The sequence below is a fragment of the Humulus lupulus genome, chromosome X, assembly GCF_963169125.1.
Source record: "Humulus lupulus chromosome X, drHumLupu1.1, whole genome shotgun sequence".
Lineage (NCBI taxonomy): Eukaryota > Viridiplantae > Streptophyta > Magnoliopsida > Rosales > Cannabaceae > Humulus > Humulus lupulus.
Window position 1 is genome coordinate 242109257 of NC_084802.1, and position 144179 is coordinate 242253435.

Genomic DNA, 144179 nt, shown 5'->3' on the forward strand with positions numbered 1-144179 from the left:
TAACTTCTAAGCCTTATGATTTAAATTTTAAAGAGTCATAGTTTAAATTGCAAGACTTGTGGTTCACATTTTAAAGAGTTGTGGTTGAAATTTTAAGCCTTGTGGTTTAAATCTTGAGCCTTGATGTTTAAATTTTAAAGACAAGTGGTTTAAATTTTGAAGAGTCGTGGTTTAGATTTTAAAGGATTATGATTTATATTTTATATGGTCGTGTTTTAGATTTTAAGCCTAGTAGTTTAACTTTAAGCCTTATGGTTTAAATTTTTAAAAGTCATGATTTAAATTTTAAGGCTTGTGGCTTAAATTTTCAAAAGTGATGGTTTATGTTTTAAGCTTTGTGGTTTAGATTTTAAGCCTTGAGGTTAAACTTTTAAAGGGTCGTGGTTTAGATTTTATGTTTTGATGTTTATATTTTAAATGACAGTTGTTTACATTTTAAGATTTGTAGTTTAAATTTTAAAGAATTGTGGTTTACATTTTAGGCCTTGATTTTTACATTTTAAAGAATATTTTTTCATAAATTGAATACAATCCTATAACATATTGAAAAAAAATGTAAAAATTTCCTTAAAAACGTAAAATTAAAAAAATATATATTTGACCGTAAAAATGTATTTTTTTTTAGCAAAATTAATTATTTTCTGTAAAAAAAAAAAAATTCTCTAGAATTTACTCTCTACATAGTTTTTTTTTTGTTGCTATTTTTAATATGGAATTTGTATTTTGTTTAATTTATAAAAAGAAGCCATAGTTTTTAGTTTAATTAAATTATATTTTGGGAAAATATAAAATTTAATTGGTAAAAAAATCATATAAAAAATATGAGTTTTTAAAACTTAAGTTTTTAAAATTTATTAATATGAGAAAAATAAATTTATTAAAAATTTCCTAAAAAGTAAGGTATTTTAATTTTTAAGATTTGTTTTATTAGTTAATTATTTTTTTTAATTAATTTTTTTAAAGAAATTGAGGGGTCCACATGTAGCAATAATCACATAATTTTTTGAGAAATTTACAATTATATACACAGAATCTAAAGTATTTATAAAAATACCTTCAACAAATTTTTTTACACAAATATCGGTGTCACGTCAGCATAACATATTGAATTTAAAAAAATATATTAAAATTCCGCTTCTCGAAATTTTTTGCTTTTTCTAGATTGTAAAAAGTTACATTTTGGTTTCTTATAATGCCGATAAGATACCAATTGGTAACTTTTTTTTAGTAAAGATTTATTTTTAGATCATACTATTTCGGTACCTTTTGGTTGCCTCTAAAACTTATTTATAGACATCTTAATATATCAATTAGTTATTTTTAAGTTATATTATGGTATCTTATTATTTAAGATATATTTTGGTAACACTCAAGCTTATTAAGATCTTGTATATATAACCAAGGATGGATTGACATTATGCTTCGGAAGGACCTACTACTACTATAGTATGATTATTTTTAATCACAACCTATATGTACTTTTAGTATTTTTGGTACATGGATAAGTTGCAACTTTATTTTGTTTACATGATGGTGTATAATGTAGTTACATGAGATATCCCAAAAAAATTCAAGAAATTATGAATAATTTAGAATGCCAAAAGCATAATTCAAATAGTGTAGAGTCCAAGAACTTTACTTAGCTAGTTAGATAGTAGTAGTAATAGTAATAGCTAGTAGTAGTTGTAGTATGTTTATGACTATGGATATTGGTTCAAGCCGGGACTTAGTTGGAAACTCCTAGCAATAGTTATGGATTTTATAAGTTTAACCTATAGTTTAAGAATATTAATTATAACATAAGGTTTGATTAATATTGCTGGTTATTAATATGATAATTATTATAACCTAAGGTTTAGATAGAGCTAATAAGAATATGACACTTGTCATGAGCATGGTTATTCCTAAGGTTTAGATAGAGCCAATAGGAATATGACACTTGACATATGTATGATTATTAATGAATTATTATTTTAATGATAAAATAAGGGAAATATAAGACTTAGTCTTCACCAGAATTTGTTAGGAGCATGACATTTGTCACAATTTTATTTATTTGAGATTTAAATAATTAAATAGATTTTTCGTAATTTTAGGGTACTGTAACTTCCGACCTATTTTTGAGCCAGTTATGTTATGAATTTTGAAAAATATTATTTCTATAAAGTGGTAGATAATTGAATTATCTTTCTAACGGTATAAAGAAAGTATAAATCGGAGTCTTACATCTCTAGATATGTTGATTTTACTGCAAGTGAGTTTAGAGTTACGAGATTTAGGGAGTTAGAAGTTAGGATTCTATTTGTTTTTATTATTTTTGTTTTAAAAATCAAGCTTTGACTACTTAAATCTCTCTGAACAATTTGACCAACTCCTAAGCCTTTGGTTAAAGGATATTGAAATATTTTCAATTAAATTCATTATTTTTATTCAAAACCAAAAAGAAGATTTTTATTCCTAGAACTCTATAAATAGGACCTAGCACCAAGCCTTTTCATTCATTCTTCAAGCATTAATCAGAGCCTTCCAGGTGCTAGTGAGACTATAGAGTGATAAACACTTGGGTTGGGGTTATAAGCTTAATAAACACTTGGGAAGTAAGGTTATAGTGTATTTCGGTTTCGAGGTATAGTTCGGTCATAGAAGCATTCAAGGTATTCCTTATTCTAGTTCCTTTCTATATTGTTCTTATTGTTTTTCTACTCAAATCCTAACTCATATTCTATATTCTTGGTTAGGCATCTAAGATCTTGAACGTAAGATTTTTATTGGTAAGTATCTTTTCGATGGTGTAGTTCATTCTTTTCATCCCTTTTCTTTAGTATACTCACCTATCTATTATGGTTTTTAGGAGTGATCCAAAATCCCAATTTTTTTCTCATCATCCCAGTATATTGGTAAGGAAAATAGGATAGTTTTATATGCTTATATGTTATGTTGATATGTTATGATAAGTTATGCTATAGTATGTTATGTTATGTTTTCTTATGTTTCATGGTTATGATTTACCCTACCTCAGATATTAAACAGGGGACGTAGATGGGTTATCATAAACCTATCATGTGATCTAACCTACCTCAGATATTAGAAAGGGGACGTAGATGGTTTATCACATGTTTTAATGGCCATTAATAGTATAGTCTTATATGATGTGTGTCTTTATAGATATATGTTATATGTTTATAGCTTATAGTTATGTGTATGATTATGTTTCATGCTTGTAGTAGATTTTTCTTGTTGGGCATTGGGCTCATTCCTTTCTGTTTTATATGTGCAGGAAAATAGTTATGGCGACAGAAAGATTCTTGGCAGCTTGGGGATATGTATTGAGGCAGGATGGAATCGATGGACTGAGCGTTCGATTAGAGGATGAAGTTTTTTTTTTAGCCTTTTAGTTATGATTTCTATGTATTATTTTTCCGCACTTAATTTTGTAACCAATATATTTAAGTTATGTTTTGTTTTATTTTCAAAACAATGGGATCCCATATCCTAAATGAATTTTTATGTATTTATCATTTACTTTACAGTTTTTAAATAAAGTTGTGGTTATTTCATATGTACGTTTTCTTAAAATTAGTATAGTAGTTATTAATGGTCCAAGGTCTAGAATAGTTGGGTCGTTACAAACAGCTTGCTACACATGCGTAAAAAATTGAAACAAGCACACAGGCAACAAGCTATTTGAATCCTGATTTTGGCATCCTAAATTATTAAGAATTTCTTGAAAATTTGTGGGAGGTTATACGTAATTACATTATATACAGTCATGTAAAAAAATGAAGTTGCAGTTTATCCATCGAAAATACTAAAAGTGCCTTCGGGTGAAGTAGTCCTATCATCGCGGATAGTACAAGGTGTAACACCCCAAGTTGCTAATAAGGTTTAAGACCTTGTTTAAGCATGCCTGGAGGGCAAGAAGTAAATTGACATGATATTATATGAATTTGATTGAATATGTGATCAGAATGCATGATTAGGTTGTATGCAGATGCATGTGAGCCCCGTTTGTATGTTAGGGGTAAACTGGTAATTTTAGCCCATTGAGGGCATAAATGTGATAATTGTATTATGTGATTTGTGCCATGTGAGTGTGGTGTTTTTATTGTGATGCACGCGTCGAGACGGTCCTAGTGAGCTAATTAGTCTAAAAGTCACAACAGGATTTTGTACCCGGCTCGGGAGGAGCTTAGGGGTACTTTAGGAATTTTGTAAGTTGAATTGAGAACTAAAGGTTATAGTTGTTGGCGATTGAGTAACCTGTGTAACCGTTTGTAACTGCTTTGAGTAACAAGTTTTAGGTGGAAAATGGTAGAATTGAAATAGAAGTGAAAGGACAAGAGTGCCCTTGAAGGTTTAGTTAGGGAGGATTATTAGGAAGGGGTAAAATGGTCTTTTGGCAAGGGATTTAGACAATTTTCAGCTGGGTTTTTGGGGTAGACGGTTTGGGCATTGGGTCATTTGATGATTTTGATAAAAATTGAAGAGAAGAAAAACTAGAAGGAAGAAAAAGCTAGGGCAAGAAGAAGTGTAGAAGGGGCTGAAGTGGGAGTTTAGGAGGAGATCAAGGAAGCTTTTGGGTAAATTCTCCACTTGAGGTAAGGGTTTTATGCACATTTAAGTTTGGTTTCTGTTTTGATTTGAGAAATCTAAAGCATGAGTTAAGCATTTTAAAGTTTTGGTTTGAGTTTGCTGAAATTAGAAATCAAAGGGTGGATTTTGGGTGTGATGGTGTTTTGATCTTGATTCTAGTGTCTATAGGTTGTTAGATGGTTCATGTGAAGTTTTTAATTGATCTTGGGGTTTAGGTATTTGGTTGGGATGATTTGGGGAGGTTGTAGCTCGGGAAAAACGCAAGAGAAAACCCAGAAATCTAGGTTCGCGAAGGAGCGCCGCGGCCCTGTTCTTGGGCGCTGCGGCCCTTGAGGGGAGTGCCGCGGCCCTAGGCCATTTTGGCAGCCAAAAAGTTGGGTTTTTAGGGCTTTTGCCCGGGGACGCGGGGGATGGTTCCAATGTATTGTTTTAAGGAATTAGAGGTCCCGAGAGTACGGGATTGGTCCCGGGAACTGGTTTTGGGTTTGGTTAGTATTAAAAGTGTTTTATGTGTGTTGTGACTAGGATTTCGGAAAGGCTCGTGCTAGAGGACCGTGCTTGTGACCTTGGTGCATCAGGAAAGCTCGGGATACAAGTAAGAAAACTGTAGCACTCGAGAACAGGGCATGGGCCCATAGCGTTATTGCAGGGCATGGCCCTAGATTGTATTATGTGCTAATGTATAACCTTAAATGAATTATCATATGATTGAAAGATTATTTCGAGATGTACTATATGTGTGATTATAATGAAATGAATGGCTAAGGCCGAGAGCGGCGAAGGCTGAGAATGGCCGTGGGGCCGGAAGTAACACCTAGCACATGGGATGCTTATAGTCAGGGTGGGACCCAATGGATACATAAATTATCCTTACGGTAAGGACCGAGACCCCAGGCTTGGGTTAGGCCTCTGGGGCGGCATGGCCGTGTTTGTTCAGTCTGATGGTTTTCCTGTTTATCAATGGATTATATGCTGGTATAATATATGCATATGTTATGTACTGTTTGAGTTTTCTTGCTGGGCTTCGGCTCACGAGTGCTCTGTGTTGCAGGTAAAAGCAAGGGGTCAGTCAACCAGCCATGAGTATGGAGAGCGTGGGGGCGGCGCGTACATGTTCGGCCTGCCCGACTGCTTTGGTTGGGGGCATTTTGAATATGGCTGTATTAACTTGTTCTTTTGATAGTCAATCAAGTGTAAATCTATTTTTGAGTTGTAAATACTTTGTAAACCTTATTTTTGGGATCCCAGATGTTGATACTTAAAGTTTTTAATGAAACTAAATATTTTCAAAGATTACAGCCTTAACTTCCGGTTAGTCACACTTTGGTCTTTGAAAACCTCGTAGAGTCAGTTAGTTGCACAGTTGTGTTTTAAACTCACTAAGTAACGGCTCTAAGGTAGTACGGCGTTACACAAGGCGTACCGATCAAAATTGAGGACGTAAGAATTAGAAGGAAACCTGATAGAACTGGAGATTAAAGATTTCGACATGATATTAGGAATGGACTGGCTAGCAAGGCATGGTGTAACCATCGATAGCAGACGTAAGCAAGTGATGTTTGAGACTCCTGACGATCAGAAATGATGCTATATGGGAAAAAATTTAGGACTACATACGCCGCTTATTTCATCTCTCAAAGCTCAGAGGGTGATAGAAAAAGGATGTCACGCATTCTTAGCTAGCGTTACGCATGTGGTAAAGGGAACACCACTAAAGGTCAGAGATGTACATATTGTAAGGGAATTTCCAGAAGTATTTCCTGACAACTTGGCAGGATTGTCACCGACGCGGGAAATTGACTTCATAATTGAATTAGTACCGGGCACCGAGCCAACCTCCAAGGCACCATACCGAATGGCTCCTACCGAACTCAAGGAGTTAAATATGTAGTTAGAAGAACTCTTAGACTTGGGCTTCATTAGAACGAGCCATTCGCTATGGGGAGCACCGGTACTATTTGTGAAGAAGAAGGATGGAAGCATGCAGATATGTATAGATTATCGCGAGCTGAATAAGGTGACAGATAAGAATAAGTGCCCGCTACCCCGAATTGACGACTTGTTTGATCAACTCCGAGAGGCAACCATTTTTTTAGATTGATCTACGGTCCGGGAATCACCAGCTCAAGGTACGGGAAGAGGATATTCCCAAGACGTCTTTTAGAACTCTAGTTATGTCTTTTGGTCTTACCAACGCTCCAGCCGCGTTTATGGATTTAATGAATAGGGTCTTTAAGGACTACTTCGATAAATTCATCGTAGTTTTCATCGACGACATCTTGGTGTACTCAAAGGATAAAGTCAAGCATGAGAAACATTTAAGGTTAATCTTGCTACGACTGAAGGAGCATCAGCTTTACGCCAAGTTCAAGAAGTGCGAATTTTGGCTTTCACAAGTAGCATTTCTCGGCCACATAGTATCCAAGGACGGGATTGCTGTAGACCCATCTAAAGTAGAGGCCGTGAAGGATTGGCCAAGACCAAAGAACGTATCCAAAGTAAGGAGCTTTCTGGGATTAGCAGGTTATTATAGGAGGTTCGTAGAGGGCTTTTCTAAGATAGCCACTCCATTCACCAACCTGACCCGGAAACAGCAAAGATTCAACTGGAATGATAGATGTGAAGAAAGCTACCAGTTGCTTAAGGACAAGCTGTGCTCAGCACCATTACTCTGTGTACCGACACCCAACGATAAGTTCGTAGTCTACTATGATGCATCGAAGCAAGGGTTGGGTTGCGTGCTGATGCAGAATGATAAGGTGATAGCCTACGCCGCACGGCAGCTAAAGGAGTATGAGCAACGCTATCCAATGCATGATATGGAGTTGGCAGCGGTGGTCTTTGCGTTGAAAATCTGGTGCCATTATCTTTACAAAGAATGGTGCGAGATTTATATGGACCACAAAAGTTTAAAGTACTTCTTCACACAGAAGGAGGGCAACATGAGGCAGCGTAGGTGGTTAGAGCTAGTGAAGGATTACAACTGCGAAATCATATACCACCTGGGAAAGGCAAACGTAGTTGCCGATGCGCTAAGTAGGAAGATTTATGGAAGTTTAGCAGCACTAGCATGAATAGAAAAGTCGCTACAGCAGGAGCTGATCAGTGTCGGAATAAAAATAGTTTTCGGTAAGCTGGCTAATTTGTCTGTCCAGTCAAATCTGCTAGAAGATATACGGATTGGGCAAGGGCATGACGAAACCGACACAAATGGATGCAATCAGAGAAGGCAAGGCCACAGATTTCTCAATATCAAGTTAAGGATTATTGAGATATAAGGATCAGGTATGCGTGCCAAATGATCAAAGGATTAAGATGATGATTCTAGAAGAAGCGCACAGTACTCCGTACTCAGTTCACCCAGGGTCAACCAAGATGGCACATGACATCAAGGCAATGTATTGGTGGCCAGGGATGAAGAAGTACATAGCAGAATTTGTGTATAAGTGTCTAGTATGCCAACAAGTGAAAGCAGAACATCAGCGCCCTGCAGGCTTATTGCAACCACTTAGCATTCCAAAATGGACATGGGATGATATAGCCATAGATTTCATGACGGGTTTTCCACGAAAAAGTAAGCAGCATGATTTGGCTTGGATAGTAATAGATAGATTAACCAAGTCAGTTCATTTCCTGTCTGTTAAGACTTCGTACATAGCAGATCAATACGGAGACGTTTAAGTCCAAGAAATAGTGCGACTGCATAGAATCTCTAAGACAATAGTATTCGATAGAGGATCGGTGTTTACATCGAGATCTTGGAGTGAGTATTTGCCACTGATAGAATTCTCCTACAACAATAGCTACCAGTCAACGATCGAGATGGCACCTTATGAGTTTCTTTATGGAAGAAGGTGTCGATCGCCGTTGCATTATGACGAGGTAGGAGAACGGCAACTACTTGGAACTGAAGCTGTTAGAGGAGCTCAGGATGTAGCAGCCCTGATTAGAAAGTGTATGCTCACTGCTCAAAGCCGTTAGAAAAGTTATGCGGATGCCAAGCAGCGTGGTGTGGAATTCAAAGTCAGAGATCAAGTTTTCTTAAGAATATCTCCTATGAAAGGTGTGAAGCGGTTTAGGAAGAAAAGCAAACTTAGTCCCTGATTTATAGGTCCTTTTGAGATATTGGACAAAGTGGGAGCAGTTGCGTATAGACTAGCCCTACCGCCAGCCCTAGCAGATAGTCACAACGTGTTCCACATCTCAATGCTACACAAGTATGTGTCAGACCCATCTCACATCCTCAAGTACGATACGATAGCACTCTAGAAAGACTTGAGTTACGAGGAACGACCAGTTAGCATCCTGGATAGAGGGATGAAGCAGTTACAGTCCAAGAGTATTCCAATAGTCAAAGTCCTATGGAGTAATAGTTCTGAACAGGAGGCAACGTGGAAGTTGGAGGAGGACATGCAAGGCCGGTATCCGGAATTATTTGGTAAGTAAATTTTGAGGATGAAATTCTTTTTAGTAGGGGAGAATTGTAGAGTCCAAGAACTTTACTTAGCTAGTTAGATAGTAGTAGTAATAGTAATAGCTAGTAGTAGTTGTAGTATGTTTATGACTGTGGATTTTGGTTCAAGCCGGAACTTAGTTGGAAACTCCTAGTAATAGTTATGGATTTTATAAGTTTAACCTATAGTTTAAGAATATTAATTATAACATAAGGTTTGATTAATATTGCTGGTTATTAATATGATAATTATTATAACTTAAGGTTTAGATAGAGCTAATAAGAATATGACACTTTTCATGAGCATGGTTATTCTTAAGGTTTAGATAGAGCCAATAGGAATATGACACTTGTCATATGTATGATTATTAATGAATTATTATTTTAATGATAAAATAAGGGAAATATAAGACTTAGTCTTCACCAGAATTTGTTAGGAGCATGCCATTTGTTACAATTTTATCTATTTGAGATTTAGATAATTAAATAGATTTTTCGTAATTTTAGGGTACTGTAACTTCCGAACTATTTTTGAGTCAGTTATGTTATGAATTTCGAAAAATAGTATTTCAAGAAAGTTGTAGATAATTGAATTAGATTTCTATCGGTATAAAGAGAGTCTAAATCTGAGTCCTACAGCTCTAGATATGTTGATTTTACTGCATGTGAGTTTAGAGTTACGAGATTTAGGGAGTTAGAAGTTAGGATTCTATTTGTTTTTATTATTTTTGTTTTAAAAATCAAGCGTTGACTCCTTAAATCTCTCTGAACAATTTGACCAACTCCTAAGCCTTTGGTTGAAGGATATTGAAATATTTTCAATTAAATTCATTATTTTTATTCAAAGCCAAAAAGAAGATTTTTATTCCTAGAACTCTATAAATAGGACCTAGCACCAAGCCTTTTCATTCATTCTTCAAGCATTAATCAGAGCCTTCCAGGTGCTAGTGAGACTATAGAGTGATAAACACTTGGGTTGGGGTTATAAGCTTAATCATTATAAGCTTAATAAACACTTGGGAAGTAAGGTTATAGTGTATTTCGGTTTCGAGGTATAGTTCGGTCATAGAAGCATTCATGGTATTCCTTATTCTAGTTCCTTTCTGTATTGTTCTTATTGTTTTTCTACTCAAATCCTAACTCGTATTCTCTATTCTTGGTTAGGCATCTAAGATCTTGAACGTAAGATTTGTATTGGTAAGTATCTTTTCGATGGTGTAGTTCATTCTTTTCATCCCTTTTCTTTAGTATACTCACCTCTCTATTATGGTTTTTAGGAGTGTTCCAAAATCCCGACTTTGTTCTCATCATCCCGGTATATTGGTAAGGAAAATAGGATAGTTTTATATGCTTATATGTTATGTTGATATGTTATGATAAGTAATGCTATAGTATGTTATGTTATGTTTTCTTATGTTTCATGGTTATGATTTACCCTACCTCAGATATTAGAAAGGGGACGTAGATGGGTTATCATAAACCTACCATGTGATCTAACCTACCTCAGATATTAGAAAGGGGACGTAGATGGTTTATCACATGTTTTAATGGCCATTAATAGTATAGTCTTATATGATGTACGTCTTTATAGATATATGTTATATGTTTATAGCTTATAGTTATGTGTATGATTATGTTTCATGCTTGTATTAGATTTTCCTTGCTGGGCATTAGGCTCATTCCTTTATGTTTTATATGTGCAGGAAAATAGTTATGGTGACAGAAAGATTCTTGGCAGCTTGGGGATGTGTATTGAGGCAGGATGGAATCGATGGACTGAGCGTTCGATTAGAGGATGAAGTTTTTTTTTTAGTCTTTTAGTTATGATTTCTATGTATTATTTTTCCGCACTTAATTTTGTAACCAATCTATTTAAGTTATGTTTTGTTTTATTTTCAAAACAATGGGATCTCATATCCTAAATGAATTTTTATGTGTTTAACATTTACTTTACAGTTTTTAAATAAAGTTATGGTTATTTCATATGTACATTTTCTTAAGATTAGTATAGTAGTTATTAATGGTCCAAGGTCTAGAATAGTTGGGTCGTTACAAACAGCTTGTTACACGTGTGTAAAAAATTGAAACAAGCACGCAGGCAACAAGCTATTTGAATCATGATTTCGGCATCCTAAATTATTAAGAATTTCTTGAAAATTTGTGGGAGGTCATACGTAATTACATTATATACAGTCATGTAAAAAAATGAAGTTGTAGTTTATCCATCGAAAATACTAAAAGTGCCTATGGGTAGTGATTAAAAACAATCACTACCCAATAATTTTTCATTTATATATGCAGAGGACACAGACGTTGTGTAGTTAACTATATAGTGTGATCAATAATCTTAACTGTCGAAATGAGATTTAACAGATGTAAATGTGGAAATTTTTCCTTGTGAATTCTATTCACGAGTGAAGCTCTATACTACGAGACATCCTAAAAGGGCGTCACATGATGGTGAGGGAGTTGGGATAAGAGAGTCACCCTCACTAGGCAAGGGCCTTCGACCACTTGCCAATCCAAACTTCACCCTCGCTATGCGAGGGTCCCCAGCTGGTCGTCCGCGTGCGCCCCGTTCCATCAGGCATCAAGCCTCGTCTACACTCGGGAGAAGAAGGTCAGCCTCGCTACGCGAGGCACCCTCACTATGCGAGGGTGAGGCTTTGTTGTGGCATCCGTGCCCCTAGCCTCGCGACGCCTGCACCCGGGGGGAGGAGAGGCAGCCTCGCTATGCGAGGGTGCTGCCTTGTTACGACGCTCGTGTCCCGAGCCATGCCTACGCCTGAGGGAAAAGGGCCAGCCTTGCTACGCGAGGGTGTGGCCTTGCCACGGTGTCCATGCTGCGAGCCTCGTGTCCATGTGACCCGCATAAGCCGGCCCTGATACCTGGCGCCTTGACTTCTCAGAACACGCATAGGTTGAAGCCTCCTTGACATAGGCACGGGATCACTTGAAGGAACCTTGTTGATATGCCAAACGAACATGGAGCATTGAACGGGGATTGATGAGGACGACCGAGTACGGAACACGTGCGCTGACACGGGGTTTACGGTTGTGGAGAGAACAGAGGCACGACCCTTTGATCTGCGTCTGAGGAGTAGTGGCGGTATGGACCTGTACGAAGAGTAGTGGTACCACTTGGACACCCCCGACCATACGCCAGAGCCGACAGTACTATGTCCTAGGCCACGGTTCTGACACCATCAGGGTAGACACCACTACGCCCTGAGCCACTACACTATCAGAGTACCTGTGTACGTCCCTGTGGTCTGGGACTTGTTTGTATCCAGGGCCAATAGAGCCCCCCCTTATAAATAGGCTCCAACCCCTCAGGCTAAGGGGTTGGAAAAACTGAGTGTATGAAAGAGACTTAAGAAATATATGCTTCTGGTTTTCATGGTTGCCTGAGTTTTCTTCTGTTGGTTAGAGTTCTTTCTATCTGATCCAAAGCTTCCTATAGTATAAAGATTGCAGTTTTCTAACCATCAATCGTTGACGAGTTCTTACCGTCAACAGTTTGGCGCCGTCTGTGGGAAAGTAAGCACCAAGCTACTGTTCTGCCATTACTTCCAGCAAGGAGAAATGCCAAGACGTTCGAAGTGACTCAGGGAGCCTCGAGAGGTAGAGGTCCACCTTACCGAAGTCCAGCTGAAGGCCTCCATGAAGGATCCACCTCTGCCCCGAGACGTAGAGCCCCCAAGGGACCCTGAGGTTCACGAGACTGACAGGGAGGCCTCGTCACCGGCCATCCCACCCGGTGAAAATCCTCCAAGGGCAACTACTGCACCACCCGGGAATGCCAACGAGTTCCCTCCTCCTAAACCACCACAGGTACCGAACTCTGGCCGGCAAGACCCGGGCCCCTCGACGCGTAGACACGATAAGCAACCCCGGGTCCATTCCGTGAGCTCGAGTTCCAAATCTCGTTTCTATGAAGAGGAGATTCGTGAGCTGCACCGTAAAAACCAAAGACTGGAGACTACCCTGGAGAACATGCTGGAGATGCTGAATGGCCTGTTGCAAGGTAAGTCGAACATGACCCTGCCCAAGAGGAAAGAGAAGGGTCGCGAAACCACTGTCCCAGTAGACGACGGGAGGACCAGACACTCCACCAGCAACACCCCCAGGGAGAAGCCGCAGGAGCGTCCTGGACCGTCGAGGCCACCCCAGGGGCCAAGGCAAGGGAACAATGGTGGCTCTCGCAACGACATCGAGGTGACCTCAAAAAGGAGGCCCTCGGATCTACGAGAGGAGCTCAACAAGAAGAGGGCGGATAAGAGGACTACCCCTCCTACTGTCCCCCGGGACGGTGAAGGAAAGGGAGGTGTCAACCCATCCATGTTGAGAGACTCCCTGAAAAAGAGGAGGCAGGACCTCGATACAGAGATGAAGAGCCTGCGGAGTAAGATTGTCACCGCATCCGGAGGGCAAAGCCTTGAGGAGGAGTTCGACTATGAATCACCCTTCACCAGAGAGATCTAAGCCATCCGACTCCCAGCCAACTTCAAGGAGCCTCATATGACCCCGTATGAAGGAAGCACCGACCCCAAATACCACCTAGACGCATTCAATGACTTGATGAAGTTAAGGGGGATAAGTAGCGGGGCTAGATGCCACTGTTTCGCAGTCACGCTGAAAGGACCCGCATACAAATGGTTTAAGAGACTTCGACCGGGATCCGTCAGGTCTTGGCAACAGTTTTCAGATGAGTTTCTCCAAAAACATCATGCCGTGCGTGATTATACTATGCCGGGCACCAGCCTCGCCAATGTAAAACAGGGCGAAAATGAGAGTCTAAAAAGCTACATCCACAGGTTCAACATGGAAGCAGCCAAAGTGGGGAGCTTGACCCGCAGAGAGTTAAAAATGGCCATCACTGCCGGGGTGCTTCCGGGAAGCAAATTGTGGGATAATATGCTCAAAAGGGAAGTCACAGACCTAGATGGCTTCTACGAGAGAGCGCAGAAGTATATTCGTGTAGAGGATGGCCACGCGAACTTAAAGGTGGGAAAGTGTGAGTCCCCTGCAAAGCCCCCAACTAATGAAGGGTCAAATGGTGCAAAGAAGAAGAGGGCGTACGAAGGGCCGAGGGATGATCAACATAGAAAGCCCAAGCGGGGAAGCGACCCTAGGCAAACGGCTTATACCTTCTATACGGACCTGACGGATACAAGGGAGCATATCTACCTCACCAACGAGAGGCGGGTTCCCTTCAAGAAGCCCCCACCAATGAGGAAGGATCGGTCCCAAAGGGATCCCAATAGATACTGTCAATACCACAAGGATATTGGTCACACCACAGCAGAGTGTATTCATTTGAAAGAAGAAATTGAGGAGCTCATCCACAGGGGGCACCTAGGCCGATATGTCAGGATAGAAAGGCCGAAGTCGGAGGACGAACCAGTAATATCTAAGACGGAAAGAGAAGCTCCGGAGATCCAGGGAGAAGTGAGAACTATTTTTGGAGGTCCGGGGCTTGGGGGAGACTCCCAGAAAGGACGAGATAGGTATGCTAGAGAAGCCAGGCGAAGTCCACCACCCTGTGTCATGAGTCTGGAACAGCACCCCCCGAAAAGCTTTAAAGGAGAAAATGACTCAATCACTTTTACAGAGGAGGATGCACGAGGGGTGCACTTTCCCCATAATGATCCTTTGGTGTTGACAATCCAGTTGGCCAACCTGCGGGTGCATCGGGTCCTCGTAGACAATGGAAGTTCTGTAGATATCTTATATCGCCCCGCCTTGGAGAATATGGGCTTGGGCATCAGGCACTTGAAGCCTTGTCAATCCTCCTTATACGGGTTTGCGGGGGACTCGATACAACCTTTAGGGGTGATCGAATTAGCACTCACCATGGGAGAACAACCCCGACAGACCACGATCATGGCAAACTTCATCGTAGTAGATTGTGCTTCGGCTTTCAATGCGGTATTGGGGAGGCCATCCCTAAGAGAATTGAAAGCAATCACTTAAATATATCACCTCAGCGTCAAGTTCCCAACTCCTGGTGGGATAGTAGGCATGAAGGGAGAACAAAGAGAGGCTAGAGAGTGTTATAACACCACCCTTCACACTTCTGCGAAACTGCGAGAACCGATGGTGATGGTGGTGCATGGGGGCACAGACCCACAGGAACAAGACCCCAGAATCGTGAAGGGCCCAACTGGGTAAGACTAGCAGTAAGGCTCCCACGCCTGATGCAGGTAGTAGCTGTGTTTAGTTTGTTGCAGGTTATGCTATTTTAGTAGACGAGAATCAAAGAGGTTACCTAGATAACCTCCCAAGTAGATGTAAGCCTTTTATCTATTTATATATCGTTGTAATTTGACTACTATGAATGAAACTATTTTCCACTTCGTATGTTATTTACTTCTTTGTGCAAGCATCAACTAAAGTCCCCGCCAAGATAAATCTCATCAGGTACTTAGGGGGGTAGGACGACAAAAGTAAACAAAAAAAAAAATCTCTTATATTCAAAAGGATTAGCTACCCTTATGAATATCAAGGGAGCAGTTTAAAAGGATGACCTCCAACGAAAGGCCGACACCCCAAGAGGTGAGGCTGTAAGGAGAGAATCACCCGATAAGTCTAGATCGGCCATTAAGCCGGCTAGCCCAAAAAGGGTCTTACAAGGGACCCTTGGAAAAAAAATAGTACTATGTATAAGGACGAGAAAGACGCTTCTCACAAAAAGTAATAAGCGCGCGCAAAGAACATAAAAGGACCCCAACAGCCCAACGGGTTAACGTGTCCTTACAAGTATAATCAAGGTGCACCAGAAAGATTATCTTCATCAAATCAAAGAAAAACATATAGCCCACGAACAATAGTAATAAGAGGGACTTGCCAGAGCCCCTTAAGTTTGATTAAAAAAAAAAGAGAAGAAGTGGTGCGAGGGATTACACACCCAAAGCATACATAGACTGAGTACAAGGGGACCTACAAATCTCCACCTCGACCCTGCCACTCAGAAATCCTCTCGATGGCATAGTCCCCAAAAAAAGATAAGTCAACAGCGGGGTTAGTCCTCCATACAGCATGCAATGTTTTCTCGATTATGCGATCCTCAACGGTCATAAGCTCAGCTTCGAGCACAGCGATCCTCCCGTTCAGAGTTTGGACGGTAGCCTCCAGCTGAATGTTGGCATGAGAGGTTGATGCAGCCCGGGCCAAGGCGGTATCCCTCTGGCATACCCCCTCGGCCAATTGACTTGACAAGGCATCCTTTGCAGTCTGAGCAACCGATAGGTTCCCCAGTGCCTCCTCAAGCTCGTGTTGCAACCATTGGGTCGATGAAGAGTGGGAGGCGAGCAGTCGATGGTTCAAAATGGAAGCCTGTGCGAGGGCGAGAATATAAAGCAAAGCCTCAAGGGTTAGACGATATGCCAGAAATAATATAAAAAGTATATATATGGCTAGCACAAATGAATAAACCAAGTATCGCGACAGTTACCTGCAGGGAGGCTCGCATGTAGGCGCTCTCTAGCTGAGCCTCAGGGACATCGTGTAGCATCCCCCATTCACCTTTGGGAAAGTTTCCCAAGTGATGGCTCATGACTTCCCCATATTGGCTCGCCAGAGGATGATCTTCAGGAATAGAAACATGAGCTGGGCCGGGAGAGGCGTGAGTACCTGCCGAGGCCCGCTTTGGCAAGGAGGGGGACCGGGAAGGCCCCGACCCATCTGCAGTGGTACGGGGAGCAGAAGAGTGTGGAGTCGCTTCCTGGGGTAAAGAGACGCCTGTGGATGCCCACCTAGGATGCCTCCTCGGGGGTGAAGGAGCCCCATCGAAAGAAGGAATGACAAAATTCCTTCTAGGCACAGAGGGGCAAGGGGCAGGGGCATCAAAGGCAAACTCACCGCCAGGCGTTAACGGCGACATCCAAGAGGAAGCACCGCCAGTGTGGCCGTCATCGGCTACACCCTTAGCCCTACCAGCAACAGAGTACAAGCAGGAGTAGTTCTCAGAAACCACGGTCTCCTCAACGTCCATATGGTCACCTGGGGAGTAGACATAATCCCTATCGGCTGCTTCATCATAATTCCTTTCATCATGACCATATACCCACGGACTCTCAAGTACGAGCGCCGCTGGGGGTAAATCAACAGAGTCGGGTGACGCGGGGCGTGGATCCTCAGATTTAGGGGAAATGGAGCATAAGGTAACTTTCTGGTCCGGGGTCAGCAGCCCGCACGAGTGAAGATTGCTCTCTATGAAAAGGGCGCTGGCTTGTTTGCATGCCTTCGGCATAGCCAGGATTTGTATTACCCGGTCATGAGCCGCCCGTTTCAAGTTGGAACCAACGACCCCTAAGAGACCTGCCATCGAATGAAAGAAAATAACCACAGTTACAAGGACTATAAAAAAAGAAAAAGAAAAAGAAAAAGAGAGGTCGAATAATAAGAGAAATTTCTGGTATATGGGATCAAGGTGAGGATAGCCTTACGTGGGGTGTTGAAGCTAGAATATCGGGTCTGCCCACTGTAAGTATAGAAGTAGTCTGACTTCCATGCCCCCCTATTGGAAATAGATCCCTCCAAGAGGGAACTCCCTTTAAGGGCCGCAGCTTTCTGGAGTTGGTAGAACCCGGGGGCCGACGTATTCTCCCTCAGGGTGAAGAAGTAATGAACCTCGCTTGTTGAAGGCCCCCTAGAGTACACCTGATGGTACAACACATACAAACAGCTGAGCATCACCCAGGAGTTGGGGGACAATTGTAGTGGCGCCAATTCAAAGTAGTCTAGTACTTTGATGAAGAAAGAGTGGAGTGGCAGAGCTCCACCAGATCGGATTATGGCATCGCTAAATGCCACGAACCTCTTTTGCGGTGCGGACGCGCGTTCCTTGCTCTCTGGTATAACGAACTTGAGGTTCAAGGGTAACTTATGGGCTTTCAGCATGTTGCCCAATTTCTTCAGGGTAACGGTAGATCTTCCAGCTTCATCAGAAGTGTCCAAGGCTCTCTTCGGCATCTCGGGTACCTGGACAAAGTAAGGCAATTTATGAGCGACAGACTTTCTTAGGGTCCTAGAAGATTCCCCGCATGTCCTATGTCTACCAGCTCTTTGCTTGACCCTAGGGCGCAAGACATGGGATAGGAGAGGGAACACGGGCGGCACCATGGAAAGGAACTCCGGTTCAACCAACTCATGTCTACCGCCTTCAAAGGAGGAATCCACGTAATCGGGAGACTCATCACGACAAAAGGAAAAAGGCTCAGGGGGCAAGTTTTCTTCTAGGCAAGCAATTTCGGAAAGGCAATCCTGGAGGATTGATTGTAGTTGGGAAATGTATGTCGCTTGACGGGGGAAGAGATCAGAACTCACATCCCCGGGATAGGATTCTAGCTCCCTCTCCAGACAGTACGCCTTATGTCTAAGGTAAGATAGTCTCCTGAGGTAGAGCGCCCGCGCACCCTCGCAGTTAGAGGGTTTACGTGCGTCGCCCCCCGAGTCGGAGGAGGACAACTCAATAAATTCAACATTAGACGGACCTTCGGGACATCGCCTAGACGCCATGGACAAGCTAAGACTCGAGGGCGTGTACGCATAAGGGCGACTCAATATCTACAACACGAGTGTGAGGGTATAAGAAAAGGGCCTGTGTATGGATACTGGAGAGGCTATGCGAAGAAAATGTTAAACTCTGAAGAATGAGTGTCGTACAACCAACAATTCTACCCTCGCGTAATCAATGCAAAACAAAAGGGAGAAGAGATGAAGGAAACCTACCTGTGGGAATACGAAGCTGAGAGGGCAGGAGCAAGACCGCAGGAACAAGGGAATGCCCAGCGTCACCACGAGGCTAAAGAAGAAAAGGAAACAAAAAAAAAAAATCTATAAAAAAAAAAAGGGAGGAAGAAAATGAATAACTAAAATAAAAGAAAAAGTACCTCAAGAATGCTTTGAAGGAGAATAGAACCCTTGAACTCTTGAAAATAAGTTGGAGGGCATGCCACTAGGCTAGGCAAGTCTTGGTGTAGAGAAGTGGTTTCAAACCTTGGAGTATTTATAGGGAAAGTCAATGCTCCCTAGCCATTGGATCTGTTTCCCTATAAATGGTGGAGATCAAGAGTATGGGTAATCTTGGGATCTTCGATGGAGGACAATTGGTCCTTATGCAATCTTAGGAACTTTCATGGATTCCCCAAGTGTTAGGTGGCTATTGTGTTTCTTTGAACACTAAAAAGAAACACAACTCCAAGCCACACTTCGTGCTTCTTCGAGCGACGTTGGAAAAATTTCCAAGGCTAAGTCCCCCAAGGCTGGTCGTGCGTGTCGAGCAAGAGAAATGGAGAGAGTCTACAAACACACTTAAAAGTGTACTTATAGACTTGGGGGGAAGTGTAAATGTGGAAATTTTTCCTTGTGAATTCTATTCATGAGTGAAGCTCTATACTACGAGACATCCTAAAAAGGCGTCACATGATGGTGAGGGAGTTGGGATAAGAGAGTCACCCTCACTAGGCGAGGGCCTTCGGCCACTTGCCAATCCAAACTTCACCCTCGCTATGCGAGGATCCCCAGCTGGTCGTCCGCGTGCGCCCCGTTCCATCAGGCATCAAGCCTCGTCTACACTCGGGAGAAGAAGGTCAGCCTCGCTACGCGAGGCACCCTCGCTATGCGAGGGTGAGGCTTTGTTGTGGCATCCGTGCCCCTAGCCTCGCGACGCCTGCACCCGGGGGGAGGAGAGGCAGCCTCGCTATGCGAGGGTGCTGCCTTGTTACGACGCTCGTGTCTCGAGCCATGCCTACGCCTGAGGGAAAAGGGCCAGCCTCGCTACACGAGGTACCCTCGCTATGCGAGGATGTGGCCTTGCCACGGCGTCCATGCTGCGAGCCTCGTGTCCATGTGACCCGCATAAGCCAGCCCTGACCCCTGGCGCCTTGACTTCTTAGGACACGCATAGGTTGAAGCCTCCTTGACATAGGCACGGGATCACTTGAAGGAACCTTGTTGATATGCCAAACGAACATGGAGCATTGAACGGGGATTGATGAGGATGACCGAGTACGGAACACGTGCGCTGACACGGGGCGTACGGTTGTGGAGAGAACAGAGGCACGACCCTATGATCTACGTCTAAGGAGTAGTGGCGGTATGGACCTGTACGAAGAGTAGTGGTACCACTTGGACACCCCCGACCATACGCCAGAGCCGACAGTACTATGTCCTAGGCCACGGTTCTGACACCATCAGGGTAGACACCACTACACCCTGAGCCACTACACTATCAGAGTACCTGTGTACGTCCCTGTGGTCTGGGACTTGTTTGTATCCAGGGCCAATAGAGCCCCCCCTTATAAATAGGCTCCAACCCCTCAGGCTAAGGGGTTGGAAAAACTGAGTGTATGAAAGAGACTTAAGAAATATATGCTTCTGGTTTTCATGGTTGCCTGAGTTTTCTTCTGTTGATTAGAGTTCTTTCTATCTGATCCAAAGCTTCCTATAGTATAGAGATTGCAGTTTTCTAACCATCAATTGTTGACGAGTTCTTACCGTCAACAACAGATGAGATTTGAATTCACAAATTTGTTATCAAATTCAAAATTATATCCATTTGATACATCGTTTTGTATATTTAATACATCATTTTTTGTATTTGATATAATGACTATATTGCATAGTTAACTACATAATTATCATTGACCTATATTTATAAATATATATATAGGGAAAGACTACGGTGGGTCCCTTAAAAGGACATACCAATAGGTTCTTTTTCTATTTTTGGCACATGGATAAGTTGTAACCCCAATATTTTTATATGATGATGTACATTTTTGTTGGTATTGATAGTGTAAATTAGAGTGTGCAGTGGAAGGGTGACAATAAAATTTAACCAATATCACACATGTACCCATACATTAAATCAAGATTCATAAACATATAATTATACATCTCATAGCCTATCAAGATTCATCGCTATCTTTTCCTAAATCAATAACGATCATCCAATCCAATGAGATAACTTTGAGATCCACACTAAGATCTTCCACTCAATCATCAACACACAAGGACGTGTATGGGCACGTACGATATAGAGGACAAATTTTAGACTCCCTTAATTTTCTCAACACAGAGATCAAAAGAGGTTTGGAGAAGACAAATGCTATGAGAGAGTATCGTAATTTTTCAAGTTTTCTTAAAAACTGACTACTTGTATCATTCTTTTTTTTTCGACATATAATTTAACTTTATAATCCTAAAATTAATATGACACAATTAGACTCAGTCATAACTGATTAGGTTTTTTAAAAATTTTAAATTATTTAATAAATATTTTAATTAAATTAAAATAACTATTTAATAAATAAATAATTCAAATCATTAACAATTAAAATTTGAATTGAACAAACTGGGATGTGACATGTGTCACACTCTAGTCACTGTGCAAGCACAATGTCTGGGTGTGTGGCACACATGTGCCTCCCCAATTTTGTAACGCTCTACTTCCTTAGAGCCATTATTAAGTGAGTTAAAAATGTGCAATTAACTCGCTAATCGAGGTTTTAGGTTAAAAGTGTGACTAAACTGTAATAAAAGTCATTTAATTTGAAAATGTAGTCATTCATTGAAATTATAAAGTGTTATACATTTGGGATCCAAAAATACTATTTATAAAATATTTTACATCTCAAAATGCATTTAAGGTCGACTAGGCGACAAATTCAGATCTATACATTGCATTTTCCCAAAATAACCCTGGCAGTGGTAGCCAGGTAGGCCGAACATGTACACATCGCTTCATGCTCTCCGTACTCATGGTTGGTCGACCTTTCCTTTTCCCTTACCTGCACCATAAAGCACCCGTGAGCCGAAGCCCAGCAAGAAAACTCAACACAAACAGTCAACATATGCATATCTATCAATCAGCGTATAACAAAGCCGCCAACAGGCTAAACATATAGAGGCTATGTCGTCCCAAGCCCTGGGTTCGCGGTCTACACCGTGAGCATGACTCATGCATCCGTGAAGGGTCTCACCCTAGCGGTTTGCACTCTGCGTGCTCAACATCGCTCCCAACCATTGCCGTACTCATCCTTGCACTCCACGTGCTTAACGCCATTCCCGGCCCCTTGCCGTACTTGACTTGCTGCCATTCTTGGCCTTCGTCGTTCCCGGCCTTTGTCGTTCATTCACAAGTATGCAAGACATAGCATATAATCAAGAAATACTTAAAAAAAATACTGAACATAAATAATAGGGCTATGCCCTGCAATTCAATCACATAGGGCCATGCCCTGTAATACGAACTATAGGGCCACGCCCTGCTCTACGGGTACAACCATTTTCTTACTTGTGTCCCGAGATTCTTGAGCACCGAAATCCCGAGCACAGTTCTCTAACCCGAACACAGTCCTCTAACCCGAGCCTCGCTGAAAACCTAGTCACAACATATAAGTAACTCTCTCGTTACTAACCAATTCATAATTGTACCCCAGAACCAATCCCGTGCTCTCGGGACCTCCCGTTTCCCCACACAAGGTGGTGAAAGCATCCCCCGAGCCCCCTGGGCCAAGGCCCTAAAAACACAAAATCCAACACCTTGAAAATGGCCTAGCGCCGCGGCACAGCCATACAGGGGTCGCGACGCCCAACAGGGGCTCTTTATCCAGACTCGTCCCAGCGCCGCGACACAGAAGAATAGGGTCGCGGCGCTCATACGCGATCCCAGAAAACTGGGTTTTTCCCACTATTTTTTCTGAGCCAAAACTTACCTAAATCATTACCCAAGTACAACCAAGTTCCAATTCGACCCAAAACTCCAAATGAACAACATCACAACACATAAACACCAGAAAACTAACTCATACACTCATCCAAGCTCAAAATCACCTAGTGGTTTAAAATTTCATAAAAAATTAAACCACACCAGAAACTCATTTCAGAATCTAAAAGAGTCCTTCCTTAAGGAGGAATTCAACCCTAAGCTGCCTCCAACCCCACTCCAAGCTCAAATCCTCTGATTCCCAAGCTAAATCTTCACAATTATTAAGCCACCAATCCAATGTTTCAACATTCAATCCCAAACTCTCAAGAACAAGTAAGGAGACTCAAAATCAAGGATGAAACCTTACCTCTGTGTTAAACACACCCTTGAGCTTATTTCCCCAGGCACAACATGTAAAATTCTTCAGTTCTTAGTCTAGAATCCTCAAAGTTCTTCAAGCTCTCAGTCACCAAGGAGAGGGAAAGAGAGTGTCGAGTACGAGAGAGAGAGAGAGAACTGAGAATTTTCTTGTTTTTGTTTCTTTTTTCTTTCCTCTAAGTCTCTAGAAACTCAACATCTAAAAATCCATGTATATCCCTTAGCCAAAAGTCCAAATTACCCCTTAAGTATATCTAAATCCTCAAGTGCCACAAAGGGCAATTTCGTCATAAGCCACATCCCGCTAAGTCTTCGAGTACTCCTACAAATCCCTGTTAATCCCGACATATCCAAATCATTACTAAATTACTACTCGTTACTCAATAAATCCCAAAGTCCTATTATATACCCAAAATACCCCAAGGCTCCTCCCTAGCCGGGTATTCGACCTCGTTGTGACTTTCTCGCTAAACTGCTCCCCAGGATTGTCTAGGATCGTGCATCACAAATATATCACCACTCACTCGTGGTGTCAATCATAATATTCATAAATATAGCATTTATGCCCTCAACAGGTTGAAATTACTAACATGCCCCTAATAAGGGACTAGAGGTAATTAGAAGGGTAAAATGGAGGCACACGAGATAATTAGAAGGGTATAACAGTAACCAGCTCTAATTAACGAACCAATAAATGGAGGACAAAACTACATTTATTGATTATATCAATGGACTACAAAAGAAAATTCTGTAAATTTAATTCTATAAATAATTAGAGTGCAATTCCATATTTTTAGTGGAGTAATCATGAAATTAATAAATAAGATTATTAGATTAAGGAGTTTAATTAATAATCTGATTTATTGGAGCTTCATATTATTGGTCCACGGTCCCCAGGTCACCTCTGTCCTACATTGTCAAGGGTAAGGATGTCATAAGGAAAATTTATAGAAAAAATAAGTAAATTGCAAATGAATTAATTTTGTAGGGCAAGGAAATAATTATGTGAAAATTATGGGCAATTGTTTAATTATGAATTAATAAATTAATTAATTGCGTAGTTTTTAATTTGAAAAAAATTATGTAAAAATAAATATTAACTATGTTTGGATTAATATTTGAGATAGTGTAATTATTATATTATTATAAGATGTTTATTTAAAACTGATATCTTTAAGATAAAATTCATTTTGAATTAACTGATATTTATTTTGGGATAAATATATTGTCTTAAAATTAATTAAACAAACAAATGAAAAAATCAGTGATATATGTACAATGGCTCATGCCACTCACTGTGTTTCACAGTGAGTGACACCACTTTATATATTTTCCCTTCCTTAGGATTTGAATTTTGAATTTCAAATTAATTTGTTTATTTAATTATATTTGTTGTACCCTAAAAATACAAGCTCAACTATCTAGTTCGGGGTACAAGTGGCGCAAAATAAATAAAGGAGGCAAGACTTTGGAGATGTTTCGTTAACTCTGGACCAAACAACTCGAGGCTATGTCACTGAGTCTGGAACAACCTAGGATCTTCCAGACCGTTAGAGATGCAAATGACAGAGATCGAGGTACCGAGCGTCCAAATCGCTCGCATCAAACCCGAGCATTATCTAAGTCAAATCATCCTGTTCCAGTCATATCCAGCTCAAGAATGACATCTAGCTTAGATGGGAGAATTCCTACAAACTTGGATGCCCAATATGTGTAATAAATACATACAATCGTTATATACTTTTTTTTATTGATGTAATTGGCAATATGCTTAATTAGGATTTTTAAATGTCCATTAATCTGGGAAGTTACCCAAAATTGTACGTTACCATTTATAGTATAGTTACCCAATATTGTCCACTATAATTCCCTATAAATACAAGGGGAATGGACAATAAAATGGACCGTCATTCTGTATGCAAAATCTCTGCCAAAATTCTCATAAACAATTTTGTCTAAGGTTCCTAAATAGATCAATAATGGTGACTTGTGGACTAGGTGGATTTTAACCACTGAACCAGGTAAATTGTGAGTGTTTATATATTTTTGTACATTCGGTTTAAACTAACAAAAAATTAAAACTAAAATAACTATGTAAACAACACATTTTTTTTCTTTTCATTGCATTTTTTATCTTTTTTTTCAATTTATTTTTATTCTTTCTTTGGGTTGCTTTACAAATGAATCCTCTAAGTACAATAGCAACCCAAACTTCACATTTTTTAATGATCTTTCAAGGAGACCGAGGTATTGTGTGGACGCCAAAATTCAGCCTGAACGGGGCCCCCAAGGGTTGTCTCCCCGCATGCATAGACGCATGCATCCATACGCGAGTCTCCAAGGGCTGTCTCCCCGCATGCATAGACACATGCATCCATACACGAGTATCCAAGGGTTGTCTCCCCGCATGCATAGACACATGCAAACATACGCGAGTCTCCAAGGGTTGTCTCCCCGCATGCATAGGCACATGCATCCATACGCAAGTCTCCAAGGGTTGTCTCCCTGCATGCATAGACACATGCACACACACGCGAGCTTCCAAGGGCTGTCTCCCCGCATGCATAGACACATGCATCCATACGCGAGTCTCCAAGGGTTGTCTCCCCGCATGCATAGACACATGCATCCATACGCGAGTCTCCAAGGGTTGTCTCCCCGCATGCATAGACACATGCATCCATACACGAGTCTCCAAGGGCTGTCTCCCCGCATGTATAGACACATGCACCCATACGTGAGTCTCCAAGGGTTGTCTCCCCGCATGCATAGACAGCGAGACACATGCACCCATGTAGAGTCCCAGAACTTTATTTAGCTAGTTAGCTAGCAGCTGCTGCTGCTGCTGAGTAGTAGCAGTAGTAGCAGTAGTAGCAGTAGTAGCAGTAGTAGTAGTAGTAGCAGTAGTAGCAGTAGTCGTAGTAGTGGTGATTTTGGTTCAAGCCGAGACTTAGTTGAACACTCGTAGCAACACTTATAGATTTTATAAGTTTAACCTATAGTTTAAGAATATTAATTATAACATAAGATTTAATTAATATAGCTGATTATAAAGATGTCAATTATTATACTATAAGGTTTAGATAGAATTAATAAGATCATGACACTTGTCGTGTGCAGGTTTATTTAAGGATTTAATTATAGTTTAAATAAAAGAAAGTTCTAGAATCTTCCAAGATTTTTAAGAGCATGACATTTGTCACAATCTTGTTTATTTTAGCATGTTAAGTGGATAATTCAAAAATAGAAGTTTCTAGAAGCTCTAGACCCTTCCAGAATTTGTTGGAACCTCGTATTATTCAGTCAAACCTAATTAATCAATTCAAATTATGCTGAAAAAGTGCAATTACGTGTTTACTATATTCACGTATGTCGATATATTGCAGCATAGGAGCCGATGTATCGCCACACGGGGAATACAAAAAACACGTCAACTTCGCACAAACGAAACAACGAGCACTCAGGACATAGGGCCACGCGATATATCGCCTATGATGGGCGATATTTCGGCCCTAGGACCACTTTTTCAAACGTTGTAGAAACTGAGCTTGATTCATTCCTTAACCTCTTGACTAGCCTCTGAACGTTTTGACAGAGTCTTCAGCACCTGTTGAACGAATATTCAAATATTTTTCAATTAATACTCATTATTTTTATTCAAGCTAAAAGGAGATAGTTCACTTCTTGAACTCTATAAATAGGACCTAGTACCCAGCCATTTTTCTCATTCTTCAAGCTGTGTTCAAAGCCTTCAAGCTACTAGGGTTGCTATAGAGTGATAAACACTTGGGTTGGGATAAAAGCTTTATCATCTTAAGCTTTATAAAAACTTGGGAAGTGAGATAAATAGTGTGTTTTCAATATCAAGGTGTAGTTCGGTTCTAGTACATTCAAAGGTATTCCTAATCTTAAGTTCATTTCTGTATGGTTTCTTAGTTTTCTTTAGTTTTCATTCAGATCCTAACTCGTTGTTTTCAATTCTTGGTTAGGTATTTAAGTTCTTTGAACTTAAGGTTTCTTTTCGGTAAGCTTCTTCTTGGTGGTTTAGTTCATTTCTTTATCATCTCTTTCTTTAGAAATACTCACGTTCCTATTGTTGGTTTTAGGAGTGTTCCAAATCCCGTCCTTGTTCTCAAATATCCCGGTGTTGGTAAGGAAAATAGGATAGTGTTTATATGCTTATATGTTATGATATCCTTATGTTATAATATGTTATGTGTTATGATATGTTATGATATATGATTATGTCTTGTAGTCTTTGGGGCTCATTGTTGCTTAGCTAGCAAACCTCAATGTATTTTGAGGCATATAGTTGTTAGCTAGCAAACCCCAAATGTTTTTATGTTGCTTAGGGGCTTATAGTTGCTTAGCTAACAAACCTCAATGTATTTTGAGGCTCATTGTTGTTAGCTAAATGTTTAATATGATCATGGGTCAGAGCTGTAATAGATGTTTTATAGTCATATGTTTTATAGTATATGATTTTGATATAGTCTTATGTTTATGTTTTATGTTGTATGTGCTAGTAGATTTTTCTTGTTGGGAATTAGGCTCATTCCTTTATTTTATGTATGCAGGAAAATAGTTATGGCGGCCGAAGGATTCCTGGCAGCTTGGTTTGTGTATTAAGGATGAAGGGATTAAATGGACTGCATGAACGATTCGAGGATGATGTTATTTTTAGTGTCTTTAAATTATGTTTTATGTATTTTCATTTAGCTTTGTAAACAATTTCCTTTAGTTTAAAGTTATGTTTTATTTTAAAATAATGGGATCCCATACCCCGCATTTATGCATTTCAATATTTACTTTGGAATCTTTAATAAAGTTGTCAATATTTATTATGTATGTTTTCTCAAAAATAGTAGCCAAGTCTAGTAGTTTTTAATGGTCCAAGGTCTTAGAATTAGTTGGGTCATTGCAGTTGGTATCAGAGAAACGGTTCATTCGCATGAAGTTCTCCTTGATACACACGCTCAAGCTCCGAATCTAACCGCCAATGTAAGTTTTTAAGTTATAGTTATTATGTTTATATGTATAGCTAACGTTTTAGCCTTATGTTTTCAGTTAAGAATGAATGGAGCATTAACTTATGAAGATATCCGAGCCATTAAGGCTTTGAAAAGAATTAGAGAGCCAAGAAACACCGTAGGAGTGCTAGAAAGAATCACTCGGAGATTACTTTTATTCCATAGGGAGATAGGTCACCTCCAAGCAACTAAGCAAATCACGATGAGAGCTATGGAGCAATATGTTTTAGTGATTAGACTTTTTCAAGATTATCCTACTGTAATTGCAACCTTAGAAGATATATGGGAGAAGATAGATGATGAAGATGAGTTACCGGTAGCTATGAGATATTATTTTCTCATACTTAAGTTCACCTCTAAGATGGAGTTCCAATTCACAAATGAGCAAAAATATAGAATCTTTACGAATCTTCCTCGAGGGCATTTTAAGGCTCAAGATAATGATGACTACGAGGAGATAGACGATGATATGTTAGATGAAGGATCAGATGTAGAAGATCTCGATTTTTAGAATAGATTAGTTTCTTTATTTATTTTATTTATTATTTGTTTTTGCATTTATGATTGTATTTAGTGAAAAATGTTTTTCCAAATAAATATCATTGTTATTTTGATGACATGTATGAGTTTGTTTTTTCTTTTGCAATCATAATAAATAATAAATTTAATAAATAATGACCAAGTTCATTGAGGGTGGATACAAATCAATGAACTGGGTTCTATATTGAGAGTTAGGGGGCCATAGTAGTGGGAATGATTTTACTGATCCCAGCCCTCCCTCAATATGATTAACTTTGGAACAACGACGAGTTTCGAGCCTGAGAATTTAGTCATATAGGATGATTAGAAACAGACTTAGAAAATAATAAAGATGACTTATTTTTCTAAGTATAGAAACACACTCTAATGATATAAGAAGGCTTATATAATTATTTTCATAAGAAATCATAAATTAATAGGTCTGAGTTATGTTTGCTTAGATTAAGTTTTGCCTTAGAGCCTATTATGGTAAGTTCTAACATGTTCTCGACTGTTAGAACTCCGCTGAAGATGTCGCTCAGAAGGTCTGCTCGCACCAATGCCAATGCCTCCAAAGTTGCTCTAGAGAGCAATGAAGCCCCTCCAATTCGTAGAAGGGGAAGGCGTGCAACCACTGCTGCTGCTAACCGAAGTGCACCGCTGCCGCCGGTCAACAACACTGCAGAAATTATCAGGCTATGACAACAAGTGGAAGAATTGTTGCAGCAACAGCGACAACAGACTCAGCCTCAGCCGCAACCGCAACCGCAGCCTCAACAAATGGCTCTAGCACCCCCATCAAGTTGGTCCATATGGGGGATGGCCAATGGCGAACTATGCACCATACTCATCTCAGCACATGGAGCAAATTTACGAGCGGTTTCGTAAGCAACACGCTCCGAACTTTGAAGGGACAACAGACCCCTTCGAGGCGAAAGAATGGCTCAAAAATGTGGAGCCGATCCTAGCGCACATGAATCTCAGTAACGTGGACCGCATATCCTGTGTTTCGTCTCTGCTCAAGAAAGATGCTAGAATATGGTGGGACTTAGTTCAGCAGACTCACGATGTCGCCACCATGACTTGGACCAGATTTGTGGAGTTGTTCCACAAAAAGTACTACAATTTGGCAGTCGTCGCTTCAAGGGTCGAGGAGTTTGCTGGTCTGAAGCAAGGGAGTTTATCAGTAGCAGAGTATGCTCGGCAGTTTGACCGATTAGCAAAGTTCGCACCAGAAATGGTTCCAACTGAAAATCTGAGGGTGACAAAGTTCGTTAGAGGACTTCGACCAAAGATTGAGCTAGGGGTTAAGTTAGCAAACCCGGGAAATACTACCTATGCCGATGTTCTAGAAACGGCAATAGAAGTAGAAAGGCTTCAGGCAAATGTTAGTAAAGAGTAGGCCAGTAAGCCTGAGCCTAAACAACAGAGTTAACCTCATAATGTTCGGAACAACAACAACAACAATTAGTCCAGCAACAATAATGGTAAGAAAAGAAAGCATCCTGACAACAAGCAGTCCGACAACGATAAAAGGGCACAGACGAACAACGGAGGCAATAAGTCGGGTTATGTAGAATACCTGCAATGCTCTAAGTGCCAAAAGAAACATTCTTGTGAGTGTCGTGCAAAAACCAAGGAATGTTACAATTGTGGTCAGGAAGGTCACCGAAAGAAAGAATGTCCCCAGTTCAAGCCAGAGGGAAAAAGGGATGACAAGATGGTTCCTGCCAAGGTTTTTGCCTTAACCCAAGGAGAAGCTGACACTTGCAATAAAGTAGTTACAGGTTAGATTTCTATCCTCAATAATGTATGTTATGTATTATTTGATTCGGGAGCCACTCACTCGTATATCTCGTTAGGAATGATAGAGAAATTAGACAAACCTTGTGAAAGATTTAGAACTAGGTTTGTAATAGAGTTTCCTTCGGGCGAAGTAGTCCTATCATCACGGACAGTACGAGGCGTACCGATCAAGATTGAGGACATAGAACTAAAGGGATACCTGATAGAATTAGAGATCATAGACTTCGACGTGATACTAGGCATGGACTGGCTAGCAAGGCATGGCGCAACCATCGACTATAAACGCAAGAAAGTAACGTTCGAGACTCCTGACGGCCAGAGACTATGCTTTATGGGACAAGTTTTAGGACTACACACACCGCTTATATCATCTCTCAAAGCTCAAATGATGATAAAAAAAAGGATGTCACACATTTTTAGCCAGCGTCACGGATGTGGTACAGGAAACACCACTAAAGGTTGGAGACGTTCACATTGTAAAGGAATTTCCAGAAGTATTTCCTAACGACTTACCACGGTTGTCGCCGACTCGGGAAATTGACTTCATAATTAGTACTGGACACCGAGCCTATCTCTAAGGCACCATACCAGATGGCACCTACCGAACTCAAGGAGTTAAAAACACAGCTACAAGAACTCGTAGACTTAAGATTCATTAGACAAAGCCATTCACCATGGGGAGCACTGGTTCTATTTGTGAAGAAAAAGGACGGAAGCATGTGGACACCAAAATTCAGCCTGAACGAGGCCCCCAAGGGTTGTCTCCCCGCATGCATAGACGCATGCATCCATACGCGAGTCTCCAAGGGCTGTCTCCCCACCATGCATAGACACATGCATCCATACGCGAATCTCCAAGGGTTGTCTCCCCGCATGCATAGACACATGCATCCATACGCGAGTCTACAAGGGCTATCTCCCTGCATGCATAGACACATGCACACATACGTGAGTCTCCAAGGGTTGTCTCCCCGCATGCATAGACACATGCACTGTAACGACCCAAATTCAGTGTTAAGGCTAAGGGCCTGGAGCAGTATGCCTGGAGGGCATGATGGGATTTATGTGTGACTTTAATAAGTTTAATGCATGATTATGATTGATTGCACGTTGTATGACTATTTGATTGTTTGAGATGCATGACTATGTGAATTAGTATGCATGTAGATCTGATTGTCTTATAATGAGCATGATTGTAATCTGGCCATGTTAGGGCATATCTGTGATAATTGTACTATGTGAATGGTGCCATGTGAGTGTGGTGTTATTATCAGGATGCACGCATCGAGACGGTCCTAGTGAGCCAATTAGTCTAAAAGTCACAACGGGATGTTGTACCCGGCTCGGGAGGAGCCTAGGGGTACCTCGGGAATTTTATGGTTAAGTTGAGATCTAGCGGGTAATGGTTATTGGAGATTTAGTAACCTGGGTAACCATTAGTTACTGCTGTGGGTAACAAGTTTTAAGGTAAAAAGTGATAGAATTGAAATGAAGTGTAAAGACTTAAGTGCCTTTTGAGGTTTAGCTAAGGAGGATTAGTAGGAAAGGGTAAAATGGTCATTTGGCAAGGGTAATAGGCAATTCTTAGCTGGGTTTTAGTGGGTCACGGTTTGGGCATTTGGGTTATATGATGGCTTTGCTAAAATAAAGAGAAGGAGAGTTAGGGCAATGAGAAGAAGAAGAAGAAGAAGAGGAAAATGGGCTGAAGTGGGAGCTTAGGAGGTGAATCAAGGGAGCTTGTAGGGTGGATTCTCCACTTGAGGTATGGATTTTATGAGCAATTAAGTTTGATTTCTGTTTTGAATTGTGAAATCTATAGCTTGAGTTAAGTTTTAATGTTTGAGTTTGAAGTTGCTAATTTTTGCAATCTAAGGGTGGATTGTTGGGTATGTTTGTGTTTTGAGCTTGAATCTAGAGTTTATGAGTTGTTGGATGGTTCATTTGATGTTTGAAATTGATTTTGGGGTTTAGGTATTGGTTTAGGGTGATTTGGGATTGTTTTAGTTCGGGAAAAACGCAAGAGAAAACCCAGAAAATCTGGGTTCGAGTATGAGCGCCGCGGCCCTGTTCTTGGGCGCCGCAGCGCGAGGTTGCATCAGGAGGAGGTCAGGCTGCTGGGTGTCACGGGCCGGCTATTTGGGGATTCCAACTAGACGGAATGTGCGGCACTTGCAGACTCTTCAAGCTAGCAAGTCAGCCTACAACACACACCTACAGGCAAACAAACTCAGCGGTTAGCCACATACACATCTCGGGCATGCAACGGGCAATAACGAAGTATGAGCAAGCACAAAGCAAGTCATTCCTAGGAACGTCCACACAACACAAAGCACACAACAAGGAAAGTGGCACACAAAGGCCCAACGAAGGTAACAAACAAGTAACACATAAGCAACAAGGAAGTACACAGGGGCAAGTATGGATAAATGTTATTTCATTAGTATATAGCCTTGATAGGGCAAGGGAGTACACAGCTTTGGCCCCTATCTGCTGATGGCCATGGTGCTTCCCTAAGTCACCAGGTCACCTCCCCCTAAGGAGCCTTCTAGGGAAATAAAGTCTTCCCAGGAACATATATGATTTTTGTCTGGGAGACATATGCAATATTACAAAACTGCCACTACCCTATCCCATGAGGTTGCTTGGTGCAAGACTTGACTAATGATCAAGCACCAAGGCATGCTCATTACAAAATGGCCCCATGTGGGTGTGCCAAAGGGGCAGCACGCCACACTCTCCCCCACTTAATCTTTCGGCGCCCTCGACGAAGTAGCTTGTAGATCTTCAATCTTCTGCGTGAGCTTCTTCAAGTCTTCCGCCCTTTCCCAGCTGATTTCGTCATCAGTGAGCCCCTTCCATTTTACCAGATATTCCTTATGCTTTTTACGGTCAGTGGTGACCGTTCTTTCCGCCAGGATTTCTTCAGGTTGACGCTTGCTCCTTGGCTGAACACTGACTCCTCCTCTGGTTGACTGGTTGCGCTCTGGATTGGCTGGATCTTCATGATACGGCTTCAAGTTGCTGACGTGAAGGACCGGGTGTATCTTCATCCAAGCGGGTAGGTCGACTTTGTATGAAGTTAGGCCAACTTTTGAGATGACTGAGACTGGACCCTCGTACTTGCGGACGAGTCTGATGTCTTTGTCCCCTCGGAATCTCAACTGTTCGGGCCGCAGCTTGATTAACACTAAGTCACCTGCTTTGAACTCCAGTGGTCTGCGCTTCTGATCTGCCCACTTCTTCATTCTTCTTGAGGCTTTCTCTAGATAAGCTCGGGCAATCTCTGTTGTCTTCTTCCAGTCTTTGGTGAAGTGAAAGGCTCGCGGGTTCCGACCGCGATATTCATCCACTGTGTGGGGTAACAGTGGTTGCTGTCCATTAACAACTTCAAAAGGGCTCTTATTCGACGAAGAACTCTTTTGAGAGTTGAAACAAAATTGAGCTACATCGAGTAGTTGCGGCCAATTCTTCTGATTGGCATTGACAAAGTGGCGCAAGTACTCTTCCAACATCCCGTTGAATCTTTCTGTCTGCCCATCTGTCTGCGGATGGTAGCTCGAGGAAATATTCAGTTGTGACCCCAAGAGATTGAATAATTCGGACCAAAACGTCCCCGTGAATCTTCCATCTCGGTCACTGACTATGTTCTGGGGCACTCCCCAATATTTGACAATATGTTTGAAAAATTGTCTGGCTGTCTCTTCTGCCGAACAGTACTTCGACACTGGGATGAATGTTGCATACTTCGAGAATCTGTCCACGACCACCAAGATCGCACTTAAATCTCCTGTCTTCGGAAGACTGGTGATAAAGTCAAGCGACACGCTCTCCCACGGTCGGCTTGGGACTCGCAAGGGCTCCAACAACCCAGGTGTCTTGTTCCTATCGACCTTGTCTTGCTGGCAGACCAGACATGTCTTGGTGTACTCCACTACATCGTCCCGCATTTGTGGCCAGTAGTATCCCTGCTTCAAGAGGGCATGGGTTCTCTGCCACCCTGGATGACCTGCCCACAGAGTGTCATGACACTCGCTTAGTAATGTCCTTCGCAAATCTCCAGCTTTTGGGACATACAAGCGTCCCCCTTTAGCCCACAGAAGGTCATCCTCCACCCAGAACTGGCGAGTCTTGCCTTTTTTTACGAGCTTCAGGATGGTCCTGACAACTGGGTCTTTTTCTAGGTTTTCTTTAATGCGTTCCTTGAGTGGAGTGTTCACCACGCTAGCCGATAAACTAGCCATGATCTTTAGAGTCGCCAACTCCACTTTACGACTCAAGGCGTCAGCTGCCTGGTTCAAGCGTCCTGCCCTGTGCTCAAAACGGAAGTCGAATTCCGCCACAAACTCCTGCCATCGAGCCTGCTTAGGGGTCAGCTTCGGCTGAGTAAGGAAATGACTCACAGCTGCATTATCCGTCTTCACCACGAACTTTGACCCCAGCAAGTAATGCCTCCACACTCGCAAGAAATGTATAACTGCGAGGAGCTCCTTCTCCTGGGCAGTATACCTCCTCTCAGCTTCAGACAGCTTGCGACTTTCGTATGCGACTGGGTGGTCCTCTTGTACTAGTACCCCTCCCAGAGCATAATCTGATGCATCTGTCTGTACTTCGAAGGGCTTGCTAATAGTTGGCAAGGCAAGAACAGGATCCTTCATCATGGCTTCTTTCAAACTTCTGAACGCTTCAGCACACTTGTCAGTCCACGCCCAAATCACACCCTTTTTCAGAAGCTCGGTCAAGGGTGTCGCCATTCTTGAGTAGCCGTCCACAAATCTTCTATAGTAGTTAGCTAGGCCCAAGAAGGAGCGGAGTTCTTTCACGTTTGTGGGGGCTTTCCATTCCTGGATTGCCCTCACCTTCTCCAGATCCATACGAATACGGCCACGTTCCACCACGTGGCCTAAGAACTTGATGCTCTCCTGTGCAAACGAGCATTTCTCTCGCTTCACATATAGCTGGTTCTCTCTCAACTTCTGAAACACTTGAGCCAAGTGTTCTTGATGCTCTTCTATCGTGGCGCTATAAACCACGATGTCATCCAAGTACACCACCACAAACTTATCTAGATACTCGTGGAATACTTGGTTCATTAGTGTACAGAAGGTAGCAGGTGCATTTGTCAACCCAAACGGCATTACTCGAAACTCAAATGCTCCGTATCGAGTAACACACGTAGTCTTTGGTTCATCCCCATCTGCAATCCTCACCTAATAATAGCCCGATCTCAAGTCCAACTTTGTGAAGTATTTAGCTCCACTTAGCTGGTCGAACAAATCAGCGATTAGAGGAATGGGGTATGTGTTGCGAACTGTCACCTTATTGAGAGCCCTATAGTCGATGCACAGTCTCAAGCTCCCATCGTGCTTCTTCTGGAATAGCACCGGTGCGCCATATGGCGCCTTCGACGGTCTGATGAAGCCTGCCTCCAATAGCTCTTTTAATTGCTTCCTCAATTCTTCTAGCTCAGGGGGTGCCATTCTGTATGGCGCTTTTGTTGGAGGTTTCGCTCCAGGCACCAGTTCTATCTGGTGATCAATCCCCCTCTTTGGTGGCAAGGCTTTGGGGAGTTTATCTGGCATCACATCCCCATACACCTTCAAGACCCTCGTAATTTCTAGTGGAACAATTTCTTCCACTACTTCTTCGAACACGGTGGGCACAGCTACATAAGTTGGCTCCTGCTTCCTCACACCCTTCTTGAACTGTAAAGCTGATAGAAGCTTCACAGCAGGGGGTGGCTTCACCTTTGCAGGTACCATTGAAGGAGTCTCTCCCATTATGAGTAAGCTTCCAGTGGCAGGAATTGGAATGGCACCTTTCTCGGTTAGAAAGTCCATTCCCAAAACTACATCGAAGTCGTCCATATGGACGACCACCAAATCAGTCTGCCCTTCCCACGTGTCGATCTTCACTTTTACCCCTTTAGCCACGCCAGATGTGGCCAAGGCTTTGGAGTTGACCGCCTTCATGCGGCCTGCATCTTTCTCCAGCTTTAGTCCCAGTCGCTTTGCTTCGAGTTCAGAGATGAAGTTGTGGGTGGCGCCAGTATCAATCATCACGCTTTTGGCAGGCTTGCCATTGATAGCGGCATCCACGAACATTAGCCCTTTCCCCAGGGTCTTCTTCCCTTTCTCGCCATGCTTCTTGAGAGCGTTCAACAGGCGGACAGCGCCCATGTGCACGTACTCTTCTTCTTCTTCTTCTTCTTCACCTTGTTGTTCTTGGCCAATGAGGGCATTTATCTGGCCCCGGAATTTGCATACTGCCGACTTGTGTGGGCCTTTGCAAATCCAACAAGCTAGCGGCTTCTTCCCTACAGCAGCATCTGTCCCACTGGAAGAATTGGACTCAGCTGTCCTCTTCTCTCCCCCACTCTTGCCCTGCCAGGACTTCCCAAACTTCTTACTCCCGACGCTACTTGAGCTGGCTGGAGGGGTAGCCTTTTTCGGCAGGCTACTCTCCGGAGTGTAGTCTGTTAAGCGTTCGGCAGCAGCTTGAGCGGTGGCTAGATCAGTCACCCGCTGTCTTTGAAGTTCTTGCTTGGCCCACGGTTTCAGTCCCTCGAGGAAGCAGAAGAGCCTGTCCACTTCGGACATGTCTTTAATATCGAGCATCAGTCCCGAAAATCTCTTTACATACTCTCGGACTGTCCCGACTTGTTTAAGCTCTCGTAACTGGCGACGAGCTATGTAAGCTACATTTTCTGGCAGAAACTGCGTCTTTAATTCCCTCTTCAGGTCCACCCAAGATGTGATGGTACACCTGCCATTCTCTATATCATCATATTTGGTCCTCCACCACACTTTGGCATCCCCCGACAAATACATGGTAGCCATGGCGACCTTTCCATCTTCCGAATCGGCCCGCACGACTCTAAAGTAATGTTCCATGTCAAAGAGGAAATTCTCCAAATCCTTTGCATCTCTGGCCCCATTATAGGGCCTCGGCTCGGGTACTTTGGCTCGGCCATATTCCATACCTATCGGCCCTGTTGCAGGGGCATTCCTAACCGCTCGCATGGTCAGGTTTACCTTGGCAGTTAGCTCAGCCATTTCTTCTCTGAGCACACCGACTGCCTCCCTGCAATCTTCCGTTGTGTCATTTATTGAAACTTCTTGTTCCCTTAGCATGCGCTCCACTGCCGCGATGCGCTCTTCCCACCGAGGGGAAACAGAAGTACTTGTTGGAGTGTTTCTTTTCTCCAACGCAATAATTCTGGATAGAAGAACATCATTCTCCTTCTCCAACGCAGCTATGCGATTGTATGCATCAGACGAACCCGAGTCCTGACTTGCAGAGGAAAGATCCCTGACCCTCTCGTCCAGGCCATCTAGTTCCCCTACTCGCTTCTCAAGAGCTTCGATCCTCTGAGTGTTGCTCACCATAGTGTGTTTTTGCCAAGCGCTTTCTAACTTGGCTCTGATACCAACTGTCACGGGCCGGCTATTTGGGGATTCCAACTAGACGGAACGTGCGGCACTTGCAGACTCTTCAAGCTAGCAAGTCAGCCTACAACACACACCTACAGGCAAACAAACTCAGCGGTTAGCCACATACACATCTCGGACATGCAACGGGCAATAACGAAGTATGAGCAAGTACAAAGCAAGTCATTCCTAGGAACGTCCACACAACACAAAGCACACAACAAGGCAAGTGGCACACAAAGGCCCAACGAAGGTAACAAACAAGTAATACATAAGCAACAAGGAAGTACACAGGGGCAAGTATGGATAAATGTTATTTCATTAGTATATAGCCTTGATAGGGCAAGGGAGTACACAGCTTTGGCCCCTATCTGCTGATGGCCATGGTGCTTCCCTAAGTCACCAGGTCACCTCCCCCTAAGGAGCCTTCTAGGGAAATAAAGTCTTCCCAGGAACATATATGATTTTTGTCTGGGAGACATATGCAATATTACAAAACTGCCACTACCCTATCCCATGAGGTTGCTTGGTGCAAGACTTGACTAATGATCAAGCACCAAGGCATGCTCATTACAAAATGGCCCCATGTGGGTGTGCCAAAGGGGCAGCACGCCACACTGGGCGCCGCGGCCCTTGAGGGGAGTGCCGCGGCCCTAGGCCATTTTGGCAGGCAAAAATTCTGGTTTTTAGGGCTTTTGCCCGGGGACTCGGGGGATGGTTTCGATACTTTGCTTTATGGATTTAGAGGTCCCGGGAGTGCGGGATTGGTCCCGGGAAGTGGTTTTGGGTTTGGTTAGTATTAAAGGTGTTTTGTGTGTGTTGTGACTAGGTTTTCGGAGAGGCTCGTGCTATGACGACCGTCCTCGTGACCGTGGTGCATCGGAAAGCTCGGGACACAGGTAAGAAAACCGTAACACCCGAGAATAGGGCATGGCCCCACTGTGTGATTGCAGGGCATGGCCCCAGATTGTATTATGTGCAAATGTTTAACCTTAAATGAATCATGATGTGTGTGAATGATTATTTCGAATGTACTATATGTGTGATTATACTGAAATGAACGGCAAGGGCCGAGAGCGGCGTAGGCCGGGTGCGGCAGCGGGGCCGAAAGTAACACTCAGCACATGGGATGCTTATATTCAGGGTGGGACCCAAGGCACATGGGATGCTTATATTCAGGGTGGGACCCAAGGGATACATGAGTTATCCTCGCGGTGAGAACCGAAACCCCAGGCTTTGGTAAGGCCTCTGGGGCGGCATTGCCGTGCTTGTTTATCATGATGGTTTTCCTATTTATCAGTAAATTATGCCAGCTATATGAATTGCATATGTTATGTATTATTTGGGTTTTCTTGCTGGGCTTCGGCTCACGGGTGCTCCGTGTGGCAGGTAGAAGCAGGGACTGAGTCAACCAACCATGAGTACGGAGAGCGTGAAGCGACGCGTACATGTTTGGCCTGCCCGACTGCTTTGGTTGGGGGTTTATTCGAAAATGGCTGTAATAATCTATGATTTTATGATTTCTCAACTGTAACCTTATTTCAAGATGTAATTAGTTTTCAAACCTTATTTTGGGATCCCAAATGTTTAATAATAGAAGTTTTAATGAAACGACGCATTTTCAAAGATTACAGCCTTAACTTTTAATTAGTCACACTTTTGTTTCAAAACCTCGGTTAGCGAGTTCATTGCACACTGTTTTGTCTTAAAAACTCACTTAGTAACGGCTCTAAGGAAGTAGGGCGTTACATGCACACATACGCGAGTCTCCAAGGGCTATCTCCCCTCATGCATAGACACATGCATCCATACGCAAGTCTCCAAGGGCTGTCTCCCCGCATGCATAGACACATGCATCCATATGCGAGTCTCCAAGGGTTGTCTCCCCGCATGCATAGACACATGCATCCATACGTGAGTCTCCAAGGATTGTCTCACTGCATGCATAGACACATGCATCCATACGCGAGTCTCCAAGGATTGTCTCCCCGCATGCATAGACACATGCACTCATACGCAAGTCTCCAAAGGTTGTCTCCCCGCATGCATAGACACATGTGTCTCGCTGTGTGAGAGACATGCACCCATACCCATGCATATGCACCACGAGGGTGTCTCGCGCATGAAGCCTCGCGGCTAGGGGAAGTCTTGCATCGCGGATGGAGCCTCGCACCTCGGGGAAGCCTCACACCGTGAGGGTGTCTTGGAACATATGGAGTTTAAGACCTCCTGAATGGGTGTATGAGGAACAATAAGAGAGACCCAAAAGAATACGGAATATTTTGGAAGTAAATACATGTCTCGGAGGAGTGAGAATAACCATTTGGTACAAGGTACCTGTACGTATACGGGTGCAGGATGTTGTATGACCATGAGGAGGACAAAGGCGTGATCCTGACATCCATATCAGGTAAGTGGTGGTGGAACAAACTAGTATGAAGAGTGGAGGCACTACCTGCACATCTCTGACCATGTAACAGGGTAGACACCACAACCTTCTGCAACCACTACAACCTGCACCACTACTCTGACAATGTACATGTGTATGATCTTGTCCCTCGGGACCACAATGTACTAAGAGCCATTAGAGCTCTCCTATAAATAGGGACTCACATCATCATTGGGGTGGGGGGTTGGAAAATTCTTTGTACGCACATACAATTAAGGAATATACAATTTTTACTCCATTGTAGTTCTACATATTTACTCCTTCAAGTTCTCTCCATCTTCTTCTAAGATATCTTTTCCAATATAGTTTGAGTTTTCTAACCTTATATCGTTGACGAATTCTCACCGTCAACATATTATATTGCTCAACCTAGCTTCCCCCAAACTTTGTTCCCTTCCTTGCCACCTTAAATGCTCTCTCAGAATGCTCATCATATAATTCCACAACACCATTGTGATACACTTTGATCACTAAGAACAAACAATTACACCTTGATTTCAGCTGCCCATGATTTGCTTTCATTAGAGAATTTGAAAAAAAACACGCGCAGCCCAACTTCAAAAATTTGTGACCGAGGTTTTCTACTATATTTCTTTTTCTATTTCTTCTTATTTGGTAACTTTTGAGGATGTGATGGTCATTTTTCCTTACTTTTCCATGGCTCAACATCATTCTCAATTTCTTCAAAATGGACATTTTTGTTGGTATTAAATGATCAAATCAAAGGTACGCATCAGAATATATAGACTCATTTTAATAAATATTAATACCAGTCAAGAACATACACATATATAAATATTAAATCACATACAAAACAGATCAGGGATTACCTCTTGTAGCCTATCAAGTGTCATTGAATCTTTTTGTATAAAATCAACGATCTTCCAATCCAGCAATCTGAAAGCTCACACCCTGATCTTCCAAACCAATCTTCAAACACACAAGGACGTATGTGGGCACGTAGGATTCAAAAGGTTGATTTATGTGACTCTCTAGATGTACTCAACACATAAGATCTAAAGAGGTTTGACAGAGAGAAGGTTTATAGTAGTTTTCAGGTTTTGAGAAAACTATCGCTTTAGAGAGAGAGAGAGAGAGTCTATATTTTTATTCTAAAAAATAATAATAAAGATTTTTCTAAAAGTCACGTACTATCAGACTTATATAAATATATGTAATCTAATTAAATAATCTTTATTTTATTAAAAATATAATTCAAATTAAAACCGATCAGATATTTACATTTAATTATTTATTTAAATCATATCTAAAAGAATAATTAAATATCTGATTAAACAAAATTATTTGAAATTCAAAATTCAAATCCTAGGGATAAAAATCCCTGAATTAGGCGCCACCCATTGTGCTGAACAGTGTGTGTCGCCTAACCTAATTAGGGTTTCCCTGATTTTCTCATTTGTTTGTTTAATCAATCTTTATGACAATATATTTATCCCAACATAAATATCAGTTAATTCAAAATTAACTTTATCTTAAAATATCAGTTTTAAATTAAATAAATAAATATCATATTGTAAATAAGATATTTATTATTCTCTCTCTTCATATTAATTCAAACAAGATTAATATTAATTTTAACCTATAATTTTCAAAATAAAACTTATATAGTTAAATATTTAATTAATTCACAATTAATCAATTACCCATAATTATCATATAATTATTTCCTTACTTTGGAAAATTAATTCATTTGCAATTTAGTCATTTCTCTTTACAAATATTTCTTTTGACATCCTTACCCTTGACAGTGTAGGACAGAGGTGATCTAGGGAACATAGATCTATAATACAAAGCTCCAATAGACCAAATTATTAATTAAACTCTTTAATCTAATAATCTTATTTATTAATTCCATGATTACTCCACTATAAATATGGAATTGCACTCTAAGTATTTATATAATTATATTTACAGAGTTTTCTCTTGTAGTCCATTGATATAATCAATATATGATGTTCTGTCCTCCATTATTGGTTTGTTAATTAGAACTGGTCAAAATTATCGTTTTACCCTTCTAATTACGTCTTGATCCTTAAGCATCATTAATTCACTAGCGAATAATTAATCTATAATCTAATTATAGATTTGAGCTCAACAACTATTGCGTTCCAAAATTAATCCGTAAGGGAACCAATATTCGATCCGTTAGGAAAGCATGGATTCAATTATTGTAATTCATGTTCTCAGCCATTCATGATATTGAATCTCCAAAACAAAAGTCATTAGCCTCATTATTCTAAGAGAGTTTAACGAGTGAATCAAAAGATCCAATAAACATAAACAAGAATTCATGAATACTCAGGATTTAGACTGATCTACAAATGATCATCTATTATGATAAGAATTAAATCTTTACGTCAACCGGCAAGTTTATAAAGATAATTAATTCTCAGCAGTCCTATCATATATAATCTCTATTATATACAACACATTTACTAAGATGTCTATCCACATTAATAATCCGAATCTAGATTACTTGCATTCTGTATGCTTAGCAAACCGTACTAGTAACCATTCATTAAAGATTTCATACTTTATTATGTTACTGACTATTTTATTCATTATATATGATCTTAATTCTCTCGTACTAATACAAGATCATATTCTCATAAATGAATGAGAATTTTTCTTGATATTAGTATATAATTAATTCAAACAATAATTATAACATTCGAATATAATAAAATTGTACTTTTATCTAAAATCAATAAAATGTCTATACATGCTTTTAGGGCATCAATCCTAATAGTTTTTCCTCACTTCCTTGCTATGCTTTTCATGCATCTTTTCAATTATCTTGGAGTTGGGAACACTTATGGCTAAGCAACCTTCAACTTCATTAGGAGAGCGTATAGGATTAAAAACCTTGAATGTTACTTATTCTTCTTGAGCTCAAATGATAAGCTCTCATTTTTCAACATCGATCAAAGACCATCCAGTGGCAAGGAATGATCTCCCCAAGATGATTGGAACGTCCTTATCATTCTCATAGTCAAGAATAATTAAATATGCCAGGAAAATGAACTTGTCAACTTGTACTAGGACATCTTCAATCTTTCCCTCCGAATGCACCATAGAACGTGAGTGTAGTTGGCCTCGCCTTTCCAATTCCCAACCTTTTAAAAATGGACATGGGCATCAAATTAATACTAGCTCCCAAATCACAAAGATCTTTACCAACATCTCGGCCCCCAATAGAAATTTGAATTGTGAAGCTACTTGTAGAAATCGTTGTCCAAAGTTGGTTGTTTAACCAGTTTTTGAAAAGCTATTTTCCAGATTACACATAGATTTTGCAAAAATCATATTTTGGTCATGTCAAATACTTTTTGCACGTATCTACACACTAAGGACATCTGCACATCTTAAAATACAACATGGAACTAAGAAAATCCATAATCGGATTCATATAGAATTCGCTTAAACCATTGGAAGTCAAGTCTTATACATTTTCTAACATAAATCATGATGTTGCCTAGGGAATGATGGATTCCATCACTAACAAATATCCAAACCCTTATGCATGTATAATCATCCCTCAAACAAACTATCACAATTCCAATAATTAATTTAAACACATCAAACAACTAGAACATGACAGCTTCAACAAGGATTCAACAAAAACACATAGGCGGTGACCATTTACCTCTTGATGACCTTGGTTTGGATTTTGGTGTCCCTATATTTGTAACTCAATTAATTTAATTAGACAAAATCCCATTTTTGGCTAAAAACGCATTTTAAAGTTTTTTTCACACAAAAATCAAACTTTTTGACCTTAACATAAATTAATTCAATAATTTAATACCCAATATTATTTTTCCATAATTATGCTTCTCAAATAACAATTACCTGAGCATTTACCCGGTTAGGGTTTATGTTTCTGTCTAGGACCGCCAATCCGCACATATCACACTTTGGCTAACACTTGAAACATGGATTTTTTTTCTTCTCAAGCATATATTACCATTCATATACCCCTCACCTCCCCGTTCTTAGATATTTGTAGGTGCCCAAAAGGTGGAGCGTTACAATACCTACAATTTATAAGAGTTTCGTCCCGAAACTTAAAAGAAATGGGAATATAATTCTTTCATTTTGGCCTCACTCTCCCACGTAACTTATTCAATGTCGTGGTTGCACCACCGAACCTTCACTAATGACAATGATTTGTTCCTCAACACTTTGTCTTTCCATTCTAGAATTGCCACTGACCTTTCTTAATAGTGCAGTTGTTGCAGGGCGTTAGTGAGTCCAAAGGACATCACCATGAACTCATAATGGCCATAGCAAGTTCGAAAAGCTGTCTTCGGTATGTCCAACTCTTTCGCCTTTAGCTGATAATAACCTGATCGCAAATCGATCTTCGAGAATACTGATGCGCCTTGTAATTGATCAAATAAATCATCGATTCAGGGTAATGGATATCGGTTCTTAATTGTCACCTTATTCAGTTCCGGTAATCTATGCACATTCTCATGGAGTCGTCTCTCCTTTTCACAGTATAAATTTAAAACAAGACGTAAAATAGGAAAACAAGTCATCTTTAAAAAATCCTCTTCGGTAAGAACCCTGGTTGGGCAACTGATTAGATTATAAGATCATAGATTCATAATACAGAGTGCATGAGGAAATATATTGTATGTAGTACAGCCATAGGAAGTATCAGTTAAGCAAAAATACCAGCCCAAGTTCATTTTCATCTCCTCAGATGTTTAGAATTCAACAATAGAAACTAGGCTTATTTGAGACTATAATAAAATATATATATTTAAAAAAAAAAAGGCATGCTTTCCCATCAAGAACCTTATAGATAAGAAAGGCTTTAATTAAATTGCCTTTCAGGATGGGAAACAAGCAATAAAGTCTCTAATTACCAATAACTAAAGCAGGTTTTAGTTAAAATCATCACTCACTACCATGTTTAAAGGTTAGTGAATGGTGGTACCCATTTTAGCCTCTATGTTCCACTCATCTGCATCAATTGCAGCGGAGACTTGAGCAACTTCTTTAGCGAGTTGACTATGCTACCAAAAGATGGACGTTGACTAGGATCACTGCCAAATAAGATAAGCACAGATTATAAAGAAAATTCACATTAAGCAAACAAAATAAGTGAGTTAGGAAGATACTAATTATTCCTTACTCTGTGTGTACTATTATTCTTTTAGGGGAGGAAAAGTAATGGAGACAAGTACGGATAGAGAAATTGGCTAAAGCATCTAAAGCCTAAAAGAGGTACAGATTCCAGAAGAGGCTCAGTTCCAACTTCAGGACATTTCATATAGTTCAAGGGTGGTGTGTTAGGTTTATATTGAGAACTCATATTCAACCACTCCTAGCTTATGAGCTTGCAACATTAAGTTATTTGTGGGGAATTGGTCATCATGTAACAGTTATGAAGAGATATATATTATGTATCAAGAACACAACATGCAAATCGGGAACATGTTAATATATTATGTCAGAAAAGAAGCATAAAATTATGGACAAAACGAATAGGCGAAGCGGACAAAACGAACAGGCAATATGCTTTCACCCAGTTCTTTTGACTTTAACAGAACAAACAATAACATAAATTGACTTTTGAGCTTCTGCAGACTTACTCAGCCCAGCAAGATTCCATGAGGGAAGCTAACAATGGAGACGTATTAGGTGGAATGGCTAGCCTTCTGTTCTGGAAAGCGACAGCTCCGACTACCTGAAAAATGGCAATTATTGACTCAATTGGCAGAAAGGAAAATTCTTTCTTTTCTTTGGTCCAAACCAAAACCAAGAAGAAGATAGGAGGGTTGGAATTCACAGCTAAGGAAAACTAATGTAGTTATTACGGTACCTGGGCAGGACTAAGTCCACTCCAAGGTTGCTGCATGGTCACAAGCTCCCATAGAATCACCCCAAAACTATAAACATCAGACTTCTCATTGGAGGGCTCTCCTCGAAGGAATTCTGGAGCCATCCACTCAGGCTGAAAAGAAAAGCAAAAGAGTTACATGTTGATCGAGCACTTGCCAAGTAAAATCTCAACCTGAAAAATATTGATGGAGATATCTGACTACGTGAAGAGACGAAAAAATAAGCCAGCATTTATGCTGGAAAGGAAATAAAAAGTCACAGTTTCTTCTGCTTTTTATGTTTTAAACAAAATTACACGATAAGAACAGGTTTTAAGTGGCCCTATATATGCTCTCCTTAGAGAGAAGTTCAGTAAACAAGATCATATATAAAATGATGATTTCTTGTGACAACTCTACACCCAAATCACCTCTCTTTCTTAATTCTTGTCACAACTCGCATGAAATATAGGACTGGGATTAATATCTTTAATAAGGACTGGTGGATGATGACATCTATGAAAGTACTTCTAACACATATTAACCTGTTTGGCTTAGCTTATTTTAAGAAGCTTTTAGCTTCTAGGATTAAAAAAATAATTTTGACACATTAACACGTTTGGCTTAGCTTATTTTAAGAAGTTTTTAGCTTCTAGGACTAAAAAAACAATTTTGAGAGTATTTGAGTAAAAAATAAAAAGTGCTTTTTTAATTTAAATTTTGGGAGAATTCTGAACTTTTTTCAAAAGACCTTTTTGAGAATATTTTTTAAATTAAAATAATTTTCTTGTTTCTAATTTACTCATAAAATATTTTTTCTAATTAATATCTCGACACTTAAAAAAAAACTTTTCATTAAAAAAAATATTTATATAATAGTTATCCAAACAGAAAAATTAAGTCAAGACTTTTATCTATAAGCAAAAGTAGAAGTTTTGCCAAATGGGATCCTTTTAACACACAAGTTAACGGTAGTTACAAAATTTATTCAAACTCAAAATGTACCCAAAAATAAACTTTATAATTATATAAATAACCTAAAAGAAAAAGACAATTGAATAACAAAAAGAAAAAAAAAATTGAGGCAGTTATCCAACAGATATAAAATTCACTCGAAAATAAAAACTACAAAATAAGGTAGAGAAAAAAAATTTAGGTGAACCACTGAACTGAAATACAGTGAAAGAAATAGAAGAAAACATGGAGAGAAGCTTACTGTCCCAGCAACAGACTTCGATGATATAAATGTGTTTGCTTTGAATCTAGACAGCCCAAAGTCACAGACCTGCCATAATACCACAAAATCAGATGACTGGTCATAAAGGAAGCTTCTCTAACCATACCTTAGACTCAAAAAGAAAAGAAAAAAAAACAAAAACAAAATACAGTGCCTAAAGGCATTCTAATGTTACCTTAACTGTCCAATTTTTATCAACCAACAAATTTGGAGATTTAAGATCCCAATGCACTATAGGTGGGCTTAAACAATGCAAATAATTGATACCCTTGGCCTGCATCCATATTAGATTATGAGGTGTTGTTAACATAAACAGACAAACGAACAATCTATTAAGATAAGTAATAACTAATACAAACCACATCAAGTGCCATGCGTAATCGTCGCCTTTGATCCAGAATTTCACCAGAAGCTGGCCTGTGTATAAGGCGATATAGGCTACCCCTGTAAAACACCGGGATTGTACAGATTAAGACAAATAAACCTTCAAGAATCATCTATGAGAAGAAGCTATTGTGAACTAGTACAATTTCATAATGTTTTCACCAAAAGAACAAACCAAAAAGAAAATTTGAAATTGCAAATAACCTTGGCAAATATTCAGTTACTATGGATAAATGTGGACGCTTCGTAACTGCACCCATGAAAAGAACTACATTTGGATGACGGACACGTTTCATTATTGCAACCTGAAATGTTGTGAAAGACAATTCAAGACGTAGTGACAATGAAACCCAAAAAAAAAAAAAAGAATCATTTTAATCAGAAAGACATCAATCACAACAATACAGTATCACACATGAACTGTCAACATTAAATTGGACAATTTTACAAGATTATTCAAGCTAGCACAATATTGTTAGCAAGATTCACCACCAAACACTAGGGCAAATTTTTGAGACCTTTTCAAAGCAAATACTTGCATGAAAAAGAAAAAGAAAAACAAACAAGTATGCTTCGTTACTACAATACCACAAGAACTCCCAAGTTTAATAAAATATGTCAAGGAGCTGAGTGGAATTTCCAAAATCATCTTTCCACTACTAACTAAATCTATCTTATACTCACCTTCAGTCTGGAAATAAGATAAGAAAGTGATCAACAAATTGCTTCTCAAGTCCCATGTCATAATTTTTAAGCGATGCTCTAAACACTGAAGACGACTGGAAGGGACAAATACCTTCACCTAGTAGTAGGAAGAATATAAAACACAACTCAATAGAATAGTAGGAGATAGGGTGTAGAAATAGTGATAGCATATGTGTAAATATCTAGGGTGTGATGTTCAGTTAAGCATAGGTTGTAATATTTATTTCTTTCCTTTTTTAGTTATCTTGTACATTGTAATCTGCCTATATATTGGCCTTTCTATTCTTCAATAAAATCAGATTAGAAGAATTAATCCCAAAAACCTACATGGTATCAGAGCATTTGTAGTTCAAAATTGGGAAATCTTTTCAATTTTTTTTCTACAATTTCTTAAAAAAATTAAGGTTTCGTTCTATGAGGATCAAACTTAGAAATCCTTTGTCTTCTAATCTCACCTCCTGCCCAGAAAGCTTGCCCCACCTCCGATAGGCAAAACCCCAAAGTTCGGGGTCTAGAAGAGTGGCACGTGAGTCACACGCGCCACTACACTCCCCAACGTCTTCTCCCATGCGCTCGTGTGTAGGCGCGTGACAGCGCCGCCGGCCACCTTTCTCTGGTGTCTTCCTCCTCACTTCCTATAGTCAATCTGACCTCATTTTCCGCCGATGAAAATCCAAACACTCTCAAATGTACCGCCACTTGAAACTCAAGCACAATTTGATATAGGTAACAAAAAACTTCGTGTTTATAGCATTAGAAAAGCTAGGAATATAGAGGTCAACATGCAAGACAAGGACTGTTCAAACACTCAACCGAGCTCTCACGACCTTGAAAATCATGAAGGTAAGGATTCTATGACTCATGAGTTAGTTTCTCCTACTATTGATGACACTAACTTGCCTATTGCTCTTCGAAAATGTGTTAGAACTTAAACTAATCACCCAATAGAGAAATATGTTGCCTATGGGAGACTAACACCTATGTACGGAGCCTTTTGATAGGGTGAACCTGTCAATTAGAGAGATAGAACAGGGAGAATAGAGTAGAAATGGTAACAATAACAGCTTTTCATTGAACTAACAGGAAATTCGAGAGCCTGTGTCTCTCCAAATACAATATACTCAGACATTCCACACTTACATAAATGGCCCTTACTCAATACTTACTCTACTACTACTCAGGTACACCCAAGTATCCCTAGGCCTACCCTTAGGCTAAACTTACTCACATAACCACTATCTTGCACTAATTCTCTGCTGCACTAATCTCTACTGACTTGGCAATGGTCCTCTCACCTTTCCCTCCCCTCCGAGCATATACATAGGTCAATGGTGGCCTATCAATACCCCCTGCCCAAAGACTCACCTTGTCCTCAAGGTGGAAGTCAGGGAACTGTTGCTGCAGCACCGGAAAATCCTCCCAAGTGGCCTCAAATTCTGGAAGATTAACCCACTTGATTAAGGCTTGCGGAGGAGTCTTGTGAGTGCCCGGACGCACATCCAATACCTTCTCAGGTGTGAGGAGCCATTCGAGGTCTACTGCTAGCTCTGGAGGTAGCTCAAAGGCTTGCTGCTGTGATCCCAAGGCAGCTCGAAGCAAGGAAACGTGGAACACTGGTGAATGGTGGAATCTGGGGGCAACTGGAGACGATATGCAGCTGTTCCAACCCGTGCCAGTACGGGAAATGGTCCAAAGAAACAGGGGGCCAGCTTCTCATTGCAATGTTTTGCTAGTGATCTTTGTCGATAAGGGCGCAACTTCACATACACCAAGTTGCCCACAGCAAATTGGACATCCCGACGCTTCCGATCAGCTTGTAGCTTCATTTTTTGTTGTGCCGCTGGAGGTTCAGCTTGAGTAACTCTAACACGTCATCTCGAGCTTACAGGTTATCTTCCACTGCGGAAACTTTGGTAGTCCCAAACTCAAATCTAACCAATGGGGGAGGGTCCCTGCCGCATACTGCCAAGAAGAGTGTCATCCCAGCCGCCGTGTGATATGAGTGTTGAATCAGAATTCAGCCCAAGGTAGCCACATTGCCCACTGTTTGGGTCTTGTACTCACAAAGCACCGCAAGTAAGTCTCAAGGCATCTATTAACGACCTCTGTTTGCCCATCGGATTGCGGATGGTAAGCAGTACTATGTTTGAGGTGGGTTCCTTGTAAACGGAATAACTCCTTCCAAAATATGCCCATAAAGACCTTGTCTCTATCAGACACAATGGATCTTGGGATACCATGCAACCTTACAACCTCTCTAACAAACACGGTGGCGACCGTAGGCGCTGAAAATGGATGGCGAAGTGAGATGAAGTGGCTATACTTACTCAATCGGTCAACTACCACAAGGATTGTGTCAAATCCATTTGACAGCGGTAATCCCTCAATGAAGTCCATCGAAATGTCTTCCCAAATCTGATCCGGAATGGGTAGTGGCTGAAGCAATCCTGCCGGTGATTGCGCTAAGTACTTGTGCTGTTGATAAACCACACACTCTAAGACATATTTTTGGACATTGCATCACATACCAGCCCAATACAAATCCTTTGCCAATCGCTGGAATGTCTTAAACTCCCCCGAATGGCCTCCCATATTGCTGCCATGATACTCCTGAAGTAGTAGTGGTTTGAACGGTGAAGAAGATGGAACAACCAATCGGCCACGAAACTTCAAACACCCTTGAACCAGTGAGTAACCCCCTGTATCCCGACCTTGTTTAAGTTCGTGGATGATTTTCGCCAAGGAGGGATCTTCCTGCACGTGTGCTTGTAAGTCCAGGACAGAAATAAGGGTCGGGGCTGAAATGGCTTGCAAACAGACCTCTTGAGACACTCTAGAAAACGCATCTACTGCCTTGTTCTCAAGGCCAGGTCTATAAACAATATCAAAGTTGTATCCTAGCAACTTAGTTAGCCATTTTGGTGTTCGGAGGCCACCAGTCTTTGTTCCAGCAAGTATTTGAGACTTCGTTGGTCTGTACGGACTAAAAATTTGCAACCCAACAAATACGGGCGCCATTTCTGTACCGCGAGCACAATCGCCATCAACTCTCCCTCATAAACTGACTTGGTGCAAGCTCTAGATGATAGGAACTGATTATAGAAGGCAATGGGTCGCTGATTTTGCATCAATACAGCTCCTAACCCGCTGCCCGACATATCAGCTTCCAAAACAAATGGAATAGAAAAGTCAGGTAATGCTAGAACAGGTACTGAAGACATTGCTTCCTTCAAACGAACAAAAGCGATTTGTGCTTCGTCGGACCATCCAAAAGCATCTTTCTTCAACTGATCAGTTAAGGGCCGAGCAATCTGTCCATAGCCTTTCACAAACTTGCGATAGTAGCCAGTGAGACCCAAAAATCCCCACAGGTCTCACAATGTCTTAGGAATGGGCCATTCAGCCATGGCGTTGAGCTTACTTGGGTCGGCGGAAACACCCTCTGCTGAAATGATGTGGCCCAAGTACTCTAACTGACTTTGAGCAAACAAACATTTCTTGCGATTCGCATAAAGTTGGTGTTGACATAAACGGTTAAGGACCATCTCTAAATGTCGCTCATGATCCTCCGAAGTGGCACTGCACACCAAAATGTCATCAAAGAAAACTAAGACAAACTTTCGCAAAAAATCATGGAATACCTCATTCATTAGTGCTTGAAAGGTGGCGGGGGCGTTTGTAAGACCAAACAGCATAACTAAAAATTCATAGTGTCCCTCATGTGTTCGAAAAGCTGTCTTTTCCACATCTTTGGCAGCAACTCGAATTTGATGGTATCCCAATTTGAGGTCCAACTTAGAGAACACTTTCGCCCCATGTAATTCATCTAACAACTCATCAATGACTGGAATAGGAAATTTATCAGCCACCGTAGCGCGATTCAAAGCTCTATAATCCACACAAAATCGCCAACTCCCATCCTTTTTCTTCACCAAGAGTACCGGGCTAGAGAAAGGGCTTGTGCTAGGTTGGACGATACTTGCCTTCAACATTTCCGTCATCAATCTCTGTATCTCATCCTTCTGAGCTTGAGCATAACGATACGGACGAACACTAATTGGTCCCATCCCCTCCTTCAAGCAAATGGTACGCTCTCTTGCCCTTAAAGGCTGTAACCCCTGTGGCATGTCAGGAACAGCTCTATATCGTTCCAAAATACTGGTAACTGGTGGGGGTGGAGAGCACCTTTTGGGTTCCTCTTCCACAACAAAAGACCCAAATTCCACCCAAAATCCCGCGCCCTCTTGCTGCTCTGTGTGAATCATGGCTTTGAGAGAGATTTGCAAAGACTAGGGTCCCCTTGCAAAGTGATCCAAGAACCACCAACTTCAAACTTCATAACCATTGTCTGCCAATTAACTTGCATATTGCCCAAAATTTCCAGCCATTTGATTCCCAAAATCACATCCACTCCTCCCAATTCCAATGGAAGGAAATCAGTGACGACCCTAAGAGTTCCCAAGTCAAGCTCGACGGAACTACAAATCCCGTCAATGCGAACTTTACCTCCCGTACCCAACAACACACCATAGCAAGATCTGGCTATGATGGGAATGCTAGCTGCCTTGACCACCTCCCCTGAAATGAAATTATGCGTCGCCCCACTGTCGATGAACACTGTCACGGAGTGCTACCCAATATGTCCTGCCAATTTCATCGTGTTGGCTGAAGTGATTCCTACTAAGGAATTCAGGGATAAAGTTGCCAATGTTTCATCAGTTGTATCATCCAAAGGTTCTGGTGTTAGAGGTGGTGATTCCATGGGCGGACTACCCTCTTCCTCATCCATTACTAACATTATTTGCAAAGCTTTATGCTCACACTCGTGCCCCCTGTGCCATTTTTTCTCACACTTAAAACAAACGCCCCTTGCTTTTCTATCCTGATACTCTGCCTCCGTTATGCATCGTACTTGTGAGCTCTTCATGGTGGCAGTGGTAGCATTCGGTGCTGGTGTCGACGCTGATGCTATAGAAGAGTTCGAACTAAAGGTTGATGATGGTTTGGGGGTTCAGGCCGAGATGGAAGAACGATACGGTGTAATCGGGCTTATAGTGGTGCGGCCTGTAAATGGCCGAGTAGTTGGGTTCGATCCAACTAACATCTAGTGGCCCTCCCCAATCCGTTGGGACAGATCCATTACTTGGGCCAAGCCCGTGGGCTTCAAAATATGAATTGCACTCCGAATTTCTTCCTTCAAGCCCTTAACAAAGTTGCCTTCTAAGATGTGTTCTGGGGTATCAGGTACCCGAGAAGCCAACGCCTCTCACTTCAGTCGGTATTCCTTCACAGTTGATTCTTGCTTTACTGACATATTCCTCCGTCATGGAACCGATGGGCTGAGCTCGGAACCGGCCTAGGAGCAGAATTTTTAAGGTTGCCCAAGATGTAATTGGTCGTCATTGGTTTTCCCACGAAAACCATGTTAACGCGTCCCCTTCCAAACCGATAATGGCTGTCTCTAGCATGTGAGCCTTTGTCATCTTCGAGAGTAGGAAATATTGCTCTGCTCTGTATATCCACCCCTCCGGATTCTCGCTGGAAAATAGGGGCAACTCCAATCGTGGTGGACGGTAGTCCCTGCCAAAACAAGGGTTCGAAAACAACTGGTCGGACTGCGCCGGGGGGGAACTATGAGACAATCGGCCTTCCTAAAAGCTCGATGGTCGTCCTCCCGTCACTGTGTCACCGTCAATTGCCCGCCGAGCCTGATCGATGCTAATGACCGAAGAGTCGCCCACGTCCTTGTGGGTCAGTTGACTCATTTGAGCCACGATGAGCTGCAAGGCCTCTCCATAGCAGGTATTCGTGCCATACCCTCCTTCAAAGACCCTATATCTGACTTCATTGTCGCCATTTCCCTCTGGATCTCCTACTGGAATTCCGAAAACTTGCCTTCCAAACCCTCCACTACCGCCTCAAACTTCTTTGCCATGGGGGATCGTGTGTCTCTGATACCAATTGATAGGGTGAACCTGTCAATTAGAGAGATAGAACAGGGAGAATAGAGTAGAAATGGTAACAATAATAGCTTTTCATTGAACTAACAGGAAATTCGAGAGCCTGTGTCTCTCCAAATACAATTTACTCAGACTACACTTACATAAATAGTCCTTACTCAATACTTATTCTACTACTACTCAGGTACACCCAAGTATCCCTAGGCCTACCCTTAGGCTAAACTTACTCACTATCTTGCACTAATCTCTGCTAACTTGGCAGTGGTCCTCTCACCTTTCCCTCCCCTCCGAGCATATACATAGGTCAATGGTGGCCTATCACCTCTATCTCTTCCCTTGATCTTATTCAAATTCCTATAGGCATTTATGAGGCCTTGAAAGATCCTAAATGGAAGATTGCAGTCAATGAAGAAATCAATGCTCTTGAGAAAAATGGTACTTGGGTTCACTGAGTTACCTCAAGGAAAGTGGACAGTTGGTTGTAAGTGGATTTTCACCGTCAAGTATAACTCAGATGGGAGTATCAACAAATTCAAGGCTCGGTTGGTCACGAAAGGGTTCACTCAATCATATGATGTTGACTATCAAGAGACCTTTGCTCCCATCGCCAAGCTTAATACAGTAAGAGTTTTGTTATGACTTGCTGTAAATTGTGATTGACATTTATATCAGTTGGATGTAAAAAATGCCTTCTTGAATGGGGAACTCGAAGAAGAAGTCTATATTAAAATTCCACCAGGGATGAAAAAAATACTCCAGTGGTCAAGTAGTGTGCAAACTTCTCAAATCTCTTTATAGCTTGTAACAGTCACCTCGGGCTTGGTTTGATAGATTTGCAAAGTCAGTTATTAAACATGGATATACTCAAAGTCAGGCTGATCATACCCTATTTGTTAAGTTCTCTTCAACAGGGAAGCTGGCAATTCTCATTGTCTATGTGGATGACATAATCCTAACTAGAGACGATTCATGCGAAATTTCAGATCTCAAAAGACTTATTTCCTCAGAGTTTGAAATTAAAGATTTAGGACCCCTCAAATACTTTCTTGGAATGGAAGTAGCCCGATCCAAAGATGGAATTGTTATATCTCAACGAAAGTGTATTCTAGACCTTTTAAAAGAAGCTGGAATGATTGAGAGTAAGCCTCTTGACACTCCAATGGATCCAAACTTGAAAGCAATTCGAAGTGAGGATTCAACTCCTGTAGAGAGGGGGAGTTATCAAAGATTAGTGGGGAAATTAAACTACCTCTCTCATACTAGACCTGATATCGCTTTCTCTGTCAGTGTGGTAAGCCAACATATGCACAATCCTTTCGAGGAGCATTTGGAAGCAATTCGTCGTATTCTAAGATATTTAAAAATGACACCAGGTCTCGGTTTGCACTTCAGAACACACAACAATCGAGACTTAGAAGTCTACATAGATTCTAGTTGGGCTGGAGAGCTGATCGACAGACGATCAACCAATGGTTATTGCACCTATGTATGGGATAATTTAGTCACTTGGCAAAGCAAAAAGCAGTCTGTGGTCTCAAGGAGTAGTGCAGAGTCAGAATATCGTGCTTTGGCCTTAGATATATGTGAAGGAATGTGGCTCAAAAGGCTGATGAATGAGTTGAGAATTGACTCTCCTGAGTCATTTAAGATGTACAGTGATAGTCAAGTTGCAATCAACATTGCTAAGAATCCGGTTCACCATGATAGAACTAAATATGTTGAAATCGACCGACATTTCATTTTTGAGAAAGTAAATTCAAGTCATTGAGCTCAACTACATTCCCACAAAGAAACAGATTGTCGACATCCTAACAAAGGCCCTACCAAGAACGAGTTTTGAAGAATTTAATTCCAAGCTGGGTTTGAATAACATATACAACTCAGCTTGAGGGGGAGTGTAGAAATAGTGATAGCATATGTGTAAACATCTAGAGTGTGTTGTACAACTAAGCATAGGTTGTAATATTTATTTCTTTCATTTTTTATCTATCTTATACATTGTAATCTGCCTATATATTGGCCTTTCTATTCTTCAATAAAATCAAATTAGAAGAATTAATCCCAAAAACCTACATAGGGAGTAATACTTTTACTTTTAGAAACAATACAGTCACTGCTGGTATTCCAGAGACCACATTCTCTCCCAAACTGAATTCACAATTAGAAGAATTATTCACACCTCTCCCAAAAACCACTCCTCTATTTAAATAAAACTTACTGCTATTTTTAGGAAAATTTTGACACTCCCCTATATTGATTTAATACAAGATATAATTAACTGTTTCTAATAGACCCCCAATTAGGTACACGTATTCTAGGCGTAATAATAGGGCATTCTAAGCTGTCTAATTGTTATTGCTAAATCAATTAGAATAAATTGATATCAGATATATCTGCTATATTTGGTAAGTATGAAATCTGAGAGAATACATTGTCAAGGGATGGGTGTGTGGGAGGTAGGAAATAATCTGCTTTGTATTGAGCTCTTGCTCTAGGGAGAGAACCAGGTCTCTCGAATAAATGGATATTTATCTTTCTGCTATTTTAATCGAATACAGCACACCCATAAAGGTCGTGCTTGAATTTGGGAAACAACGTGCTTGAATTTTGGTTTGGAACAAAATAAACTGCTCTATAAAGGCCACCTGGTTTTGTCAAGAACCTCATCCTTGATACCAACATTTTTGAGGGAGTACTGCTCTCCTATAGGGGGTCATGCGGGGGATGTGAAGACTTATCAAAAGTGTAGACAGATTTATTAAGGAAATCAAATTAGAATAAAAATTAAATCATTCTGATTTGATTATAGCTATAGCATCTTTATATACATATATACTTTCCATGTTTATAGGATTTAGTTTATTTTGTATTTATGTCTTTTACTCGTACAGCCTATAAATGTACACTATTCTTCTCAAAATCAATATGCAAGAATTATTCTCTCGTAATATTTTTACATGGTATCATAGCCATAAGGTTCTTTTTTTTTTTTCAAACGCTGCCTTGTCCTTCTTCTCCGGCAATGGCCACTAGTAGCGCAACCTCCTCTCAGTCCAGTGAGCCCCTTGTCTCTCTTCAAACGTCAAATGCAATCACAGTCCCTCTGCCTGATGCTCAGGATATCTTCTCGTCTTTGTTGTCGCCGCTGCCAGAAGGACTCGCCGAAGCTCGCTGTACTAAGCAATACTCAGTTTCCATTGGCGACCCCCATCATCCGCAACCAACAATCATTGAAGGCCAACTGTTATCTGAGGTGAAAAGAATTGTATTCTCTTGCTTTTCATTGAAAAAATGATACATATTTATATACAAACTAGTATAGCTAACTTAGGAAACTATGTCAATTAGGATCTCTACAATTAATCTAATTGACAGCTATATACATGCTGTAACACTCCCCTCAAGCTGGAGCATAAATATTAATCATACCCAGCTTGTTACAAAGATAATCGACACGAACCCCATTCAACGCTTTTGGGAAGAGATCCCCTAATTGTTCTCTTGTCTTCACATACCCAGTAGAAATCAAACATTGCTGAATTTTCTCGTGGACAAAATGATAATCAATTTCAATATGCTTAGTTCGCTCGTGGAATACAGGATTGGATGCAATATAAAGGGCAGCATGGTTATCACACCATAATTTTGCAGGTACTAAAGTTTTAAGGCCTACTTTAGTCAAGAGCTGATAAATCCATATTATCTCGCACATAGATTGTGTCATAGCCCTATATTCCGATTCTGCATTGGATCTTGACACAACATTCTGCTTCTTCCTCTTCCAAGAAACCAAATTTCCGCCAACAAAAACACATTAACCTAAAGTGGATCGGATCTTCTATCCACTTTGGAACCTGCCCAATCTGCATCCGAAAAACATTCAATAAGACAGTAACCATGATTTGCATATAAGTTACCTCGTCCCAGTGCTCCCTTCAAATAACACAAAATTTGCTCTAACGCTGCCCAAATGATGAATTGTTGGGGATGTCATAAACTGATTGACAACACTGACTGAATATGCAATATCTAGACGAGTTACAGTAAGGTAATTCAGCTTTCCAACCAACCTTCGATATCTATCAGGATCCTCAAATAGTTCTCCATCTTTTGTAAGGTGCATGTTCGGCATCATTGGAGCACTACAAGACTTTGTTCCCAATTTCCTTGTCTCAGTTAACAAGTCAAGAACATATTTTCTCTTAGATAGAAAACTACATTTCTTACTCCTTGTGACTTCAACACCCAAGAAATACTTTAGCATCCCCAAGTCGTTTGTATGAAGGAAAGACTTGAGAGATAAGATTCCAACAGTATCACTTCCAGTAATCACAATATCATCCGCATACACAACTAACAGAATGATACCAGCTTCTAATTGTTTTTAGAACACAAAATGATCTAACTTACTTTTCATCATGCCAAAATTTTCAACAACCTGACTAAATTTACGAAACCAAGCACGGGGACTCTGTTTCAAACCATACAAAGACTTTTGAAGACGACAAACTCGGCCATACTCCCCCTGAGAAACAAAACCAGGAGGTTGCTCCATATACACATCCTCTTGAAGATCACCAAGAACAACGCATTCTTAATATCAAGTTGATGCAAAGGCCAATTATGAGTTGCTGCCATTGAAATAAACAATCGAACATATATCAAGCTTGCCAAAAAGTGTCTGAATAATCCACTCCATAGGTTTGAGCATAGCCCTTAGCGACAAGATGAGCTTTTAATCGAGCAATTGACCCATCCGGATTAACCTTAACGGTAAATACCCATTTGCATCCAATAGCCCATTTCCCTGAAGGTAAATCGACCAAGTCCCAAGTACTATTGTCATCAAAAGCATTCATCTCTTCTATGATTGCATTATGCCAACCAGGTAAGATATGGCTTTGCGAACCGTTTTAGGAATAGAGATAGAACCGTTTTAGGAATAGAGATAGAATCAAGGGAAGTAATAAAAGAACAAGATGAAGACAACAAGTGATTATAAGAAACAAAAGAAGAAATAGGGTAAGTGTACTGACGTTTACCTTTGCGTAGGGCAATAGGAAGAGCATCATTTGGGACTGGATATGATGACAAAGGAGCAGGTGCAGGACATGAATTAGGAGGTGGACGCCTGGAGTAAACTTGCGTAATAGGAGGCTTGTTTAGAGCTGTGTTTGTGGCTGAGACAGGATCAAAAGATGTGATAGAGTATACCCAGAAATCATCATTCTCCCCTTGACGAGTAGAAATAGGTGAGGATGGAAATGTAAAGTGTATCTTCCATGAAGGTAACATCAATTGAGACGAGATAATTGTTAAGACTAGGACAATAACACCTATCCCTTTCTGAAGATGAGGCTAACCAAGGAATACACACTTATATGACTTTGGATCTAATTTAGTGACTTGCGGAAGAACATTTCGAACAAAATAAGTACTACCAAATATCCTAGGATTAACTGGAAACAATGACTTATTGGGAAAAAGGACTTTATAAAGAATCTCGCCATTAAGAACAGAGGATGACATGCGATTAATGAGACAACATGCTATAGAAACAGCATCAGCCCAAAAAGATTTAGGAACATTCATTTGAAATAAGAGGGCTCGTGCAGTTTCTAGGAGATGTCTATTTTTACGTTCTGCTACACCATTTTGAGATGCAGTATCAACACAAGAAGTTTCATGAAGCATACCATTCTGAACCATATATGAGTGAAATAAAACAGATGTATATTCTTTGGCATTATCACTTCACAAAGTACGAATGGAAATATTAAATTGATTTTTGATCTCAACACAAAATGCACAGAATATTATAAACAACTCAGAATGATTTTTTATTAAGAATAACCAAGTTACACAAGAATAATCATCCACAAAAGTAACAAAATACTTGAATCCAAGTTTAGACAAAATAGGTGAAGGACCCCAAACATCATAATGAACTAATTCAAAAGGAACACTAGCGAATTGACTTTAGGACTCAAACTAAGACGATGGTGTTTGGCAAATTGACACGACTCACAATCTAATGAAGACACCTTCCTATAATGAGGACAAAGCTTCTTGAGCAAAGGAAGAGATGGGTGACCTAATCGACAATGAGCCTTGAAAGCGGAAGTGACACTAGAGCAAGCAATAGAAGTTGATGGCAGTGGGTCAAGAACATAGAGGCCTCCAGACTCATGTCATTTACCAATAATCTTCTTCGACATAAGATCTTGAAATAAACAATAATCGGAAAAAAACGAGATGCAACAGTTAAGATTAAGAGTGAGTTGACTGACAGAAAGCAAATTAAAGGATAAATTAGGTAAATGTAAGACAGAGGACAAAGAAAGCAAAGGGGTAGGATTGATAGTGTCGGATTCACAGTGATTGATTAAGCCAATTACCTCACTATCAATAGAATTCCGAATCTGAAGGAACAATTGAGCATCCTCTCTGAGCCATGTAAGATCCGCTTTCTCCTTCGAATCGTCTTTAGGAGGATCGTTCGTCAAATGATCATCTTTGTCTATGCTCTGTAGATAAAGGCGAACAGTCTTACTCCAATCCAAATAATTCGAACCATGTAGCTTATGATCCGTGATCTCAGACATCACCGGCACCACATCTGTCACAATCAACGATTTGTTCTCAGACATAGAGCCAGATATGCAGAGGAGAACAACCGACGAGAAAACGGCGGCCGAAAATAGTGCCACGCGCGCGATGTCATGCGATGTCAGTTTTTTTGAAGATACTCCATATTTTCCTCCCCATCGCTTCAGGGGGAGCAAACTCATCCAGAGAAACAAGCTCAGTGGTTGTGGGGCACCCTATAGTTAGGATTACCGCTAGATCTTCCTACTCTAACTCCATCTCCTTCTCATTCGAATGTTTCAGTTGTCCCTGAATCTACTCCAGCTCCTCTTCCTAATGGTTCAGTTGTTCCTGGTTCTACTATAGCTCCATCTACTCTCACTCCAAAGAGTCAACCTGATCCAATCATGGAAACAAGGACAAGTCTTCCCGAGTTGAATCAACAACAGCAAGAGCTACGTGTCTACACTAGAAGAAATGTCTCTCAAAGAAATGACCAAGTCATGAATCCTTATCACAGTCAAGAGCCAGATCCAGTGATAGAACCTCCATCTTTAAATGTGTCAGGTAATTATCATTCAAATCCAAATTTTGATCTAGATGTCCCTATTGCGTTGAGAAAAGGGACTAGGTCTTGTACCCAACATCCTATATCCAAGTTTATTTCTTATTCTAATCTATCAACTTCATTCAAAGCTTTCACCTCCAGTTTGTCAAGTGTTCTTATTCTCAGGAATATTGAAGAAGCTCTTGGTGTTCACGAATGGAAAACAATTGTACTTGAAGAGATGAAAGCACTGAAACAAAATAACACTTGGAGCCTAGTGGAATTTCCATCCGATAAAAACATTGTAGGGTGTAAATGGGTGTTTACTATCAAGTATAAAGTCGATGGTTCTATCGAGCGATACAAAGCACGTTTGGTGGCCAAAGGATTTACACGGACTACACTGAAACCCTTGATCCAGTTGCCAAGCTCTACACCATCAGAGTCCTACTCTCACTTGCAGTAAACTTAGACTGGAAATTACATCAGCTTGATGTAAAAAATGCGTTTCTAAATGTTGATCTAGAAGAAGAGGTCTACCTGAGTCGACCCCTAGGTTTTGAAGAAACTCTCAATAAGAAGACTGTTAGCAAACTCAACAAGTCACTATATGGCTTAAAGCAATCCCCTTGAGCTTGGTTTGATCGTTTTTCAAAGGTGGTCAAGAATCTTGGGTACATTCAAGGGCAAACTGATCATACTTTGTTTGTTAAGCACTCAAAGAAAGGGAAAATAACTATCTTAATAGTTTATGTTGATGATATTATTGTTATTAGTGATGTATTGGAGAAATGAATCTTATCAAGAAAATGATGGAAAAGGAATTTGAAGTTAAGGACCTTGGTGCATTAAAGTATTTTCTAGGTATGGAATTTCCAAGGAGCAAAAAGGGTAACACTCTTGACCTCTTAAAAGAAACAGGAATGCTAGGAAGCAAGCCTAGTAAAACTCCTATTGAACTTGGGAACAAAACAAAAATGTTCGAAGGAGATCCGGTTGACAAAGGAAGATACCAGCAGCTGGTTGGCAAGCTTATCTATCTCTCACACACTCGACCAGACATTGCCTTCACTGTTAGTCTCATAAGCCAGTATATACATAGTCCTTGTCAAGGACATCTGAATGTTGTCTATAGAATTTTGAGATACTTAAAGCAAACACCAAGAAAAGAGCTATATTTCAAAAAAACGAGTGATCGAAAAGTCGAAGTTTTCACTAATACTGATTGGGCTGGAGCAATCAACGACAGAAAATCCACATCTGGTTATTGTATTCTCCTATGGCGTAACTTGGTAACATGGCAAAGTAAAAAACAGTCTGTTGTTGCAAGGAGCAATGCAGAAGCAGAGTACAGGACTATGGCACATGGAGTGTGTGAAGTCATTTGGATAAAAAGACTACTTGAAGAGTTGAAGATATAGCTCATAATCTCATTCACCATGACAGAACAAAGCATGTAGAAGTGGATCGACACTTCATTAAAAAGAAGATCGATGGAGGGATTATCTGTATCAAGTATGTGTCTACTAATCAACAGTTGGCTGACATACTTACAAAGGGATTGACAGAACAAGTGTTTGATTTCCTATTAGACAAGCTTGGACTCATCAACATCTACAGTCAAGCTTAAGGGGAAGTGTAGACAAATTTATTAAGGAAATCAAATCAGAATAAAAATCAAATCATTATGATTTGATTACAGCTGTAGGATTTTTATATACATATATACTTTCCTTGTTTATAGGATTTATTTTATTTAGTATTTATGTCTTTTATTCTGTACAACCTATAAATGTACACTATTCTTCTCAAAATCAATATACAAGAATTATTCTCTCATAATATTTTTACAAAAAGTTAGTTGCAAATGTATATTGGGTGGGTATGAAGAAGACCATATGCGAGTTTGTGAAGAGTTGCGACACTTGTCAATGCAACAAACATCTAGCAATGTCACCAGTTAGACTCTTGCAGCCCCTTGCATTACCAAATCAAGTGTGGGACGATTTATCTATGGATTTTATTGAAGGGTTGCCGAAATCAGAAGGAGTGGACACCATTCTGGTTGTAGTTGATAGCTTGACTAAGTATAGTTACTTCATTACTCTTAAACACCCTTTCACCGCTAAGATTGTGGCTGAAGCATTTTTAAAACATATTGTTAAGTTGCATGGCGTGCCGCGTACTATTGTGTCTGATCGTGACAGAGTGTTTTTGAGCCATTTTTGGGCGAAATTATTTTGGCTGCAAGGTACTGATCTTCGCCATAGCACGACTTACCACCCACAGACGAACGACCAATCCGAGGTGGTCCATTGTTGCTTGGAAACTTATCTCAGGTGTTTCACTTTAGGTCAGCCCCATAAATGGGCGAAGTGGATTTCATGGGCTGAGTATTGGTACAATACTAGCTTTCACAACTCTTTGGGTTGTACCCCATTTAAGGTTCCCATTCAAGGTTCTTTATGGCCGAGACCCTCCTCCCTTGGTTCGTTACGCGGAAGGGACAACTTCGGTACTTGCAGTGGAGACTATGTTAGAAGAACGAGACGCGTTCCTTGATGACTTAAAGATGCATCTTCTTCGTGCATAACAAAAGATGAAACACTCAGCTAATACAATACGTAGAGATGTTGAATACCAAGTTGGAGATAAAGTGTTAGTGAAGATTCGACCCTATCGACAGCGCTCTCTAGATTTACGAAAAAATGAGAAGCTAGTTGCCCGCTACTATGGTTCGTTAGAGATATTACAACGCGTGGGTCCAGTGGCATGCAAGCTTAGTTTACCTCCTTCTACTTCCTTGCACTCGGTATTTCATGTTTCTCAGTTGAGGCAAGCCAAAGGCACAACTTATTTCTCCCCCACTTTTCCGCCACAACTAACAGCTGATTTGGAATTCATGGTTGAGCCAGCTGTAGTTTTGGACGTGAGGCATGGAAGATAGCAGAAATTCCATGAGGTGGAGGTGTTAATTGAATGGAAGGACCTGCCTTCTTTTGAAGCCACTTGGGAGAAGTTTGATGCAATCTGAAATCAGTTTACTAATTTTCACCTTGAGGACAAGGTGAAGGTCCTGCAGCAGTAATGATAGACCCCCAATTAGGTACACGTATTCTAGGCGTAATAATAGGGCTGTTTAGGCTGTCTACTTGTTATTGCTAAATCAATTAGAATAAACTGATATCGGCTATATCTGCTATATTTGGTAAGTATGAAATCTAAGAGAATATATTGTCAAGGGATGGGTGTGTGGGAGGTAGGCAATAATCTGATTTGTATGAGCTCTTGCTCTAGGGATAGAACCAGGTCTTTCGAATACCTGGATATTTATCTTTCTGCTATTTTAATCGAATAAAGCACACTCATATTCCTCTCTATTTTCTGTCTGTTGCTACTGCAATATACCGAGGGGTCTATCAGTTTCTAGAAAATCTCTCACTTCCCAGTGCATCTAGAATAACTATTACACTGCCCTGAATCTCTCGTGCCTAGTATAGGTGAACTGTATTGGGGGTCTAACAGGTACACATTAACACACATCAAAAGCAACTACAAGATGCAGAACAGAATTAAAACAGAAATAATTGGACTGGCAAATTAAGAGAATAATGAAAATGATAATAGAAACAAATTGAATTGTAGTCTGAATTTATATTTGGATTTGAGTTCAATAACAATTGAGCCAAAACTATGCTGGCATCACACAGATCACATGTGTGGCCAGTTTAAGGTTCAACTTTTTTCGGTTTCACATTGTACATCTCTCAAAAACCACTTCAGTTGCTCATCATGAAAATCCTGACCAGTCACGGCCTTAACAGTTTACTGTTCAATTGTTAGGTTTAATATGTACCTCTCTCAAAAACTCCTTCAGTTGATCATCATGAAAATCCTGAACAGTCAGGACCTTAACAGCAACATCCTGCATTGCAGCAACAGCATTGATCTTAGCAACTAAGGCCAATATTGCAATTAAAAATGAAGTTGCTAGTAATACGAGTCAGATATTTCAACATTCACTGAAGATAATTTGAAAAAAAGATTATGGCTACATAAACAGCTTTCGGATGTTAATATTTTTTAAAAAAAAAATAAAAGAAAACAAAATGTTGACTTGTATTACAAAGACAGTAATACAAGAGTAAAAAGAACCACTGTAGATATACTAGAGCACTAAATAGGCTAGACACTTATGTTGGATCTGTCTTAAGCACCACACCCCAGTTGACTTGAAGGCCAACTCTTTATGAGTGTATAAATAGATGCACTGCTATGTTCACTAAGGCAGTAAGTACATAATTAGTAGAGAGAGTTGTATCTAAGAAAATGAGAGAACATAGGGAAGTGGAAAGCTTTAAATAAGGAGCTATCCATTCCAACGTGACTTAAAAAAGCGCTAGTACAAGACATAGTGAGAGAGAGAGAGAGTGCAATACAAGTATACAAACAAAATGACATGCACATAGAGATTACAGGAGCAGTGAGGCTCCAAGAGCAAGTGAGTAATTCATAACCGTGCAAGCTTTACCTGGTATATTTTGTACATAGTCTGTGAATATAAAGGATATTGTATGGGCTAACATGTGTTTAAATCGAACCAAAAATCAACAATGTGTACGCAGAAAACTCATTTTCCCTCGAAGTAGATGCTTTTTATTATCTCCTCAAAATAAATGGCTTTTATCATTTATTTCTATTTTGAGCTGAATTCAAAGGAAGTACACAACAAAATGATAGATAGAAGTGGAAAAGGGCAGTTACTAACCGATCCATGCCATTCTGCACGATGCACAGTACCAAATGATCCTAGAAGGGGAAAAAAAACTTTACATGATTACATTTCTGAAAAGAAACTATAAGCAAATCTATGACTATATTTATTTTTTAATAAAGAAAAAAAGTCAAAGGATATACCTGCACCAACACGCTCCTTGATATGCAGTTCATCCCATGAGATCTCAAGCCAGTCCATTGCAAGAGATGGCTCAAGAATCAAGTATCGGGGAATGGTTACACTTATTGCAGGGAATGTACCCTGACTCTCAAGTTCACTGCCAGCCTCCTCCGAATCTGTTTGTCTAGACAAGCTTGCACTTACTGTCAGTTGCTTGACACTATCACTAATCAATTGATTTCCTGATTTGAAGAAACACATTTTTTCTTATCAAGTTTCTATGCAACAAATTTGTCCTATGTCAACTTTAGAATGTACATACTGATGATACAACAACAAGAACTTTAAAAACTTTACCCTGGATAGATGTCATCATGGAGCTCTGAACAACACATTTTTCAGTCCCTTTCAACTCCGAGGACATCAGAGATGATTCCTTTACAATGCTATCTTTATTAACAAGACCACATCTAACACCCACTAAATCTTTGAAAAAATCACTTTCCTGAATTTTCTGACTTTCTGTCCCACGACCTGCAAAGGATTGAGATACACTAATCTTAAATCAATCGAGATAGTTGAGGAAGAGATGAACCAGATTAGATAACATAAGTAAATGCAGGCTGAACAGTGAACATATAATTTCAAAACAGCTCTAAATAGCTAGTACTTCAGTACTTGGTACGAGTACATACATATGACAAGGTCACAATTTGAAATGCAGGGATAATAATCCAGCGCTGTTTTCCTAACAAGCAACTTAGAATTTATGAGGAAAAATGTTGTCTGTTATTCAAGAATTAGTATAAGGTTCTCTTTTAAAAGTCAGCAATTACAACAGAAAAAGAAACTAATTAAAAGCAAATATTTGACAGCTTCTAATTTCTTACTTTCATGATATTTACAGCATTTACTATCTATATTTCCATAAGAAACAGATCCTAGAGTATCCCTTGGATTGTCTAAAATCAAGGCCTTGTAATGGCCAAATTTCCAAACACTCCCTCTCAAGCTGGTTTGAAGATATCTTCCATAGCAAGCTTGCTATTCAACTTGTCAAATTGCTTCTTATGTAGTCCCTTTGTTAGTACATCAGCTAGTTGTTCATCCGTTGGAAGATATGTTATACATATTCCAAAAAATGTTTATCTACTTCTATATGTTTTTGTGCGATTATGAAGAACTAGATTATGAGCTATAGAAATAGCAACTTTTTTGTCAAAGTAGACCTTCATAGGATTAGAGCAAGGTATTCTTAAAGAATTCATTTTATCCACATTACTTCGCAGATTCAACGGGCAACAACTCTAAATTCTACTTCTAGCTACCCCATTTTGTTGTTTACTCCACCATGTAACTAGATTTCCACGAACAAAGGTACAGTAGCCAAATGTTGATCTCCTGTCAATGACACTTCCTGCCCAATTTGCATTTGTGTAGACTTCAACTTGAAGATGTCCATGTTTTATGAAGAGTAGGCCTCTCACTAGATTTCCTTTCAGTTATCTCAAGATCCTATAGACAGCCTCAAAATGCTCCACCCTTGGTGAATGCTTGAACTAACTTACCATGCTAACTGCAAAAGTGATATCAAGCCATGTATGGGATACGTAGATCAATTTCCCTACGAGTCTCTAATATTGTTCCCTATCCTTAACTTCTTCACCCTTTAGCAACTTGTAACTTTTAAGTTAGTCTCAACTGGAATCTCTTAACATCTTACAACCAAGCAAACTTTGTTCCCTATTCTTAACTTCTTCACCCTTAGCAACTTGTAACTTTTAAGTTAGGCTCAACAGGAATCTCTAACATCTTACAACCAAGCAAACTTGTTTCTCTAAGGAGATCAAGAACATATTTCCTCTGACTAATGTACCTTCCTTGGATCTTGCGAATTCTTTTCCAAGGAAATACTTGAGGACTCTTAAATCCTTAATTTGAAACTGCTCTGCAAATCTCTTCTTCAGGGCTGCTAACTCTATTTCACCATCACTAGGTATATTGATGTTGTAGTTGTTTTGGGATTAATTCTTTTAATCTGATTTTATTGAAGAATAGAAAGGCCAATATATAGGCAAATTACAATGTACAAGATAGCTAAAAAAGGAAAGAAATAAATATTACAACCTATGCTTGGCTGTCTAATATTACAACCTATGCTTAGCCGTACAAGACACCCTAAATCTATCACTATTTCTACACTCCCCCTCAAGCTGTGTTGTATATGTTATACAAACCCAGCTTGGAATTAAATTCTTCAAAACTCGTTCTTGGTAGGGCCTTTGTTAGGATGTCTGCAATCTGTTTCTTTGTGGGAATGTAGTTGAGCTCAATAACCTTTGAATTTACTTTCTCAAAAATGAAGTGTCGGTCAATTTCAACATGTTTAGTTCTATCATGGTGAACCGGATTCTTAGCAATGTTGATTGCAGCTTGACTATCACTGTACATCTTAAATGACTCAGGAGAGTCAATTCTCAACTCATTCATTAGCCTTTTGAGCCACATTCCTTCGCATATACCTAAGGCCAAAGCACGATATTCTGACTCTGCACTACTCCTTGAGACCACAGACTGTTTTTTGCTTCGCTAAGTGACTAAATTACCCCATACATAGGTGCAATAACCACTGGTTGATCGTCTGTCGGTCAACTCTCCAGCCCAACTAGAATCTGTGTAGACTTCTAAGTCTCGATTGTTGTGTTTTCTGAAGTGCAAACCAAGACCTGGTGTCATTTTTAAATATCTTAGAATACGACGAACTGCTTCCAAATGCTCCTTGAAAGGATTGTGCATATGTTGGCTTACCACACTGACAAAGAAAGCGATATCAGGTCTAGTATGAGAGAGATAGATTAGTTTCCCCACTAATCTTTGATAACTCCCCCTTTCTACTGGAGTTGAATCCTCACTTCGAATTGCTTTCAAGTTTGGATCCATTGGAGTGTCCACAGGCTTACTCCCAATCATTCCAGTTTCTTTTAAAAGGTCTAGAATATACTTTCTTTGAGATATAACAATTCCATCTTTGGATCGGGCTACTTCCATTACAAGAAAGTATTTGAGGGGTCCTAAATCTTTTATTTCAAACTCTGAGGCAAGAAGTCTTTTGAGATCTGAAATTTCGCATGAATCGTCTCCAGTTAGGATTATGTCATCCACATAGACAATGAGAATTGCCAGCTTCCCTGTTGAAGAGAACTTAACAAACAGAGTATGATCAGCCTGGCTTTGAGTATATCCATGTTTAATAACTGTCTTTGCAAATCTATCGAACCATGCCCGAGGTGACTGTTTCAAGCCATAAAGAGATTTGAGAAGTTTGCACACTACTCGACCACTGGAGTATTTTTTTTCATCCCTGGTGGAATATCCATATAGACTTCTTCTTCGAGTTTCTCATTCAAGAAGGCATTTTTTACATCCAACTGATATAAGAGCCAATCACAATTTACAGCAAGTGATACCAAACTCTTACTGTATTAAGCTTGGCGACGGGAGCAAAGGTCTCCTGATAGTCAATACCATATGATTGAGTGAACCCTTTCGCGACCAACCGAGCCTTGAATCTGTTGATACTCCCATCTGAGTTATACTTAAAGGTAAAAATCTACTTACAACCAACTGTCTGCTTTCCTTGAGGTAACTCAGTGAGAACCCAAGTACCATTTTTCTCAAGAGCATTGATTTCTTCATCGACTGCAATCTTCCATTTAGGATCTTTCAAGGCCTCATAAATGTCTGTAGGAATCTGAATAAGATCAAGGGAAGAGACAAAGGCTCGGTACATAGGTGTTAGTTTCCCATAGGCAACATATTTCTCTATTGGGTGATTAGTACAAGTTCTGACACCCTTTCGAAGAGCAATAGGCAGGTCAATGTCATTAATAGTAGGAGAAACTAACTCATGAGTCATAGAATCCATACCTTCATGATTTTCAAGGTCGCAAGAGCTCGGTTGAGTGTTTGATCAGTCCTTGTCTTGCATGTTGACCTCTATATTCCCAGCTTTTCTCCTGCTATAAACACGAAGTTCTTTGTTACCTATATCAAATTGTGCTTGAGTTTGAAGTGGCAGTACATTTGAGAGAGTATTTGGATTTTCATCGGCGGAAAATGAGGTCGGACTGACTATAGGAAGTGAGGAGGACGGGCTGGAAGTATTTTCTAGGCTGAGATTTGGTTGGATAGGCAAAGAAGAAGGTAAGGGAGAACCAGTTGACTTTGAAAACACAGGTAAGGGTTGAGCAGTTTGATGATGTTCATGTGTGAAGACATTGGGTTGAAGAAATGCAGCCTGATGATCATGAAGAGTTTCCCAGATCTGATATTCCTTTGAATGCTCCCCCTGAATACCAGGTTTGGGAAAGAAAGATTGGTGTTCAAAAAATGTGACATCCATAGTGTTATAAACCCTCTTTGTAATTGGAGAGTAACATTTGTATCCCTTTTGAGTTTTGGAATAGCCGATGATGAGACATTTGTGAGACTTTGGATCAAGCTTTGTTCTTTTGTGATAAAAAAATATAGACAAAGGCAGTACAGCCGAAGACTTTGAGTGGAAGATTTGAGGAGAAAGTTGAGATATGAGGGAATGTCGCAAGTAACAGATTTCTTGGGGTTTTGAATTGTAGTACTCGGCTAGGCATACGATTTATGAGATAGGTGGCTGTGAGTACAACTTCCCCCCAAAACTGTTTCGGAACATTATTTGAAAACATAATTGACCTAGAAACTTCAAGAAAATGTCTATTTTTTCTCTCAGCCACCCCATTTTGCTGTGGAGTATCAACACATGAACTAATATGAACAATCCCTTGCTCTAACAAGTATGGACCAAGAATGGAGTTAAAATATTCCTTCCCATTGTCAGTTTTCAGAATTTGGAATTTTTGGTTGAATTGATTTTGAATCATGGAATGGAAATTTTGAAAGATAGAAGCAGTTTCTGATTTTTCTTTCATGAGAAAGGTCCATGTTGTCCTAGTGTGATCATCGATAAAGGATACGAACCATCTAGATCCATTGATATTTGTTACCCGTGAGGATCCCCAATAGTAGCTACGTTCCACCACCCGTCCTCACCATTTTGGAAAAATTTGACGCTGTTTTTGAGATGCCACAAGGGTTGCCACCCATTTGGTCAAAGGAGCATACTATATGCTTGAAGGAAGGCACAGGACCTATTAGTGTCAGGCCATACCGCTATGCTCAGGCACAAAAAGATGAAATTGAGAGGTTGATGGCGGAAATGTTACAAGCTGGAATAGTCCAACCTAGCACTAGTCCTTTCTCGAGTCCGGTGCTATTGGTGAAGAAGAAAGATGGGAGCTGGAGGTTTTGTGTAGAGTACCGTGCTTTAAATCGAGCTACAGTTGCTGATAAATTTCCCATACCAGTCATAGATGAGTTGCTAGATGAGCTTTTTGGTGCCAAGGTGCTTTCCAAGTTGGATCTCAAATCCAGATATCATCAAATTTGGGTTTGTGCTAGAGATGTGGAGAAGACAGCTTTTCGCACGCATGAAGGACATTACGAGTTCTTGGTCATGCCTTTTGGCTTGACAAACGCACCACTTTCCAAGCCTTAATGAACGAGGTATTCCATGATTTCTTGCGAAAGTTTGTCTTAATTTTCTTTGACGATATTTTGGTGTATAGTCCTACCCTCGAAGAACATCAGCACCACTTGGAGATGGTTCTTGAGTGTTTATTGCACCACCAACTTTATGCAAATCGCAATAAGTGTTTATTTGCTCAAAGTCGTTTGGAGTACTTGGGTCACATTATTTCGACCGAGGGAGTGGCAGCCGATCCACAGAAGATTGCGGCTATGGCTGAATGGCCTATTCCCAAGACTTTGAGGGATTTGCGAGGATTTTTGGGTCTAACAGAATATTATCGGAAGTTTGTACAAGGGTATGGACACATTGCAAAGCCTTTGACAGATCAATTGCGAAAAGATGCTTTCGGCTGGTCGGATGAGGCACAAGAGGCTTTTATTCGTTTGAAAGAGGCAATGTGCTCGGTACCGGTTTTAACACTACCTGATTTTTCTATACCATTTGTATTGGAAGCTGATGCTTCGAGCAACGGGTTAGGGGCGGTGTTGATGCAAAATCAACGACCCATTGCTTTCTATAGCCAAGTCCTTTCCCCTGGAGCACGCACCAAGTCCATTTATGAGCAGGAATTGATGGCAATCGTGCTAGCAATACAGAAATGGCGTCCTTATTTGTTGGGTCGCAAGTTTTTAGTCCGCACAGACCAGCGAAGCCTCAAGTACTTGCTGGAACAAAGATTGGTGGCTTCCGAACACCAAAAATGGTTGACTAAACTGCTGGGGTACGACTTTGATATTGTGTATAAGCCCGGATTAGAAAACAAGGCTGCCGACGCGCTGTCTAGGATTCATCAAGATGTATCCTTGATTGCCATCTCTGTTAACACCCTTCTTTATATCCCGGATTTACAATCCCATGTCGCAGTAGATCCGAATTTGGCAAAAGTGATTCAAGACTTGAAGTTGGGGCGTGACACAGGGGGTTATTCATTAGTCCAAGGCTATTTAAAGTTTCATGGGCGGTTGGTCATTCCGGCATCTTCACCATTTATTCCACTACTACTTCATGAGTACCACGGTAGCACCATGGGAGGACATTCTGGGGTCTTTAAAACATTTCAGCGGCTGGCTAAAGATCTCTATTGGGCTGGGATGCGAAGGGATGTTCAGAAATGTCTCAGAATGTGCTATTTGTCAACAGAGTAAATATTTGGCTCAGTCACCTGCTGGTTTACTTCAGCCACTGCCCATTCCAAAGCAGATTTGGGAAGACATATCAATGGATTTCATCGAAGGCCTCCCAATATCGAATGGGTTTGATACAATTTTTGTGGTGGTGGACAGACTTACAAAGTATAGTCATTTCATACCTCTTCGCCATCCATTCTCAGCCACCACCGTTGCTGCGATATTCATTAGAGAGGTAGTCCGGTTACACGGTATTCCCCGTTCTATCGTTTCCGATCGTGACAAGGTGTTTATGAGCATCTTTTGGAAAGAGTTGTTTCATTTACAAGGAACACAACTCAAGCATAGTACCGCATACCATCCACAATTTGATGGGCAAACAGAAGTGGTGAATAGATGCTTGGAAACTTACTTGCGATGCTTTGTGAGCACCAAACCGAAGCAGTGGGTCGGGTGGCTGCCTTGGGCAGAATTTTGGTACAACACATCCTATCATACAGCAGCTGGGATGACTCCATTCTTCGCAGTTTATGGCAGGGACCCTCCTCCAGTGCTTAAATTCGAACTTGGCAGCACTAAGGTCTCAGCCGTGGAAGATACCCTCAAGGCACGAGATGAGGTCTTAGAATTGCTTAAGCTGAACCTCCAACGAGCACAACAAAAAATGAAAATGCAGGCAGATCGGAAGCGTCTGGATGTCCATTTTGAAGTGGGTGACTTAGTTTATGTCAAGCTGCGTCCATATCGACAAAGATCTTTGGCTAAACGTCGCAATGAGAAGCTTGCTCCTCGTTACTTCGGACCATTTCCTGTGTTAGCCAGAGTTGGGACAGCAGCATATCGGCTTCACTTACGTCCAGACGCCACCATTCACCCAGTCTTCCATGTGTCTTTGCTGCGGGCTGCCTTGGGATCGCATCAACAAGCCTCTATACTACCTCCTGAATTGAACGCTGACCTTGAATGGACCCTCACTCCTGAGACAGTATTGGATATACGTCCGGGCACTCACAAAACCCCTCCGCAGGCTCTGATTAAATGGCTTAATCTCCCAGCATTTGAGGCAACTTGGGAAGATTTTACAACTCTGCAGCAACAGTTTCCTCACTTTCACCTTGAGGACAAGGTGAATCTTTGGGCAAGGGGTATTGATAGGCCACCTTTGACCTATGTATATGCAAGGAAAAGAGGAAAGGCAAAAGAGAATGCCAGGTCAGCTGAGAATAGTGCTAAGACAGGGGGAATTAATAGGTGGTTATGTGGGAAGGGATAGGCTAAAGGTATGGTGCAAATTTGTAAATGTGCACCTGCTAATATTAGAATAATAGTCTAGTAGTGTTTGGGAAAAAGGGTGTGGAATAGCTGAGAGAAAATACAGGCTCTCGAAAATCTTGTAATTTGCTTATTCAATGAAATCCTACTCTTTCTACTCCATTCTTTCTGTTCTGTGTTGTTGATTTGGGCAGGGTTACTCTATCATTGACCAGCCATGTGATAACCATGGAGTTCTCAAAAAGAGGTGTACAGCGGATCATCTTTAGTAGGCTCCTTCTCATCTCTAGTGATGTAACCAATTTTTCCATGCCCACAGATATACATCCGGATGAACTGCGACCAGCGGAAGAAGTTGTCGCCCTTTAGGCAGATGGTGGTGATTTAACAGAATGAGAGTTGGAGTGGTTTGGCATGGTGGATGTTTTTACTGGAATGGTTTCAGTTTACTACATGGCTACAACGGTTTTTGCGGCTACTATGTTTTAGGGTTATAGATAATTCTTTTTGGCTATGATACCAACTATGAAATTATGATGAGAAATATTGTCTTGTCATTCAAGAATAAGTACAAGGTTCTCTTTTAAAGAGAGCAACTACAACAGGAAAGGAAACTAATTAAAAGCAAATATTTGATAGCTTCTACTTTTCTACTTTCTTGATTTTAACAACTTTTACTGTCTATATTTACATAAGAAACAGGACCTATAATATCCCTAGGATTGTGACTAAAATCAAGGCCTTTTAATGACCAAATTTTCAAGAAAATACAGAAGTCAGATGTATTAAATATATTAGCACTATTTTCAACTGCACCATTATGAAGAAACTCAATCTCATAACGACATCATTAATATCTAACCCTATAGTAAAGGCCACATTTTCTGTCTGGGATAAAAGTAAAAACATTTCCATTTGTTTTTGGCCCATCACCGGAGAATTCAAGCGAAAATCCAAACACACATAGCATATCATAGTACCACTACAATGCCATTATAAAGGAACAACTGTGGCTCCATGTATTCGCTCTTAGTGACACAATATTAGCATGCTTTATTTGAAGTCAATTTTTGAACCTACATAAATCCGAGGTCATCTGGTAGTCCAAATGTCACTTATTTATTAGTCACAATCCATTATACCTCTACCTAAATTTGTCCATCATACAGTTTGTGATGCACTGAAGAAATCTCAAGTTATGCAAGTCAAATCATACCTGAATATAGGTCATCAGGAGAAGTGTGAGAGTTGGAGTTTACAATTTGAGAATTATCCATGTGAGGTTGTTGAAATTCTTTAAGATGAGAAATTTGTAACGGCGAAGGCATTGAAGAAAGAAATCCTCCATTGATTGAGGAATCTGGACCATGAACATTTCCTGGTTCCCCAACTAAATCAACTACGTACTCCCTGTTAACAAATATACACACATGCATAAAGAAGCTGAAAGAGAATGAAGAGGATAAACGAACAACACAAGATCAACTTCTACCAAAATATTGAAACAGTGGATTATAATAAAGTGATAAGTGGGTAAGTCACTTGGTCATCATATTTTGACAAGCCACCAAATGACATTTTAGTGTTGTGACGGACTAATTGAAATGATAGATCATGCAATGTGCCAGTTTAATTTCAAGCAAGGCTTTAAATTCAATCAGCAAAGGCCTACAAGAACAGTTATAACATCAAACCTTGACTGCTTGGAATCTTCAATTTTAACAAGACAAGAAGATCGATGATCTGCTACACAATACTTGCATCCACGAGCTATCCTACAAGGTAAACCTATGTAGTCCGCCAGTTTCTGCATATTAAACCACATATTTAGTACTATCATAGCAAGCAACACCTTATGTACAAATGAACGTACATTAATCTGTAATGCAGTTGAAGGGAAATCATAGGATTGTCCTGTCAAATGGTAAGCCAAACAGCAAGAACAGTAGGAAAAAATGAAAGAATATTGCTTCTGTATTGAAACATGTAGAAATAATCTGAATTATTAGTTAGTGTTTTACAGCTAAGGTGTAATTAATGTAAATTAGTTTATATATAGAATATACCTTTTGTACTCAGCCTATTTAAAGGCTATTCCTTTAGAAATAAACATAATGTGGAAAATATATTCTGAGATATTATTTCTTTGAGAGCACTGCCATTTAAATAGGCACTTTACAAACTATAGACTAATTTGGTATTAAATACCAAATATTCTAGGGTAATTACAATGGTACTAAATCAACCTAAAATCCTCCAAAAAAGGAAAAAATATATTGTGTACAGATTGGTTTCCCATTCTTGAGGGATACCGAATTAATTAAAATAATAACAGAAAATAAAAAACAATATTTTCTACACCCTCCCTCAAGCTGGTGCATAGAGATTCCATACCCAGCTTAAAAACAATCTCATTAAAACTGTCTTTCGATAAGCCTTTAGTTAGAATATCAGCCTGCTGTTGTTTGCTGGGAACATACACAACACATAACTCTTTCTTTTCAATTTTTTCTTTAATGAAGTGTCTATCCACTTCCACATGCTTCGTCCTATCATGATGAACTGGGTTATGTGCAATGCTGATTGCTGATTTGCTGTCACTATATAACTTTAAAGGCTTCGTTCTTTGAAGTTTCAGCTCTTCAAATATACATTTAATCCAGATTAGCTCGCATACTCCTTGAGCAAGAGCTCTAAGTTCCGCGAGCTACTACTGACTGTTTTTTACTTCTCCAAGTAACTAAGTTCCCCCAAACTTTGGTACAATAGCCAGTGGTTGATCTTCTATCCTCAACTGATCCTGCCCAATCAGCATCGGTGAATGCCTCAACACCTCGTTTTTCATTTTTCTTGAACAATAAGCCAGTCCCAAGTGTTTTCTTTAGGTAACGTAAGATTCTGTACACAGCTTCTAAATGTTCTTCAAGAGGATTGTGCATGTATTGACTAACCAGGCTCACGGCGAAAGCAATGTCGGGTCGGGTATGAGACAAGTAGATTAGTTTACCCACTAATCGTTGATACATTCCCTTGTCTAGCGTCTTCTCTTTCGTATTCTTTTTGTACTTACCTTTTGGTTCAACTGGAGTTGCTACAGGTTTACAACCACTCATTCCGGTTTCTTTGAGAAGATCCAGAATGTATTTTCTCTGTGATACTAAAATTCCTTGTTTAGTCCTGGCCACCTCCATACCTAGAAAGTATTTCATAGGTCCAAGGTCTTTCACTTCAAACTCCTGGGCTAGTACACCTTTAAGCTTGTCTTGCTCTTCATAATCATCACCAGTTATTATCATATTATTGACATAAACAATGAGGATAGTCACCTTACCCTCTTGTGAGTGTTTGAAAAACAGTGTGTGATCAGATTGAGCTTGTTCGTAACCATGCCTTTTTATCACTTGATTAAATCTTTCGAACCACGCCCTTGGAGACTGTTTTAGACCATAGAGAGATTTTTTCAGATGACATACATTCTCTTTTCCATATCTGTCTTCGAAGCCTGGAGGAATTCTCATATAAACTTCTTCCTCCAAATATCCATTGAGAAAGGCATTTTTGATGTCTAGCTGCTGTAAGGGCCAATCTAGATTGGCAGCAATAGATAACAGGACCCTCACAGTATTTAGCTTTGCAACAGGAGCAAATGTCTCGTTGTAATCTACACCATGTGTTTGAGTGAACCCCTTTGCAATTAGTCTTGCCTTGTGCCGGTCAATTGTTCCATCAGCCTTGTGCTTAACTGTAAACACCCATTTACACCCTACCACATGTTTATCTCTAGGCCGATTGACAATTGTCCATGTGGTGTTGGCTTCTAACGCCCCAATTTCATCATACACTGCTTGCTTCCATTCTTTTTGTGCAAGTGCCTCGGCATTATCCTTGGGAACTACCACTTGCTCAACTTTTGACAGGAAGGCTCTATAGTGAGGAGTGAGTTTACTATAGCAAACATATCTAGACATTGGGTGTTGAGTACAACTCCGAACTCCCTTTCTTTTGGCAATAGGTAACTCAAACTCAGGTTCAATCATACTGGAAGACTCAACATTAGGAATATTATCAAGTAAAATAGGTTCAAGAGAAGGATTACTTACATCAGGAGTAGTCTGTGGATCAGATTCATGAAATGTTGGAGCATTAGTGGACTGTATTACTTGATGATGTTTTGGTCGCCGAGAGTAGACTAAGAGCTCCTTAGTCTTAGGTGGCGGAGATTGTTGTTGCTCAGATGAGTTTGGAAACTCTGAAATTTCAGGAAAAGCCTTGGGAAGACAGGTATCCCAACTAGAAACATCACTCACTGTCCCTCCCTGAAGTGAAAGGTTGGGATAAAAGGGTGTTTCTTCATGAAATGTAACATCTATGGAGACATAGAGACGACGAGTAGGGGGATGATAGCACTTGTATCCCTTTTTTGTAGAAGAATAACCCAAAAAGACGCATTTAAGGGCTCTAGGATCAAACTTAGATCGGTTTGGACCGAGAACATGAACATAAGTAACACACCCAAATGTTTTCAAGGGAAGATTAGAAACCAACGGTGTATTTGGATATACCTTGAGAAGCATAGATAGAGGAGTGTGAAAGTTCAACACTCGAGACGGCATTCTATTGATAAGATAGGCAGAAGTGAGGATAGCCTCACCCCAAAAATGTTTTGGAACTGAGGTTGTGAACATAATTGCTCTAGCAATTTCCAATAGGTGTCTATTTTTTCGTTCAGCAATCTCATTTTGTTGGGGTGTGCCTGCACATGAACTTTTATGCACAATGCCATGAGAAAGAAGATAATCACCTAAGATTGAGTTGAAATATTCAGTTCCATTGTCAATGTGTAAGACTTGGAGATTGGCATTGAATTGATTTTTGATCATAGAGTGGAAATTTTTAAAAACCATGGCAGCATCAGATTTGGATTTAAGCAAAAACACCCAACTAACACGTGTGTGATCATCAATATAAGTGATAAACCATTTTGTATTTGTAGTATTGGTTATTCTAGATGGTCCCCATATATCACTATGAATAAGATTAAAAGGCTGAGTTGATTTGTAGGGGATAGAACGAAAAACAGCACGTGTATGTTTGGCGAATTGACAAATTTCACATTTAAGTAAGCTCAAGTCTTTATTCTAGAACAACTTAGGAAATAAATATTTTAAATATGAAAAACTAGGGTGACCTAGCCTATAATGCCACCGAATTATATCATTATTATTGGCAAAAATACTACCAGAAATAAAAGCGTTATCAACTTGAGCAGGAGGAAACGGATCAAAGTAATACAGCCCGCTACATGCCTTCGCATTCCCAATCATCTTCCCCGAGGACATATCCTAAAAATTACAACCAAGTGGTGAGAACGAAGCAAAACATTGCTGATCATGGGTTATTTTACTGACAGAAAGAAGATTACAGGAAAGATTGGGAACATGAAGAACTTCATGGAGTATAATAGAAGATGATAATGTAATAGATCCTTTACCAGCCACAGAAGAAAGCGAACTATCAGCTATTTTAATTTTTTGAGTACCTGGGCAAGGAGTATAAGTGGTAAAGTGATTGGACTGACCAGTCATATGGTCTGAAGCCCCAGAGTCTACTATCCAGGCAGATTTTTTAGCATTGAAGGCAGCAGAGGTACCTTGAGTGGAAGTAAACGAAGGATCAGATGCAGAAGCATTGGTTGCCGTGCTCAATAGCTGATGGAGTTGAGTGATTTGGGCTGGAGAAAATGGGAAAGGCTCGGGTGGTATTGCTGTCAAGGCCTGGCTGTCATCAAATGAAGAAGGAGAGGCATTAGAAGAGCCCTTGTTGATGGTGGAGTCGGCTATGGTATCATCAGTGATGGTGGGATCAGGTAAGGTGGCCAAGAGGAAGAAGAGAAGGCAACGATATTGAAGGGAAAGAAAAGGCTGCAATTTCTGAGGGTAGGCTACGATTTCTGAGGGAGAAAAAAATTTTGATTCCTTAGGGTGAGGGTATCGGCTCTGATACCATGTGGAAAATATATTCTGAGATATTATTTCTTTGAGAGCACTGCCATTTAAATAGGCACTTTACAAACTATAGACTAATTTGGTATTAAATACCAAATATTCTAGGGTAATTACAATGGTACTAAATCAACCTAAAATCCTCCAAAAAAGGAAAAAATATATTGTGTACAGATTGGTTTCCCATTCTTGAGGGATATCGAATTAATTAAAATAATAACAGAAAATAAAAAACAATATTTTCTACACATAACAATCAAGCATATATTTTTCTACATGGTTTCAGAGCTTTAGAAGCTAAATTTCTCAGCCCTTTCTTAAAAAAAAATAGGGTTTGATACTCTTGAGGTTCAAATCTTAGAAAACTATTTTGGAGTGGTCTTCTATTCTCACCTCCGACCCAGGGAGTTTGCCCTGCCTCCGATCGGCGCAACCGCAAAATCCGGTGCCCAATAGAGCCGCGCATGAGCCCCACGCGCCGCCTCTGGCCGCTGCCCTCTCCACCACGCGTTGGCGCGTGTTGGCGCGTGCAGCCGCCGACGGCCATTTTTTCGGCTTCCTTCATCTGTGGTTCTCCTCCTCACCTCGGCGTGTTCTTGCCCTTGCTGTCTTTTTTTGATTTGTTCAGTTTTTTTTATTCGAACCATTGAAAATCAACCATGGTCACTTCTCGAACTGATCCCAAACACCACTTGGTACGCTATGATGGGTGCTCAACGTGACACAATCCCTTTCACCACAGATCAGATTGCTCAACTCCATAGGTTACTCAAGTCGAATTTCGCACCGAATCTGCACTCTCCGGGATTTTTCTCCACTCCAAACACTTCTATTGCGTTTAATGCTCAAACTTTGTCATGGATCATCGACTCCGGTGCAACTGACCACATGACTGGTCAATCTCATCAGTTTGTTACTTATAGTCCTTGTTTAGGTAGTAGTAAAATAAAAATTGTTGATGGCTCTCCATCAACTGTGGATGGTAAAGGTTTCGTTTATCTATCTCCTCTCTTTACTCTTAATGATGTCCTCCATATGCCAAATCTATCTTTTAATCTCCACTCCATTAGCAAACTTACCCTTGATAAAGGTTGTATTGCAAAATTCTCACCCTTACATTGTGATTTCCAGGAATTGTCCTCGGGAAAGACGATTGGAAGTGCGAGAGAATGTAGCGGGCTGTACTACTTTGATGTTGACCCTTCATCTGCTCAAGGTAATAAAATGTTGCATTCTGGCAGTATTGCTTCTAATATTGATATTATGAGATGACATTACCGATTAGGACATCCTAGTTTTCCCTATCTGAAACATCTGTTTCCTAGTCTGTTTAAAACAAACACTTGAACATGTTCAAATGTGAAGTGTGTCAATTTGAAAAACATACTCGAAGTGTTTTTCATTCTCGCCCCTATAAAGCGTCTCATCCTTTCACTCTCATTCATAGTGACATGTGGGGGCCATCCAGCGTTACAAATATCTCTAATACCCGCTGGTTTATATCCTTTATAGATGATCATACTCGTTTAACTTGGGTATTTCTTTTAAAAGACAAATCTAATGTCGCTACCACCTTCAAAAAGTTTCACCCAATGATTAAAAATCAATTTCAAGCTAATCTCCAAGTTATGCACACTGATAATGGTACAAAATATTTTAATTCAATCTTAGGTGATTATCTTATCTCTAATAGCATTGTCCATCAGAGTTCAAGTGTTCGTACTCCCCAACAAAATAGGATTGCTGAAAGGAAAAATTGACATCTGTTAAAACTTGCTAGAGCTCTCATTTTTACTACTTTCGTTCCTAAGATATTTTGGGGAGAAGTTGTTTTGACAGCAACTTATTTAATCAATAGAATGTTTTCTCGTGTCTTACAATATCAAACTCCAATTTCTTCTCTTCTTAAGATTTATCCTCAGACTCACCTACTCTTAGATATTCCACTAAAAATGTTTGGTTGTACAGCCTATGTTCATGTTTTAGAACCTAATCATACCAAATTTGATCCTCGTTCTCAAAAGTATATTTTCCTTGGGTATTCTTCCACCAAAAAGGGCTACAAATGTTACAACCCTCTCACTCGTCGCCTTAGTGTCTCATCAGATGTCACATTCATTGAAGAGCAACCTTTTTATCCCAACAATTCGCTTCAGGGAGGGATTGCTAGGGATACTCACTACTGCGATACATGTTTACCAATGATAGGACCTGAATTTAGTCCACCCATTGTCTAATCCACCAACTGAGTCTAACTTTGTGCTAAATTCTGAACAATTCAGTCCACCCATTGAGTCTAACTCTATGCTAAATTCTGAACAAAACACTTCTGAAATGGAAAAGACAAACCTAATAAATGCAGAAAAAGAGTTGTCGGTTTATACTAGACGACGGAACAAACATCAAGTAATACCGCCAGTTACGGATCTCGTCTCCCATGAGTCTGAAACAGTGACAAATCTCAATGTAAGTGATTCTTTGAGTCCAATTTCATTTGATTCTAATCCTAGTTCGAGTGTGATAGAATCATATCTGCCTATGCAAAAAGGAAGGGAGTGAGCAATTGTACTTTACATCCTATATCTAAGTATGTGTGCTACAGCAAACTCACACCAAAATTCAAAGCTTTTGCTGCCAAAATTGAGGAGATAATTATTCCAAAGAATATTGATGAAGCCTTGTCCATTCCTGAGTGGAAGAAAGCAGTTGACGAGGAAATAGGGACGTTGGAAAAAAAATGCAACCTGGAAAATAGTTGCTAAGCCAAAAGACAAGCATGTGGTACGATGCAAGTGGGTATTAAGAGTGAAATACAAAGCTGATGGTACTTGTGAATATTAGCTATGTTATAGTGTGAATATTAGTTGTGTTATAGTGTGCATATTAGCTGTTTATTAGTTGACAATTAGGATTAATTAGTTGATTTAGTTTCCTAGAATAACTTTTCTAGTTGTGTATAAATAGATGTTATATTTGCAATACAATATACAATTCACTTCACATATCATTACATGGTATGAGAGCAGAGCCAGGTTCTAGGGTTGAGATTCGAAATTCGAAATTAGAGTTCATCACAAATTAGGGTTTGCAATTAGGGTTTAATTTTCTTTCATTTTTAGGGTTCCTATTTCGGAAACCCTATTTAGAGTGTTCTTTTGTTCTCACCACCGGCACAGAAGGACTGCCCAGCCGCCGATCAACCAAACCCCGTCGTCCGAGGTCCAGAAACACCGCGAGTGGAGCCCACGCGCCGTCGTAGCCCACTGCCCAATCCCCCACGCGCCAGCGCGTGCACGCGCGTGCGCCATTCAGTCGCCGTGCTTTCAACTCCGGTTGGTCCCCACGTCCTTCTCGGCGCTTTTTTGCTAAGTTTGTGTTTTTCTCCGGTCATTTGCATATCTGTTTTTGTTCAGATCTTGTGTTTAGGAAGTTCCTTTTCTTGGCTTTGTTTACTTGTTTTCTCCATATTTGCTTTTGAGGTTATGGCTGAGACAAAATCCGTGGTATCTGACGTGGTTCCTATAATGTCTAAAATCACGGAACATAAACTGAATGGTTCGAATTATTTGGACTGGAGTAAGACTATTCGGCTTTATTTATGAAGTATCAACAAAGATGACCATTTGACTGATGATCCTCCTAAAGACAAAGGTGATTCGAGACAGGCATGGCTCAGGGAGGATGCTCTCTTGTTCCTTCAAATTCAAAATTCCATTGATAGTGAGGTAATTGGCTTGATCAATCATTGTGAGTTTGTTAAAGAACTAATGGATTATTTGGAATTTTTGTATTCGGGAAAAGAGAATCTCTCTCGTATGTATGAGGTTTGCAAAGCATTTTACCGTGTGGAAAAACAAGATCAGTCACTTATAAATTAATTTATGGCATTTAAAAAGACGTATGAGGAGCTTAATGTGTTGCTACCATTTAGTACCGACGTGAAGGTTCAACGAAAACAACGAGAGCAAATGGCTATTATGAGCTTTCTAGCTGGGCTCTCCTCTGAGTTTGATTCTGCTAAGGCACAAGTTCTTTCTGGGACTGATATATCCTCTTTACAAGATGTCTTTAGTCGTGTCCTCCGCACGGAAATAACACCACCTGTTTCGCTTAATGGCGCCTTGGTAAGTCGCAATAATAATTATGCGTCTGGGAGATCCTCTAATCCAAGTGGAAACAAAGGAGGTAGTTCACAAGGATTTGACACTCGAACGTTGGATTCTGGAGGCATTATTTGCAACTATTGTAAAAAACCAGGCCACACCAAGTTTGAGTGTAGAAAGTTACAATTTAAAAACCAGCATAAACACTCAGCTAATGTTGCATCTAATAGTGATACCTCTGACAAATCAATCCTTATCTCTGCTGATGAGTTTGCCAAGTTCTCCAAGTATCAAGAATCACTCAAGTCTTCATCTCATTCTATCACTGTTATTGCTGATTCAGGTAAAACTAATGCGTGCCTTCTTTCCTCATCCTCAAAATGGGTCATTGATTCTGGTGCCACAGATCATATGACAGGTAATTCTAGTCTCTTTACTTCATTTCAGTCTTCTACTTCTTCTACAGTTACTATAGCCGATGGGTTACCATCGTGTGTTTGTGGGTCAGGCAACATCACTCCTACCCCTTTGCTTTCGTTGTCTTCTGTCTTACATTTACCTAATTTACCCTTTAATTTGCTATCTGTCAATCAACTCACTCGTAATATCAATTGTTGTGTCTCATTTTTTCCTGATCATTGCTTATTTCAGGATCTTATGACGAAGAAAATTATTGGTAAAGGACATGAATCTAGAGGTCTCTACACTCTTGATACATCGCCACCCAGCTCTATTGCTTGCTCGAGTGTTCATTCTCCCTTCGAGGCTCATTGTCAGTTGGGTCATCCATCTCTCCCTTTACTAAAGAAGCTTTGTCCTCAATATAGTACGGTGTCTTCCTTAAATTGTGAGTCGTGTCAGTTTGCAAAACATCATCGTCTTAGTTCGAGTCCTAGAGTCAATAAACGTGCTAGTGTTTTTTTTGAATTAGTTCACTCTGATGTTTGGGGTCTTTCTCCTATTTTGTCTAAACCTGGATTTAGGTATTTTGTTACATTTGTAGATGATTATTCTCGTGTAACTTGGTTATTTTTAATGAAAATTCGTTCAGAGCTATTTTCCCTGTTTTGTGCTGAAATTAAAACTCAATTTAATGTTTCAATTCGTACTTTGCGAAGTGATAACGCCAAAGAATATACATCTGCTTTATTTCAATCTTATGACTCAGAATGGCATACTTCATGAAACTTCTTGTGTTGATACCCCATCCCAAAATGGTGTGGCGGAACATAAAAACAGACACCTTCTTGAAACTGCACGAGCTCTCTTATTTCAAATGCATGTTCCTAAACCGTTTTGGGCTGATGCTATTTCCATAGCGTGTTTTCTCATTAATTGAATGTCTCCCTCTGTTCTTCAAGGTGAGATACCTGACAAAATTCTTTTTCCGCAAGTCTTTGTTTCCCGTTGACCCTAAGATATTTGGTAGCACTTGTTTTGTTCGAGATGTTCATTCGCATGTCACTAAATTAGATCCCAAGTCTTTGAAATGTATTTTGCTCGGTTATTCCTATCTTCAGAAAAGCTACCAGTGTTATTGTCCCAGTCTTAACAAATATTTGGTCTCCATAAATGTCACTTTCCTCGAAGATACACCTTATTTCCCTTCTCTGCCCGTTCCCACTCGTCAGAGGGAGGACGATGATTTGTTGGTCTATTCTATCACATCTTCTCTTGACTCGAACCTATCACCAATCTCGCACCTCCTATTCTTCAAGTTTACTCCAGGCGACAACCTCTTGATTCATGTCCTGCACCTGCTCCTTCGTCATCAAACCGGACCCGAGCGATGATCTTCCAATTGCATTACGCAAAGGTAAACGTCAGTGTACTTATCCCATTTCTTCTTTTGTTTCTTATAATAACTTGTCGTCTTCCTCTTGCTCTTTCATTGCTTCCCTTGATTCCATGTCTATTCCTAAGACTGTTCGTGAAGCCATATCTCATCCTGGTTGGCATACTGCAATGCTAGAGGAGATGAATGCTTTAGATGATAATAGTACTTGGGACTTGGTCGATTTACCTTCAGGGAAACGGGCTATCAGTTGCAAATGGGTCTTCACGGTTAAGGTCAATCCTGATGGGTCAGTTGCTCTATTGAAAGCTCGCCTTGTCGCCAAGGGCTATGCTCAAACTTATGGAGTAGATTATTCTGAAACTTTCTCTCCTGTTGCAAAGTTGACATCTGTTAGGTTGTTTATTTCAATGGCAGCTACTTATCATTGGCCTTTACATCAACTTGATATCAAGAATGTTTTTCTTCATGGTGATCTTCAGGAGGAGATGTATATGGAGCAACCTCCTGGGTTTGTTGCTTTGGGGGAGTCACGGCGAGTTTGTCGTCTTCGAAAATCTTTATATGGTTTGAAACAAAGTCCTCGTGCTTGGTTTGGAAAGTTTAGTCAGGCTATTGAGAAATTAGGTATGATGAAAAGCAAGTCTGATCAACGATCAGAAGTTGGCATCATTTTGTTAGTTGTATATGTGGATGACATTGTTATTACCCGAAATGATACTAGCAGAATCTCTTCTCTTAAATCTTTCCTTCATACTCAATTTCACACGAAAGATTTGGGGGTGTTAAAGTATTTCTTAGGAGTTGAGGTCACTCAAAGTAGACAAGGTGTCTTTATATATCAAAGAAAGTATGTCCTTGACTTATTGACTGAAACAGAAAAATTAGGGGCAAAACCCGGTAGTGCTCCAATGACTCCAAATCTGCACCTTACAGGAGATGGGGAACCATTTGAAGACCTTGAAAAGTATCGAAGGTTGGTTGGGAAGTTGAATTATCTTACTGTGACTCGTCCAGACATTGCCTACTCAGTTAGTGTTGTTAGTCAGTTTATGTCATCCCCAACAATTGATCATTGGGCAGTATTAGAGCAAATTTTGTGTTACTTGAAAGGAGCACCAGGACGAGGTATTGTGTATGCGAATCATGGACCCACTCATATTGAGTGTTTCTCATATGCAGATTGGGCAGGTTCCAAAGTAGATAGAAGATCCACTTCAGGTTATTGTATTTTTGTTGGAGGGAATCTAGTCTCATGGAAGAGTAAAAAGCAAACCATTGTGTCACGATCTAGTGCAGAGTCAGAATATCGAGCTATTGCACAGTCTGTGTGAGATAATGTGGATATATCAACTATTGACTGAAGTAGGACTTAAAAAAACTTCAGTACCTGCAAAATTATGGTGTGATAACCAAGCTGCTCTCATGAACGGACGAAGCACATTGAAATTGATTGTCATTTTGTTTGTGAGAAAATTCAACAAGGCTTGATTTCTACAGGATATGTGAAAATTGGAGAGCAACTAGGGGACATTTTTACAAAAGCCTTAAATGGATTCGGGTTGACTATTTTTGTAACAAGCTGGGCATGATTAACATTTATGCTCCAGCTTGAGGGGAAGTGTTATAGTGTGAATATTAGTTGTGTTATAGTGTGCATATTAGTTGTTTATTAGTTGACAATTAGGATTAATTAGTTGATTTAGTTTCCTAGAATAACTTCTCTAGTTGTGTATAAATAGATGTTATATTTTCAATACAATATACAACTCTCCACATATAATTACAGTACCATAGAAAGATACAAGGAGATACTGGTTGCAAAGGGGTTCACTCAAACTTACGGGGTGGACTACACAGAGACATTTGCACCAATGGCAAAACTAAACACAATAAGAATTCTCCTATCAATAGCTGCTAATCTTGATTGGCCATTGCAGCAACTTGATATTAAGAACGCCTTTCTAAACGGAAATTTAGAGGAAGAGGCCTATATGAAGATTCCACTTGGCCTCGAAGGAAAATATGACAGCATGTCACTTAAAGAAATCTCTCTATGGTTTGAAGCACTCACCACGAGCATGGTTTGAGAGGTTCAATCAAGTGATCAAGAAGCATGGGTACAAACAAGGTCAGTCTGATCATACTCTATTCTTCAAACATTCACAAGATGGTAAGATTGTAATTCTTATTATCTATGTTGATATGATTCTAATTGGAAATGACCTTAATGGAATGGAGGAGCTTCAAAGACTACTAGCCCAAGAATTTGAGGAAAAAGATCTTGGTCAGATGAGATACTTTTTGGGTATGGAGTTTGCAAGAACCAAGCAGGGGATTTTAGTCTCTCAACGTAAGTATGTTATTGATCTACTCAAAGAGACTGGTATGCTCGGATGTAAACCAGCAGCAACACCAGTGGAACCCAAGGGGAAGTACAAGAACAAAGAAAAGGGGAAACCTATAGACAAAGGGATGTATCAACGACTAGTGGGAAAATTGATCTATTTGTCTCACACCAGACCTGACATTACCTTTGCAGTTAGCTTGGTCAGTCAATATATGCACGACCCTTTAGAAGAACACTTGGAGGCAGTTTACAGGATATTACGGTATCTAAAAAAGACACCTGGAAAAGGTTTGTTGTTCAAGAAAAATGGAGAAAGAGGCATAGAAGCTTTCACTGATGCAGATTGGGCAGGTTCAATTGAGAACGGAAGATCAACATCTGGATATTGTACTAAAGTATGGGAAAATCTTGTTACTTGGAGAAGCAAGAAATAACCTGTTGTCGCAAGAAGCAGTGCTAAAGCTGAGCTTGGAGCTCTTGCTCAAGGAGTATGTGAATTGATCTGGATCAAACGAGTTCTTGAAGAACTACAACTTCAAAGAGCGAATCCTTTGAAACTATAGAGCGATAATAAATCAGCTATTAATTTAGCAAACAATATGGTTCATCATGATAGAACCAAACATGTGGAGGTGGACCGTCATTTCATAAAAGAAAAAATTGAAGAAAAAGAACTTTGTGTCGTTTATGTGCCAAGCAAACAACAAGCTGCTGATTTGCTAACAAAAGGATTATCAAAAGAAAGCTTTGATGAGCAAGTGTGCAAGCTGGGCATGTGGGACTTGTATGCACCAACTTGAGGGAGGGTGTAGAAATAATCTGAATTATTAGTTAATGTTTTACAGCTCATTAGCTAATGTTTTACAGCTAAGGTGTAACTAATGTAAATTAGTTTATACCTAGAATAAATCTTTTGCACTCAGGCTATTTCTTTAGAAATGAAAATAATAATCAAAGTATAGTTTTCTACGGGATAATTGCGGCATAAATACCCAATGTTTGGGTTTTGTACGCGGCATAGGCCCAATGTCAATTTTTAGTGGCAATAGTACCCAAAGTTAGTAAAAGTGTAATTCCGTCAGTCTCCTCCGTTAGGTCTGTTAATGAGCTGATTAGGCAGACACGTGTCACGTTTTTATTGGTCCAAATCATAATTATTTTTAAAATATTATTGAGCTGGACCAATCACGGAGTGACACATGTTGGTCCAGTCATCACGAAACGGAAACCTAACGGAGGAGGCTGATGGAGTTACACTTTTACTAACTTTGGATACTATTGCCACTAAAAATAAATATTGGGTCTATGCCGCATACAAAACCCAAACATTGGGTACTTATGCCGCAAATATCCCTTTTTCTACAAAACACCAGGAATTCGAGAGCCTGGTCTCTTCCACTTGGGTTACAACCCTACCAATTTCTTCACACCCACTAACAACTCACTCCCTCTCCCTTTTATTCACTACCTTACCGAGGATACTGTGTACCTCACTCACTACCAAACTAACCTCTCATAACCAACCCAACTAGTAATAATCAGCTGCTGCTCTCTCACCTTAAGTCTTCCTATTCCTTCTAGCATAGATGTTGACATCCAGGAAATAAAATCACAAAAATATACAATATTAGCTATAGTTTTAGTCTTTTATTGTATATAAGTTTTCTTATTTATAGGATTTTTATTCTTTGTGTAAGAAAATCATTCTATTTTTAGTATTATTCTTGTGTGGTTGTAAGTCAGCTATTGTAATTTATTGTTCCATATTTTTAGGGTATAGTTAAGAGTTTTATTCTGTCATTATTATTTGATTTTATTTATTTCCCTTTTAAGGGATCCTTGTACATGTTAAATACATGGTTTTTTATGAGATAATATATAGAAATTACCCTCTTTGTTGACTTGGTATCAAAGCCAACACGCAACCCTAAAACCTAATCGCAGCCTGCCTTTCTCTAATCCCATTCCACTATGTCTGATAGCAGCGAGTCAGCCACCACAAAAATCAATCCCTCCGAGACCACTATTGTTCCAGCCAAATCTACCATTGCTGAATCCCACTCTGTCCAAATTACCACTATTCGCTTGAATGGTGACAACTTTCTGTGATGGTATCAATCGATTAAGATGTATATGAGAGGTCGAGGAAAGATGGGGTATTTGAATGGTAAGAAAAAGGCTCCAGCAGAGGCAGATCCAACCTACGACACTTGGGATGCTGAAAATTCTATGGTTATGGCATGGCTTGTTAATTCTATGGAGGAGGATATCAGCTCGAATTATATGTGCTATCCTACAGCAAAGGAACTTTGGGACAATGTTATCGAGATGTATTCAGATCTCGAAAACCACTCTCAAGTATTCGAATTGAACCTTAAACTTGGAGAAATAAAGCAAGGCGAGGACAGCGTTACGAAGTATTTTAATTCGCTGAAGCGAATATGGCAAGACTTGGATCTCTTCGATACCTATGAATGGAAATCTGTGGAAGATGGTAAACACCATAAGAAAACAATTGAGAAAACCCAGATTTATAAATTCTTGGCTGGTCTCAACATTGAGTTTGATGAGGTAAGGGGGAGAGTTATTGGAAGGCAGCCATTACCTTCTATTGGTGAAGTTTTTTCTGAGGTTAGAAGAGAGGAGAGTAGGAGGAGTGTTATGCTGGGAAAAAAGGTTATTGGCACTACTATTGAAGGATTAGCCCTTGTTGTTGGAGAAGGCACTACTATTGAAGGATCAGCCCTTGCTGTTGGAGGAGGCTACAGTAAGAACACTTCACATCTACCAAAACCTGATGAGAAACCTTGTGTTTGGTGTGATTTCTGTCATAAACCTCGCCATACTCGAGAAACCTGCTGGAGAATCCATGGAAAACCAGCAAATTGGAAGAGCAAGGCTAAAAGAAGTAGTCGCACCCCTACTGCAAATGAAGTCGAGGCTAGTCCTTTCACTAAGGAGCAGATGGCTCAACTTCATTTATTGCTGAAATCCACTTCGTCCTCATCTGGTATCCCTAATGTTTCTGTTGCACAATCAGGTAAAGAAATAAATGCTTTAAATTGTTTCTTTCCAGCTTATACTCCTTGGGTAATTGACTTCGGAGCTTCTGATCATATGACAAATTCTTCTAATTTGTTTGACTCCTATATACCTTGTTCAGGTGATAAAAAAGTTAGAATTGCAGATGGTAATTTCTCACCTATTGTAGGAAAAGGTCTTATACGATTATCTAAAGGAATAAATCTTAAATCTGTTCTTCATGTTCCTAATCTAACCTGCAATCTTCTATCTGTGAGTAAATTATCAAGGGATTCTAATTGTTGTGTAATCTTCCATGAATCTTATTGTCTTTTTCAAAACCAGAGTTTGGGGAAGGCGATTGGCAGTGCTAGGATGATAAATGGTCTCTATTATTTTGAAGATAATATTTCTGAGAATAAAATTGCTCAAGGGCTTAGTAGCACTAGTTCTTCTTCTGTTTATGATCAAATAATGATTTGGCATTATAGGCTAGGTCATCCTAGTTTTTCTTATTTAAAACATTTGTTTCCCGCTTTGTTTAAAAAGTTGAATCCTTTGTCTTTTCAATGTGAAAGTTGTTTATTGGCCAAAAGCCAACGTAAATCTTATATTAAAACTGCTTATCATTCTTCTAAACTTTTTTATCTTTTTCATAGTGATGTTTGGGGATCATCTAAAGTCACCACTAATTCTAGAAAAAAATGGTTTGTAACTTTTATAGACGACCATACTCGTCTATGTTGGGTTTATTTGATGAAAGAAAAAAATGAAGTGGAGTAGATTTTTTCAGACTTTTACAAAATGGTTGAAACTCAGTTTCAAACAAAAATCAGCATCTCGAACTGATAATGAAACTGAATACTTTAATAAAATTCTTGGAAATTTTTTAAAAGAAAAAGGTATTTTACATCAGTCTACTTGTCCAGATACACCTAAACAGAATGGTGTAGCTGAACGAAAAAATAGACATTTGTTAGAAACAGCTCGTGCTATGATGTTTTATATGCAGATTCCAAAATATTTATGGGGTGATGCTATTCTTACTGCATCTTATTTGATAAATAGGATGCCTACCAAGATTTTGAATTATATTACTCCATTGCAAAGTTTCAAAAAAAAATTTCCAGATTCTAGGATTCATTCTGATTTACCTTTGAAAATTTTTGGTTGTACTGCTTATGTTCACATTCCTAAAAGGTCTAGGTCTAAGTTAGATCCTAGAGCTGAAAAATGTGTTTTTTTGGGATATCTTCCTAATAAAAAGGGATATAAATGCTTTAATCCTATTACTAAACGTGTTTATATAACTATGGATGTGTTGTTTGTGGAAAATATCCCTTATTTTTCGAAAAATTTAATTCGGGGGGAGAATTTAGTGGAATCAAATTTTTTGGAAACTATTCAACCTTTACCTAAGACTTTTGACACTAGTATTAAGGAGATTAATCCTATAATTGTTGAATCTGAAATTGGTTTGTCAGAAAAAGAAATGCTACGATTAATTAAAAATCGTAACAACCTTGAACCTGTGGTTTATTCAAGGAAGAATGTCGCTGAAAGAGTTAGAGATCATGTTATCAACCCTGCACCTAGTCAATTGCCAGCCCTGGACAATGGTGCTTCAAGTATTCCAGGTAATTCTTCATCTTCTATTCCTATTTATGATTCAAATCCACATATTATTCAGCCATCTCAATCTATTTTAAATTCAAATTCTGATCCTAAGCCTACCCCAGAGTTAGCCCCAGAAAATCTTGAAGTAGATAATCTTCCTATTGCTCTTAGAAAAGGGACCCGTGCCTGTACCAAACATCCTATTGCCAAATACATATCCTATGATCACCTATCAAAATCCTATAAAGCATTTACTATTAAAATTTCTGAACTGGTTGTGCCTAGAAATATTCAGGAAGCACTAGATGACCCGAATTGGAGGCTAGCAGTGTTTGAGGAAATTAATGCTCTCAAAAAGAATGGTACTTGGGAAATTGTAGTGTTGCCAGGAGAGAAGAAAATTGTAGGATGTAAGTGGGTGTTTACAATAAAATACAAAGCTGATGGAAGTGTTGAGAGATACAAAGCTAGGCTTGTGGCTAAGGGATTTACTCAAACACATGGAATAGATTATCAAGAAATGTTTGCTCCAGTTGCTAAAATTAATTCTATTCGTGTGTTATTATCTCTAGCAGTCAACTCTAATTGGCCTTTACACCAGTTAGATGTTAAAAATGTCTTTCTTAATGGAGATCTAGAAGAAAAAGTGTTTATGAGTCTTCCACCTAGATTCGAAGATCACTATGGAGTAGGAAAAGTGTGCAAGCTGAGAAAGTCTTTATATGGACTCAAGCATTCTCCTAGAGCCTGGTTTGAACGTTTTGGAAAGGTGTTAAAGTGTTATGGGTATACTCAGAGTCAAGCAGATCACACAATGTTCTACAAACATTCAGAAGAAGGTAAAGTGGCTGTTCTAATTGTATATGTGGATGATATTGTGCTCACTGGGGATGATTCTAGTGAACTCGAAAAGTTGAAAAGAAGACTCGGTGAAGAGTTTGAAATCAAGGACTTGGGTAATTTGAAATACTTTCTTGGAATGGAGTTTGCAAGGTCCAGAGAAGGTATTTTTGTTAGCCAGCGTAAGTATGTACTGGATCTTCTCAATGAGACAGGTATGATGGGCTGCCTGCTGAAACACCTACTGAACCTAATGTTAAACTTCAACCTGTAGATTTGAAGAATGTGAAGGACCGGGAGTTGTATCAAAGATTAGTAGGGAGACTAATTTATTTGTCCCATACACGACCAGACATAGCTTTCTCTGTGAGCATGGTAAGTCAATTTATGCATTCACCTGGTTCAAAGCATTTCGATGCTGTTTACAGAATTCTAAGGTACCTTAAGGGAACGCCTGGGAAAGGTCTCTTGTTCAAACCACGAGGACATCTAGAAATTGAAGCTTATACCGATGCAGATTGGGCTGGAAGTATAGTAGATAGAAGATCTACATCAGGTTATTGCTCCTTTGTTGGTGGGAATCTAGTTACTTGGTGAAGCAAGAAACAAACTGTGTAGCTAGAAGCAGTGCTGAAGCTGAATTCAGGGTTGTTGCTCATGGTATCTGTGAAAAGATTTGGATAAAAAGATTGCTTGAAGAACTGAAGTCATCACAGTCAACTCCCATGAAGTTGTACTGTGACAACAAGGCAGCAATTGCAATTGCCCATAATCCAGTACTTCATGATCGCACAAAGCACGTTGAAGTAGACAAGCACTTTATTAAGGAGAAAATTGAGAGTGGTCAAGTTTGTATGCCTTATGTCCTTACTGAACAACAAGTGGCAGATATCTTTACAATAGGATTATGTAAAAAACAGTTTGATTTTCTAACTGGCAAGCTAGCTATGGAGAATATTTTTAGTCCAACTTGAGGGGGAGAGCAAGAAAATCATTCTACTCTTAGTATTATTCTTGTGTGGCTGTAAGTCAACTATTATAATTTATTGTTCCATATTTTTAGGGTATAATTAAGAGTTTTATTCTGTCAATTATTATTTGATTTTATTTATTTCCCTTAAGGATCTTGTACATGTTAAATACATGGTTTGTTATGAGAAATAATATACAGAAATTACCACTTTGTTGACTCTTTGACATTTATTGTGATTATTCTGTACAGTCCCTATAAAAGGGCATATAAGAAAAACAGTATCAAATCTTCACTCATTTTATACTTTATGGTATCAAAGCTTTAAGACTCTGATCTATTTTTTTCTTCTTCTCTACCCGGATCTGGCAGTCCACCAGAAAACCTTTTTTTCCGGCGTTCTAGGCGCATGTCCAGCCAGCTGCGGTAGTTCCAAGCCGATCTTTTCCCATCGCAGGTCTTCGGCATCCTCCAGCCATCAAGTCGTAGCTCCTGTCGCAGGTCCCGACCTTCTCTCTGCAACTCTCTTCCTCTTCTCCGATCGAGTCAGGTCACCACTGTCCTGTCCGGCGAAATCTGAAGCTCCAGGCGTACTCCTCGGCAACTTCCAATCTTGCTCTCCTCTCTACCATCGCGCACACTGGCGTTGCTCTAGTTTCTGTCCAGCGTTTCCCCAGCCAGTCCGACCCTCTATTCGTCCTTCTCGGCATCACAAACCCTCAGTCCAACCTGCAAGCTTCGAGTTTCAATCGTATAGTACTGAAGCTCTCAACTCTTCAAATTATCTCAATACCTGCCAGCCCTAGCCACGTGTCATCATGGCCCAAAGTGAAGAGATTTTATATCAAACCACTGGGCCTATCAAAATTCTAACCCAAACTCAGGCCCATAATCAGTCCACACTTGCCTCTATGAAGCCCAGGCCCACAATCCTTAATCCATCTTCATCTTTGTTAAAAAAGTTTGTTCCCGACTCTCATAGTACCTCGACTGCACATTGTGGTAATTTTTCTTCTGCACTCCAAACACCATGGATAATTGATTCCGACGCCTATGATCTTGTCGCTTACGATCAGCTTGAGATTTCATCTTCTATTGAGCCCGATGCAAGTTTTGTTTCAACAACGCGAGGACATCATCTCTAGCTTGAAGATGTTGTTCTCCTACCGAAACCTTGGTGCTAGCTGGTTCAAAGCGAAAAATGAGTCAGGCCAGCTGAAGAGTGAAAAGAGGTGTTGTACCAATACTCAGCCCAAGAAAGCCATCTGATCCAATGGTTGGGTATAGAACTGACAAAGCAACAAAGATAAGTCTCCAAACAGCAGTTGACCCCTTCTGTTTGACCATTGGACTGGGATGGTATGTTGTACTTTACTTCAAGGTCGTGCCCTGCAAGCGAAAAAGCTCTTTCCAAAAGAGGCTAAGGAAGATCTTGTCCTGATCTGACACAATCGACTGAGGGATACCATGAAGCTTCACAATCTCATGCACAAACACTGTTGCAACTGTACAGCGGAAAAAGGATGACGAAGGGGTATAAAGTGACCATACTTGCTCAATCGGTCCACCACCACAAAAATAGAGTCAAACACATTCGAAGGTGGCAGCCCCTCAATGAAATCCATGGAGATGTCTTCCAAAACTCGCTCGGGAATCGGCTATGGTTGTAATAGATCGGCTGGAGACTGAGCTAGATACTTATTTTGCTAACAAATGGCACATTACGCTACAAATTTCTGAATATCATTATGCATTCCTCGCCAATACAAGTCAGCCGCTATCTGCTGAAATGTCTTGAACACTCCTGAGTGCCCACCGATGTTGCTACTGTGATACTCTTGCAGCAGCAAAGGAATGAAAGGAGAGGAAGAGGGTATCACCAAACAACCTCAAAATTTTAGGCAACCTTGCACCAACGAGTACCCCCCACATTGCTGGCCTGAAGACAATTCCTTCACTTTGGAGAGTGTCGGATCATCGGCTACATGTGCTTGCAAATCAGGAATGGATAAGACATTTGGAACGGAAATGGCACGAAGCTTCGCAATGCATTTGAGATGAGCATCTACAACTTTGTTTTCCAACCCTGGTCTATACTGAATATCAAAGTCATATCCCAATATTTTAGTAAGTCATTTCTGATGTTCTAAGGCAACCAATCACTGCTCCAGCAAGTACTTCAAACTTTGCTGGTCTGTTCGCACCAAGAACTTACGCCCCAACAAATAAGGACGCCACTTTTGAATGGCCAGCACTATTGCCATCAATTCCCTCTCATATATCGAATTTGTGTGTGCCCGAGATGATAAAGTCTGGCTATAGTAAGCAATAGGGCGCCCATTCTGCATCAAAACAGCCCCTAGACCTGCTCCTGAAGCGTCCACCTCAAGAATAAATGGCACTGCAAAATTTGGTAGAGCCAACACTGGTATTGAGCACATGGCTTGCTTCAACTGGAGGAAGGCCTCATCAGACTCTTGTGACCAACCAAAAGCATCCTTCCGTAACTGATCGGTAAGAGGCTTTTCGATGCTGCCATATCCCTTCACAAATTATCGGTCATAGCCCATGAGTCCTAGGAAGCCTCGTAACTCCTTGATCGTCTTAGGGGTAGGCCAATTGACCATGGATTCTAGCTTACTTGGGTCGGCTACAACTCATTGAGCTGAAATAATATGACCCAGATACTCCACCCTCTCTTGAGCAAACATGCATTTCTTTTGGTTTGCATAAAGGCTATGTTGCTGAAGGCGTTCTAACACCAAAGCTAAGTGGTGTAGATGCTCTTCCAATGACGGGCAATAGATCAAAATATCATTAAAAAACACCAGCACTAACTTCCGCAAAAAGTCCCGAAACACCTCATTCATAAGAGCTTGGAATGTCGTCGGGGCATTTGTAAGGCCAAAAGGCATAACTAGGAACTCATAATGTCCCTCATGTGTCCGGAATGCCGTTTTCTCCACATTCCGAGCCGTGACCCTAATTTGGTGGTATCTCAACTTCAAATCCAACTTGGTAAATACTTGTGTACCGGGAAGCTCATCCAATAACTCATCGATAACAGGAATTGGAAACTTATCAGCCACCGTTTCACAATTTAAAGCTCTATAATCAACATAAAAGCGCCAATTCCCATCTTTTTCTTGACCAACAACATCGAGCTCGAGAATAGCATCTCTGTTACCAGTCACTCAATCTCATCCTTTTGGACTTGCGCATATCTGTATGGTCGTACCGAGATCGAGCCTGCCCCTGCTCGAAGGTTAATGGCATGCTCACGAGATCTAGTGGGTGGTAGACCTAATGGCATCTCAAACACAGACTAAAATTGTTGAAGTACCAAAGCTATTGACTATGGAAGTGGCTGTTGTTGCCCTTTTGCCTCCATAGATAATGCCCCAAAATGAACCCAAAACCCTTGTGCTTCCTTCTCCACTGACAGAATCATTGCTTTGAGCGAGATAGGAGACTTACGCAAACTAGGACCCCTCTGCAAAGTAACTCACGCACCAACCATTTCAAACTTCATCATCATTGTCGTTCAATTCACTTGCATGTTACCAAGAGTTTCCAACAATTTTATGCCTAAACTCACATCAACCCCAACAAGTTCCTGTGGTAAAAAACCAATGACCACCCTTAAAACTCCCAAATCCAACTCTACTTGAGCACAGATACCTTCTTTTCTGACCTTGCCCCCTGTACCCAACAATACCCCATATCACGTGGTTGTTGTGATAGGGATGCCCGTCGCCGAGACCACATCCATGGAGATAAAATTGTGGATTGCCACTATCAATTAAGACGGTAATGGGTTGCTGCCCAATGTGTCCAGCAAGCTTCATAGTATGAGCAGAAGAGATGCCTACCAAATTGAGAGAAAGAGTTGCCAAGGTCTCCTCAGTAACCATGGTTTCACCTGAGTCCGGAGATGGTGGTGGTGACTCTTCCATTGGTATTGAATCCTCTTCATCCATCATCAATAACACTTGCAAAAATTTCAGCTCACACTCATGACCATGGTGAAACTTCTTATCACACTTAAAACATACCCCACGAGCTTTCTTGTCTTGGTACTCGACCTCAATCAATCTTCGGAATTGAGATGGCTTCGATGTTGGAGCAGCCGGCCTTGGTGGTGGTCGCCGCTTGAGAAGAAACGGTTGCAGCTAGTGGCGTGAGCGATTTGGCTATGAAAGGGTTCAAAGAGTTTCTGAAAGGAGTAATCGGGCTGACATTCAGTTTGGAAAAGGTGGGTCGAATTGGTTGGCCGATACTAAGCAATTGGTGGCCCTCTTCTATTCTTTGGGTCGTGTCGATGATCTGGGCTAGGTCTACAGGCTGAAGAATGTGCAGGGCAACTTTGATGTTCTCCTTAAGCCCCCGTACGAAGCTACCTTCGAGGATGTGGTTAGGTGCGTCGAGAACCCATGAAGCGAGAACCTCCCATCGGACACGATAATCCTTGACGGTTGAAATCTGCGTGATCGACATCAACTCCTCGGAAATGGATCCCACTAGAACAGCTCAGAATCGGAGAATGATTAGCTTCTTCAAAGTGGCCCATGATGTGATCGGCCGACGCTAGTTCTCCCACTGAAACGAGGTTAAAGCATCACCGTCCAACCCAATAATGGTTGTCTCCAACATCAGTGGCTCAGTCATGCAAGTCAAAAGGAAGTAACGCTCCTCCCTATAAATCAATTTGTCCGGATTCTCCCCCGTGAACAACGGTAACTCCATCCTCAGTGGTCTATAATCCTGACCATAACTTTGACCGGAGTAATATGATTCCAAATGAGGCGGTGGTGGAGGTGGATCCACCGTCGCTGGTGGCGGAGATGTTGTGGCTTGAACGCCAAGCAAAGTTGGTGCAGGAGCCGACGAGTTGTCCCCATCTAGTGCGCGTTGTTGACGATTGGCACTAACGGCAGTCGCCTCAACGGTTGGCATGCCCAAAGCTTACAACAACTGTGCCAAGTAAGCAACCAAGTAATCCATCTTCTCAATTGCAATTACTCTGAACTTCAGCTTTCAGCATCTCCAACTCTTTGGGAAACTACTGCAATTTAGATCGGGCCTCCTATAAATCCCGAAAAACTTTCGAGATAACTGCTTCCACCTGTTCCTCCATAACTTCCATCTGCAAATCCTTCTTTAGTCCCATGCCGATCGAGTGCTCTGATACCACTTTGATAGGATTGTCCTATCAAATGGTTAACCAAACAGTAAGAACAGCAAGAAAAAATGAAAGAATATTGCTTCTGTATTGAAACACCAGGAATTCGAGAGCCTGGTCTCTCCCACTTGAGTTACAACCCTACCAATTTCTTCACACCCACTTACAACTCACTACCTCCCTTGTATTCACTACCTCACCAAGGATACCGTGTACCCAACTCACAACCAAACTAACCTCTCATAACTAACTCATAACCAACCCAACTAATAATAAACTGTTGCTCTCTCACCTTAAGTCTTCCTATTCATTCTAGCATAGACATGTGAGGGGTGGTCTATCAGGTAACCATATGCACAGGCAAAGCAGATAAACATAAACTAACCAGTAATGCAGTTGAATGGTAAACATATAAATGCACATGCACAGTTTAGTAAGTGCATGAATAGACTTCATGAAAGAACCAAGAATTTTCCAATGTTCACCAAAATGTCAAGTTCTTATCATCTATAAAAGTTTCGCTTGGAACTATTTATTGTAATTTGTTGAAGTGCCTTCATTACAAAAATTGTACAAGTATTCAAGAAAACACTACATTTGCCTATGAAACCTATGAACCATACGTATAAGATAAGTTGGAGCCAATGATTAAATTCAGCTTTATTACAAAACAAAGATATGGGGTGTAAGAGTAGAATAGGCTTGCATTTTCATAATACAACTATTTCATTCATTCACCTCAAATGACACAGATACCTCAATGAATAATCACAGAATGAAAACGCTTAATAGACTGCTCAATACAATTGTTGGGTGTCCTACTTAATTCAGTTGCATTTTCATTTAATTAATGGGTCATGTTCACATGGGCATTAAGCTTTAAGCAGATTTTTGTACAGTTGAGGCATGTGACTCCTATTCTCCACTATTTTGGAAGAAAAAAATTAAGAAGACTGGAAGGAATATAAACTTGAAACTGGCAAAAAAAATTTAAATGAATATAAAAAATAAATAAGAAGAGATAAAAAGATTTAGAAGTTGGGGTGGGTCACCTCTGAATATCGTTAGCTTTTTATTGGTATTTATACTAGAGTTGGGTACAATCACTAACTCCTCATCCCACGAGTATTAAAATCTCTTTAAAACAGGCTACATTAGCTATGACGTACTCACCAAAAACTGTGGAGAACCTTGTTCAAGATATTAACTCCATACAATAATACATGTCAACATCTTAAACACATCTACAACCTCTTTTTCAATCTGATCTTCACAAATTCCAAACAGAGGCAACATATAACAACTAAATTTCCTCGCAGGACAATCACCATTATTTTTCTTATGTAGAGAATCTGTCTTCTACACACATGAGGAATGTCTTAGATCTACTACATGGTAATTGTTGATGACTAGTATCTTGTAATAGATCAAACTCAAACTAAATTCACGCAGAACACATCATACAAAAATGGCAATTCATTACAACATGTACTTCAACTATATGTAATCACAGGATCCTAGTAGAGTTATTAAGAAATAATTCTACAGACTGGAACCTTCCGCAATATTAAACCATAAATGATTGTATTAGTTGTGATTAATTGTCACTAATTACTGTACTATTGTTATCTATCCTTGCTGTGTTGTTTTGGACAGTTGTCCCTTTATTTGTAATGTCGTGTACTGTGGATCCTACCACATGACCTTTATATACTCTGTTTGTACCATTTTACTCCTTGAAGGAATAGAAACAATATACAGAAATTCCTCCTAACATGATATCAGAACCATAAAGGCTCCCAATGGCATCTGAGATGAGTACCAACAACAGCCCATTCTCACTTGCTATTAATCCACAAATTACCTTACCAGCATCGACTATTTCATTACCTTCTTCTTCTACTCAGCGTACAACTAGCTCTGGATTTCCTTCCGTTACACAAACCATCTCCATCAAGCTTGATGAATCTAAATTTCTGGTTTGGCGCATGCAGATGCAGAACATTATTATAGCTAACAGACTTGAAGGTTATCTCAATGGATCTATCCTTTGCCCTTCTCAATTTCTGGATAGTTCCACGACTCAAATCAATCCTGATTTTACCTCATGGCATCGTTTTAATTGGCTCATCATGAGCTGGTTATACGCTTCTCTCTTGATCAGGGCATCTATCGGGTCTCCCCTCCACAAGCCCATTTTTCAGAGTCCTCCACACCATTGCAGCTTTTGGTTACAACCAAACCCACTGTTGATGTTTGGCATTCCCATCTAGGACACTGCCGACGTTGCTTCCAATGTTATTCCTATTTGTAATATTTTAGTCTCTAAACACGATCATGTATTGTTTTGTTCCTCATGTCAGTTTGCTAAGTCTCGTAGACTTGCTATTCCGAACTCTGTATCTCAGGCTTCTAAGCCTTTTGAATTAATATATAGTGATCTTTGGGGAGCATCTCCCGTTACTGCCATTACTGGTGTTCGCTATTTCGTTCTTTTTGTTGTTGATGATTACACCCGGTTTACTTGGATTTATTTACTCACTGCTAAGGAACAAGTTTTTCATGCTTTTATGACTTTTCAAGCAATGGTTTCCACTCAGTTTGATTCTAAAATTAGACGAGTTCGTACTGGTTGGGAAGGTGAATTACGTTCACTCTCTCCCTATTTCTCTCAAAATGGCATATTACATGAATTGTCCTACCCTCACACACCCCAAAAAATGGGCGTGTCGAGCGCAAAAATCGTCAAATTGTTGAGGTTGGCCTTACTCTCTTGGCTCATGCTTCTATGCCATAAGAGTATTGGCCCAATGCCTTCACCACTGCAATGTACTTAATGAACAAACTTCCCACTCGTGTTCTTAATTCCTGCAATCTGTTTCATGTGCTATATGGCAAGCTGCCATCTTACTCTCACTTGAGAGTTTTTAGGTGTGCATGTTATCCGTTTTTGCGACCCTATAATCATCACAAACTCGAGCTTCGCTCTCAGTTGTGTATTTTATAGGGGTACAGCAACCAACACAAAGGTTTTTTATGCTTGAATCATCTTACTAGTCGAATTTACATCACTAGACATGTGATTTTCAATGAGGCCATTTTTCCTTTCGCTTCTAATCCTAAATTTGAGCCCACAGTTCATAAACCTCATACAGTTCTACCTACGTTACCTTTCCCTGCCCCTATTTTCCCAAAAGCCCAGTCCCACCTGTTCCCAACCCTATCATAGCCACCCCTTCCCCTCCATCACCATCACCCACAACCCTACCTCCCTCACCATCAACCATGGCCCAACCACCCCATCATTACCACCTCTAGCTATTATCACAAACATCCACCCTATGATGACCCGTGCCAAAGCTAGCATACATAAACCCAAGTTGTTTTATACCGTGGTTGCTACTATTCCAGTGGAACCATCCACTTTTAATGAGGCTAACCAATGTGTTGAGTGGAAAAATGCTATGCAGGTTGAGATTGATGCTCTTAAGTCTATAGGTACTTGGGACTCTTGTTCCACATCCACCTAACTCCAAGGTGGTTAGCTGTAAGTGGGTATACAGAATAAAATTGAAAGTTGATGGCTTTATTGACTGTTTCAAAGCTCGTTTGGTGGCTAAGGGGTATCATCAAACCCCTGGCCTCGATTTTCATGAGACCTTTAGTCCCGTTATCAAGCCTACTACTATTCGGTTAGTACTATCTTTGGCTGCCTCTCTTCAATGGCTTACACGACAACTTGATATTCAGAATGCATTTCTTCACGGTGACTTGACAGAAACGATTTACATGTCTCAACCTCCGGGTTTTGTTGATGCTTCTTGCCCAAGTTATGTGTGAAAACTTTCCAAGTCTCTCTATGGTCTCAAGCAATCACTTAGAGCTTAGTTCATTAAACTCAGCAGCGCCATCCTTGAGTGAGGTTTTATTGCATCTAAGGCTGATAGCTCCATGTTTATCTACAAGTCAGCCAATGTTATGCTCATTCTTTTAATCTATGTTGATGATATTATCATAACTGGTTCTTGCTCACTCACAATCAAAAACTTGTTGCATTATCTGAACAGCCAATTTACAGTTAAAGACCTCGGGCCTCTGCGCTATTTTCTTGCTCTTGAAGCACATCGTACTGCTGCTGGTCTTCACTTATGTCAAACCAAATACATCCGTGATTTGTTAACTAAGACAAGATTTATTGATTCTAAACCAGTGGACACTCCTATTGCTCTTGGTTCTGTCTTTGTATGATGGCGATCCATTGTCCAATGCCACTGAGTATAGAAGTATCATCGATGCTCTCCAATATTGCACCTTCACACGACTAGATATTTCCTATACTGCCAACAAGCTTTGCCAATTCATGCATGCTCCTACTTCTACTCATTTACAAGCAGCCAAAAGGGTCTTATGCTATTTGAAGGGTACTGCCTACTATGGTCTTTATTTGCAACCAGATCCTTCTTTCCAACTCCATGCTTTTACTGATGCGGATTAGGGATCGTGTCTTGATGATCGCAGAAGCACGTGTGCCTACTGCATTTTTCTTGGTCTGAATTTAATATCATGGTCTTCTTCAAAGCAAAAGGTTGTCTCTCGCTCAAGTACGGAGTCAGAATATAGGGCGCTTGCCAATGGAGCCTCTGAACTTTCCCGGTTACAGTCCTTACTGAGTGAACTTGGACTCAGCTCGCACTCTCCGCCCATCCTCTACTGCAACAACATTAGCACCCTTCACTTGGCCACTAATCCCGTCTTTCACACAAGAACCAAACATGTCGAATTGGATTACCATTTTGTTCGAGAACGGGTCAACAACAATTCTCTTTCTCTGGTAAAGTGATAAACTCCTTCAACTGATAAAGTGGCGGACTGTCTCACCAAATCTTTGGTTGCAGCTCGGTTCAAGGAGTTACGATCCAAACTCACTGTGCATCCATGCCCGCTGAGTTTGCGGGGGATATTAAAACATAAATGATTGTATTAGTTATGATTAATTGTCACTAATTACTGTATTATTGCTATCTATCCTTGCTGTGTTGTTTTGGACAGTTGTCCCTTTATTTGTAATGCCGTGTACTGTGGTCCGTACCACAGGACCTTTATATACTCTGTTTGTACCATTTTACTCCTTGAAGGAATAGAAACAATATAAGAAATTCCTCCTGACACACAAAGACTCCCCTCTAGATACCTTAATTATCCACAAATATCATTAAAATGCTATATATCTAATGAGCAAAAAAAGAAATTGCTACATATCTCGAAGGTTTGCTTTGCCAGGTATATCATAAATCTAAAACATGTAGTATAATTTGTCACCTTGAAAAGAATAGCCCGATGCCTGCAAAGTCCCATTGAAAGACTTCCAATGGGGACCACGATACACTTCTGAAACTCCTTCAACCTCTTGCTAACCAATTTCCAGTGCATGTGGAGATCCCCTTGCTCCACCGGGAAAGTACCCCTTTAATGTTTACAGGGCAAAGTAAAAATCAAGACAAATATCTCTGTTATTGAGCTAACAAAAAAAAAAGATTAAAGTATTTGAGGACATACCCCATATAGATGGCAACAAGTTTTCCTAGTTTCTCCACCAATACTAGCGTATTTTCTGATGCACAATACAGCTCTTGTGCTTTATCTTCAAGCTCCTTAAGGCGCGAGTCTCCATATCTATCAACCAGGACCACTTCCATGGATGTCTCACTTGGATCAACTGCTTTAAGTGACATCAATGGTGGTAGCCGTTTGCCTTCCTCCACATCATTGCACATCACCCACAAATATGGGTTCATCCCCAAAATGTTGCAGAACCCATCTGATATCTTATCAGTGTAAGACAATGAGCCACTAACCTGGAATGGTTCGAATTCAACTTTTGGTAAAGTCAGGTGGCATTAAAGCAATCAAGATTTCTAACTTAGAATCCCAAACTCTACCACAACTAGCTAGATAATTCATCTATAGTCTATACAATTCAGGCAACAAAAAAAAACCATGATCATATTAATGACATTTTCTTTATAGAAACCAATTTTTATTGAAAAGAAAGCAAACACTACAGACAGTCCAGAATCTTGTTCATCACACAGGGATGAACCTCCCCAAAAGACAAAACACCAGAAACGTTAGATTTATTAGCCCAATCAGCAAGACAATGAGCACCATAACGCAGTGATACAACTTTTAATCCGTTTTCCAGCCACATGCAGTCCCACAAAACACATTCACGAGAGAGTCAAAGAAGGTCGCCAGCTAGGTTGGAAAAAGTAAATAAATTGGACAAACAAACTGGCAGCAAGTTGTTCATCTAAATCGCATTATAGTATCAAAACAAGCTATTTCAAATACAATTACTCAAGGAGAAATATAAAAAGCAAATTATAAGATGGTAAATAAATATCTCAAAGAAAAGTTTAAACTTTGAAGGAAACAAAAATCACCAAAGGGATTATTAAAAGTAAAAAAAAATTACCACAAGGAAATAAATTTGGGGTATTTTTTATAGGGTTTATACTTTTTTTTTTTTGAAGAAAAAATTGAATATAACAACACAGTTTTTAAGCAGAATGATTTTATTTTTGTTCTGAATTGTTAGTTTGGTAAATTATTTGTGATTTTAGTTGAGAAAACATTGACCAAAATCAGATTTAGGGTTCTATTTTAACCATTTTACAAAACATAGGGTCCAAAAAGTAATTTGTCAAAACACAGAGTCCAAACAGGTAATGAGAAAAAACACAAAATCCAAAAAAGTATAAACCCTTTTTTATATAAATATATATATTTTGAACAAATATTAAATTTTTTTACTGGTGTGCGTGCAAAACACAACAATAATAGTCATTTTTTATCTCATTAATTTTAAACTAAATTGAGTAGCTATATGATAGGCCTCCCATCACTTATGTCTACACTAGAAGGGGGAAAGGGAAGGAATTGGACAAGTCAGCACAATAGGAGAGCAGCTTGTGTGTGAGTAGGGTATACAGTATTATGGTGTACTCAAGTGGTTTAGAATAAGAGAGTATTTGTTAGTTTGTTTGGGGGTGTGAAGATTGTGGTACTCTGTAAGACTTTTGGAGAGAACAGGCTCTCAAATTCCTGATAGTTTTAATACAAATGTCCATTTCCATTGTCTTTGTTTTTCCTGGTTTTCTCTGGTTTATTCTAACCTATGCAGGAACCACCTATCAATTAGCATTAGAGCCAGTACGATTCAATATGGGACCAAAGAAGGACTCTCAGCTAGAAGCCTTGGAAGAAAAGTTCGAAGCTCTTCAAACAGAGCTACGACGAGAGGTGACGGAGGTTCGTTCGGACCTGCAGCAGTTTCCGAAAGAGCTCGAGTTGTTGAAGTCGGACGTGCAACGCATCCCATCGTTGGAGAAGAAGATCAATTTTGTGATTGGGCATTTAGCTCAATTACTACTAGCGAACAGTCGACCTCCTCCGAACATCTCTGCCGCAAGTGTCGATCGTCAACGATGAGCAGTCAATGGTACTGAATCATCAACACCAACGCTGTCCTCGCAAAACCAGTCGATCCCACCACAGTAGTCTCTGTCGAACCAGTTTGGAAGTGGGCACTCGTTTGGGCGAGATTACAAGACCCCTCGCATGGATCTGCCTCTGTTTTCTGGGGATAACCCAAATGGTTGGATCTTCAGAGCTGAAAGATACTTTCTCCTCAATAGATTATCCGAAGCTCATATGCTTGAGGCTGCCATAATCGGTCTCGAAGGAGATGCTCTCATGTGGTTTCAATGGGAGCACCAGAGGCCCAATTTTGTCTTGGACAACCCTCAAGAATTTGATATTGATGCGGTTTAGGGCGGTGTCAGTCGATTCACTTTCGAAGGAGCTACTGTCGATGAAGTAGGAGGCAACGGTGAAGGGGTATCAGGTCAAGTGGGAGATGCTGGCTTCTCGAGTCCCAAGAGTGTTGGAGCACATCTTAGAAGGCAGTTTTGTTAAGGGCCTCAAGGAAGAGATTAAAGGGGCCTTGCATCTTCTACAGCCGGTAGGCCTGGCCCAAATCATGTAAATGGACCAGCGAATTGAGGAGACTAACTAAATGGTTGCAGCAGGCCAGCCCACCCGTTTTGCAAGCCTCAAGTCATCACTAAGCCCTATTTTCCCACCTAAACCTCCATTTACAGCATATTCAGCCAAAACCCACCATACTATCATCGTCTTCATCCCCATTCACGACCTCTTCAGGATCGACCATAGCCACCAAAACTCCACCATTTAAACGGTTGACCGAAGCTGAGTATCAGGATAAGAAAGCTCGAGGAGTGTGCTTCAAATGTGATAAAAAATTATTTAGAGGGTATGAGTGTGAATAGCAAGCTCTACAGGTTATGTTGATGATGGATGAGGATGAGTCCCAACCCCTCGTGGAATCCCCACCACAGACACCGGATTCATCTTCAGAGAGCATTGCAGAGGAGACTTTGGCCACACTTTCACTAAATTCTTTGGTGGGCCTCACTTCAGCTCATACTATGAAGTTGGCGGGTCATATTAGACAGCACCCCGTGACGGTCCTCATCGATAACGAGGCCACTCACAATTTTATTTCCACATCCATTGTCTCAGTAGCGAAGATATCGATTGCAGCTACTTCCTATTACGGTGTTTTGTTGGGTACAGGAGGTAAAGTCAGGACCGAGGGCATATGTAGTCAGGAGGAATTGGACCTGGGAGCAATACGAGTGGTCACTGATTTTTTACCATTGGAGCTGGGGGGGAGTAGATGTCATTTTGGGAATTAAATGGCTCGAAACTCTTGGCAACATGCAGGTGAATTGGAAGACGTTGGTAATGAAGTTCGAAATGGGTGGATCCTGGGTTACTTTGCAAGGTGACCCGAGCCTATGCAAGTCCCAGATTTCATTAAAGGCATTGATTCATTCAGTGCAACATGAAAGGTAGGGTTTTTGGGTTCAGCTTGGAGCATTGGCTGTAGAAACCAGGATCGAAGGGCTGTCAGTACCACCAGAGATTGGGTCTTTGTTGCACAAGTTCGATGAAGTTTTTCACATGCCTCAAGGGCTGCCGCCTACTCGGGTCAGAAAGCATACTATCACACTCTACAAAGGGGTGGGACCAGTGTTTGTCAGGCCTTATCGATACGCTTAAGTGTAGAAGGACGAGATAGAACGGTTGATGGCAGAGATGTTACGAGCGGGTATAGTTCAGCCAAGTACAAGCCCGTTTTCGAGCCCGGTGTTATTGGTAAAGAAGAAGGACGGTAGTTGATGATTTTGTGTGGATTATAGGGCTCTAAATAGGGAGACGGTGGCTGATAAGTTTTCTATTCCAGTCATTGATGAGTTGTTAGATGAGCTCCACAGAGCAAGGGTCTTTTCGAAGTTGGATTTGAAGTCGGGTTACCATCAGATTCGCATCGCTGTGCGAGATGTCGAAAAGATAGCTTTTCAGACTCATGAAGGACATTATGAGTTCCATGTCATGCCTTTTGGCATCACGAATGCGCCAGCCACTTTCCAAGCCCTCATGAATGAGGTATTTCAGGATTTCTTGCGCAAATTTGTGTTGGTTTTTTTTTATGATATATTGGTTTATAGCCCTTCGATGGAGGTTCACGTGCACCATTTGGAGCTGGATTTGGGCAGATTGAGGCAACACCAACTATATGCCAATCAGAAGAAATGCTTATTTGCTCAGCCTAGAGTGGAGTATTTGGGACATATCATTTCAGCAAATGGGGTGGAGGCCGACCCTTCTAAGTTGTTGGCGATGGAGGATTGGCCAGTACCAAGAACAATTAGGCAGCTCTAAGGATTTTTGGGCCTAACCGGGTACTATCGAAAGTTTGTGCGGGGTTATGGAAGTATAGCCAAACCACTAACTGACCAGTTGAGGAAGGAAGGCAGCTCCGAGGATTTTGGGGCCTAACCGGGTACTATCGAAAGTTTGTACGAGGTTATGGAAGTATAGCCAAACCACTAACTAACCAGTTAAGGAAGGATGCCTTCAAGGGGTCTCAAGAAGCTCAAGAGGCCTTTGATTACCTTAAGAAGGCCATGTGTTCAGTACTAGTCTTGGCTTTACCAGATTTTTATATGCCATTTGTAGTAGAGGTTGATGCGTCTGGTTCAGGTTTGGGGGCGGTGGTCATGCAAAATCAGCGCCCTATCACTCTCTTCAGTCAAGTGTTGTCTCCACGGGCCTACACCAAATCGATTTATGAGCAAGAATTGATGGATATTGTGTTGGCAATTCAGAAGTGGATGCCATATTTGTTGGGTAGGAAGTTCTTGGTGTGGACTGATCAACGCAGTTTGAAGTATCTGTTGGAACAAAGGTTGGTGGCGACAGAACATCAAAAATGGCTCACTAAACTCCTTGGTTATGACTTTGATATTCAATATAGGTCTGGCCTTGAGAACAAGGCTGCCGATGCCTTGTCCCGTCTACACCAAGAGGTGACTTTAGCTGCCATTTCAGTCCCTACTCTACTATCTATTCCAAATTTGAAGGCACATGTAGCTACTGATCCTCATTTGTCCAAGGTTATTCATGATTTGAGTTTGGGCAAGGATGGGGGAGGGTATTCCTTGTAGCAAGGTTGTTTGAAGTTCCAGGGACGTTTAGTTTTGCCCTCATCTTCACCATTCATTCCAATCCTCTTGCAAGAGTACCATAGCAGCAGCGTGGGGGCTACTCAGGTGTTTTCAAGACGTTTCAGTGACTGGCAGCGGACTTGTATTGGCACAATATGCGGGGGGATGTATAGCGGTATGAGTGTGTGGTTTGCCAACAAATCAAGTACCTGGCTCAATCTCCAGTTGTATTACGCCAACCTCTTCCGGTTCTAGAACAGATTTTGGAGAATGTGTCCATGGATTTTATATAGGGGCTGCCTCTATCCAATGGCTTTGATTCGATTTTAGTAGTGGTGGATTGTTTGAGCAAATATGGTCATTTCATACCTCTTCACCATCCCCTTTCAACATTGACGATAACCACAATTTTTGTAAGGGAAGTTGTCAAGCTCCATGGGATTCCCCGTTCCATCGTGTCGGACAGCAACAAAATATTTTTGAGCTGTTTTTAGAAAGAATTGTTTCATTTGCAGGGCACCGTGCTCAAGTATAGCTCAACATATCACCCTTAGACGGATGGGCAAACAGAGGTTGTTAATAGATGTTTGGAGACCTATCTTCGATGCTTTGTGAGTTCCAAACAGAGCAAGTGGGTGACATGGTTACCTTGGGCGGAATATTGGTGCAACACATATTTTCATTCTTCAGCAAGAATGACTCCCTTCCTGGTTGTTTATCACAGAGAACCTCCTTCGCTGGTTCGTTTTGAGCACACTACCTCTTCTATTTCAGCTGTTGAAGAGCACCTCAAGGCTTGGGATGATGTTCTGGATCTTCTCAAGATGAATCTGCATCGGGGCCAACAAAAAATGAGGTTACAAGTTGATAAGAAGCGACGTGACGTCCAATTTCAGGAAGGTGACTTGGTGTATGTCAAGTTGAGGCCATATTGCCAGCGTTCTGTGGCAAAACATCGAAATGAGAAGCTGTCTCCCAGGTTCTTTGGCCCTTTCCCAGTCACCAAGCACATTGGCAGCTACTTATCGACTCCAGCTACCAGCATGTTCATTGCTCCATCCTGTTTTCCACGTTTCAATGTTACATGCTGCATTGGGTCCACACCAGCAAGCTACTGCTTTGCCACCAGACATGACAACCGAGTTAGAGTGGTCCCTTGAACCCGAGCACCTCTTGGATGTAAGACCAGGTACGCAAAAGTCTCCTCCACAAGCTCTTTTCCAATGGAAAAATCTGCCTGCATTTGAAGCTACTTGGGAGGACTTCAAAGTCATTCAAGAACACTATCCTCATTTCTACCTTGAGGACAAGGTGAGACTTTGGGCATGGGGTATTGATAGGCCTCCCATCACTTATGTCTACACTAGAAGGGGGAAAGGGAAGGAATTGGACAAGTCAGCACACGGGGGACACATCATGAATTAGTTATAGGAGAGCAGCTTGTGTGTGAGTAGGGTATACGGTATTATGGTGTACTCGAGTGGTTTAGAATAAGAGAGTATTGGTTAGTCTGTTTGGGGTGTGAAGATTGTAGTAGTCTGTAAGACTTTTGGAGAGAACTCATACTCTCATATTCCTAATAGTTTTAATACAAATATCAAGTTCCATTGCTATTGTTTTCCTTGGTTTTCTCTAGTTTATTCTAACTTGTGCAGGAACCACCTATCACTATATCATTCGGTTCATAATTTATAACTAATAAATTTAAACAAAAAAAATGGATATTTACTAATTGAATATTGATTACTGAAACATTAGAACAAGAGTTTCATTGGGGCTAAAAATATGAATGTTGTTGCAAGGTATTATAAAGTGTTTAACACTACATATAATGTCACTTTTTTTTAATTGAATGTAATGTTACTTTATATATAGTTAATAGTATGTGATATTATTTATGAGACCTAATTTAAAATTTTTAGTATCACCTCAATTTGTGTTGAGTATTTAAGTTATATATATAATTAATCTAAAATTATACATTAAAGCTTAAAAAAAAATTGTCTGGGAAATAAATATAAAAAAGATTGAGGAAAATATATATTTTTTTAAGAGTTTATACTTCTTTGGACCCTGTATTTTGACAAATTACTTTTTGGACCCTATATTTTATAAAATGGTTAAAATAGAACCCTAAACTCAATTTTGGTCAATATTTTATTAACTAAAATCACAAATAATTTACTAAACTAAGAATTCAGAACAAAAATAAAATTATTCTGCTTAAAATCTATGTTATATTCAATTTTTTCTTTATCAAAATTGAGTTTAGGGTTCTATTTTAACAATTTTATAAAACATAAGGTTCAAAAAATAATTTGTCAAAACACATGGTCACGGGGTCAAAAAAAGTATAAACCAATTTTAAATATTTATAAAAAGATTCTTTTGAATATTTTTTTCTTTTTAAATATATTTATAATTAATCTTATATGATAAAATTATATTACATTCAAGTTTTATTTTTTTCTCCGTTTGAATTCATAGGAAAAATGGTTTTTTTTTTTTTTTTTTTTGGATTTTTCATTATGTAATCTTTAATTTGGCATCACCCAAAGAGGTATTGTAGCAAAGACTAAGAGTCGCGCATTCATTGCATTTGGAGTGAAGTGGAAGTCAGCGATAGTACAGGTCAGAGATACATACGCACTCGAGAATTAAAAAACAATTAATATCCAATTTTTGAAAAATTATTTGGCCCTATCCAACACCTCATTGCCCCATTAACAATACTCAAAATAATAATAATAATAATAATAATAATGGCGTACCCAAAGGCGATACGAAACGGTTTCAGCGTCGGAAGTTTCGGGTCCAGACACTTGCATTAGCGACGGTTCACTCGCAAGGTAAGCCTGAGAAGTAAGCCTTTTGGCCAGAGTAAGCTGCAGATAGTAACTCTCCTTCGACCTCTGCGCCAAGCTACTAATATTTTCCCCCGAGTCCTCCCTACTCTCATCACTACCACCGCCACCAGCAGCACCTTCCACAACATGATGCCTACTCGAAGACGAAACCTTCGAGAGGCAGTCCTTAACATCACCAGACAAGTTCCCATCCAAAGTGGTGATCCCAGAGAACAAGCTCCCCGCATAGCTACTCCCACTCGAAACCCTCGGCAATGAAACCTGCCGATCAAAATTCCTGTCCAAACTTCGGTCCTTCACAACCGATGACCTCGTCGCCGGCGCCACCGCAGAAGGTGCTGTCGGATCCGGCGGGAGAAGAAGCTCACGCTCCTCATCACAGGATGAGTATCGAGATAACTTAGTATTGGTAGTACTGGAACGACGCTCGGTTTTCTTCTCAGCTAACCAATCGCAGAAGGCAGCGAAATGCTCTTCCTGATGCTGCTGCTGTCGCCGTTGTTGTAGTTGGTGGTGGTGATGATTTTTCTTGGTTTGGGACTTGAACTCGTGGCTCGTGAAAAGCTCGGATACAGCTGAAGCTTTGGCTGTGTTGACCGTGAACTGGTTCTTCGTTGTAGATGTCGTTGTCGTAGACGACAACGACTTGGTGTCGTTTTCGATGGAAAAAGCATCTTTGGTGGTATTGAAAGCAGCGATACTAGTGGATATGGTGGAGGAAGAAGGAGAAGAAGTAGATACGGTAGTTGAGTTTACCTTTTTCCCGTGATCTTGATCAGATGGTTGTTTCGAAGATACACCGAATCTGCGATCCGGGAATTGCCTTGGGAAGAAGTAAGTGGTTCTGTGAGGCATTTTTTCCCCTTCTTTTTCTTATATTAAATCAAATTATCACGGGCCTCCTGAGCACTACAGTTTATATCTTGTTCCTCTCCAAGTAACCTTTCACGCGCGCACACGTACGGAACTATAGCTCACTCGCACGTAATACGTCGTCTTCTTCCCTGCTAGGCTGATCAACCTCCGTAACCGTAACCTCCCTTATCAGGTTCCGCCTCCCGACATCTCCCGCCCCTGGGGAGGGACAGACATAATTTTTTAAAAAAAATATAATATATATACATATATATTAATAAGAGAAAGAAAACCAGTGATCATCAATAACAACATCCATTCGATTAAGCTATTCTCTTCTGTAAATATTTATATATAATTTTCTTTTCTTCAAAACAGATCAATCATTTTCCGAGAAGCATATACAAATAATATATATGTATGTATTACTTTGCAATTAATATATATATATATATATAGAAAGAGATATTGCCTGAGAATTATATATGTATATGTATATTGCCTGAGAATTGTAGGCTGAGAAAGAACTTGCTCGAATCGTACGTTGTGAGGCTACGGCAATGCAAAATCAGCAGAATGAATCCAAAAGAGAAGAATTCCAGGAGCAAGCTAGTTTCAATAATGGCGAATATGGAAGAGAAAAGTAGCAGTATCAGTGATATAGTAGTGTGAATAATAATGGGGGTGCTTGCTTTTAGGAAGCTTGTTCTGGATAGACTACAGAGGGCGATGGCGTAAGAAAGAGAGATCTAACATGGGTTAATCAGGAGAGTATTTTATTAGAGACAAGAAGAAAAGAGTGGGAAGTTTTGCCTGGAGAAACGAGAATATTATTATAAAAGCTACAAATACGGAGGCTGGCGATGCTAAAAAGCGCTGGCGGTTGAATGCACACCCACCGTTTCAACACGTCACTACTTAGGTCATTAGGACCTGGGGTGCGCACGGCGGATTTTAGCGCACGATAGAGCTTCCATTCAAAGTAAATGGATATATAAAAATAAGAGTTTGCAGCCACAATATTTATCAAAATATTACCCCTAGTAAAATATCACTCTCTTTTAAAATGATAGGTACCAATTTTCATAAATATGATTAGTTAAGTTAAATTGTCATATCACCGTGTGTAACGTTTATGTACATATTTTAGGTGTACATTTCATTACTTTAAAAATAATATGAGTATAGAAGTTTTTTTTTCTTTTTTCTATCTTGCCTTTTGGCTTCTCCTTTTTCCTTCATCACATTTAAGTTCATATTTCTACTCTAGCTATTTTCTTTTTCCTATTCAAATATTAATAAGGATAGAGAAATATGAAGTATTATGCATACTCTCTAATTATTATATGTCCTCATAGCTATTTTTCTCAAAATATCTCATTTTATAATTATTGGACTCAATTACCCCTCCCATTAACATCATTTATCTTTCTCTGAAAAACGATCTCTCAAACTCTCTCCACCCCTCTCTCATTCTCTTCCAAGATGGCACTATCATAACCACTTCCTCAAGGCGATAGAACACCGCCACTCCACACTGTCACCTTCATTAGCATCATCATCTCCATTGACACCACCAACATCCACCATTGGCGCTGCCATCTCCACCACCATTGAAGCACCCCATCCAAGCTCTCTCTTTATTTTTTTTTAAGTTTTAAAAAAACATAAACTCAAGAAAAGAATTACTTAAAACACTAATTTATAGATTTCAAACACTTATGTACAAGATTTTTGGGTTTTATTTGCAATTTTTATTTCAAGTCTAGAACCTTGAAAAATTGCAGATGTTGACCAGCGTTTTGGTCAATGACACTGAGTCAATATGAATGACAAAAATGAATTTAATAAGCCAAAACCAAATAAAAAAAGGCACATAAAATTTATAGTGGTTCAGTCGTAAGAGTTGGTAATGATCTACGTCCACTTGCACTTTTATTAATCAAGAAAGTCTCAGACTCAAGATCAAGAAGAACAAGGTTCAACTGAGTTTCCTAAGCCTAAGAGAGAATACAATTCTATAGAGTGTTTGTATGTAAAGTGCGAATCTAAAGATAATGACTGTGAGAGATCCCTATTTATAGTCTCTTAATGGGCTATGGGCCCTACAAAATTATCTAGGCCCTACACGTGTAGTGTAAGATTGTTACAACTGATTACAAATTAAAATAATACTGGAAAAATACATTCAAATATCAGTTACAGAAATATCTTGGGATATTTCGTAGTATCTCATGAAATTCAGATCATTTGGTTGAATGACTTGTTCTTCGAGCAGCTCCATAAGATGGTACCAGGTTCCTTCGCTTCGAGCATAAGACTTGGTGGGTTGCCTTTATGTTGATGAAGCCTACTTGAGCAACTACCTTATCTGGACTAGCTCTCAGAATTTGATGTCGTTTACTGCCACGTGTTCTCTATAAATGCCAGGTCACCATGTCCAAATGTTTTGTCAAACATTTGCCCCCCAAGTTTATCCTGGTGCGACTAGCACTGGATAAACTTTCATACTTCGACTAGGCTGGCGCCTCTTCAATTTCTGACACACTAGAATTCGTAGCATCACTTTTACAGACAATGATCATGTCTTCTCGGTAAGGTAACTGACGACCTTTAGATTCCCTAAGCTTTCTGACACCACGTTTCGAGGCAGCAATGATGGTACTTTTTGGAGAAAAGGTGGCAACGTCTCAATTTCCCATACGACTGACGTCATATCAACCCAAAATCTCATGATGACTTTCCAACCGCTTGCGTGTGAGTCATGGGCCTATAAATAACCCTTCCTCCTCCTTTTTATTCTCTACGTTTTAAAAAAAATTCAAGCTTTCTCTCTCAAACCCGAAGCTCTACTCTTCATTTTCTTGATTCTCAGATTCCTCCATCTTCAAATTCCTCTTCAAAATCTCCAATACAATAAGTTTCTTGAACTCGTACTCGCATTTACTTTGCTTATGTAATTTCTTGCTTTGATTTTTGCTGCTCCTGAACTGGTTTTGAAGATTTTTCACCTTGTGTTCTTGATGTTCTAGAGCAATCCGTAAAAAAACTTGCTTTTTTTCTTGAAAAAACCACTAATTTTCTTGGAAAATGTGTGTTTGGGAAGTAGGAAAATGACTTTTAGGCTTCGGGTATACTTGGTCGTGTGTTATCGCTAAGAAAATAAAAAAAAAATTGAGGAGAATGTGACTTGCTAATTTCAAGAAAAAATGGTGGGAACTTTTTCCCAAAAGGTAAGTGAAAAGTTATGAGAAAAAACTTTTTAATTGCCTTTTGGATTCATCCTGACCCCTGCTAGAATATACCATCGTGTTATTTGAGCAGCAAACATTTTTTAGGCACACCTACACTGGTTGAATGACTCACTTCCCCTCTTTCTGTTATCAGATGTATGCACACGATCACTGGGAAGTGATTATTCAATAGACCCTGATTTACTCCAAACGCTGGTCGATGAAGTGGAACAGACTGGACCAGACATTGATCTTGTAACGCTCTGAATAGTCAAAACCGTTACACCGTGTGTTAAAAATAGTACTTAACTCGTTAAGCTAGTCATTTGGACTTAAAAGTTTAATTAAGGTTAAACGACAGTTTAGGTATTAAAAGTTTTTGGTCGATAAGTTGAACTTTTCATTAAAAGGGGTTGAATAATAACAATGGATCCCAAAAGTTTCTAAATAAAATGCAAGTTTATCAAAATTACAGACTTAGCCGACCTAAGCAACAAATTTTAAACTAATGACTCCTGCTCCTCAAAATATCTCGATCGTGGCAGCTGAGCAGGCTGAGTATGTACATGCTGCCCCAACAACTCTCCAACTCATCGCTGGTCCAGCTTTCCTTTGCCCTTACCTGCACCACGAAGCACCTGTGAGCCAAGGCTCAACAAGAAAACCCAAACAAATAATACAGATATCTAGATAAACATTAACATGTATTGCATACTCTATAACCACAACTAGTTCAGATAGATTTTCCAAACAATATAATTTCTAAACAATATACGACTCATGCCGAGTAGATGGATGTCACATCTTCACAATGGCTCCGCCACTATGGCGGATATCGCATCCACATTATGGCCCCACCGCTATGGCATACATTACGCATGTAATGCCGATAACGGCCTCCCGAGCGAGCGATCGGTACAAACAGTTATAACAACATAGATTCAAACAAATCAAGTATTTAACTATAAATGGATTCATGACACGATCATTCTCATGCCCTATAATTGGGGTGCACGCCCTACACTCGGTGCAAGTGTTGGTTTTCTTACCTCAAGTCCTGAGTGATAGGGTAAAGCGACAATGAGCACGATCCTTTCCTCTTGAGCCTTGCAGTACCCCTAGTCACAACATATTAAAGAATATCCATCAAGAAATAAACCAATTAAGAGCTTCAAGATTGAGTCCTAGCCTCCGAGACCTTGAATTCTACTAAACTAGGTAGTAGAATCCATCCCGAGCCCTTAGGTTTGAGTCCCCGCAACTCAAAACCTTATTTGGACACTTTCCCCAATTAGAGCCGCGACCCGCCCCTGAAGGGTTGCAACGCTAAGTCGGTTTGAGGCACCTCCTGCCTCATTGAGTTCATGTGGGTTGCAACGCCACAAGAACAGTGTCGCGACGCGACCCTGTGAACCCAGAAATTATACCATTTTAGAAATCGCAAACCAAGCCAAAACCTTACCAAAACAACTTTCCAATCAATTTTTGACCACCAAATGACACTAGCAACCTAGATACTCAGCAAACAACAACCCATAGTCTCAAAAACACTCCCAAATCCAAAATTCAAGAACTTAACAAGACTAACTCAAAACTCTTCCCAAGAACATCATAAAGGGGTAAATTCAAGGAATTGTTACCTCTAAATTCCTCTGCGAAAACTCAAATCCTTAAGCTTATGACATCCCTAGCAGCCTCCAATCCCAGCTCAGATCACTCCTTGGTTGAAGGCTTCAAGAATTCCACACTCACAAGCTTGGAGACACTTAGCCTATGCTGAGAGAAAACTTAGAAGGAGAGAGAAAGAGAACGTGATTGCCTAGATCCTTCTGCCCATTTGGCTTTATTCAAGTGTATTGGTCAAAAGACCACTCTATCCCTCAATACAATAAATCCCATACTAAACTTCCAAGGGTATTTTGGTCATTCGACACCCATTCCCACTAAACCTCAAATTACACATAAAATTCCCAATTAATTCCACCAATCCCCCAAATAACAATATTTTCCCTCAGTTATAAATCATACTCCAATACCCTCGATAATTCACCAAATTACTAAAATACCCCTAGGCTCACCCCAAGTCGGGTATTAATCCCGATGTGACTTTTTCGCCAAATTTCTCACTAGGATCGCCTCGTCATAAGGGAATTTTTTTGGTTAGGAATGGATGTGCAATGATAGGACTCGAGAAAATGAAGTTTGAGACAAGTTTGAAGTGTTTTAGAAGTCCCTAAACCAGAGGTTCGAGCTTAAAGTTGAAGATTACGAAGAAAAAGCACGAGCGCTGATTTTGGGTTGTGGCTGCGACCACCAGGTTTCACCGGCCGTGGCCGCTGTGCGTAGTTGGCCCAGAAACATCACGTGGCTGCGGCCACAAGGAATCAGTGGCTGCGGCCTGCGATAGTATTTTTCTTAAAATTTTAATTTTTAAATGTAATGTTTAATGGACTATAAAAGGGATTATGGCTTTGAATACAACTCTAGTTTGCAAATTTTGGAGGTTAGAGCAGTAGAGGAGGAGAAAAGACATCAACATAGACATTCTTCAATCTAGTTTTTCTTTCTTCTAAAAAATCTTTTATTTTCATTGAAAATTTATGTTTGTGAACATGAATGTGATTATGGAATAGTTTTCTTTATAGTTGAGGGTTATTTCAAAACCATAGATATGAGATCATGAATGAATTGATGAATTTTATTCCTTTTATGCCCTTATATTAAATTACTTATATTTTTCTACTTGAATGTCATGGATCTTGTAAAATCTTGTTTAGACGGCCGCTAATTAGGGTTTTTGTAACGTCCCAAATTACCTAATAAGGCTTAGGGCCTTGACTAGGGGGCCAGGATGGAAAATTATGAAGAATTATTTGAGTATATATGATTTAATTATGAAATATGTGTTTACGTGATATATATGTGTATCATTATATGAATATGTGAGTTATATTATAATATGACTAGATATGCATATTTAGGTGTATTAAATATGCATGTGGGCCGTTTCTTATCGGAAGGGAAATTTTCATAATTTGGCATGTTACGGGTATATTTGGAATATATGTGGATATATGTGTGAGACCACATTATTATGTGGATACTTGGCACGAGGCGATCCTAGGGAGCAAGTTAGTGGGAGAGTCACGACGGGACCAAATACCCGACTCGGGGTGAGTCAAGGAGTATTTTGGGTATTTAGTACATTACCGGGATATCGGGTAATGGGAATAAATAATTGAGGATATATTCAGAGTTAGTGAGATTAGGAGGGAATTTCAGGAATTTTGACAATTTTTCCCTCGGGCACGTTTTTGGTACCCTGAGCTTTGGGATTTTCTTAGAGTTACTTGAACTCTACGTAACCTCCACATAAACAGAAAACACAGAAAAAACACTCTCTCACTCGTGTACACACACTCTCTCTCAATTCCTTGGAATTTCTTGCGATCTAAGGGGAATCGAAGCTAGCTTAGGCTCGAGATTGCTTGGGGAAAGGCTTAGCGTTGTTTTGGGCAGCAGAGGTATCGATTTCTAGCCTTAATTTTATATGTTTTCTCTGGTTTTAGTTGAGTTTTAGAGTTTTGAAAACTCAAATTTGAAGTTGGTTTTGTGAAGGGTTTTAAGCTTGTTTTTTGGGATGGTTTTGAAGCTTATGAAGTGCTAAGTTGATTGGGAACTTTGTTTTTGGGATTTGGCTATGTTTGGTTGGGATTTTGGTGAGTTTTGGCTTGAAGAAAACTGGGTTTTTATGTTGAGCCGCGGCCCTGTTCTTGGGGCGGCGCGACTCTCATGATCGAAGGGAGAAGGAGGTACTGAACATCCATTTTGAGTAGTAGCGCTTGTAGGGGCGGGCCGCGGTGCGCGTATCCGCAGCTCTTGGGCTGTCTGACTTGGGGTGGGTCACGACTCTTGGGCCTTGGGCCGCAGCTTTTGAAGGGCTTTTGAGCCCTGGGAAGGTTTTGAGTGCGGGAACTCAGACCTAGGGGCTCAGGATCGATTTTACTACCCGGTATCTTTATTGTAACATTATGTTGTATGTGGAACCATCGACCAGACTGGTCGCAGGAAAGACTGGGCCGCCTCCTGCCTATAATGTACCTTCTGGTCAATACACTAGCAGAGCTTCTCCAGGTGTCAGCCACGTGTCCAGGGATCACTTGCCACGTCATCAATGCCAATTTTTTGGATAACATTTGCCCCCAAGTTTATTTATTACGAGCAATAAATAAACTTTTCAGTGAACGACTCTTCGGCAACCCCACCATACGTGTCAGAACCCTTCGTGTGTTCTTGGAAAAAGCAACCTACTCCTGTCTAATCATGACTTTTCGGTTCCCCAGTAATAATTCGACGGCTATTCTGCTTCCCCATACTTCGAAAAAGGGAAACTGATGATTACACCTTTTTAATGCCACTGACAAACTTATATAACATCTCCGAAGTTTTCTTTTTCTTCTTACGCACGCCACTACTCATTCTAGAAACCCTAAAACCAGAGCTTTCATCTTCTCTCAGAGACCGTTCTTCTGCACTCTCAAGATTCAATCCGAGAGCACCTCGACTTCCGAAGACTCTTTACCATTCTCCATGATCTTCTTTCTGGTAAGTCTTCGAATCTTTATGTTTTGTACTTTCGTAATGCATGCTTCTGTATGTCGACTGTTTGAGTTCATCTTCTTCTGGTTTGAGATGCTTGTCAATAGAATGTCTTGTAGGTGACAGAGGTTACGAGTTAGTTTAAAAGTTGGGATCATACTTTTAGGACGTAAAATCGAAGTAAAAATTCAATCTTTAGGCTAGTTGAAAAATAGGTTTTTCCCGCTCTAAGGGGAGTTGAAAAAGCTTTTTTGAAAAACTTTTTACCTTCCCCTTTGATCCGTTTCTCAAACTGTTTGTGTGGAAAAATTTAGCTTTTTGTTAGAATGCTGCTGTATAAAAGCTTGACTTTTATACTCGATCAGCGTTATTCTAAAAAGCCTTTAAAAATTCTTTATCCTCACCTCCCCATTCTTCTGTTTGTAGACTTTGATGCCAGATTTGTGGGGAGGTGAACGGCCCATCGACGACGATCTTCTCGCCCAGCTGCTCGAAGGCGAAGAACGACCGACCGACCGAATTCATGAGATTCCCTTTTCACGATCTTCCTCCAGACCTCGTCCTTCTCCTCCTCAAATGGCTTGTTCCAAATCTTTAGGCAAGAAAAGACCTGAATTCGACGATAGTCCAAACCCTCCTGCCCAGCCTGATTCACAGGCTAGGGTTCCTTGGACCAGTGGCCGAAACAATCCTGCTCCTGACCCTAACATCCAAACTAGAGCCCGCCTTCGCCATCAGAATCTGCCTGATGTCGAGTGGTATTTCTCCCCGACCAGCCTGGTGACTCCCAGGATGCTTGCCAACTACTCAGGAAGTATCCTCTCACAGGGGTCAACCTCAAAATTCCTTCTGCAGACCAAAGGGCTAACCTCCCCGGAGGTGTATACAGTGCTTGGTCTCGGTATCACATAGAGGCGGGGGCTAGCCTCCCTCTACATCCTTTTTATCAGGGGGTGGCCAATTATTTCGATGTCGCCCCCTTCCAAATTACTCCAAATGGATATAGAATGCTGGCCGCACTCTATATCTTGTACAAACTTAAAAAGTGGCCAGAACCTACCCCCCATGAGGTCAATTATCTCTTCGACCTTAAGTCCAACCCTCAACAGTATGGGACGGGCTTCTTCCATCTTTGTCACCAGGAAACCAACCGGACCTTCCTGACTGACACCACGCACATATCCAACGTGGGGCAGTACAGCAAGAAGTACTTCCTTACGCCGGACATGACCAGCAACAACCTGGCCTTCGCTCGAGGAGGTAAGTGCTATTTTACTGGTCGATACTTTTCAATCAGCGAAATTTCCTTCATCTTTCTTAAGGTATACTTTGTCTTTCAGGCCCATGGTTACGTCTGACCCCAACACCAGACATGGTGTTGAGGTCCAATGCATTGGCCAGGATGACAGACGCAGAAAAAAGCATCAAGTCCCTGGTGACTGATGAAAACCTGAGGCTGTCTGGCCTCCTGGCTCCTCGCCATGAAACAAGAGGACCCGTGGTATGCGATGCCGCTGCCAAGGAGGTTCCTGAGCAGCAACCTCCCGCGTCTCCTCCACGAAGGAGGCCAACGGGGGTTACAATCAGGGAACCCACGGGCGATCCTTCTGCAGAAAGGCCCTCTGCTCCCCAAGGCAAGGGGAAACAAAAGGAAAAATAGCCAATTGTAGACTTGGGGGAATCCTCTGATGAAAACGGTACAGTAATTTCGCTTTTAAATAGCTTGCCAATTCCCTGTCACTTGTTTGACGGGGAGGGCAACTTTACATATACTCCAAATCTAGGGCCAGACTTCTTCGTGCCAGATAGTGAGTGTGTGAATAATAGAGTCAATAGTATAGCCACCAGTAGTTATAGCTCGGGTGTAAACTTTGTGACCTCTTTTCTGTTTTATCGAGAGTCTTTATCTGCCTTTATTTTATCATTTGCCTGTGTTTACTCGTATGCAGATATGGCCACTCCCAACGTCTTCGACTTATACCAAGCTGAGGAGAAAGTAGAAGTTCCTCTGTTTCGGAGAAAGTCGTCCAGGAAACACAACGGAGAAACAAGCCAGGGACCCCCTGCCAAGAAGGGTCGAACAGAAGGTCCTTCCAAGGACGTGCCAACTGGGAAAACTTCTGCTCAGCCTTCGGCTCCTGCTGAAAAGGAAACTCCGCCTGCGGCGACGACCCCTCAGCCTGCAGCTGCCAAGGAACAGACCCAGCGGGACGAAGCTCTCGGGGCCAAACTCTCGAGCCGCACTCTACGAGCGGCCAAGGACTGCCTTGCACACATCATGAAGTACGATCGTTGTAAGGATGCGATGGCTGAGGCAGAGAAAATGGGGGTCGACCAAATTCTGAGCAGGGCCCTTAATGAAATGGCCAGCGTAAGTGCTTCTTATTTCTTTGGCCTTAATCTTTTATTCTTTGCAACAGGTTCTAACTTTTATCCTTTGTCTACAGGCCTTGCTGACCGCAACTGCTGCTCGTACCCGTGCCCAAGCTACCATCGACCAGGCTCGGGCACAGGCCATCGAGAGGTACCAGGTGAAAGCAGCCGAGGACCTTTCGGCTGCAGAGGCCAGGCATGCGAAGGAGTTGGAGGCGGTCGGTCAGCAGAGGGATGCTGCGGTGACAAAGTTATCGGAGGTTGAAGCTTCGAAGGCAGCTATAATAAAGCAGAGAGAGGAGTATCAGGAGGCCATCCGAGTCCAATATTGCGAATGCAAGAGACTGGGCAAGGAGCTCAAGTCCAAGGACGAGGCTATCACTACTCTTGAGAGCCAAGTAGAGCAACTGAAGCTTGACAACTCCAAGAATCTGGAAAGGTATAAGAACGCGACGCTCCAGTGTTTTTACAACTTCTGGAAAAACAACCAGGGCACCAACTTCGGTTATCTTTCAGAAGATGTTAGGAATGCTGAGTTGGCCCGCTGCACTGCTCAACTGGCTGAAGAGGAGGCAAGAGCAAGGATCCCTGCTTCCCCAAGAATCGCTGGCGCAGAGGAAGAAAGAGTCGTTGAGGACGTGACCAATCAGAATGCTGATAAAGACCCTCCTGCTCCCAATGCCTCTTGAGCTTTTTTATTATTTTTTCTTTCTTTTGATTACACGACCCACGGGTCGTGATGTAAAGACAATATCTTTTTTGAATTTGCTTCATGGGCAGCAAAATTTTCCTTTTATTTGAACAGTCACATCCAAGTAGTGATGCTTGCGGTGTAAAAGATTGCTTTATAATGTTATAATATTTTCATCTACTATAACATCTGTCCGCATGACCGAACTTAGCATAGTACTTTGGCTTGATTTAACAAAATATAAATTTTGAAAAATACTCTAAGTACCTTAGCATGCTTTCACTCATTTTGTTCATGTGTTTACATACCTCATGGTACGCTTTGCTATCGATGTGCCTTATATGCCCCCCAAGTGATCGAGGAGCTTTAGGTCCTTGGTCACTTGCCTTGACCATGACCTGTTCGAACATTTCTGCTCGGGTGAAAGAGTAATACTTGTGATACATCAAAACAACACACGTAATGAACAAATACTTGTAAATATAAATTTACAAAGGTTGGCAAGAATGATTGGCTGCGCACAGTCCTTTATAATCTCGTATTAAAAATGGACTAAACATGTCTTTACGAGTGATTCTAAAATAGAATCTTACATATACGAGAGATTAGCCATACAGCGTGGCTAACCCTCTTTGCTAAACTTGTAAAAAGAAAATTTTAATACAAGCCAGTCCTTTAAAAAGGACTGTCACTGATAGTACTTGCGCAGGTGTTCTCCATTCCAATAACGTGGAACGAGATCTCCGTTTAGGCGTGCAAGTTTGTAGGTGCCTAGATGAAGGACTTCTTCAATCTGGTAAGGTCCTTCCCAATTAGGTCCGAGTACTCCAGCAGTGGGGTCGCGGGTATTTAAGAAAACTCGTCGTAGCACCAAGTCACCGACGTTGAATTTTCTTTCTTTAACTTTGGAGTTAAAGTACCGGGCGACTTTTTGCTGGTAAGCAGCAACTCGGAGTTAGGCCTTCTCCCGTATCTCGTCAATTGAGTCTAGGGACTCCATCATTAGTTGGCTGTTTTGGTTCTGGTCGTATGTTAGGCGTCGATGTGAGGGGGGATCTAATTCGACAGGTAACATAGCCTCATATCCGTAAGCTAAGGAGAATGGGGTATGACCTGTCGCTGTTCGGTGAGACGTTCTATACGACCAAAGGACTTCAGGCAGCTACTCTGGCCATGCTCCTTTAGCATCTTCAAGCCTCTTCTTCAGGGTATCTTTAAGAGTTTTATTCACGGCTTCGACTTGCCCGTTTGCTTGGGGATGCGCAACTGAAGAAAAGCTTTTAATAATTCCATGCCTTTCGCAGAAGTCGGTGAATAAGTCACTGTCAAATTGGGTTCCGTTGTCTGAAACGATCTTTCGGGGCAAACCATACCGGCAAATAATGTTCTTGATGACAAAGTCAAGAACTTTCTTGGTCGTGATGGTAGCGAGCGGTTTTGCTTCGGCCCATTTGGTGAAGTAATCAACTGCCACGACTGCGTACTTTACTCCTCCTTTCCCCGTAGGTAGGGATCCAATCAAATCTATCCCCCAGACCACAAAAGGCCACGGGCTTTGCATCTGTTTCAATTCGTTTGGAGCTGCTCGTGGAATCTTGGAAAACCTTTGACATTTATTGCATCTTCGTACAAACTCCATCAATTCTTCGTTCATAGTCGACCAGAAGTAGCCTTACCTCAGAATCTTCTTTGCCAAACTCTGCCCCCCAGCGTGATCCCCGCAGAAGCCTTCATGCACCTCTTTCATGAGTTCCTTAGCTTTTTTTGGTGTAACGCATCTGAGTAGTGGCATTGAATATCCTCTTCAGTACATAACACCATCGACCAGTATGTATCTAGCGGCTCGCCTTTGTAGAGTTCTGGCTTTGTTTCTATCTGCTGGTAGCACACCGTTCGTCAGATACTCCAAGTAAGGTGCCATCCATGTATCCTCCATTCGAATCTCCATATTGGTCTCAACCGCTTGTATGCTTGGCTTACTCAGTCTTTCCACTGGCACAATGTTCAAAGTGTCAGCATCTTTTGCGCTCGCGAGTTTGGCTAAGGCGTCTGCGTTTGAATTCTGATCTCGCGGAATTTGCTGGAGGGTGTACTCCGTGAACTGGGCTAGCAGGTCTTTTGTTTTATTCAAGTTAGCAGGTCTTTTGTTTTATTCAAGTAGGCCATCATTTTTAAGCCTCGCGCTTGATATTCTCCTAGAACTTGGTTCACCACCAGCTGGGAATCACTGTAAATATCAAGCATCTTTATGCTCATGTCTTTCGCCATTATCAATCCAGCGAGGAGTGCTTCGTATTCGGCTTCATTATTTGATGCGGTGAAGTCGAACCTAATGGCGCAGTGAAATTGATGCCCTTCCGGCGTTATCAATATCACTCCCGCCCCTGCGTGGGATTCGTTGGACGATCCATCTGTGAATAACTTCCACGAAGGAGCTTTCTCTTGAGGCTCAGGCGCACTAGGCGATTCGCACTGCTCGCTGTCTGGGAGTTCTGTGAACTCTGCAAGAAGATCGGCCAAGACTTGTCCCTTTAGTGCTGCTCACGGTGAATAAGTTATATCGAACTGCCCTAGTTCGACTGCCCATTTTAATAATCGCCCAGCCGTCTCTGGTTTTTGGAGGACTTGCCGGAGGGGCTGGTCAGTTAAAACTTTGATAGGGTAGGCTTGGAAGTAAGGGCGCAACTTCCTAGAGGCCAGGATTAAGCAATATGCTAACCTCTCGATTGGTGGATATCTCAATTCTGCCCCGATCAGTCTCTTGCTAACATAGTAGACTACTTTTTGTACGCCTTCTTCTTCTCGCACTAGCACCGCGCTAGCAGCAACTTCAGTAATTGCCAGGTAAATAAACAAAGTTTCTCCTTCGATTGGCTTTGATAAGATGGGAGGCTGTGCCATATGAGCTTTCAAGGCCTGGAATGCCTACTCGCAGTCTCCTGTCCATTCAAACTTCTTATTTCCCCCAAGTAGATTGAAGAAAGGGACGCACTTGTCTGTTGACTTCGAAATAAATCTACTTAGGGCTGCGATTCTCCCGGTTAAACTTTGTACATCTTTGATCCTTTCTGGCGATTTCATGTCGATCAGGGCCTTTATCTTGTCGGGGTTGGCCTCGATTCCTCTTGAATTTACAATGAACCCCAAAAACTTCCCTGATCCAACTCCGAAGGAACATTTGAAGGGATTTAACTTCATTTGGTATTTGTTCAATACATCAAAGCACTCTTGTAAATCCCTTACATGTCCTTCTGCCTTTTTAGACTTTACCAGCATGTCGTCCACGTATACTTCCATGTTTACTTCGATCAGCTCCTTAAACATGTGGTTGACTAGCCGTTGGTAAGTCGCACCTGCGTTTTTCAGTCCGAAGGGCATTACTTTGTAACAGTATAAGCCCGTACCGGTCTGAAAGCTGGTGTGATCCTCGTCGGGGGGATGCATGCTAATTTGATTGTAGCTCGAATAAGCATCCATGAACGAGAGGATCTCGTGTCCTGCAGTAGCATCGACCAGCTGGTCGATTCTTGGGAGTGGGAAGCAGTCCTTTGGGCAGACTTTATTGAGGTCTGTGAAATCCATGCAGGTTCGCCATTTGCCGTTAGGCTTGGGAACCAGCACTGGATTGGAGACCCATGATGGATAAAATGTCACCCTGATGAACCCATTCTCCTTTAATTTTTCAACTTCTTCCTTTAAGGCTCTCGATCTATCCTTATCGAGCAGCCTTCTTTTTTGTTGCATGGGTGGAAAAGTCTTGTCTATATTCAAGACATGGCTGATAACTGCAGGGTCTATCCCAGCCATGTCTTTGTGTGACCAGGAAAAAACATCCTGGTTCTTCCGTAAAAATTCCACCAGGCGTGCTTCGTGGTGGGCTCTAGGTTTTTCTCGACCTTTACAACTCTGGTCGGGTCTTTTTCGTCTAGTTGGACCTCTTCCAGGTCCTCGACGGGTCCAACGTTTTCTTCAAAATCCCCAAAGCGAGGATCTAGATCTCTGTCCTCACTTTGGGCAACACCCTATTTGGTGACTCCATCACCGGATTGGGCTTGTGTATCAACTGCCATCTGCAACCTATCCGAGGTAGTGCCCTTTGGTGTTCCATTCTTTGCCTTTGTGATTGAGGCGTTGTAGCACTCTCTGGCTTCCCTCTGGTTCCCCAATACGCGTCCTACCCCTGCGTCCGTCGGGAACTTCATGGCCAAGTGCCACATAGAGGTGATGGCCCGAAGATCAACCAGTATAGGCCTTCCAATGACGGCATCCGAAGGACAATCGACTACTACAAAAGTAGCGAGTAATGTCCTGGTAGCAGGTGCTGTACCTATCGTCACTGGTAGTCTGATCGATCCGGTGGGGGCGAGCCCTTCACTAGAGAAGCCGTATATTGTTTGGTTGCAGGGCTCCAGGTCCTTAACGGACAATTTCATGCGTTCCAACGAAGACTTAGAAAGGATATTCACCGAACTTCCTGTATCGACCAACACTCTTTTCACCATCATGTTGGCCATTTGGATATCCACGACCAGCGGATCAGAATGTGGGAACCGGACGTGTTGGGCATCGCCATCAGAGAAGGTTATTTCGCCTTCGTCTGACCGAGCCTTTTTTGGTGCACGGTCTTCCACAGTCATCATTTCGATGTCCTGGTCGTGGCGTAGGGTGCGAGCATATCGTTCCCTGGCCTTTCCGCTATTTCCCGCGAGGTGCGGGCCTCCACAAATGGTCAATAATGTGCCAGTCACAGGGGCAGGCTGTAAGGGTGGCGAGCGTTGGCGCGTGGGAGCCTGCTCGTTGCTACCCGGAGCTTCTCATTGGGAATTTCCCGAGGCCCGTACGTATCTTCTCAAGTGTCCTTGTCTAATAAGGAACTCAATTTCATCTTTCAGCTCGTTGCATTTGTTGGTGTCATGTCCGTAGTCGTTATGATAACGACAGAACTTTGTAGTGTCTCTCTTCGAAATATTCTTTCGAATGGGGCCAGGTTTCTTATAAGGCACACTAGAACTTGTGGCCTGATAAACCTCTCCCCGAGACTCAATGAGGGCAGTGTAGTTAGTGAACCGAGGTTCATAACGGTTACCCTTGGATCGTTTATTGTCGGAGGTGGAAGGCTCATTGTGCGGCCGTTTTCCACCATTCTTGCCATTCCCGTTCCCGTTGCCTTTGTCGTTGCCGTTAGCTTTGGACCCATTGACGGCTTTGGCGGGCTCAGCTGCTTTCTTGTCCTTGCCTGAGGGCCTTCCATCATCGGCAATGGCTTCCTCGAGCTTGATGTAACGATCAGCTCGGTCCAGGAATTCCTGGGTAGTTCTAACTCCATCTTTGCGGAGACTCTTCCAGAGGGGGGAGCGACGCTTAACTCCTGCGGTTATGGCCATCATTTTGCCTTCGTCCCCCACTGTTTTCGCTCCAGCCGCTGCTCGCATAAAACGCTGGATGTAATCCTTCAGTGATTCTCCATCCTGCTGGCGAATTTCAACCAGCTGGTTTGCTTCGGTCGGATGCACACGACCCGCGTAGAACTGTCCGCAGAACTCCCTTACGAACATTTCCCAGGAAACTATGCTTGCGGGAGGGAACTTAAAAAACCACTCCTGCGCGGCCTCAGAAAGTGTTGCAGGGAAGATCCTGCACCGAGTGTCTTCAGACACTTTCTGAATGTCCATTTGTATCTCAAATTTATTAACGTGAGATACTGGGTCACCGTACCCATCAAAATTCGGCAACGTAGGCATTTTAAATTTCCTAGGAGTCTCTACCACAGCTATCCTCTGAACGAAAGGAGTACCTTTCCTCCTATCGCGGTCGATGTAAGATGTCCTTCCCCCGATCAGCTGTTGCACCGCCTGGTTGAGGGCATCTATCTGGGCCTGTACAGCGACAGGAATTGCTGTGGCCTCTGTTGCTGGGGGGACGTTCTCACCATGCCTCTCGCGACGATCGTTGAGTACGTCTCGCAAATCCTCGTCTCTTCTCTGTTGCTCGCTACCCCTGAGCCGGTTGAAGACATTATTCTGCCTAGGCTGCCCCCCAGCATCTCGTCCATTGGGTTGGTCATCTTGAGGTATCTGGCTGCCACCTCTACCTCTTTCTTCATTCCTCCTACCAGCATTTCTCTTGCCTGAGTCAGCCTCATTATACCCATGGCCATCTTTGAACCTCGATTGGCTGTGGTGTGACCGACTGTTCTCTCGATTTCCATCCCTGGATGAAACGTCCCGAGCGTTAGAGGGTGGCCTGCGCTGGTCGTTATGTCCCTGGGCATCATCATGCCGTGGGGGGCCCCGGACCGCATAGCCTAACTCTGAGTTCCTCTTGTTACCAGGAGGATACTGACCTCTGTTCGGTAGGTTTGGCTCATCGCCCCTACGACGTCTAGGATTGCGAGGCTGATGCTCGGTCCTATTCTGCCTCTGTTGCAGGGGATTGCCGTGATCAGCTTGGGATGGAGGCTGTGCCTCAGGGTCCAGCGGGACATCGTCATGAGGTACCTGAGGCTGCTCGGGCCTTTGCGGACTCGAGGGCTGGATTGGTGGGCTAGGATTAGAACCCCTCTGGGGTGGCCCATTGACAGGTTGGTCAGGCTGCGAGACAGGTGCGGCTTGATTCCTAGCCAGTTTCAAGGCTGCCTCGAGGGCTGCCATGGCTTCTCTTTGGCGGCGGTCCATCTCCGCCTGCCTTTCGCTTAACCCCGCGCACTGCCGTTCAATCTCCTGCTGCTACCGCGCCATAACTTCGGCAGCAGTCTCTTGACTGGCTCTCAGATTAGCCAGCTCTTCCTGCAACGCTCCCAGGGTACTTTTCAGTGTTGCATCATCCATCTCTTCCTCCTCAAAGTCTAAATGTGGCTCATCCTCAGCCACGCTTGCAGGGGGAGGAGGAGGTGGGTTTGATGGTGCAGCGGCGGCCGCCTGTCCAACTTTCCTTGCAGTTTTCGCCATTGGTTTTCTCAACAATGATAAATCAAGCTCTCAATGAAAGCACTAGAATGTTGACCCAGATTTTGGACAACTGACACGGAGTCAAAATATACTTGATGTGAATGAATTTGTTGAAAAGAACGTAATGACAAAAAGTAATAAGAACACGATATTTTATAGTGGTTCGGCCCCAGGATCTGGTAATGACCTACGTCCACTTAGATTGTTATTGATATGAGAATCAAAGGAGTGATCAAAGAACAAGGGTTCAATGAGTTTCACTAACCTCTAAAGAACAATACAATATTCCCAGGAGAATTACTCTAGTCTCAAATAATTCAAAAGCCAAAAGTCCCTTCCCTAAGCTATATTTCTCTATTTATAGGCTCAGGGGGGGATTACACGAGATTATTATAGATATTCTCTCCTGAATAATCGGATACTTAGGATATTGTGTGAGTTAATTTTGGGATTTACAAAGATCTTTATTGTAACATTATGTTGTATGTGGAACCATCGACCAGACTGGTCGCAGGAAAGACTGGGCCGCCTCCTGCCTATAATGTACCTTCTGGTCGATACACTAGCAGAGCTTCTCCAGGTGTCAGCCACGTGTCCAGGGATCACTTGCCACATCATCAATGCCAATTTTTTGGATAACAATTGAGATCCCAAAATATCGTTTAAGACATATTTACAATTCAAAAGTCAATGTACAATCGACCTAAGAGACAAAATCAGATATTTTACTGTGCTCCTCAAAAGTACTCCAACCGTGGCGGCCAGGTAGGCCAAACATGTACGCACCGCTCCATGCCCTCCAACTCATGGTTGATCGACATTTTCCTTGCCTTTACCTACACCATAGAGCACCTGTGAGCTGAGGCCCAGCAAGTAAACTTCACAGCACAACATATAATAATTTATCGATAAATGCATAACTAATCAAACACAACAAACAATCACAACACCGGCCTAAGCCGGTCAGGGTGCGTTACCAAGCACCAAGTTCACGGTCTTAATCGAGCGATTGAGTACGACACCCATAGAGGGTCTCACCCTGGCAGCCTGTATTCAGCATGCTTAATGTCGATCCTGGCCTTTGCCACTCCCGGCCTTTGCCGATCCCAGCCTTTGTCGCTCCTGACCTTTGCCGATCCGTCACAAACACGTGTATGACATAATAGTTACAAACATTTACACATAACACTGTACACAACATAAACTCAGATAATCAGGTCATGCCCTGCTCTACGAGCACATATAGTTTTCTTACCTTGAGTCCCGAGCTGATAGTATAAGGCGTTCTTGAGCACGATCCTTAATCCTAAGCCTTAGCGGTATAACCTACTCACAACGTAATAATAAAAAACAATCACAATCTTAACCGATTAAAAGCTTAAGAACTTAGGACCTCGAATTCTACTAAACCGAGTAGTAGAATCCTTCTCGCGCCCTTAAGTTTGACTTCCCAAGCATAAAAACCTATTTTAGCTAACATTTTCTATTTGGAGCTGTGACCCTCTACAAGTCAAAGAGCAAACTTAGACTTTTCTCTGGACACATGCCGCGATGCGCCCTGCCCAGTGCTGCGGCGCTAAGGCGATTTAGTGAATCCCCTTAGGCCTTTGAGTTCATGCGGGCCGTGATGCGACCCCGCGAACCCAAAAAAATAGCGATTTCAAAAATAAAAAACTTCTCCCAAACCATTCCAAACTTAGCTTTTACCCCAAATAGACCACCCAAATCATTCCAGCAATTTAGATACATGATAAATAACAACCTATAACTTCTAAAATATTCCTAAACATCAAAATTCAAAACTCACCAAGAACACTTAGCTGTTGGTACTCCTAACTGCCTCCATTCTCACCAGAATTCAAATCCCCCCTTAGCTCCTAGTACTCCTAACTACCTCCAATCCTCAATCACAACCTCAAATCTAATTCAGATCATCAATAAATTAAAAGCTCCAAAATTCTACACTTCTAATCTTTAGGAGAAAAACTTAGACGAAGAGAGAAAGAAATGTGAGAGAGAGTACTTTGTACCTGTTTCCCTTAGTTTCTAAGGTCTTCTAATTTAACTAAATCTATCCCTTGACAAAAGACCAAAATGCCCCTTAAGCATAACCTTATTCTTTAATGGCCCCAAGGGCAAAATCATCATTTGCCACATTTCCCGCTAATCCTCAAGTATCCCTACAAATTCCTAATTAATTCCGACATACCCAAATAATCACTAAATAACTACCTATTACATGGTAAATCCCAAATACACACTAAGTTCCCAAAATACACGTAGGCTCACCCCGAGCCGGGTATCAACCCCGTTGTGACTATTCTGCTAATCCGCTCACTAGGCTCGCCTCGGGCCACACGTCTCAGATAAATCTCCACAATATTGTGGTCTTACTCATATCGCATACATAATACATATTTATATACCCTCAACAAGTCAAAAATTACAACTATGCTCTTCTTAACTTGAACGGGCCCACATGCACATTTAATACACCTAAACATGCATATCTAGTCGCATTACCACACAAATCATTTATACAAAATAATCACACTTATAATCAATTAATTCCACATATAAATCCGAATATGCCCTCCTGGCACAGTAATCAAGGTTCTCAGCCTTATTAACAAATTTGAGAGGTTACAACTATCCCTTCCTTATTGAAATTTTGTCCTCGAAATTTATTCCAATATCTCGGGATGCTGATCCTGCACATTTGACTCTAATTTCGAAGTCAAGTTATTTGCCCTGGAATTTGTTGTGGCAGTCTCATCTCGTAAGAATTTACCTCTCCTATCTAGGATTTCCATTGGCCTTTCCTTACACAACAAATTCCACTAAAATTTCAGGGTCTCCTTACCCAATCAGGGGTAGTACTCAACACTTCTTCCCTTAACATTGGCACCAGTAACACCTTATGAGCCTCTACCCATGCTGGGGTAAGGCTAATCTGTAGGCCCCTGGCCTAATCCTTATTAGGATCTCACAAGTCTATCAAATATAAAGTCAAAACTCCTATTTCTTTCCCAAACTAACTGACCCTTTTTAGTCCACAATACTAAAAAAAATACAAAGTCTCCAAACCTAGAACTTCACATTCCCATGTTTAAATTTGCGAACTCTTATGTCCTTTCAAATAAGCAGATACTCCTGCCCTAACAATCCTTAATAACTTCATTGGTCCTCCAAATCGATTCTGAACCAGGATACTTCCTGTCCCTCATTTCATTTCCCAGAATGAGTACTTCTCATCCCCTATCTCACAATATCTTATTCAAAGTCACTCTAGCCATCGTCCGACATTCATCACCGTGACAATCCAATCAAGGGACCATATTTGCCTCAATATCCTAAAAACTTACATTTTCGAGGTAAATACTTAAAGTCTGAGTCGTTCTTTCAGGTTATCAGTCTATCTGAAGGTAACCAATAATTCCAAATTCCAATCTTATGCTCATCGCCATCTATGACCCTTTTCAGAACTTAGGAAATAAAGGGTCTCACTCCGACGCTATCGACTTCGATGTCCCATGGAGACGTATGGTCTCCCTTTGCACACACTAATTCTTACGATATCTCGCTCACACAAACAAGAGTATACTAACTTAATACATCAAGTCACAACTTCTTGTATCCAATCCTCTTACCAGCAATCTGAGGTGATCCACCCTATACAGTCTATAATTATATCCCTCCATACTAACTCTAGGATGCTCTAGAGTCACAATAGTCCCTTTTGGCTTCTGATTATCATCTCTCAGTTGCATAAAAGATTATGCAGTGCACCTCCCAGTATACAAATTTTGGTCTTAACGCCGATTCAAACTTCTTGGATACAACAATCATAAAAGGTGGTATAAGATTCATCCAGAATCTCTACCTCGACACCAGCATCCATCGGATCACTCATCCGATCCTCATATCATAACCTATCCATGCTAAAATGGTAGGATTTTTAACCATTCCTACAAGATCTTCTTTTTTTTTTTATTTCATTGTTCATAGGGGTATATCTGCCAATCATCAATCATAGATTGTAATGCCCCGAAATCCCTAATGTGGTTTAATGGCTGGATTAGTAGGTCGGGAGGGCCATAACTATTTAATTATGCCATTAAATGATAATATGCATGTTTATGTGAATTATATTATAATATGATGTTATATGCATGAATGTGGGTCCACATTTGATTATTAGGGTGTTTTGGTAATTTGGCCCGTTGAGGGCATATTTGTGTATGTTGGTGCATATTGTGAGTTATGAATGAGATCCCATTATTATGGAGATATATTTGAGCTATTCGGCATGAGACGATCTTATATTTTCAATTAGCGGTTTTGTCATAACGGGGTCATTTATTGGGATATTGAGTAATGAGAATGTTGTTTGATGATAAATTGAGAGATAATGAGATCAGGAGGAAATTCTTGAAGTTTTGGCTATAATGTCCCCGGGGGTGTTTTTGGGACCCCGAGCACTAGGTTTTATTTGAGGTTACTTAAGCTTGAAGTAGCTTGTTAGATAGAACCGTACGTTAGAAAACCCTTTTCTCTCTTCCTGTTAGTTCGTTTTACCGTTCGAGGCATTTTCGAAGAAATCTTGAGTTCTAGGAGTCGGAATCAAGCGAGGATCGAGGCATAGTGATCCTAGGAAAGATTAGAACCTTCTTGACCGAAGGATTTGACGAGAAACAACCCAAGCAAAGGTAATCTAAGTTTTAAGTTTTGAGTTTCTAAGCATTGAATTGGATTTTGTGAATCATTGAGTTTTTGGTTCGTTTGAGCCTCGAGATTTGATGGTTTTGGATCATTGGGAAGTTTGGGAACTTTGATTTTTGGATTTGAAAGTGTTTAGGTATGTTTTTGGAGGGTTTGGGATAAAGGAAATCAGGTTTATGGATGGTCCTAGGTGGGGGGCAGCGGCCCTATTCTTGGGCGTCGCGACCCTGGCTTTTAAGAAGCAGGTGGAGGCATTTTGGCCTTGCTGGGGGCCGTGGGTCAAGGTGCTAGGGTCGTGGCTCTTGGGTAGTTTTGAGCCCATTTGAGTGTTTTGACCTCAGGAACTTGGTTTTAGGCCTCAGGATTGTTCCTACTACCCAGATTAGTGGGGATTGATGTCTCGGAGGCTAGATCTTGGTTTGGGAACCTTTGTTATTCATTTTATTGATGGTGTCCCATATTTGGTTATGACTAGGTGACCGCTAAAGGACTAAAATTCAGATCATTCTCAAGGGTCGTTCTTTTATTCATTCTCGCTCGAATCAGAGGTAAGAAAACTACACCCCATATGTGACATGCATGATTGTTGTTGAGGCATGTTGGTTGATAAATGTGGACATTGATTGCATATTAAATGCTTAGCAGAGCATGCTTACTTATGTATGGCACTGATTAGTCAGGGATGGCACTGGTCGCATATTACTGACCTGAGAGTCAGAAACGACATAAACGTATTGAATGCAAGGCCGATTAAAGATTAGATTTAATCGATATCAGCGTTGAATGACTCTGGGAGCATTAATGCTGGAACAACCCTAAGGTCGATGAAATTTATAAGCGCTTGACTAGTCTAAGACTAGTTACTCAGAGCCAGGGCCAAAGGCCTAGGTGACAACTTGTCACATGGCTAGGGAGTGGAATCCCATAGTTGTGACTCTTTGGTCACGAGGTAGGTTATGTGGTGACTAGTCATCAAGCACCTATCCTGTTTAAGCTAGTGAAAGGATCACTTATTTGTAAAGCCCTGGTGACCCTATCGTCACATGGCTAGAGGGAATGGAACCTACCTTAGTGACTTTTGGGTCTTTCACTCATCTGTTTTGGACTGAAAGTCCTGAATGATTATTATAAGCCCAAGTTCCTCTGTCTTGAAAAAGCTTAAAATACATAAACCAAATTTCACAATTTCATCCAAAATTTTAGTCAATGTGTATCAAAACGTGGAACTTGATTGGACTAGAATTAAATGATATATATATATATTTTTCTAACAATAAATTTGAACTGAAGTCATTTTCCAATGCCTTGACATGATTTATAACATGAAGACGGCTAGTAAAACAATATGCATTACAAAGTTGAATATAGCAATAGCCAAGACAAAGAACTTTTCTCTTATGTACAGTGTAACACCCTGCTAATTAGGGTCCATTACCACGTGTGTTTAAATTAGCGTGGGACTTGCTAAACGAGTCATTTGGACTTAAACATGTGATTAAGCCAGTAAGAGTTCATGTATTAAAAATCTTGGTCAACGAATAAACCTTTTCATTAAAAGAAAACTTTAGTCTTTACATGGGATCCCAAAATACGAGTTAACATTTGTTTACAACTCAGGGATTACAAAATAAGCCGACCTAAGCGGCAAAACAGGGTCCAACCCTAGTTTCCCCTGCGATACCTCGGTCGTGGCGGTCGAGCAGATTGCATATCCTAACACTCTCTAACTCAAGGCTAGCTAGACTTCTCCTTACCGTTACCTGCACCACAAAGAACCCGTGAGCCAAAAGACTCAGCAAGAAAACATATTAACAAATTCAGATAGTCAACAGAATATAACAATATGCTTAACAATAATAACTGAAACAAAGGGTACACACTGTACAAGCAAGTAACCATAGGGTCACACAAGTGTGTGTGCACTCCCGCTCATTCCTATGGCATATGAGCCAGTCAAGTGCATAATGCACTCCCGTTGATTCCTTTGGCGTCCGAGCCAGTCAAGTGCATAATGCACTCCCGAGGTGGCCTAGCCATAACGGCATGCGTATAATGTCGATCACGGCTCATAAGCCGAGACTTGAAAACCCTCGACTCATAAGTCGAGCCTTGTGAACTCTCGACTTATAAGTCGAGCCTTGTAAACCCTCGACTTATAACTAGGTCTTGTAATCCTTCGACTTATAAGTCAGCCTTGTAATCCCTCGACTTATAAGTTGGTCTTGTAAATCCTCGACTTATAATTCGAGCCTTGTAAACCCCTCGACTCATAAGTCGAGCCCATTTTAATCCCTCGGCTTATAAGCCAGACCCCTGTAATCCCTTGGATTATAAGCCGAGCCCTTTTTGTCCACCGGCTTATAAGCTGAGCCCCTTTTTAATCAAATATACCCTCGACTAGCAGGCCAAGCTCTTGGTTAGGTGCAATAGACATACTTCCGACTTATAAGCCGAACCTCCCAGCCGGGAACATACATACCTATAACACATTCATCATACACAGATACAACACATTACAATGTACTTACACAGGTACACACATGCATAATTATAATCATACTCATTAGCTAACCCCGAGCCCTAATCATGTTTACATTTAACAGTTGGGCCAAGCCCAAATCATAACATGTTTAACAACTGGGTTAAGCCCCAATCATATTACATTTAACAGTTGGACCAATCCCCAATCATAATATGTTTAACAGTTGGACCAAGCCCCAATCATAATACATTTGACAGCAGGGACAAGCCCTAATCATAATACATTTGCCAATGGGCTCGAGCCCTAATCATAATACACTCAAAAATGAGGCCGAGCCCTAATCATAACACATTCAACAACGGGGCCGAGCCCTAATCACGCATCTCACGCATCGGGTGCAGTTTCTTACCTTTGGTCCAAGCATAAGAAAATAAGCAAACAAGCATGACCTCTGAGAACGATCCTCTCCCAAGCCCTAGCGGTAACCTAGTCACAACCCACAAATAACATTCTCATCACTATTCGATTCAATAATAGAACCCTGGGACCAATCCCGTGCTCTCGGGACCTCCAATTCTCCCACGCGGGGGTGGTGAAATTTTCCCTCGAGCCCTTGGGCCTATGTCCTCAAAATATAAAAAATCAAGGGCCCTGAAAATGGCCTAGCAACGCGGCACAGCCCTACAGGCGCCGCGGTGCCCCTTCGCGAACCCACAAAAATTGCGTTTTTCTTGCATTTTATCTGAACCTGAACCTGAACCTTCCAAAATCATCTCAAGGTTTCCCCAATATCCCAATTGAGTCCCAAAAGCAATAATACACAACATATGCATCCCAAATATCCCAATAACCAACTCAAATCTAAATCAAAACCCAAAACCCATTAAAGTTTTAAATTATAGAAAACCTTAAACCACCAGGAATTAAACTCACAAACAGAGCAAACTCTTACCTCCAGTGGATGAATTTTGGTCCCAAGTTGCTCCTAGCTTAATCTTAGACACCATCCTTCAATCCCCAAGCTTTGTTCCTAAAGAATCACAAAATCTTCAAGTCCTCAAGGAGAGTGAAATAGAGCTACGGGAGAGAGAGAGAGAGAGAGAGAGAGAGAGAGAGAGAGAGAGAGAGAGAGAGATTTTCCTTTGTGTTTTCTGAGTGTTCCTCTGCTTTCCAAAACCTTCCAAACCAGCTGAGTCAAGCTAAGGTCTATTCAAAAGACCTAAATACCCTTAACCCAAAATTTCCTCTCCAATGCTCACAATGGCACTTTGGTCAATTACCACCAATTGCCACTTTTCCCCGTTAATCATAATTAATGTCACATAAATTCCGGTTATGTCCAATATCCTCAAATGATCACTAAATAATTTCTCCATTACCTGATAAATCTCGGTAATGTGCTAAATTACTAAAATACCCTTAGGCTCACACCGAACCGGGTATTTGACCCCGTTATGACTAAACCACTAACTTGCTCCCTAGGATCGGCTCGTGCGGAATAACCCAAATATATCCACATAATGATGTGGTCTCAATCATATACCATACACATATTCAAATATGCCATCAACGGGCCAAAATTATGAAAATGCCCTTCTAATATGAAATGGGCCCACATGCATGCTTAATACACCTAAACATGCCAATATAGTCATATTATAATATAACTCACATAATTCATATAATAACATGCTAATAACACATAAGCACTCAATTAATTCAATTATTGCCTCCCGGCCTCCTAATCCAGGCACTAAGCCATATTAGGGAATTTTGGGCGTTACAATTTCCCCATCTTACAAGAATTTCATCCTCGAAATTTTACCTGAACAACTTTGGATACTGATCCCGCCTATAGGACTCTCACTCCCAGGTCGTCTCCTTGACCTTGTTGTTCCTCCATAATACCTTAACTAAAGGTATGGTTTTGTTTCACAGGACCTTGTCCTTCTTGTCTAGTGTGTATGGACTGGCTATTCCTCATAGGAGAGATCTGCCTGAAGCTTCAAATCCTCGTAACTTGATACATGAGTCACGTCTGACTCACACTTTTGAAGTGTCAGAATACAAAGTACATTATTTACGACCGACAGCGCCGAAGGTAAGGCCAATCTATAGGCCTCCTGACCGATCCCCTCCGGGATCTCATATGGTCTCACAATTCTAGGGCTTCGCTCGCCCTTCTTCCCACGTCTCCTCATGTAACGCCCTACTTCCTTAGAGCCGTTGCTAAGTGAGTTTTTAAGACAAAACAGTGTGCAATGGACTCGCTAACCGAGGTTTTGAAACAAAAGTGTGACTAATTAAAAGTTAAGGCTGTAATCTTTGAAAATGCGTCATTTCATTAAAACTTCTATTATTAAACATTTGGGATCCCAAAATAAGGTTTGAAAACTATTTACATCTTGAAATAAGTTTACAGTTGATAAATCATAAAATCGTAGATTATTACAGCCATTTTCAAATAAACCCCCAACCAAAGCAGTCGGGCAGGCCAAACATGTACGCGCCGCTTCACGCTCTCCGTACTCATGGTTGGTTGATTCAGTCATTGCCCTTACCTGCAACACAGAGCACCCGTGAGCCGAAGCCCAGCAAGAAAACTCATGCAGAACATAACATATGCAATGTATACAGTTTATCATAACAGATAATCCACAAATAAACAAGTCAATCATTAGACTAAGCAAACACGGCCATGCCGCCCCAGGACCCTTACCAAAGCCCTGGGGTATCGGTTCTCACCGCGAGGATAACTCATGTATCCCTTGGGTCCCACCCTGAATATAGCATCCCATGTGCTAGGTGTTACTTTCGGCCCACGGCCGCCCTGGCCTACGCCGTACTCGGCCCATGGCCGCCCCGGCCTACACCGTACTCGGCCCACGGCCGCCCCGGCCTACGCCGTACTCGGCCCTTGCCGTTCATTTCATCATAATCACACATATAATATAACACAACAACATGCAATCAAATATTAATTCATTTAAGTCTGCACCCTAACATGTGATGCAATATAGGGCCGCGCCCCCGCAATCATACTATGGGCCCACGCCCTATCCTACGGGTGTTATAGTTTTCTTACCTGACAATGCGATAGTTAAAATCACCTGACTCCTTGAGCACGATCCCACTCGAGCCTTAGCGCACACCTAGGCACAAACATAGGTCAAAGTCAACACCGAACCCCAAGTCCGAATACCTAGCCTCGGGACCAATCCCGAGCCCCCGGGAAGTCCCAAATCCCCAAAACAAAGTGGCGGAAACAAGCCCCGAACCCTAGGTCAAAATCCCTCATCAAAACTCAAAAATTCCCCTCTGTGAACAGTGCAGCGCTACAGCGCTCTAAAGAGGGCGCTGTAGCGCTACAAGCAGAACACCCCTCCAGAAACAGGGACTAGCGCTACATCACCCACTGACTAGCGCTGTAGCGCTAGTTGCAGCCCAGAAAACCCAAAATCGCATTTCTGCGATTTCTTTCAACCAATCTCAAACCAAACTTCCCCAAATCTTTACCAAACTCAAAATCAAGCTTATGAACACTCTCCATTCATCCCAAGCATCACAAATCCTCAATTCCCAAGATCATTTATCCCAAATCTCAAAATCTACCATGAACAACCCTAAACCAGAAATTCATGCAAACCACAAAGATAAAGTCTTAGAAATCATACCATTTCTGCAAATTTCGACCTTGAATCAACCCTAGGCCTCCTTAGCTTGCTCTCCCCCAAAGCTTGCCCAGAAATCCCCTGAGATTCCCATCAATCCAGCTCAAAACACAGCTCAAACCATCAAAACCCTTAAAACCGAAAATCTCTAAAACTTACCTCAAACATTGATGTGTTCTTGCCAAATCTTCAAGTCTAACCCAAGATCCTTGATGCTCAGCCTATCCTTGCTCTCCACTAAGCTTTGCTCCAAGAAAAATGGAGCGGAAAGGTGCAAAAATGCACAAACCGACCCTTGTGAAAACCCCTCTGTTTTTCCCTCTTTTCTTTCTTTCCTTTTTCTTTCTTTTCTTTCTTTCTCTCCACAGCCAACACTCTCTATAAATCCCACTAAGTGTAAAGCCTCATAAAACCTATCTTTAAAAACCAACTGACCAAAATGCCCTTCCTATTAACTCTAAGTCCTTTTGTCCAAATAGGGCCGTTTTAGTCATTTTACCAAATTCCCGCTAATCCTCAAGTGTCCCTAATATTTTCCCGTTGCTTTCCAACACTCGATAAACCACCAAATAAATATTCCCCATCATCAAAATAAATCTCAATCTATTCTCTGAATTCCTGCTTATACCCCCAGGCTCGCCCCGAGCCGGGTATAAATTCCTGTCAACACTTTCCGCTATCCTGCTCACTGGGATCG

The 144179-nt window shown here is 40.9% G+C and overlaps 1 protein-coding gene across 3 annotated transcripts; it reads right to left on the reverse strand.

Moving 5' to 3' along the window:
- Positions 1–44952: 44952 nt before the first annotated feature.
- Positions 44953–114978, reverse strand: LOC133804037 (serine/threonine-protein kinase CTR1). Of its 3 annotated transcripts, none has more exons than XM_062242183.1 (16): positions 113814–114978; positions 106004–106302; positions 105767–105911; positions 76262–76374; positions 75784–75977; positions 66903–67079; positions 66566–66787; positions 66417–66457; positions 65505–65573; positions 48053–48153; positions 47824–47908; positions 47640–47738; positions 47444–47512; positions 46230–46361; positions 46000–46094; positions 44953–45450 (listed from the first exon to the last, which is right to left on the reverse strand). In XM_062242183.1, exons 1-16 carry the CDS (start codon positions 114762–114764, stop codon positions 45354–45356), a joined length of 2889 nt encoding a protein of 962 aa, XP_062098167.1. In that variant the 5' UTR covers positions 114765–114978; the 3' UTR covers positions 44953–45353. The 3 variants fall into 3 exon arrangements, with proteins under 3 accessions (XP_062098167.1, XP_062098169.1, XP_062098168.1); XM_062242185.1 differs by lacking the exon at positions 113814–114978 and adding an exon at positions 106923–106945; XM_062242184.1 differs by lacking the exons at positions 105767–105911; positions 106004–106302.
- Between the last annotated feature and the right edge of the window lie 29201 nt (positions 114979–144179).

Excerpts from the sequence above, each read along its gene's own strand:
- LOC133804037 (XM_062242183.1), bottom strand. The coding sequence starts at position 114,764 with ATGCCTCACAGAACCACTTACTTCTTCCCAAGGCAATTCCCGGATCGC. Across the intron at positions 65,574-66,416 it reads GTGCAGAATGGCATGGATCG|GATGTTGCTGTTAAGGTCCT; the intron begins GTTAGTAACTGC and ends GCTGCAATGCAG. Across the intron at positions 47,909-48,052 it reads GTAACTGAATATTTGCCAAG|GGGTAGCCTATATCGCCTTA; the intron begins GTTATTTGCAAT and ends GGTGTTTTACAG.